At 45.2% G+C, this 122,587-nt stretch overlaps 5 protein-coding genes across 11 annotated transcripts; 3 read left to right on the forward strand and 2 right to left on the reverse strand.

Annotated features, from left to right (window-relative positions):
- Window positions 1-1,779: 1,779 nt before the first annotated feature.
- On the reverse strand, window positions 1,780-89,534 carry LOC135401627 (uncharacterized). 5 transcript variants are annotated; one of them, XR_010424867.1, is made up of 7 exons: window positions 88,955-89,343; window positions 86,924-87,076; window positions 85,540-85,657; window positions 85,055-85,131; window positions 83,838-84,115; window positions 64,703-64,757; window positions 53,682-54,011 (listed from the first exon to the last, which is right to left on the reverse strand). XR_010424867.1 is itself a non-coding variant. In XM_064634131.1 (5 exons), the coding sequence occupies exons 1-5, from the start codon at window positions 89,041-89,043 to the stop codon at window positions 83,893-83,895; spliced, it is 660 nt and encodes a 219-aa protein (XP_064490201.1). In that variant the 5' UTR covers window positions 89,044-89,342; the 3' UTR covers window positions 78,639-83,892. The 5 variants fall into 5 exon arrangements, 1 of the variants encoding a protein (XP_064490201.1); XR_010424868.1 differs by lacking the exons at window positions 53,682-54,011; window positions 64,703-64,757 and adding an exon at window positions 1,780-1,797; XR_010424870.1 differs by lacking the exon at window positions 86,924-87,076 and having other exon boundaries at window positions 88,955-89,534.
- Window positions 30,494-34,096, reverse strand: LOC135401623 (extracellular serine/threonine protein kinase four-jointed-like). The gene has a single exon (XM_064634127.1). It carries the CDS (start codon window positions 33,930-33,932, stop codon window positions 32,796-32,798), a length of 1,137 nt encoding a protein of 378 aa, XP_064490197.1. The 5' UTR covers window positions 33,933-34,096; the 3' UTR covers window positions 30,494-32,795.
- LOC135401626 (iduronate 2-sulfatase-like) lies at window positions 58,113-73,589 on the forward strand. Its single transcript, XM_064634130.1, has 9 exons — window positions 58,113-58,283; window positions 63,099-63,204; window positions 64,878-65,017; window positions 66,817-66,994; window positions 67,053-67,141; window positions 68,996-69,221; window positions 70,572-70,732; window positions 71,747-71,873; window positions 72,970-73,589. The coding sequence occupies exons 1-9, from the start codon at window positions 58,128-58,130 to the stop codon at window positions 73,581-73,583; spliced, it is 1,797 nt and encodes a 598-aa protein (XP_064490200.1). The 5' UTR covers window positions 58,113-58,127; the 3' UTR covers window positions 73,584-73,589.
- On the forward strand, window positions 89,438-108,876 carry LOC135401625 (dual specificity protein phosphatase 16-like). 2 transcript variants are annotated; one of them, XM_064634128.1, is made up of 10 exons: window positions 89,438-89,823; window positions 91,308-91,446; window positions 93,818-93,928; window positions 95,102-95,276; window positions 96,380-96,564; window positions 97,136-97,283; window positions 100,432-100,561; window positions 101,843-102,191; window positions 102,859-103,084; window positions 103,821-108,876. In XM_064634128.1, the coding sequence occupies exons 2-10, from the start codon at window positions 91,366-91,368 to the stop codon at window positions 104,348-104,350; spliced, it is 1,935 nt and encodes a 644-aa protein (XP_064490198.1). In that variant the 5' UTR covers window positions 89,438-89,823; window positions 91,308-91,365; the 3' UTR covers window positions 104,351-108,876. The 2 variants fall into 2 exon arrangements, with proteins under 2 accessions (XP_064490198.1, XP_064490199.1); XM_064634129.1 differs by lacking the exon at window positions 89,438-89,823 and adding an exon at window positions 89,898-89,918.
- Window positions 108,877-110,097: 1,221 nt separating this feature from the next.
- On the forward strand, window positions 110,098-121,399 carry LOC135401628 (phosphatidylinositol 4-kinase alpha-like). Of its 2 annotated transcripts, none has more exons than XM_064634132.1 (5): window positions 110,098-110,470; window positions 112,203-112,379; window positions 113,861-117,964; window positions 118,046-119,482; window positions 120,796-121,399. In XM_064634132.1, the coding sequence occupies exons 1-5, from the start codon at window positions 110,366-110,368 to the stop codon at window positions 121,240-121,242; spliced, it is 6,270 nt and encodes a 2,089-aa protein (XP_064490202.1). In that variant the 5' UTR covers window positions 110,098-110,365; the 3' UTR covers window positions 121,243-121,399. The 2 variants fall into 2 exon arrangements, with proteins under 2 accessions (XP_064490202.1, XP_064490203.1); XM_064634133.1 differs by having other exon boundaries at window positions 110,357-110,470; window positions 113,940-117,964.
- The last annotated feature ends 1,188 nt before the right edge of the window (window positions 121,400-122,587 follow it).

Consider the following 122,587-nt stretch of genomic DNA (forward strand, 5'->3'; position numbering starts at 1 on the left):
ACGGACATCGCAGCCGGCACCGGGATTCGAAGCCGGGTTAGCAATAAAATGTGAATCTGGTTGAACAAAGATCTCACTGCGAAATTACCGTATACATGCGAATACATCGTCCTAACAGGAAAGTGAAAGTGAAGAGAACAATATCTTAAGAAAGCAAAATTGGTCTGGAAGATTCACTTCAGAAACTAAATAGGCATCAGGAAAGCAACACCTGGAGAAGGTGCCAATTGACTTCTTGCGCGGATAGCATTGTGATGAGCCGGAATACAGGTTGAGGCCATTCACCTACCCTGTACTTACCTGTCACCTTACTATCCCACGCGACGACGGAAATGTGGGACAATTTCATTTGGTTCCTTTTTCAAAAATTCCTTATTTGCGATGTAGTGCGCTCCAACGATCCTTCAGTGCACCTCAGTAAATATTATTTGATAGTATGATTCCGTACATTTCTTCACTATAAGTCACATTCTGCGATATTTTTTCCTCATACGAATAAATTATATATAAGGTAAATTTCATTCCTCAAATAAATAAATAAATATGGCCTTCCCCGGCACGACTTGAATTGGAATGAGATGAGTATGGTATGTCGTGGACACACCCGCTCAAAGGCTCAAAATTTGAGCCTTCGTGTTGTGTTGTGTCAGAACTCTGGTAGCCATTTTTCACAGTCAGAAACGTTTTACACGAAGGAATTGGAGCTGTATGGACAAGGGACATAAAGAACACACGTACACTGGGCCGGCTGCTCTAACCAGCCATTCTAACAAGAAACGTTTTACCTTGAAGCGACGCAGGAAGGTGTCGAGACGACAAAATAGCATAGAAGAGGGGAAGCGCCACCCTAGCGGCACTTAGGAGAAATAAAGGGAAATAACGTTTGGACTGTCCCACCCGTGTAACAGAGGTGTCCGTCGTTAGGCAGCTGAATCTCTGAATGAAGAGAATGGTGTTGACATCGCTTATTCCCGGCAATATCAGCTTTCATGCAGCTTCCATAATCAACGCAGACACTTGGGACAGTTGGTACATTGCTACTACTGAATAACGGCGCCAAGACAACACAACGCGCCAAACTTCCAACTATTTACAACGCAGGAAAAACCTACAGGTTTCAACCCGCCACCTACCGTTGCATACTTTTTTTATAGACCGGTTTAGACACCCACGAGTTGAAGGTACATTATCTCCTCTGTTGTGATAGTGATAGAAGCTGCACTAACACACTTATCACTGCCCGTGTTCGCTATGTGATAGGCTTCCTCTCTTTAAATTCGTTCTTTATATTTGCCAAGGGCCACGGTCCGCTCGAACACCAGAGTGCATGTGCACCTGATCAACAGCTGAATGACCACTAGGAGCCGTCGCGCTGTGTTTTCGATGCCACGCACATTTGAAAGATGACTGTCAGTCTTTAGGAAGTTCTTGAGGGGAGCAACGTTTTCTCATTCTGTACATCCTGCGAGACGTACGTGTGGGTAACGTTCAGGCGGAGTCCATGCATTAAAGACGCGTGCAGTCTACCTACACCACGAAAGATGGAGAAAGAAATCCATAGGAGAGTCATTCTTTTATTCCGTGTTAGCACCGCGAATCAACTATGGCTATCAGCGGCGTGTACAGACGTGTGAGAGTAGGGATAGGGTGCAGAAAAAAGGGGACGACGCACACACACACACACACACACACACACACACACTGTGCGCGAGTCTGGAAGGTCTGCCGGAAAACCCAGGGAAAACCTCAGCCAGTGTTAGGGTTCAAACCCACCACCTCGCAGTCTTCACCACCGACCTGCGTAGAAAGAAGTCTTTTGTGAATAACACTGGGTGGCTCACGTCATACGTCACGATAGGAAAATGTCTTGAATTTGGTTTCATCTGAAAATTCCCACAATTGTTGCACAGCGTTTTGAACGATCGAAGCTTCAGTAAATGTCAGTTGTGGGAGTCGTACATTTCCTTCAGTATATAAGTCTCAGCCTGTGGCATTTTTTTCTCCATATGGCCTTTCCCGACAAGAACTGGAATGAGTTCAGATACAAGTCGTGCGCGGGTTACGAGTTGTCATCTATATCTATCAAGGACTATTCGAAGAAGGGAGAGTTTTAGCGCTGTTCCGACGCTGTTTCCTGAAGCCAGCGCAATAACGGTATGTTTTCGGACTCTTCTTCAGAACAATAGTTTCGCTTCCTCGTGTTCACAGCTGTCCATGGCCAAATCCAGCCCATGCACCAACGCTCTGCCCTAAGAACATTGTTGTGACATCGAAGATATACTCTTCCGACAACTTGCAACAACTCTTCCAACAACTGCTCCGCCGAGGGAGGAACTGGAAGTGCAACTTGACGTCCTCCCTCGATAGAGAAGTGACTGGATACTGTGTATTCACATGAGCGACATCCTCACGAAATATTCTAGTGGAAGAAAAAGCGTAAACACTGCTCACAGAGCCGAAGTTCCGTCCCGTGTTATATTGAGCATTCACACGGTGCGGAATATTGCGAGTGGCGTACAGCGCATTTAGCAGACGACACTTAGCAGACGACACCGTCAGCGTGTTTTCCTGTCGTCTGCTACGGAATATCTTGTGGCTGTGTAGCAGGATATTCCCCACGGCTAGCGAGTGGCGTACAGCGCATTTAGCAGACGACACTTAGCAGACGACACCGTCAGCTTTCTTCCTGTCGTCTGTTACGGAATATCTTGTGGCTGTGTAGCAGCTAGGATATTCCCCACGGTTAGCGAGTGGCGTACAGCGCATTTAGCAGACGACACTTAGCAGGCGACACCGTCAGCGTGTTTTCCTGTCGTCTGCTACGGAATATCTTGTGGCTGTGTAGCAGGATATTCCCCACGGTTAGCAGTGTACGTGAAGACACAACGTTGAGAGCTCGCGCTCACGTGACAGCAGAAAGCTATGACGCTTTTCGCATCTTCCGCTTCCGGGGTAATGTCGCTCGTGTGAATACGCGGTATATGTCATCAGCAAGCTTCGTAATCATCGCACGCCACCGGTGCTCGTTGTTTCCGAAGGCGACCCATCCACAACTTCTGAACCAAAGTCTGGTCAGGATGTGACGAGAGCCCTCCTTCCCGGGTTTCGGCACCAAAAATTACTGTAGGAGATAAAGAGGGCCTCCAGTCAAAGAGACCGTTGAATACCGTCACGATGGATAAAATGAGGCAAGCATATCGCATGCAGCTGATGTCCGATACTTTTTGGACATCGTATACAGGACTTGGGTGCATGAGGTGACTCATTATTCCATTTCAATGGGGTACAATATCGCCCTAATTATCGTCATTAAAATAAACCTCTTGCTGTTTCTCCGTCAAGCTCGTTCATGTCGAAGGCCTCACAGAGGTGGGCAACGTCACGCCCTGGGGGAATGTGCGTCCTGGGCCGACTTCTATGGGAACTCGTGCCGACATATGTCTGAAAGCGTCTGAGAAAAACCCAGTAAAAACCCCGGACATCACAGCCGGCACCGGGATTTGAAGCCGGGTACCTCCCAGTCTCGACGTGACACGAGCAGCACGCTATAACAACTGAGCTACGGGAGCTGGTGCATCTATAATAATGTCCAATATTCCCAATATTCTACCAATATTGGGAGAATCTTGGCTAAATATTGGTAATCATGGGCCTATATTGCCATGATATAGCCAATATTGGGAAAATATTGGCTAAACTGGTCCAATATTGGACCAGTTTTGCCAATATTTTCCCAATATTGGCCCAAGATTCTGTGCTGCTTGGGTAGAGTCGTCCCTCATCGTCACGTTGAGATGCAGCCAAAATAAGACACAGATAGAGGTCAGACAAGTAACGCAAAGGACAGAACTTCTGGAATACGTTATCAGAGAAATCATCAGTATGATTTACGATTTCTATGTCCTCCATATAGCAGTGTGCTGCGGCGGTAAACTGTAACGTTCGCTGGCGGCGAGTATAGCTTTTGCGCAGTCCACGCCGTTGATTGATTGATTGAGTTGTTTTATTCTCGCCGACACTGTATACCTAGATACGTTGGGTGAAGGAGAACAGAGAGAAACACTCCCTTGCATCATTGCATCGGGAGAGGGAAATTAGGCGTCCTCCTCGCTACATTTCTGTTTCAATAATTTGATACTTGAGCAAAATAAATCGGGCAAGGAGAAAACAAAGTTTGTTGCGTGTATTCGAGGGCTACCTATTAGGTACCAAGCATGATATGCAGCATATATATATATATATATATACATAGAAGTTCAAAAAAAGACGCGGAAACAGATTTTAGGGAAGTTACAAACACCAGTTTATTACATAGGGAGACGTTAACAAGTAAAATGGGCAAGGGTTCGACGTTTCGACAGTGGGCACTGTCTTCGTCAGGACAAAAGATGAACTTTTTTTTTAACTTCCTTTTTTGAACTTCTGTAAAACTTCGTGGCCGTTTGATAATCCTTTTACCTCACCCTATATATATATATATATATATATATGTATATAAAGAGGGGGAAAAGGCATTAAAGAAACAAATAAATGACACTAGACGTGTTTGAAATTCAAAATTACAGATTAAGATGGCTTCTATGGCTGCACGCAGAGAAACAGATACCCATGGAACGATACGACAGCACCAGAGGACACGTGTTTCGCCGTGTTTGCAGATCGTCAACTCTGGATAGCTGCGCATCGTTCGGGATAGGCAAACCAGGGGTCGCTCAGCGAGCGATATATACACCTTGGAGGGTGACTGAGCACTCATCAATGCCACAGTGCAAGCCAGTGAATTATAAAGAGGGGGGGAAAAGATAGGGAAAAGAAAAAATATATATATATATTTCGATCGTTGCGAAATCTCCCTTTGAGACGTGCACGTGATGCGCCCTTCACGTATCACGCGAAGTATGGTAACACGCGCCGTGCACGTGCAGTGTCACGTGTCCTTCTTGTTTGCCCCGCCCCTCACTAGTTGGTGTAACTGATTAAGCCAACAATATCGCTCAAAATGATGGTCGGCTGAGAGCGTGTTACGTGGTGAAGCTCTCTTTCCATTGGAATTCTGTCCAACACAACACACGATTCGGCCAACGCTTGACAAACGGGAAAAATAATTATCTCAACTTGTCCAGCAACTTTCGGCGGCGAACAAAGAAGAAAAACGCGCAAAAACAGACTCGGAGGGAATAAAATAAAATAAAATAAAAGGACTACCTGGGGGGCTTTATCGGTTCTGAGAGCCTTGTTCGCATGTTGGCTCAGATAATCTCACAGATAGTGTTATAGGCCGCTCAGAAGGTACGTAGACAGCACGATAACATGCTTTAGCAAGGACGCCGTAAAGGGCCATGTTTCTTCTGATTGCATGAAAAGCAAATCTAAAGGGCTTGTTGCCCCAGTCGTGCGTTTTGGGCTGGCTTTTAATGCTGTGTTACATGGTTTGAAACCAAACCTTCACAGTATAGCAGTTGCAGAAGCAACACTCGTTCTGCCTTCTGATCCTTCGAAAGGAGTACAAAAATGTGTAGTGTCGCGAAAGGGGGTGTACGCCCCTTGTCTTTGAACACATCACGGGGGAAAACGACACTCTTCTGAGTTGCCCCTATAGCTCAAGTGCTTTTTTTTTCACAAGCACTGTTGTCAGCGTTGTGCTGTGCGATGAAGGTGTGCTTTTAGAATTCGACTTCCACGGCGAGACGGGGAGGTGACCGGGTTCGAATACCGGCAGCAGTTGTTTTGCCTCCGTACCTCATGGACAAAAAGGTATAAGTCTGGGCAACGCCATCTGTTCGTGCATTTACGCCATCCTAGTGTTTTCCTTTGTCTTCCTCCGACAGCCAAACTCAAATGTCGGCACAGTGCCCTATGAAGTCTGCCTCGTCACCCGGATCCATCCCCTCAGGCGGGCAGACAGCTCGGTAATGACGACACCATCCCCTTCAATACACTATCGAAACGATTCTATGGTTTATCCGGTTTATGGTAAATGGAGTTGAACGTCAGGATATTTGTCTGTATGAACATATGTAGGAAAAAAAAAAAAAAAAGACAATCCACAGTTTTTGTTATCATATATAGTTGGTGAGCGCTTGCAAAACGTTGACCCTTTCCAGATATCTATAGGAGTTATCATTAATGCTCTGCGTTGGAACAAACACGTAGAATATATAACACAGAAAGCCTCGTCGAAATCATGGTATACCTACGTCGTAAGCTATAAGACACGCCAAGTGTAAAACAAAATTAGCGGCCTACAGGACTTATATACGTCCTTTGATTGAATATGCTGACGTTATTTGGGATCCCTGTACACGCAGGTCAACATAGATATGCTCGACAAATCGCAAAGGAAAGCACTACGTTTTATTTTTGATAAATACAGAAGGGGCGATCCTCTAGATTCACTGTACACTAGATCAGGGCTAGGAACACTGAAAACGAGACGTAACATAAATTGACTAAATTTTTTTAACTTCAAAATAACGGCTGAAGACTACGTCGCACCAGTAACTGTGAGTGTGTACTCGATTTACGCATAATCGCCAGTTTAGATGTGTTCCAGCCAAAAATGATTGCTTCAAATATTCCTTTTTTCTTTCGCACTGTCCAAGAGTGGAATAGCCTACCGGAAGAAGTTGTGCAATCTCCTACTTCCAACTGCTTCGTTAACAACATCACTAACATTTTCTTACGCGGTGATACATGAGATGTATGTTGTATAATGCATGCTGTTCAGTGCAGTCGTAAATTGTCTATATCTATAGTATCTTGTACACTCCTATACTTGGACCTCCAACGGGCGACCAGTATAGTGTTCCCAAATAAAATATGTATTTAAAGAAATTGAAACATTTATTTTAGTGAAAAACAAGCTTTCGGACGGAGTCCGTCCTTCATCAGGTGCGGTTCCCAAATAAAATAAGATAAATCTCGAAATGAAAATGGTAGAATCTATACTAAAGCCAGCTTGTCCGCATAAGACGCTCAGCGCCAGCGATGGTGCTGTTATTGCTCCTTATTTGAGGAGAGAGCAGATCGTAAGCCTTTTTGCTAAAATAGACCTGTACCCGAGAAACGTCATCATGACGTTGGTAGACAGACTGAAACGGAAACAAATCGGAAGGGGAGGGCTGGGTTCCACGAATGGACACTTGTTCGCAGCCTCCTATACTGAAAGAAAAGTAGGACCGAAGGTCTGGTCCCTTTCAGGCAGTCTTGGGTAGTAACTAAGTTACTTCTAACTTGTAACTGTAACTAGTTACTTTTGGGGTTACCTAGTTACAGTAACTAGTTACATTTCCAGAAAAGTAGCTTTTAACTGTAACTAGTTACTCGAATAAATGTCGATACTTTTTTTACGTACGTACACATGTCGTATTTTTCCCTGTGGGAGAGCCACATATTGACTTGTACAGCTTCTGGTAAAGTGCAATAATACTTTTACCGTACCTAAGTAAATGTAAATAAATGTACGTTTTTAACGATTGTGTCACCCTCTCATGGTCATTTTTATAAAAAGTAACTGTAATGTGACTAAGTTACTTTCTCTCAGTCACTGTAACTGTAACTAGTTACTTGACCAAGAAAGTAACTATAACTGTAACTTAGTTACTTAACCACGAAAGTAACTATAACTGCAACTCAGTTACTCTTTAGAAGTAACTTACCCAAGACTGCTTTCAGGGACCATCGTAATCCCGTCAAGACCGTGGCTTTCGGGCGCGACCTTGTTCGCCCCCCCCCCCCCTGGCTTCCAGCGTAGTTCAGCTTCAGAAAATCCCAGAGTGCTTAGCGTCGCTTTGAACTGTGGGAGTTTACTAATACGAAAGAAACGGGTGGCCTCCAAACTGTTCCGATTTCTTCCCCACCGGTCCATTGTCCACGACGTGTCAAGGTCAGCGAAAGTGAAAGCGAAATGTGAAGGATTCTTCTTCGTCGTTCCCCCGCTCAGTAAGCTCCCAGGATGCAATGCGTGCGCAAAGAACACTGGGATTTTCTGAACTCGTCTATTGGTAGTGCTGTCGAACGCTATGACGTCATTTTGTTTACAAACAGGGAGAGGTCAATTAAGGTACGAAAAGGACGCCTCCCATGTTGGAGAAATTAAAAGGATATCATTTTGAGGAAAACATATCGTGTTATGTTCTTGAAACGTCCACGTTGGGATGACTCGCGGACGTCATTATAAACATCCCCCGTCGCCCATACATACTTTTTTCTTCTTCTTCTCTGTCCTTTAGAGGTACACACTGTCGTATATAGCTGCAGACCGTCAGGTGATTTTTGCTTTTTCCTCGTCGTTTTTTTTTTTTTTTCTTTGCTTCGCCGCGGCGTGTGGTGCTGGAGGAAGGCTGTTTGTGGGCCGGGAATGGACTCTGTGCACGAATGCTTCGCGGTCAATGACAAAGCGGGGCAAAGAAAATAGAAGCAAAATTAGTTGGAAAGAATTCCATAGGTCGCGTACCGGCTGGTGTTCAATACCTGCGGATATTTATGTTTTTCTTCTATTTTATGTAATTATGGTGTTTTAATTCGCTCTTTTTTTTGTATTGACTGTTTGTACGGTGCTCCATTAGGGAGGCCCTCTGGCTGTTTACGGACACCAGAAAAATAGAAATAAATAAATATTGATGTGTGCTAGAATGTTGTGGACATTTGACACAGTCATTTCTTTCCTTCATTCTTTTTTTTTTTTCAGGGAAATAAATATGTAGGACGGGAATACGTCCAAAATTCTTGTACAGTGAACCCTCGTTATTATGACCATGGTCGTTCCCGAAAATTTTGGTCACAATGCGGAATTGTCATATTAACGGGGGGGATTTGCAGAGGTTTCACTGCATTGCTCCCCATATGCATGGTCGTAAAGCGCGTATGTCAGATTATCGAGGGTCATATTAACGAGGGTTCACTGTAATCTCTCCGGAATGGGATACAAACATGTGTATAAGATGTTACACGGTCGTCTACTGTAAAGAGAAAAGCCTGGACCGGTGCAGCAAGAGTGTCTTGGAAGTTCAGGCGGGACGTATATACCCGCAGGTCCTCAACTAATCAAAAAGCTGGTCGCCATTATTTTGGACGGCGATTGGCCCAGAGCGTGTGATTTGACTACAGAGTCTATATACATCTACCCCTCAAACGGTCTCTCAATAATATATAATAATAATAAATGATAGAAGATTTATAAATAATAATATAATATATATATATATAATAAATAATAAAATCAATAAATAGGTTGGGAACCGCTCACCATCTCACTGCTACATATAAAACGGTTCCGTAGGAGAAGGCAGTCACTGTTGTCGGACCATAAGCCATATTATAAGCCATAGGATATAAGCCATATGAGGGACTATAGTATTGGGAATCCGGGGTCATTCTTTTTTTTTTTTTTTTTCAATTCCAGGATTTCGGGTTTGAGACATAAAAGCCCAGACAGCTCGGAGCACACACATTTGTGTGTGCTGTCTGACGTTCAATTGCGTTTTTCTCTCTCTCTCTTATATAACCCTCTCGATCCTCAGCACTCTGTCTCTACGTGTCAATCATTCTGTTTTAGTATGCGGGGCTTTTTATAAAAAAGACACTTTTTTATGTTCTCAAATAAGAGGATCAGTACAGTCACGTGTACCACCACTCGATTTCTTGAATACTGGATGAAACAAAGATTCGAATAGCAAGAGTGGATCATCAAAACTGAGAACGTAGTAGAAGAACGACGCATCAAGACTTGACGAGCAACAGGAAATGAATGCCCCCGGCTGCTTAATGTTGAAAAAAAAAAAAAAAAACTGGCTGTCGAAATGGCAGATGCTCTATATTTGCCAAGTAAGTGCTTCATGTTACGTCGAAGGAGACGTGTGCTTGGACCTTTTGTAGAAGTCCCGTAAGTTTTCAATATTTTGGTACGTCTCTATCTATCCGCACAGGCGTCAACAATCGAAGCCCCTTCACTGCAACGCGCAAGGAAGGAAATATCCGTCTGCTTCGGATGCAGCTGCATACTGCAAACTGCGAATGCACAAAAAAATAAAAAAGAAAGAGAAAACGAAACCCGGGATTTCGGGATGTCAAAGACAGCCGGGATCCCGGATTTTCCGGATATCCCGGATCCCAATAGGGGATTATTGTGCATGCGATGGCGCGCCAAAAACACCTAGCAGACTGCAAGAACGACAACCCGAAGTACATTGTGCACCTTAGAGGTACGTTCTGCGAGAGACGCACCAGAGATGATTTAATGATACCCTAAACAAAGAGACATTTAGCAGACGACACTTTTCAGACGACACTACCAGCGTCTTTTTCCTGTCGTCTGCTACGGAAGTACATTGTGCACCTTAGAGGTACGTTCTGCGAGAGACGCATCAGAGTCGAGAACACTTCATTTTCATTTCATTAAATGGTTTAACGATACCCTAAACAAAGAGACATTTAGCAGACGACACTTTTCAGACGACACTACCAGCGTCTTTTTCCTGTCGTCTGCTACGGAATATGTTGTGGCTGTGTAGCGGGATACTCTCCACGGTTAGCAGTGTACGTGAAGACTCGACGTTGAGCGCTCGCGCTCATCACGTGACAGCAGAAAACTATGACGCTTTTCGCATCTTCCGCTTCTTGGGTAATGTCGCTCGTGTGAATACACGGTATATAGAGAGCAGGATGTCGGAAAGTAAGTCTCACCGTACTAGCAGAAGGTGTCTCGCAAGCAACGGGTGTGCACACATGTACGTGTACCACCCAGAGGGACGGTCGACGTGCAGTATCGGGCAGTAAATCTGAACCGGAAAGACCACAAGCGGTCGGGCACTCCCACTCAATTACCGCTGCTGCCAATACCTTATTTCCAATCTCGTCTTATAAGCCCCATTTGTATTACGCCATCTTGTGGGAAGAAGTAAAAAGCGGCATCCCCGCTGTGTGAGCATTTCACACGTTCCAATATAAAATCCAATCCATCGTCATTATGGATGAATATAATAATCCCTCGCGCTCCGATAATGGTGGGATTACTACTCTCTTGTTTTTTTTTTTTTTGTTTTTTTTTTGTTGCCAATGGCGTGACTTCTAGAACGGGAAAACATGAAATATCTTCTTCCTGTGCCGGTCAAAGAAAATGTGATTCTGAATGCTTTCTTTCTTTCTTTCTTTCTGTGTTAACGCCTCGAAGCAGTTGTGGCTGTGGACGGCGCAAGGACATCGACAGGAAGGATTGGGAGGCTTATTAGTAGGCGTCGCGGGCCGACTTCATAGGTAACTTGTGGAAAGTCAAAGGACAAGCTCAAGACCTGGTGGTATAGGAATTACAGACCCTCCCAGTATTTAGCGCAACCTTAGAAGTAACGCGAATTATCACACTTGGCTCGTGCAAAGCCCTGCAGCTTTCAAGGGGGCCGATTCTTCTGCGTGTAAAAATATTTTTTGGTTTAATCAACGTCTAATGACCTTATCTATTATCAGTATTATTGAAAACAGACTTAGTCACGCATATTTGCTCGAGGTATGCTTTCCTACACCTCATTTTAATCCAATTCAGGGCCAAGATTTCCCACTTTTGAAGCAATATCTGTACTAAGGTACACAGCACACGAACCCAGCATATAGGAGGCGAAACCGAAATAAACGTAGGTTATGATAGGACTGTACTATAAAAGAATATGATAGAAAAAGTTTGTTCTTGCATCTTCTACGTATTTCAAAGATAAAGAAATACTCAATTGTGAAAGACACTAGCTATGCGTAGCCCACAGACAAAAGACTGACTGGAAGACATAAAAAAAAACACACACACACACAAAACTCTACCCCTTGAGTGACCAATCGATGACGAATAATGTTGCGGAAACGACTAGGAGGTAATGGTGTTACTCCGGGTCAGTAGGAGGAGGAGGGATCATGAACTTTTTCACAAACACCTAAGGACACTTTGTTTATGCACGAATGAATGACATTCAGTGTGAAAATAATTCCAATTCCCTTGCACTCTCAGAAAAAAAAAAAAAAAAGGGTGGAGTAGCTACACGTTTTAGGAGGTAATAGTTGTCGCATATGTTGTGCTTAAAAGGTTGCAAAGCTCTACCTGCTACCTACGAATGATAGGGTTACCGCTCCTGATTCGGTGAGCGCAGGGGGCGTACGCCTTTTTGTAGCAATTTGGATATATGATAATGACTACCCTTTTACACCCTTTATCAGACGCTATGTTGACCTAGGTGGTAACTATAGAAGTTACCACTGAACCTTTTTTTCTTAGAGTGTGTGGCAGGGATGTCAAACAAGACGCCCGAAAGCAGCTGAATGGCCACGAACACTAGTACAATTGCTGACATTGCCTGTGAAGTCAGCCCTGGACGCACGCCCCCCCCTCCACTTTCGATAGACGTCGCTCAGCACCCTCCCATCTCCCTCGTAATATTTTTTTCGCCAACATCAACATCAACTGTATGTTCAGCCTCATCACCACTATCATAGCTGTGCGGCGGCGCCATCATAGTATACAAGCGCGCGCCACGCATTCATGCCTTTCTTTGGTTGTCATAATTAGAGTGAACCCTCGTTAATATGACCCCCGATAATCTGACATACTCACTTTATGACCGTTTTTCTCGGTGACCGTTCCTCCGCCATGTAAACCCACCTGGTTACTATGGCAATCCGCTTTTCTGACTATGACCGAGATTTTTGTCACAAGTAGGGTCAAACACAGGTATTAGCATCTCGTTATTGAGACCACGTCACATGACCCGCAGAGTAGCCCTATAGGGAGAGGTCACCACGTAGCTCATGCGGACGGTGACACGTGTTGAAGTAGAGGGCGCCAAAGTTTGGGATGACTCCTGATGTGGTTGATCTCGGAATTGAACCTCATAGTGCTTTTCGGGCTCCCAAAGTGCTTAAAACAGCAGTGACCACGAGACCAGGTCACACTGTGCTGCTCCTGTTGTGCACCTAAGAATGGCCGGAGCGAAGCAGTCTGTGAAGTCAGCGGAGTGTGCGTTTCTCGTTACTATGACAATTCGTTAATATGACCAAAATCTGCGGCAACGGTGGTGGTCATATTAACGAGGGTTCACTATACATATACAGTGAACCCTCGTTATAATGACCATGGTCATTTCCGAAAATTTTGGTCATAATGCGGAATTGTCATATTAACGGGGGGATTTGCAGAGGTTTCACTGCATTGCTCCCCATATGCATGGTCGTAAAGCGCGTATGTCAGATTATCGAGGGTCATATTAACGAGGGCTCACTGTACATTTACAGTGAACCTTCGTTATTATGACCATGGTCGTTCCCGAACATTTTGGGCATAATGCGGAATTGTCATATTAACGGGGGGATTTGCAGAGGTTTCACTGCATTGCTCCCCATATGCATGGTCGTAAAGCGCGTATGTCAGATTATCGGGGGTCATATTAACGAGGGTTCACTGTACATTTACAGTGAACCCTCGTTATTATGACCATGGTCGTTCCCGAAAATTTTGGTCATAATGCGGAATTGTCATATTAACGGGGGGGATTTGCAGAGGTTTCACTGCATTGCTCCCCATATGCATGGTCGTAAAGCGCGTATGTCAGATTATCGAGGGTCATATTAACGAGGGTTCACTGTATTGTGGTTACCCGTATGGTTGAACCTTTCTTTCCGTCTCTTCTGTTAGCGGGCCCACTATAATGTCCAAGTTACCGTGTACTTTCACTGTACGTATCATCCGTGAGTTGAGCAAACATGTCGCGTTGATTCCGTACGACTTATTTATTCGGGCGGGCAGTCAGGAATGGGCATAGCGTCAACCGACGTTCGGTCCACCTGCACCTTTCCCGCCTCACACCCCGATAGGCAGTTTCTTTTAGGTGGGCAGCTAAACTACAGTGAACCCTCGTTAATATGACCCCCGATAATCTGACATACGCGCTTTACGACTGTACTCTTGGGGAACATTGCTGTGAAACCTCTGCAAATACCCCCGTTAATATGACAATTCCGCATTATGACCAAAATTTTCGTGAACGACCATGGTCATAATAACGAGGGTTCACTATAGAGTCGTTTCTGCGATGACCTCAACTTTGGCACGTATACATTTTCTTTCTGCCTCATTTGGTATACGTGCATAAAAAAAGCAACGAAGGAATCGAGTAAACTGGAAACAGTTTGACGGGGGACTAAATTCCTCCTTTTACTGACATCCGTCGATTGGCACGACTCATCATATCCACCGCTTAGAACAACACGTCGCCATAGTTTGCCGAGTCTGTAAAAGACAAATGTTCATTAGGGCGGCAGCCCGAAGACCGGATCCGTCCCGCCTGCATTTTATATTATGTGTATATTTCCCTCCATGGGTGCGTCCGCTCATTAAAACAGTAAGAACCGGGGCGTCTCGGAGAGTCATGTGAATAATGGCCCACCGATATCCGGCCAAGTCGGATCACATCTTTCTGGTGAGGTTCGTCAAAGGTACACACGTAAAAATATATATATACGTGCCACGAAAATTGGTTGTACACGGGCTAAACGTCGGTAAAAATGGCACGTTAATATCGGGCATTATGGAGCGAATATTCGCATTCTTGGCTGCCAATATACGGCCGATATGGAGCCAATATTCGCATTCTTGGCTGTCAATATATACGGCCGATATGGAACCAATATCGGCACTCTGCTGGATATACTGGGTGCGCGGAACGAGACTGTATACGTTGAGGGGCCACTTTCGGAAGACCCAACTTTTACGGCAAGAAAAAAATGACTCGAAGGGACTGAGAAACTATCTATGAAATCTATTATCTACAGCTAGTAACTATAATGTTATCGACGACTACAACTAGTAGTCACAATGGTATCGACGAGGTGAAAGCAAAAAAAAAAAAAACGTAAAAGTAAGAAAGGCCTCGTTGGACTGCTTCCATGACTACCACGAACTCGAGTCGAACTAACGATAACGAACGACAACGAACGAACTATAGTCATATAGCTTCTTCGCGCTTACAACAAAAAAGAAGAACAACACTTCCGCTGAATATGTCACGCGCAGAGAAGGACTGAAAAAGGGCGGATCGCCTTCTTTCAAGACTATCAGGCGGGTCAAATTTTCCAGCATTTAGTGTCACCAGCACGTGAAGTCACCAACAGTTTCCATTTTAAATGAATCAATCACCAATAGGCCACACATTAGTAAACTACGAGCAGTCCCCTACCGAACACAATATTGCGGTGCAAGGTGACCATCACACGTCTGAGCGTTGCATCTCGTAGGATATGGTGCCCGTCCAACGATAATGTACGCTGTATACTGCTAAGGGACTGCATTGAACGCGGGTTAGACATCGTATAATGTCGTGACTCGCGGATAAGATTGATAGTATTCGCACGGTATCCGCGCATGAATGTTCCGCAGCTGCTCAAGTAGGTATAATCCCGTCCACGCGGATATCGAGTGTATCCGCACATCCACATTTGAATGAAAAAAAAAAAAAATCTCCTTGATGAATATTTGATGTTTTTAGTTTTCAGCAGAAAAACTTACTTTGTCAGGAGCGTTATGTCATTCACTGTTGCACAATGGTTAAAGGTATAGAGCAGTTAATAAGCAAATAATAGCGGTTGAAAGCACAGTAATATGCAACGGCCGGCACACCATTTCTGGTTCACTGCGTGCTCTCCCCCTATTACGGCTCCGCTACCCCTAAAGCTTATTTGCGGATAAAATGTGGGCCCCGCAACAAACTCCAAGGTAAATAAGCGTGAGCACAGCGTTCGCCTAGGGCTCAGACTTATTTACCATGGAGAACAACAGCTTCTTGCACGAACAGATTTCGGTCCCGAACAATGATTATGTTGCGCCCGGACGAGTCGAGCTGCGATAATTGAAGCAACCAGGTTAGGTTTTGCCCTCCGACTATAGGCTAAATGCAGCAACATTCCTGACCCTAACGATTGTACACAAGCAATAAACACACGACAAAAACAACACAATCTGTCTCTCTTTCGTTCCTTTTTTTTTTTTTTTTTGAGTTTTCCACATTTCGCTGAAATGGCCGAGTTTCGTTAGGGTTCGTAAAAAAATGTCGAACCGACATCCGAGTTCCGTGGATGAACCGCGAAACAAATTAGCAGACGACAGTTGTCTTCATCCGTTCGTCACGTGACGCGTTCGTCTGTCTCATCCCTTTTGTTTTCTTTGTGAGTCTTTTTCACATTTCGCTGAAATGGCCGAGTTGCGTTAGGGTCCGTAAAAAAAAAAAAAGAAAAAAAAGTCGAACCGACGTCCAAGTTCCGTGGATGAACCGCGAAACAAATTAGCAGACGACAGTTGTCTTCATCCTTTCGTCACGTGACGCGTTCGTCTGCGATTTCTGCTGGTGCTGCCCAGTGCTGCAGTTAATAAGGGCGAAGTGAACACCTGCGCCATCGCATCAAGAGCATCTGTATAGCGAGCAGTATGGATGTAGGAAATAAAGAAAAAGGTGCGCCGCCGTTGTGCATTTGCATCATGCTTCACTGTGTAAGATTCTCCGAGCAGAAAACCGGTCTGCCATTCTACTATGGCGAGCATTATGATCAGACGGCGGTTGCTGCTCCGAGGAATGCTTGCCTTCGAAGGATGCCTTTCCGTATAGGCTCCTTCTTTGCAGAGCATAACACACTTTGGGACTTTTAGACAATTTCTGCTCCTGGTTTAATTGCCTCTGGTCTGACACGTACAACTATCTACAGCTATATATACAGTATAATACATATACAGTGCTTGCGTTACTATTGGATGCGCTTGTAAACGTTGTGTATCGTCAGAAAATAAATATTTCCGAAAGGGAACACTTTGATATTGTTGATTTTTTTTTTTCATTTCTAAACTTTTTTCGTAGCGAGATAGAAACCCTTTTGAAGAATCTTGCGGTTCAGTGACGTCAAAGAAGCATGAGTTTCTGCATAACTTGGAATGAAAGTTCACATCGATGTAAGTACTACGTGTCTAATTAAATCTCTGTCCTACCAAATTTGTGTCGTTGCAATCTCTCACAAAATATCGTTGTGACGCGAGTCAAGTATAACGAAATTAATTTCTAGTTTTGGGAAGCATGACGTCATAGGGTTGCCCAACCTACGTCTGGCAACATTGCTCCTCGAAGGTCCACTTCCGATTCCTCATCACAGTTGCTAGCAACCATACAAAGTAGGAGCGGAGACGCGCTCTGTTGAGAGGAGACAGACACTCCCGGTGACGTCATCGACTGTCGGAGAATCCGAAACTATAAGGCTTTGCGTATATTCTTTCCAATGGTGATGGTGATAAGGTAAAGAAAATCTTTCTTTCAAAAATTCGTGGAGGCGCCTAGTGTTCATTGCCCAAGAAGAGTTTTGCGTCTTTGATCGAGGTTCATTTATAATAAAACTTTAATCGAACTTAAATACCTTTTTTCGGTCACTTCTGCTCATTTTCTAAGTTACATGACTTACTTCTCTGTGCGTGACACGGAGATCGAGCGAAATATTCTCTTTTGCCTGGGCAGTGCGCTTTGTGCTGTACACGCTACGAGAAAAAATAGAGCATACCCTGCTCGCCAGTTGTAAAATCTTTGTCACTGAGATCACTCCTATGTAGCGTAACCTTCACTCCTATAGCGTCGTCCAGGACTGTAACGTAACTCTTTAAGGGAGTAAATATTACTCTGCCGGGAGATGTGGGGTAAAGTTATGTTACTGTCTTTCACTGACGTCACTTCGTTATTGCTTTTTGTGTCGCAAGACATTCTTAGAGTGCATGGGGGCTTCAGCGTCAGAGATATTCGAGACATGCACATCCATCCCTGGGAACATGCATGAGGCGATAGTGTTGTCCCGAAAGGTTATGCGGGAAAACCACTGAGACCCCTATCAAGCAGGATAGAAGACCCGTGCCGAAACCTGTAGCGAGAGAGGGCACGTAAAATATTAATAACCCTTTATGAGATTAAAGCAATGAGAAGGAGAAAAATTACAGTACATTTCGTTGCTTCGTCTTCTTCAGCCAATACTTGGCTTGGTTTGGCTTGACGTTCGCATCAGTAGATCGCCTGTCCAATATTGGGGATAATCTGTTTAAAAAAAAAACGGAGCTATCGGGGTAATTATGAACACAAGTTGTTCCTGCGAGCTAATAAAGCTGTTTGATAATCTTCATCCCATCAACCTATTCGTATTTTTTTTGATCGCGAATTCCAACTGCGCCGTCAAAGTATCTTGAAAGTAACTAGATACTTGTTAGATTATTTAATACTAAATACTTTGCAAGAACAGGTATTTGGTACTCTGCTCAGTTACTTTTTTGCCCGGTACTCAGTAACTTAACTTAAATACCTTTTGTGAGTATCTCGTAGAAGCCTGCTTACTGGGTACCTCAAAAGTAATGCTGGAGGAGGCCCCACTATGGATATCCCCAAAAAGGAAATCCACGATACGAGAGGTACAGCTACTAACTTGGTTACTAGTTACTAGTTACTGGTTACAGCTACTAACTTGGAGGGTTGCCAGTAAAGTTGCTTTTCAGGGCAAGCATACTAGAAATTAACGTGTACCACGGAAAAAGAAAAAAGAAAGAGGATGTAACTCCGGGCCACGTCGAAGGAATGCAACGCCGTTAATTCTAACCAGTCTTGGGATGTAACTAAGTTACAAGTAACTTGTAAATGCAACTAGTTATTTTTTTTCAGTAACTATAGTTACTTCCCCACAACAGTAACTTCGAACTGTAACTAGGTAATGCAGAAAGCAACTACTAATTACTTTTTGCAGTAACTAATTACAGTAGCTAGTTCCTATATAAAGGTAACTAGTTACCGCTTTTGGTTAAAGTAACTGTAAAAATGTAACTGTAACTAAGTTACTCCCACCATGCTGTGAAGGCCCATAGGAAATCCTGTTTATAACGTGGTATCACTATGCTGGAGCAGTACAAGCAGTGTAAAAACAATTTTGTACAGTTACATTTATTCGTGCTCTTTTCCTAAAAAGTAACTGTAAAGTAACTAAGTTACATTAACGCGGTAACTGTAGATGTAACTATATAGTTCCATTTCAAAAAGCGTAACTCAGTTACTATTTCTGCAGATTAAAAGTAACTGTAACTTACTTGCTCACAAATTACTACTTGAGTAACTCACCCATGACTGCTTCTAACAACGTGGGCTAGTCTTTGCCACTCGAGGTAGTAACCGACTGCAGACCTAACCCAACTCAATACGCAATAAAACTTAACAGCTGAATAAGTAAGAAAGTAAATAAACTCCTCTAACACACCTGCCCATGGAAGAAGGACATCATGTCTGTGGACGGACTTGTCTCGAAAAATAACGACTTCCTTCGAAACTTTATCCAGCCTCGTAACGTAAGACTTTAGGGGAACCTTCCTCGTACGCCGTACATTTGACGTTTCTCCGTGCAGGATGCCTGCTGCATCATGTGTGCATTCCTAAGATGGTGTGTGTGTGTGCGTGTGCGGCGTCGGTTCTCAAAAACTGCAGCACCACCTATCCGAATGAGTAAAACATAGAAAGAAGCAAACTCAATATCAAGCCCAACTGCGAGCGTAAACACGTTATGTACGAGAGAAAGAGGGAAAGGAACCCCTCTGGCCTAGGAAATAAATCTTACCTGTCTCTTTCGCGGAATCCCCGGGGGAAATTTATTCCTCCGCAGGAAATGTGTCCGCTGCATGCGCTCCACACGATGTCGTCCACTTGGAGAAACCGATTTTTGTTGCCCGATAGCGTTTTCCGTGTAGCGGAATAGAGCCTTTAACGGTCAGCGTTGTATCAGGTACAGATTTTTGTAGTTACACTGTAAACTGAAAAACACCCCTATGGGTGTAAATGGCTTGTCCTATAACTGACACCTCTTTTTACACCATATGGTCTTAGAACACCCTTTTAAGAGGGTGTATTCTGTGTAAGACACCCTTTGAAAAGGTGCTTTTCCTTGAAAATGCTTTCTTTTGCACCCTTTAAACACCCTTTTAGGAGGGTGTTTAACAACTTTACACCCTCCTAGAAGGTGTTTAAAGGGTGCAAAAGAAAGCATTTTCAAGGAAAAGCACCCTTTCAAATGGTGTCTTACACAGAATACACCCTCTGAAAGGGGTGTTGTAAGACCATATGGTGTAAAAAGAGGTGTCAGTTATAGGACAAGCCATTTACACCCATAAGGGTGTTTTTCAGTTTACAGTGTAGGCTAAAGTACAGGGGTGGGGTTTTTGTTATGTGAACAGGAAGGGTCAGCCAGACTATATAGCCGGCTTGCTATTTCTGTTGTCGTGCCACGTGACCTAGTGTGCGTGCTGCGTCATACCTTAAAAGCTCCTCGATGAGCTCGGACCCTCGACGGGGCAAGTCTTTCGTTGCTCGGGATTCTGGAATACCTTTTTTTTTTCACGTGCTGGTCCACGATAAAGTGGTGTTGTGGGCATGTATCTCAGTATACAGTTTCTTCTGTTTCACAGTGATATACGCACAGTATAGATACTCCCAGGAGAAGGACTGTGTGAAAAAGGTGCAGCGTATATATCTTCGCTGCGTTGATGACAGGACATTATATCCATTAGAGGTATTGTGCACCGATGGTTTGGACGCCAACATCGCGTTGTCGCCAACTAACCAATGCTTATAGCTCGATCAGAACTGCACGTTCACTGTGGCCGATCTCCATGCTGATTGATTGATTGATTATTTAAAAGAAAACCATGCTCTCTCCATGCTCCATGCTCTCTCGCATTCACACAAGGACTTGTTCATCTGTGTGTGTTCACTGTGGCCGATCTCCATGATGATTGATTATTTAAAAGAAAACCATGCTCTCTCGCATTCACACAAGGACTTGTTCATCTGTGTTTCAATGTAAGAGTATTTAGAGGAGAGATTAACAGTGACCAGAACAAATGTGCGTCCGTGTATCTCTAATCGAAGTATATTGTTATGTCGACGAGAGTATACACTCTAAATCTTTTCACACCTTTAAAGGTGTAACAGCGTGCATGGCGCACGCCTTTTTAGGTGTAATTTTGGTAACATCATAATGGAGCACGGTTTCGCACAAATTTTCTTTACTCGAGTGTTGTCTGTCCTCCAAAAATTCAGTCTTGCAACATCTCAACATTATTCAACAGTATTGTAGACGCTTGCGCGTTCTCGATTATCGATAGCGATGCATATATGTACTAGCTCGTACCTACGATATCCAAGACATAATGAAAGCAAGATTTGCACTGACACTTGATCTTTGGTAATGCTTTCCGAATTTTGTTAAATATCATCCTGGAGATGCAGTGTTGCGCAACCAGATTGAATGTGCATAGCGCACACCTTTAAAGGTGTGAAAAAGTTTACAGTGTACGATGTTTTTTTTTCTTTCTTTCAATCAATCAATCAGTATACGATGTTGGAGTATAGCGTATTGTGTAGCACGCATGACCGACAGAGAGGGAGGTGTGGGTTGTATTCTTTGCACTGACCGACGTTCCATTAGATTGTTAGTGGTGATCACAGTGATCACAACAGATCACACAGTATATAGTCACATTACAATCGTTGGTCACTCTGGCGCGGCGTTATAAGCCGGTGTATGTCCTCCACTCCTGTTTTCCTGAAATGTCCGTTATGAAGTGAACATCATTCGGCGTCGTCACCCGCCGAGATGCCTCCCAAGCAGGAGACAGAGCCATCCATCAGGGAAACCCTGCGTAGGTCGCTTTGGAATTCGCGATTTTGGGACGCCTTTCTTGCTTTGCCACCTGGAGAGCGGCTTTTTTCTTTTTTTTTCTTTCTCTCTCTCTCTCTCGTGTCATTTTAATTCGCGTACGTGGCCCACTCGGTATATGACGGGCCCGGCTTGGAGGACCACTTCAAAATTAGACCTCATTGAATTCGCAAACTACAGAGTCTTTAAAGTGAAAAACCGGGCGTGTTGGTGGATGATCTTGCATCACGAACTATAGCACTGGGAACGGGACAGAGAGAGGAGACGTCAGGACAGGTGCTAGGACAGGACCTAGCACCTGTCCTGTTCGTCATACAAAGTCCTCGCTCGAAACATATAGACGAGAAAGAATAAAAAGAAAATAGCCATATCACGTAAACGAAACGTCATCGTAAACGTCACGTAAACAAACGAAAGCAGTCAGTTTTTTTTAACTCTACGTATTACCACGGTGGTATTACCATCACGAAAGGAGGGTAGCAGGTACGACTGGAAGACAGGAGGGCCACCATGTGTCCTCGACGACGACGACGACATCACGAGGGACGTCTATCTAAAAAAGTCCGCCGAAAAACACAGGGTAAACAACCTTCGCCAACACAGCCGGTCCTATAGGGTTCGAACCCACCACCTCCCACGGTGAGCAGAACATATGGTTCAACGCTGCGAAGAGAAACAGCTACACACGGACACGAAAAAATGGCATTCAATGCTGAATGCGTTAAGCTTTAATGTCATTCGTGCGGTGCCCCAAACACACAGTTTTAATAGCATTCGCCTTAATGCCATCTTCTCCACAACTCATTCGCCCATAAAATGCCTACACTCGCTCCCTTTGTCTGCGCAGAGCAGCAATTTAAATTTGCAAAAAGTCACTTTTTACTGTACAATACAAGGTGGCTTCATAAGAAGAACTTGGAAGTGCAGGAAATATGGGCACGTACACTCTTAAAAATAAACTTCACCGCATAGCACGCTCCTAGCCAACCATCATCTCAAATGATATCGTTATCTGCCCTGATTTGTTGAAAACGGGGGGCGTACGCCATTTCTGTGACACTTATGCTGTTCATAATTGTCACAGAAAAGGCGTACGCCCCGTGTTTTCAACAAATCAGGGCAGATAACGATATCATTTGAGATGATGGTTGGTTAGGAGCGTGCTATGCGGTGAAGTTCATTTTTAAGAGTGTAGAAGAAACACAGAGACAAGGACAAGCACTCATTACCAACCAACCAATCAATTGATCGCTTGAGCTGTGACGTCAAGCAGAAAGGAGTTTGGGTGAGTGCGATTTTTAACCACCTGTTCCGTGTTCATTAAGCGCTCTGTTGGTAGTGTGTACCCTGTCCTTGTCTGTTCTCCTTCGTGCACGTACTTCCTCCTGCGATCCCAAGTTCTTCTAATGTACAGCATTACCAACAAGCCGAACACTACGACCTGCTCGAGTGCTTCCATAAATTATGGAGAGAACAGAACAGGAGGCAGAAGCGGAAGACCTCGACCGACTTCTGGGGAGACGTCTGTCTGGAAAAGTCTGCTGGAGACAAAGAAACCGAAACCTGAACCAACACCATTCCGCAACTCGAATGACCACATGCGCCATATTCTTGACGTCTACGTTGGTGAAGTCATCTACATTCCGTTCAGATAACCCCGAGCGGTTGCATTGGTTTAAAAAAAAAAAAAAGTGGTTGTTGCGAGGCGTTTATACTGCTGTATTGCAGTAATTGAAGTTCAATAGACCTCTTCTTGTTTGAAAAAAAAAATGACGTCATAGTGTTCGACAGCGCCACCAATTTGGTAGAGTTGAACTTCGTGGAACCCAGCCCTCCCCTTCCGATTTGTTTCGGCTGCAGTCTGTCTACCAACGTCATGATGACGTATCTCGGGTAGAAGTTTATTGAAGTTTTGTAGCGAACATCTTTCAAAAGAATTTCGCCAAGAAAATAATTCTTGCTTCCAAAGCACAAAAAAAGAAAAAAAAGCAGAGAGTGAGAGAAGAGAGAAACCTCAACAAACAGAGTTTCACGGTGTGACAACTTGATCAACTTTTATTCTGGCAACATTATTATTTACATAATTATATAACTTAAAGACTTCAATCCATCACAATAAATATGTACACGTAATATCTCAAACTACGACGACTATGTACAAGGACTAGGAAAAACGCAAAGACGAGCCGGACCACGGGGATACGTATAAAACGGTCACGTGACTGCTGCAGTGCTGCCACCTCGGTGGGTGTCCTGCGAAACGAAAACGTCATGCTGAAACCCAGATCCCCATTTCTTTCGTTCTTTTTTTTTTCTTTCTTTACTTTGTCTGGGGTTTTATAAACTAACGTTGCAAGGAACATTTGCTCAACACTTCTTATCTCCTCGTCGCTTAATTATATTTCTATCATATTATATTGTCTTACGTCTTTTCAGGATACGTTTTGTAATCCGCCTACTGGTTGGGCAAAAGAATATTTGGGTCATATTTGTTTTCTTGCAACGGAATGAGTTTACTGGCATTCCCCCTCGGTGAAGTGGCAGCACTGCACGTATATTGTTGATGCGCATTGTACAATGAACAGACCACTGCATTACTTCCGGTCCAGTGTTTCATCAACTGACATTGCATTTTAAACCATTTAAAAGAAACAAAAAAAAAATCCTTCCGACAGCGAAGAGGCTTCAACCAGATTCCGCTGTCGAATGTAATGCAGAATTGATTGAATGCGCGGACCATCTGCGCAGGGACACAATGTCGTTCTGCATGACCACATCCGGGAATCCACGAGAGGGAGAACAATGGGCATCATAAATCACAGTCGTACATAACTCATAATTGGAAGGGTTTCGCTGTCACGTTTGTTGGCATTCCTACTCGCATAACAACCCTCAGAAGTGATTTGTAGTTAAGAGACCCCCGAGGGGATGATGATGATGATGATGATGATGAACGCATTTGATGCTTGGTGAATGATTTTTTTTGACGACCTTCGAAATGTGAGTTTCATGGGTGGTTGGAGCGAACTCAGCCTCAGGGCTTCCAGCACAGACTGTTCTTCCATTGGTAGCTTTTCTTGTTTGTCGAGCTGCACTGATATGGGTCCATTTTCGTGTGTAACGTATTTAGCCAATAGATTAATCCCCTGATGATTATATCATTTTCAATTCCACGATTTGTAGTACGTGGCAAGCTCTCCGACAAAGTAAAAAGGAGCATCGAATATCTCCTTTTATGTCAAAATGAACCGAGGAATCATTCAATTCACGTAGCAATTCTTTACAGGAACAGTTACAGGAACAGTTATTCTAGTTACAGGAACAGCTGAGCTGAACATCGAGTGCAGCTCGACAGCGAAGTGGAAACTGATCGGCATCGAATGGTTACCAGCACAAAAGCTTGGTCGAAACTGCAGTCAATATTGCCATCTTTTTGCGTTTCTACACGCACGACACGAGACCTGGATTTTGTAAAGCGTGACGTCATCTTTCTTGATAATACCGCGAATGATAATTTGAATTAATTTTGGATAATTTGAAGGTCCCGTGCCTCCGAGTGAACAACAACTATAAATGCTGGAAAAGTGATGATGAAGTCAGTGGGTGGAAGTGAGTGAAATTCAGAATTGAACTATGGAAAGCTGCACAGCATCCAAAAATCAGATATCTAATCGAGATCCAGAGGATTTCTTATGTTTTGTGACCTTACCTAACTTATCTAACCGATGAACCTAACGATAGAGACTACCCTCCAGAACAGAAGTTGGTCGTATAACACGCTAGAGCACTCTCAAATATCGCTGCCGATCTGACGAGAGAGTAGAGCGTACGCTTGTTTGTGACACATCGTCGCATATGCGTTGAGTAACGACAGAGGCTGCGCACCACAGTACATATTTTGCTGGCGATACGGTTTTGCGACCTCTCATGAATATAGAAGGAAATTATGAATATGAAATCGTTGCGGTCCAATCGGATGACACGCTTTCAGCATGGCGTTGGAAAGGTTTTTTTTTTTTTTTTTTTTTTCCAACGCGCTAGCTGCTTCATTTGTTCTTAGTGACTTATATCTCGTTACTGTTGTTAACAAAAACGAGAAAGTCCTCGTAGCTATACTATACGACCTGTTGTTCGAGATAAACATGTACACGCCAGTTCGCAGGTGCAGTAAGTGTGACTAATAACGCATAATGTTGCAATCCATAAAAAACAGAAATAACTTGACAAGATAACAAGCATTCAAGAAGTAGCTCGTACTCCGCGTTAGCACCGAATTGACGTCTCACACACTCAGCTCACAAACCAACATATAATTATATGAGAGCTCAATCGTCGCGCACAAAAGGAAACTTTAGGTTGAATCTCTGAGCTTGTTCGATCCCCCATTAACCTCAAAAAAAAAAAAAAAGAGGTGAGGAGTTTTCAGAAACATTTTTCAAGTCATATGAGTCTCACAACTTCCAGGAAATACACGAAAAGGTTACCCCGAAACTCCTTTGAAGGGCATCTGAAGAACATGTTCAGATGTTTAGCGACTCAAAAGGATCCCTAAGATAACTTGTCAAGGGGACTATTCTGTGCGACGACTCTGTCAGAGAACTTATTGTCCTCCAAAGTGTTGACATGGACAAATTGAGTGAGGGCTGCAGGAAGGCGACATGGGTCGGTGTTAGTATCGGGACTACTTCACGGGGACATCTACCTGAAAAAAACGCAGCAAAAAACTTCCGGATTCGATCCCAGTTTTTAGCATGCTTCTGAGAATTATAACCAAAGAGCGGATCCACTCCGTCCGTAATTAATAATAATAACGAAGACGCTTTTCGAATAAGTCCTACTTCAGTACAAGCCAAAAAAAGGTCGGACTTTTACGACAAAATAGATAACACTCGTTCAATTCCCCTTCCGCTATGCATTTCATCCAAAGATGCTCGACAACTGTTTCTGTTAAAAGCGCGAGGTTTATTTTTTTAAACTACGGGACTCCCTTCCAAAGCGCATTATAAGAAAATAAAATGAAGAGTAATTGCAGCTTTTGGGCCCCCAGACTGTATTTACTCCCCTTTTTTTAATTTCATTTTATTACTCTCAATCGCAGGCGCAATTTTTCGTCACCTGACCCCGAAATTTCCTCCCCAGGACTGCAAATAGTCAATGAACTTCGCAAACGGTTTCCTGAATGCAACAGTCCACTTAAATATGTGCTCTTCGTGAATTTGATCGAATAAGGCTATATAACTTAGCTAACCTAGCAATTTTCCACTCACACAGGGTAAGAAATAGTGGTTCTTTTGGCAAATTGTGCCCTATGCATGTCGCAAGAATTTACATCACTCGACATTTCACGGTGTAATTCAAAGTATTTTCATTCATGCACCTATAGGAAGGACTGTTAGAACATAGCGTGGAATGCAGTCCCTACTTTGGACTAACTTTTGTGGCATAGCATTTCGTCCCCCTGAAAAAGGGCTACAATTACCCCTTTATTTCTTAGAGCGTGTTATCCTCTTCCACACTTTGTCAATAATAAACATTTGATGAGTGCGTCATCGATAAATTTCCCATTCCGGCAACACTGAAAGGGCAGCGCCGTCTAACAGATTTGAAAGGACGTACAGAAAGAAAAGGGCGATGTGAGGGTGAATATCGTGATGAACCTCTTAAGCGTCGCGTGCCCGCTCTTCATTTTTACAACCTCCCCCCACCGCTACCGTAAAAGGCATCGCCCGGGATAATAACTAAATAATAGACAAAATATTTATGGACGTGAACTTTGGCCATGTTTACGACCGCTTCTGTTCACGTCTTCGGTGAGGAACACACGACTTTTTTCTTTGTGCTGCGCGTGTATATAGTCACATCTTATACGAATAATAACTATAACGTTTTCGGCGTTTATTCGGTGCTTTTGTGTTTCGGTATTTCCGTGTGTGTGTGTGGGGGGGGGGGGGCAGTTTTTTCGGAAATTATTGTGTACCATATTTTAGGGATGATGTGCCGATTGGTGCGTCTCAAATATTTCGGCATATTTCGGCGTTTTCCTCTTGAGCTGTACAAAAGAAGGAGGTCTAACGGAATGTATGAAGACAAGAATGCGGAAATTTTTGGAATATCGTCAATATCGTCGTCGGAATATCGCCTTCTTCATAGAGGGTGGGAGGGTGGGTAACGTTGGGTAGACAAGCGGTCTGCTTGCCAATAGGCATCAGCATCTTCATCGGTTGCTATAGATATATGGCAAGAATAACAACTTTCCAGCCTATAGCGTTCCCACACTCTTAAAAATGAACTTCACCGCATAGCACGCTCCTAGCCAACCGTAATCTCGAATGATATCGTTATCTGTCCTGATTTGTTGAAAACGGGAGGCGTACGCTTTTTCTGTGACACTTATGCGGTTCATAATTGTCACAGAAAAGGCGTACGCCTCCCGTTTTCAACAAATCAGGGCAGATAACGATATCATTCGAGATAATGGTTGCCTAGGAGCGTGCTATGCGGTGAAGTTCATTTTTAAGAGTGCAGATGTTTGGAATGCTATATCTGTTTGTGTTGTTACTGGAGCGAGTTCTCAAATAAAATGATAAGCTGAATACTTGTGTATCTGGAAGCGGCTCGAGAACGAAATTTTGACGTGGTCCTTTTGTAACTATAGATTTAGAAGGAAACGCTGTTTTCGTCTTCTTGCCACGCGACGTAAAGTCATGTATTAGTGTTATTACGAATATGGGGGGGGGGGGGATATGTCGTCACGACGACACCGACCGTTTCCCACAAAGCCCTTTTGCAACGTTCGTAGTGCTTGAAAAAAAAAAAAAAAGTTCTACCATTAAGGGTTAACATCGATGCACATGTTATCGATACGCATGTTATATAATAACGGGAAATATTATCGACGTATATTTTAAATAATAACCCTATTTTTCCTCCTATACTTCGTCTACCTTCTTTTCTGTGCGGCGAGTCGCTTGGCACTTACAATCACTACTTACACTCATCATCTTACACTTATCACTCACTTACACTCATCAATCATCACTTACAGTCACTAAATCAAAACCGATTCTGCGAGTTAAAATTAGCGCTAACGAATAAAAAAAAAAAGAGTTAACGCGAGTGTAAAATCACGACTGATTTTGTGGCCTTCGTATTATACTTGTTTCGAGAGCGATTTATGTCTAATAATAACGATGACGATTATTTACGTTTTCGTAGCCGTACCGTTTCATTATCTCCCGGTCATTGGCTCTTTGCACACTCTAAAAAAAATTCCGTAATTTTACTCACGAGTGAGTGCTAGCTCTGTTGCCGGCATATGTGACGTAACCTAGTTATTGCGAAAAAACAAAATTGCGATTTTGTGCAGCATATAGGTAGGGTTCCGCGTTTTCGGTTTTTATTTTTGGGCCGATTCGGCGTATGTTTTTCGGTGTCTATTGATTGTTCACGAAATCGGCGTTTTTCCGTGTTTTTCTTGACGTGTGCATTGTTTATCCGACAGTTATCGGCGAATAGAAATCACAATGTAATATTTCCGCACGACGCTAACTCAACATGGCGTTGTTCGCTGCGGTGGCGTTTTACGGCTAACGAAAAAGTATAAACGGACATTTTTCAGAATTTTTTTAAAAAAAATTCGAATTGGGAGTAGATTTACGCATTCACATTTTTCACAACCATCGTATTTGTGTACGTCTTTCTGATCTGCATCAACAACTTACTGGGCACGTGCAGCAATTTATCTCTGTCGTGTCCTGGAACGTGCCTATGTATTCGGTGTTTTTCGATTAAAACTGAATGAGGGAAAATTTACTCGGCGTATGTTTTTTCGGTGTTTTTCGGTTTAAACCGAAGACGCGGAACCCTACATATAGGTTACGGCACATATGCCGGCAACAGAGTTTGCAGTCACTTCTGCAGTAAAATTACGGATTTTTCGTTTATTATTATTTTTTTTTACAGTGCACAGGGACTTAAAATGGGCGACTCGTGACAAAGTTACCCAAACCTTGTAGGCAATGATTTCATATATAAGACTCACTGCTTTTTTAGAGGCTGTTCTTATCGTACGTTATCTTCGCAGTATGAATCACTTATGCGCTCGACATTTTTGCAGTATTTTGTTCGACACATTTCTTTTCATACGCACAGTTTGTGCCTGCATGCGACTGCTTCGAGGTATGTAGCCTAAAAAATAATACCGGAACAAGTTTTACTGCTGCTGCTGCTCGCATTTCCGCTCGGGTATGTATGCCCTTGGGATGCCTATGGGAAAGCCTATGCCTATGGGAAAGCACGCCAATTAGGAGCCGATTCTTATTACAGCACTCGGCTAATCTCATATTTCCTTAATCACTTCGCCATGCCAGAAATGTGACAGTCATAAAAGAAAACGCGAGCTTCGTTAATTCGACGTCAGACGGAGGAAGAGCTGACTATACACGACTGACTACCTGCGCGTCCTCCTTGACTCTATAACATAAAACGAGCTAAAGTATAACACTCAAGACGTACCACAAAGTCTGTCAAAAACAAGTTACAGTGAACCCTCGTTATTATGACCATGATCGTTCTCGAAAATTTTGGTCATAATGCGGAATTGTCATATTAACGGGGGGATTTGCAGAGGTTTCACTGCATTGTTCCCCAAGAGTATGGTCGTAAAGCGCGTATGTCAGATTATCGAGGGTCATATTAACGAGGGTTCACTGTATCTCGTTCTACAACAGAACGATGTCAAACCTTCCGCAAACAGGAGTTCATTTTTCGTAACTCCCTGCTCGGTAGCTAAGCTGCAAATATAATTCCTTTTATATCCCGGCTTTTTCTCTCATAATTCCTTATTAATAAAATGTACCAAAGCTGAACTCCTCTACTCTTCATCCCTTACTTAACTTCCAGGGCAAAAGAGTCTCCTTTCTTTGCGTTCCCATATACAGTGAAACCTCGTTAATATGACCCCCGATAATCTGACATACGCGCTTTACGACCATACTCCTGGGGAACAATGCAGTGAAATCTCTGCAAATCCCCCCAGTTAATATGACAATTCCGCGTTATGACCAAAATTTTCGGGAACGATCGTGGTCATAATAACGAGGGTTCCCATATACACCCTGTGACATATGTAAGGGAGTGAAATCTCTGCAAATCCCTCCGTTAATATGACAATTCCGCATTATAACCAAAATTTTCGGGAACGATCGTGGTCATAATAACGAGGGTTCCCATATATACCCTGTGACATATGTAAGGGAGTGAAATCTCTGCAAATCCCCTCCGTTAATATGACAATTCCGCATTATGACCAAAATTTTCGGGAACGATCATGGTCATAATAACGAGGGTTCACTGTATACCCTGTGACATATGTGAGGGAGTTATGCATGTTCATGGCCATTCATTCGCAGAGTTTGTTACACTACGAGTACGGGAGTAACTCGATGTCGCGTAATGAGAGCAGAGGGGGTTCAAAGGAGTTTCGAGTGCCTCTTTTCCATTCAACTTTGCGGGAAGCGAGAAAGGGGTTGTAGAAGTGTTCTTTTTGTGTGTGTGTGTCTGTGTTGTTGTTTCGCTTTTTTCGGCAGAACTCAAAAATCGAAAAGTAATTGGCAGGAACTTAAATTCGCCAAAGAGGATGGAAAGACTGTTTGGCTTAAGCTCATATATCACTATCATATCAGTATTATTAGAAACTCAAAGCCACGTGGAACTCCAAATAAATTTGCGGGGGAATTGTTACTATAATACTGATATGATAGTGACACGAGCTAAAGCCAAACTCCAAATAAATTCGTGTGCGTGGGAGTGTGAACTGTGAACACAGTTGCCAGTCAAGCCATCAACTGGACATTTTTACGCTGTTTCCGTCCTGCAGAAAGGAATTCTGCCAATGTACTAAAACGTTCATCACACTACAAATAGAGCACTTTGCTCGTTTTCATGTGCTTAACGTGCGACTCAGGGAGGGGGGGGGGGGGCACTGAAAAAAAGAAAAGACTTCTAGTGCACTTTGCGTCACTGCTACGACCTACATGATTCGATGATGATTATGCACTAAAAACAATATTAGCTTGCTGGAAAAATGGCGGTGATTGGTGAGGTAGAAAGATAATTAACTAAAAAAATGGAGGGGAGCGAAATACAGCACAGCGTGGCTAACTCGTCACTCGAGCAATTAATTTGACAACTATAAAAGTGTTGGAGAGAGTTCTGAGAGTGTGAGACAAGGTATTGCTCTGTCCACATAATAGGTGTCACGTGGTGGACAAATAGATTTTGTGGACAAACGGTATAGAAGACCCAAACCCTGGATGTCAATCTAGGAACTCACGCGATAATAACAGTTTTCCGATAATTTCATCTCATTCAACCTTTAACAAAAATCGAAGGAAATATAACTTTTTTTTGTTGTTGTTGTTGTTTCGTTTGACAGTGTGAGGAAATAGTTGTAGATATTATATTTAAAGGAAGTGAGCACTTCCCCACGGACGAAGCACTATATACCACTTAGACAAAGCTGCGTAAAATTGTTGTTGCTCTCGCTACACGGGCTCGTGTAGAGCATATACTCCTATATTATAACCTCTCCTTCGCAGTCGATTCGACCTTATATATTTTCGAGCATTTGAACATTCGTGAGCGAACATACGTAGAACAAACTTGTTTTTTCTTGAGGTTTTTTCTTTCCTCTTTTTTTTCTTTTTTATAGCACGAAGAGACAAATCCGTGGGCAACAAGTGCTTTGAGGTTGTTTTTCTTGGCTCATTTCAGTACGAGGCAGTATACATACTGACGCATCGCTAAGCATATGCTTCAATGTACCGTATCGCCAGCAAAAACAAAAATACGTACCAACGTACTCGCTCGCCTTATACGTATAATAAAACCAGCCCATATTATCGTGCTGCCTCTTTTACTAAGAGCGATTTCTTAGATTTCACGTCAACGTGACAACGGGCTGATCGAAGCCGTCATGAGAGAGGAATGCCTGACAGACGTCAACCGGCATGAATGTTCTTTGGCGGCAAAGGACCATCGGGTCCATTATCACAAAAGACTCACCCCAAAGACCGCAGCGCACCGTACGTATCCCTGCAGCGAGTCACTCGATCGTTCACTAGCGCTAGTCGCTTGTTCAATATTGTCACACTTCGTCCCGGTAGGAAGGGCAAGTAGTTATCCATACCCGGCTCGCTGGTGTTGAAAGCACGTAAAAGTCTCGATCCGATGTCCTTCTCACGAGTGAGTTTCTCCAAGGCGTCCGCCGTGGATTTCCTGAAAACACACAACGCGTCCAGAAGCGAAAGGTGGTACGACTCATACTTCTCCAGGAGTCTGTATCCATGGACCAGTCCGGACTCGTTGTCCAGGAACACAAGGAGCCCCGTCGTACCTTGGCGCGCCAGATTATGCGCGGGAGCTTTCATCATGTCCGGGTTCCACTGCTGGTTGAACATGTTATTTACAACGCGATCCAAGTTCGCCGTCAGGTAGTCGAACACAATAAGGTCGGACCACTGTACCAAGTCCCGTATCTCGTCTTGAGACCTGTTGCTGACGTCTTGTGGATGCAGACGTCGCTCGGGACCTCGGAACACCTCTGGTATGTAGGCGGCGGTGAGGTCGTCCACGAAGTGAGTCAACACCACGGGCCTGTCGGACCGCCACTGCGCCAACTGTAATTGAGGTCGCACGGCATGCCACCCGGGCCCTCCGGCGCGAGCCAGCACTGCCGGAGGAAGATTCCTCATGCCCATTTCCCGAGCTAAGTAGAAGGAAAACAGTTCACCCTGGATCTGGTCGTTGTTCTGTCGGTAGCGAGCGCAACTCCACGTACCCGAATCGAACATCACCAGCCTGTTCTGCATTCGGCCACAACCTTCTCGCACGGCACGTACGGAGGCATGACGAGTCTTCTTTCGCCACAGGTGAAGGTCTGCGTCGCTAAAACCGGGACTCACCAACCGTTCAGCACGTTCAGTCCAGTAGATGCCGTTCACCATGGGCTCCTCCGTGACGGATCCGGGAGTTCCTTCTCTCCGGTTCACCTCGGAGTCCTCCGACGCATTGTGAGCACGTCTCAGAACACGTGTCCGCTTCAGAGCCAACTCTCTGAGGGGTAGAAACACTCCGACCGTCATGCCCAGACAGAAGGCGAGCCCGGCCGTCGCCAGCCAAGTTCGACGCAAGCGCATCTTGAGCACGTCAGTCAGACCAGGGTCGACGTATCCGACCGAGAACTCGGCGCGCCGTACAGGACATGAGGGGAGATCGTGTACGACCGCTCGGCAAGGGAGCTCGGACGAGACTGGCGAGCATCGAGGGCGAGGAGAGACCACTCCTCCATCGGAGGGCGTCGCAGCTGGTGCTTTATTATTATGGAAGGAGGGCTGGCATTCCGGTGGCTGAGTGTCACGCCCTCGGTTGTTACCTTCCCCCCTTGTGTCGTAAATAGGTTCCACCGTCATTCTTGCGGCTTTGTGACACGCTCGGCTGGAATGGTCGTTCTTCGAGCCAGTGGAAGGTGATTTTGTGGAGCGACACTGGGGGGGTTACAGGTGCTATACAGGTGCTCTTCGCTCATTGTGTGCTGTGTACGCGTTAAGTAATTGCAGCTGCCAGTTTGTCACTTTTATTGTTCTTTTTTCTTTTCTTTTCTTTTTTTTTTTTTTTGTAGTTGGTCACTTTGGCGCATCTATTGAATGGGTTCATGTCAAAGAACAAAATGTATGGGCCGGATTAAGAAGTCTGGAAATATAGGCTTCAAGCTCATGAGTAAAGGTATATGGGTCCTGGTGAAATTACTTTAGTGCTTGCGTTCGACTTCAGTACTGTTCTTCGTGAGGGGACAAAAAATGTGGAACACCGATGCAACAGACATGTTTTTTTTTGTTTTTTTTCAGACGTCGTTCAAAGGAGAATGTATTAATTGAAACGACCGAAATTGGAAACGAAGCTAGAGACGAATTGACGAACGTGTAGTATAGCACATGGTATTATGTTGTCATCCCTCGTTTCTGTGAGGTGCCTGTGGTCACTTGTCGAGTGATAATGGACGTTTGACAGCATTCGTGACAAATCAGTATTATTGCTAATCTATCGCTGTCTATGACAACAAACAGACGATACAACCTTTTCGCCAGAGAGAGAGAGAGATGCAAGAGAGAGAGAGAGAAAAGGGCACGACTAATTAGTTATAGAAGGTTGTTGCTCAACTATGAGGCAAGATCATGTAAGTATATGATAAAAGAGTGAACCAGGTCCAGTTGAAGTTTTGTAGCCTCCAATAAATTTTCCTCTAATAAGTGTAAGAGGTGAACGCGGGAGTATACAAGAGGCAAGCTAGCTGGTGTTAAAGATGCTCCTCATACAATATGTTGCCTACAAGTGTACCTCAACCCAAAGAAGCATAAAAAAATGTATACTGGGTGCCTGCAGCGTCACTTTAGAGTGTTTAATGTTATTAACGCGCCAAAAAATCGGTCACAGCCCACATCCTCTTTAGGAGCTTTTGAGAAATGAAGTGTGTTGCCAGCAGATGTTTGTGGCGTGTGACTGAGTCCACAGACATATAGGCGAAGACACAAGAAAGACACGACAGACGGGTTGAGGTTCACAAATTTGACACACACTGCTGGAAGCGAGCGAGAAAATTTGCGTGACGTTTTGTTTTGATTTTTACGAGCCAAAGAAATAGTGATTTACGCACGTGATCCGTTCCCCAAACATGTGGAAGCAATTTGCATGATGTGAAATGCCTTTGTCTAGGCAACAACTAGCAGGACAGGACAAACACACGACTCAGACAGACACACGTGTGTTTGTCCTCTCCCTCTATAGTTGTTGTCCACACTCCGGCTTTTCACATCATGGAGTTTGTCCACCAGCTGGCCTGCAGAAGCAATATTTCTCTGTGTGACGTCATGTGTAGGAGAGAAAGAACGAACAACGAATTCTGTGCTTTTTTTTTTTCGTTTTTTTTTTTTTTTTTCATCATTGTAAGGACCATGCGGTTGTTAGTGAGTTCCGTCACAAAAGTAATATTGCATCTGTTCGTGAAACATGCAGAACTACGCAACATGAAGTAATGAGAGGTGATACTATGTTTGAGTGAAGGTTTTAACACTATGTATTAGTTGCAATATTGCGAACGTCATATTTTGTACGTGTGTGCTCCGACCAGCACTCAGAATTATGTTGTTCTGCCTCACTCACTCACTCACCTTCAATAGGCATTGAGTTGGACCGCGTAGCAACATCGCGCACCGAACTCTCTTGAGAAACTCGATGCTGATCGGATTCAATCCGCATTGAAACTGTGCCTTTCGTCTTAGACCCAGTGTCGTCCGCATGCAATGTTGTTTTGCCGCTGCACTTGACGAGCAATGCACAGTTCGTGGCGACTTCGACACATGAGTGTTTCCCACAATTTTCGATTGCCATTTTAATAATAATAATAATAAAAAAACTATGTGACGTAAATTTTGACGTCAGAATACCGAAGGCTCAAGCTAGCGAGCAGGCAAATTTTCTGAGATAGCACCTCAGAACGTCATCATCACATACACTCTTAAAAATGAACTTCACCGCACAGCACGCTCCTACCCAACCATCATCTCAAATGATATGGTTATCTGCCCTAATTTGTTGAAAACGGGAGGCGTACGCCTTTTCTGTGACAATTATGAACAGCACAAGTGTCACAAAAAAGGCGTACGCCTCCCGTTTTCAACAAATGATAACGATATCATTCAGATAACGATAACGATACGCAGATAACGATAACATTCGAGATGATGGTTGGCTAGGAGCGTGCTATGCGGTGAAGTTCATTTTTAAGAGTGTAGCACGGTGAAGGGGGAACCATTGAACACGATGGAAATTCATGTTCTGAGGCTGGAACACAGAAGGAACAAGCTGGAACACACATTCATCACTCACGGAGGTGAACCATTGTACAGGACGATACCTTTACTAACTCCTGATTTGTGGAAAGCGTACGCCTTTTTTGTGACAATTATCGTAACTGCATAAGTGTCACAAAAAGGCGTACGCCTCCAGTTTTTAACCAATCAGGGGGCAGAACGATGTCGTCCGGAATGGCTGAGAGCGTGCTGTGCGGTGAAGTTCTGCGAGGGCTCATGAATGGCGGTCCATATCTGGCTCTTTCACGCGTGCGCTCATCCCGTATTTAACGTAACCTGCGGACGACTATCACACTACCAATTTGCCGACGACCTCAGCCCGGTGGTTCCAACACGTCGAGGGGTCCAACCGACGAGGCTATTATTTTAAGTTTATCCTTCCCTGCAACACCTCATTAACACCCAAGATGTTGTTGCAGAACAGGATGCTGGAGGCCACCATCCGTAAATGTCATCCGATTTTTACTCATTTCTTTCCCAACCGGAATGGATGGCAGCGTCGTGGCAAGCGTCACGACTCTCGCTCTAGTGATTATCCCCACCGATTTTTGTCATTTCTGGAACCAGACTGGTCCAGGTGGACGCGAACGCTTGCATTTTACACGTTGCAACGCTCGTCGGTTTGAATGTCGATTATCGCTTCGATACAAACGCAACGGAAGCAATATTCGCTTACGGAATCCCCCGCCAAGTTTTAAACAGCCACCAACTGACGACCAAATTCAGGAATTTATCCCATCACTGCACTGTGTTCTCCCAAAATATTGGTTCTGTATGTGAAGTAGAAGTGTCATAAAATTAAGTGCCACCTCGCGTGGCGTACACTCTAAGAAAAAAAAAGGAGTAAAACGGGGAGTAATTGCAGCGTCTACTCCCCTAGTCTGAAATTACTCCCCATTTTAGTCCCCTAACCCGACATTTATAGTCCCGACATTAACTCCCCAGGACTGCAAATTGTCACTAAACTTCGCGAATGGTCTCCTGAATGCAACACTCTAGGTAAATATGTGCCCTTGGTCAATTTGAACGACATAAGGCTGTATATAACTCAGACAACGTAGCAATATTCCAACCACACAGAGTAAGAAACAGTTAGCGCATCTTTCTTCGCAAATTGTGCCATATGTATGGCGCAAGATTTTATATATCACTCGATATATCACGGTTGACGGTTTGCTTCAAAGTATTTTTATGCATGCACACGAATTATGTACCTGGGACTCTTACAACAGAGCGTGAAATGCTGTCTCCACCCTGTGACATTCATTTACTCCCGAAAGGGACTATTTTTTGTGTCAATGCATTTAGTCCTCAAAAGGAGTAAAACTACTCCTTTTTCTCTTAGAGTGCAGTGCCTTCCACACCGAGGGTGGCGGGAGATGACGGGGGTTGGAATCCTGGCACCGGCTGTGCTATTTCAGGGTTTTCCCCGACAGAATTTTCGGGCGATTGTCGGCACAGTTCCCCCGAAGTCTGCCCAGGACGCATACTATCACCCCCGTCCTTCTTCCTTGCTGTCCTCTCTCCATCTGTCCACGTCTGTGCGCCGCTCATAGCCACAGTTGCTTCGCGGCGCTAACGCGAATTAAAAAAATAATTTCTAGTTTTTGAAGTATGACGTCATAGTGCTGCGCTATCTGCGATGCATCTGGCAACATCTCGCGACCCGTCGATTTCCGTCTCGTCACCGCAGCTGCTGGCGGACTTCCAACGTTGAATGGAGAGCGGAGACGGGCGCTGTTGCTAGAAGACAGACGCACGAGCTCTCGGTGACGTTACCTATATATACTCCTGGAGAATCCGAAACTATGCAGTTTTACGGGTTCTTTGGTACTTCCAACCTTGACGATACGACGAGATACAGGGACGACGTCGGAGGAGTCATTCCTATTGGTGTGCACGTGACCTCACTGGCATTCACTTTGTGCGCATCTATATTATCAGCCCCTTCCTCTTTTCCATTCTCTCAAACACTATATATACTCGCGGGTTGTGGTCGCACACAGTTTCGCCACACGCGCTTCTCTCTCTCTCTCTCTTTCCCTCTTACCATTTCATATTCACGTGGACCGTTGGTATGTAAGTACCTATATTTGTTTATTTCAAATTCAAACGGTGTCTCTCACACCTGAAGGGGTTAGGATGACCGCCTTCGACGTCGAGACTGGAAGGTGACGCGGGTTCGAACCCCCTTCTGTCTGAGGTTTTTCCTGGGTTTTCCGGCAGACTTTCCAGACGAATGTCGGCACAGTTCCCCCTGAAGTCGGCCCAGGACGCATACTAAGCCTCCCTGCCCCCACCTCCTTCCTGCTACCTCCGTCCATCTTCCCACGTTTTGTACGCCGCTCATAGCGACATTTGCTTCGCGGCGCTAACACGAAATAAAAAAAAAAAAAAAACACCCGAAGAAACGTAGTCTCCTATACGTGAAAGGTTGTGTGAAATAGCGAAGGCTTCACTGCTTGTTTTTCATCAGCACCGTCAGCATTTTGGACGTCGCGCCTGCATCCTTCACTCTTAAAAAATGAACTTCACCGCATAGCACGCTCCTAGCCAACCATTATCTCGAATGATATCGTTATCTGCCCTGGTTTGTTGAAAACGTGGGGCGTACGCCTTTTCTGTGACAATTATGCTGTTCATAATTGTCACAGAAAAGGCGTACGCCCCACGTTTTCAACAAATCAGGGCAGATAACGATATCATTCGAGATGATGGTCGGCTAGAAGCGTGCTATGCGGTGAAGTTCATTTTTAAGAGTGTATAACACATGAAAGGTTGTGTGAAATAACGAAGGCTTCACTGCTTTTTCATCAGCACCGTCAGCATTTTGGACGTCGCGCCTGCATCCTTCACTCTTAAAAATGAACTTCACCGCATAGCACGCTCCTAGCCAACCATTATCTCGAATGATATCGTTATCTGCCCTGGTTTGTTGAAAACGGTAGGCGTACGCCTTTTTTCTGTGACACTTATTCTGTTCATAATTGTCACAGAAAAGGCGTACGCGCCACGTTTTCAACAAATCAGGGCAGATAACGATATCATTTGAGATGATGGTTGGCTAGAAGCGTGCTATGCGGTGAAGTTCATTTTTAAGAGTGTTGTACTTCCCTCTGTTGTTACCCCTCGTGGCGTACACTCTAAGAAAAAAAAAAAAAGGTAGAATTTTCTACCCAATGTGGTAGAAGGACAGTACTTCTACCATTTCGTGCCAATCCACGCGCGCCTTCTCCTCCGCAGGTAGAATCGGCAGCGTCCCTTTCCCTTCCTCCTCTCTCTCTCTCTCTCTCTCTCTCACGTTTGCTCTAAGAGAAAAGGGTAGAATTTCCTACTCAAGCTGGTAGAACGACAGTTTGTACTCTTGAACAAGAGATAAACTGATGTTCTGAGGCTGGAACAACATAGAAGGGACAGATACAAACAAAGCCTCAAATTGCCTAAGAATGCCTTCCGTCGTATGAATGTGTGTATGAGTGAGCAAAAATGTAAGAGTGAAAGGAGGGTGAGTGAGAGTGAGTGGCTGGTTTGTCGTCCCTTCAGATGACGCACCCCGAAAGTCGCTGGAGAGGCGTGTTAGCTTAGCTCAATTGGTAGAGCCCTGGACCGGCAATCCAGAAGATGTGGGTTCGATCCCTACAGCTGGCTAACCTTTTCAGTGACTTTCATCTTTCATCATCTTTCATCTACTCTTGAGTTTGTTTCTACTCTGCAGTTATACCGAAAAGGTACAATCGGTTTGAGTATAGAAATGTGGTTGCACAATACAGCTCTACCGATATGGATAGAAAATTCTAACTTTTTTTTTTTTTTTTTTGCAGCGTAAAACTTGGAATGAGCGTCACAACCCCCTTTGGATCGTCCTCGTTGAACATCGGAGCCATCGGCGCTGACCAGACGCAGCCCGACTATCCGAGGTGCAATGAAAAACAGGGGGGGACCACAGTAAGGCACGCTCTCATACAGGTTTTTCCCGCATTCCATCGTTTGCTCTTTTCTTTTCAGCCTCTCTCCCTCTCTGATGAACCTATTAGCAGGGCGCGCCTTCTCTCCGTATGGGATGCTGCGCTTAATGTATACACGCTGTTCCACAATGTGGCGGGGTGTCACGGGTCAAGCACGGAACGGGTTCCCACGACGTCTACATATTCTTCACTGGGCGAAAGGGGTTTCTCTCACCGCCGGATGGACCGGAAGAGAACCTAGTTCGACACGGATGCAGGGGCGGATTTAACGTGGGGGCGGACGCCCCCCCCAGGTCTCCTTGCTTTACCAGTCCAAAAACAGGCCCGTTTAAAGGGCTCGTTATACATTATGCGTGCCACGGTATTGAGGAAAAAGTCTACACGTGTCGTAAGTCGGCGGGATACAACAACACTCTCTGTTCGAGCTGTGACGTCACAGGAGCACCCCTATTGGTTCTCGTGAGCACGTGACATTTCCCTTGGCCGCCTCACTGGCGGAGATACTTGCAGTTAATATCACGCGTAGTTGAATTTGCTGTAAAACTGCAGGATCACAAGCGTTTCAGCAACGGGCAAACAACAGAACAGTTTCTCTTACGTGGCTGTTTTACAGCATTTTCTCCCATTTCCCACATTTATGTGAAAGATGAAATTCAATTCAATTCAACGCAGCTACGTTTCGAAAGCCACAGAGGATCCAACTGAAAACAAAAAAGAAGAAAAAAAATCTCCCATGTCAGTAAACTGTATGGTACGGTATACCATACGTGACGTTTGGAGAACTCATCTACAACTCCTTTACGACTCAGCAGCACAATGACAACGAAAAAAGGGCTTTGTCAAACAAAGGATTCTGCAGTCAGTTACATCAACTTCCTCTACACTCAGTGCGTCGTCGCGTCCGTCCCTCTTTGCTCCCCTGCACCTGCGTTTCTTCTTTTTTTTTTACCGTCCCCCCACTTCTTCCTGCTGTCCTCTCTCCATCAGTCCACGTCTGTACGTCGCTCATAGCCACAGTTGTTTCGCGGCGAAAACAAACACACGAACAAAAACACGAAACAAAAAACAACGAAAAACAAACGAAAAACACGAAACAAAAACACGAAACACGAAAAAAACGAAAAACAAATGCTAGAGTGTGCTCGTCTGTGTAAATGTGACTGGGCAACAATGTGTTGATGGTGAGCGCGTGGCCCCATGGTTTCCCAGCGTGGCTTGGTACGGTAAAGACGGAGTAGCTAGCATGGTCACCATAGTGTAATTGGTAGCTAGCAGTCTTGGGTAAGTTACTTCTAAAAAGTAACTGAGTTGCAGTTATAGTTACTTTCTTGATTAAGTAACTAAGTTACAGTGACTGAGAGAAAGTAACTTAGTTACATACAGTTACTTTTTGTAAAAATGACCATGAGAGGGTGATACAATCGTTAAAAACGTACATTCATTTACATTTACTTAAGTGCGATAAAAGTATTATTGCACTTAACCAGAAGCTGTACAAGTCAATATGTGGCTCTCCCACAGGGAAAAATACGACGTGTGTATACGTACGTAAAAAATGATCGACATTTATTCGAGTAACTAGTTACATTTTGCAGTTACATTCACAGAAACAGTAACTAGTTACAGTTAAAAGCTACTTTTCCGGAAATGTAACTAGTTACTGTAACTAGTTAACCCCAAAAGTAACTAGTTACAGTTACAAGTTAGAAGTAACTTATAGTTACTACCTAAGACTGGACTAGCTAGCATCTCATAGGGTGTGGGTTCGAATCCCCCAGCTGGTGCCTTTTTCTTCAACTCTCACCATTCAATTGAAATATGCAATTGGGCATTGTGAGGCTTGTGTTTAATTGTGTATGTTCTAATTGGCCTAATCTACTATACGTTGTTTTTTCCCAGCCTCTTTACCTGTACCATTTTCCTTCGATGACAAAGCCCACACTCTTAAAAATGAACTTCACCACATAGCACGCTCCTAGCCAACCATAATCTCGAATGATATCGTTATCTGCCCCGATTTGTTGAAAACGGTAGGCGTACGCCTTTTTTGTGACAATTATGAACAGCATAAGTGTCACAAAAAAGGCGTACGCCTGCCGTTTTCAACAAATCAGGGCAGATAACGATATCATTCGAGATTATGGTTGGTTAGGAGCGTGCTATGCGGTGAAGTTCATTTTTAAGAGTGCAGGACAACCCCCTTCCTCCCTCTTGCTGCCGCTGTGCTATATAATGCATGATCTCGGTGCGTGCAATGATCCGAGCAGTGTAGTACTATATAGTTCCGTCCGTGAGTTGAGGCATGATTCCAATCACCTGAGACGCACCCAAGGGGTACCATATTGCACCTCTCCGGCAGCGAATGAACTTTCAGTTGTGGTTACGCCAGGACAGCATTATAATCAAGTTAGATGGCTCCAGGGTGCGGAAGTCCGTCTGACCCACAGAGAGACGCCGCTCGGGGTCACCTTTTGTGGTGCGGCTTCCGCGATGCAACCAGCATTCATCGTAAATCACCCTCGTACTTGCAACAAGGTTTTCGGACCCCCGAGAACTTGAAGAATCGCGCTACGAACTTTGGGACCGTGGATAAAGTGGCGATGTAGGGCTACAGAACGTGTGTAGAGAGATAATATAACATATATGTATAGATGCAGGCGAGCTGGTGGATGAATTCCAAATTGAAGAAAGCCTGAGCTATGGCCGAAGACAAGAAGGCACCACAAGTGCATAGAGAGGCTTTTGCTGCTTATCTTATTTTCTACGTTAACACACACACACACATGTACTGTACTACAAGAGAGACAGTTTATTTTCATCCGTTGGATCCAATCTTATCCGAATTACATTTCACCGGAAAAAACGCTAAATATGCTGTGTGTTTCGACGCGGTAGAGCCAGGAGTTACAAGAAGTCACAGAAGTAGCGGGGTGTCCAGAGGAAGTATTCCGACCGCCAAATATACCGGGTATTCCCACGAGCGACATTCCCCCAGAACCGGAAGATGCGAAAACACGTCATAGCTTTCTGCTGTCACGTGAGCACGAGCGCTCAACGTCGTGTCTTCACGTACACTGCTAACCGTGGGGAATATCCTGCTACACAGCCACAAGATATTCCGTAGCAGACGACACTTAGCAGACGACACCGTCAGCGTCTTTTCCTGTCGTCTGCTAAGTGTCGTCTGCTAAACACGGGACGGAACTTCGGCAATGTGAGCAATGTTTTCGCTTTTTCTTCCTCAAGAATATTCCCTGAGGATGTCGCACGTGTGAACACACGGATATACGTACACGAACTGGCACTGCTTCGGTAAACATTCGTGTAGTACTTATAATTTGACACAAACATTACTTTCGAACGATTAATTGCAGCAAAGACGGAGGAAGTTTCGATAACCTTGAGGGAGCCCGAGAAGACGCGGGTTCGTCCCTATACCATCATATCTTATATGTCGTCGCTCCACGTTGCAATGTACTACACATAAGTTGTTTCCGTCCCAGTGATGGGAATTTGCGAACGGTCGATATATGACACTGGGGAGGACTTTGTTTAATGTCTGATAAACGGGCGCGGCCTCTGCTTAATATGCAGCTGGTGGGGTTCCTTAATAACCACCATTAGGGCCCCCAATTCTCCTCCCTTTTCTCCAAGGCCTATAATAACGGTAACACTATAATGTCCTGTCTGTTCCCACGTAAAATTTGTCAATATTATTATAGGCGTTCCCTAAACAGGCTGGGGTTACCAAAGTAGGCGTTCATTAGTACAGGAGCGGCGGGTAAACAACAATATGGACCGCGTTACGTGCGACAAACCATCTGAGTGTACATTGTGTTTTTCGTCTCCTCACACGTACTCAAAACGGATACTCTATTTTAAATACATTTATTATAGTGTCGGTTCTTGAAAGGTATATTTGCAGTTTCGTTGAACTACTTTTGTTGATATTTTAGAACCTTACCTCGGTACCTTTCCCGAAAGTGTCTGGTATGAATATATGATGTCCAGCTGTTTCTCCGGCTCCTGCAATGTCTATATAGTACTTTGCAACAGCACGTCTCTCGGAGTGGTAAAGTGTTGGAGGGACATCGTTATTTGATACAGCGAGTAATTGGAGTAATTGCTGACCTACACGTATTTCCTCCCGAACGTAGGTGTGTATAAGGTCTAGCTTCATGTGCCCCGCAAGCGGCATTGTCTTTAGCGTTGTTGCGGTGCATGGGAAAAATAAAATGGAAATTACTCTAGTCGGAGTTTGAGAAACGCCATGGCAGGCAATTACTCGCGGAGCATTGCAGGTAGAAATGGACGTAGTATACCTCACAAATTAATCTCCACCTATTTGGTTTATCAGATAATCAGAACGCTCCGGGCTTTTACCAGACGAATTCATGCAGGAATTCAGACATTGTGCAGAGCTTGAGCGTCGAGATGCAATAATTAGACTGCAATTTCCGTTTGGAGACGCATTGACAGATGCTGAGGCATCTCGCCAACTGTCGCCGGTTCTATGCGTAACTAGAATATTGGGCATACCTGTGGCTATAATCCTCTCCGTCAACTACTTTTTGTCACCAATAGCGCCGGTTAGAAACGGAAAATCCAGCTGGTCCAAACATGCACCTGCATATCCTGCTGAGGCGCATTCCGTTTTTCGCTTACTCATTCACTATGTCCTCCCGCACCTGACGGAAACGACACAAAAGGCGAAGACCTCCCAGAGCGTGCCACCGGTGACACAGTCATCGGTTTGTTAGGCCGTCACTGGCAAACCGCCGTCCGAGGGGTTTGCTATGTGTTTTGTTTCGGCATGTCACCCCGAGCTCTGGGAACCCTAAGACTTAGTTAGGTTCGCTTCCGGCGAGGGATGGCGACACCGTCGGAAAATTGTCTTCTTTGTTTGGCTTTCTTCCTGCGCTCTAAGGAAGTGATGTGATCGTGCAGAATCGCGCTGTGCAGATCAGCGTGCAGAAAGCGTGCTAGCAAACGACAAAAACATTATTTTCGTACGCAGGGACCTCTAAAACTGCCATAAATTCGTCGAATTCGTTGATTGCAATCGATTCCTACACTCTTAAAAATGAACTTCACCGCATAGCACGCTCCTAGCCAACCATTATCTCGAATGATATCGTTATCTGCCCTGATTTGTTGAAAACACGGGGCGTACGCCTTTTCTGTGACAATTATATGAACAGCATAAGTGTCACAGAAGTGGCGTACGCCCCCCGTTTTCAACAAATCAGGGCAGATAACGATATCATTCGAGATAATGGTTGGCTAGGAGCGTGCTATGAGGTGAAGTTCATTTTTAAGAGTGTAGACTGTTACTGTACGGAATGACATCGTTTTGGCCCAGATGTCGCTGCCGTGCGAGCCGTGAGAAGCGATCTTGTTGCATCTCCCATAAACTCCCATGCATTCAAAAATTGACAAAATTTTAATTCGCCAAAAATCAGTAGATCGCTTCGGGCCTTCAAAAAATGTGTCATTCCCTGGATAAACACGAGAGGAACACGCTTGTGCCTGTTTCGCGTAGAAATTTAGCGAGATTTACGAAAACTCTGTGAACAAAAATTCCTCATATACTTTCTTAAGTGAGTCCGCCCTAGTCTTCAACCGCGAAGTTTACGTTCGGCGTTGGGCGTCTTAGGTCGGGTATCTTTCAGAATATATCTGCTTCGAATTCGTTATATGTGAACTATTAAAAGTTAACCTATCGGTGGTGGCAGACTTCGTCCTGGATGCTGCCCAAGCAGCACAATGTACTGAAAGTCGAGTGCAATAGGGGTGGACGGTATGTGCCTTATCAATGTTCTTTAGTTTCACGAGTCTGTTCAAGGCCTTCCACCTACCCGTCCACCCCGAATGCACTCGACTTTCAGTACACTGTGCTGCTTGGGTGTACTTTGAATATTTTATCGAAGAGAAAGTAAGAAAACAAAACCCTTTCTGGACGACTCATGTAAGTATATGTATTGCCTTGACGGCATCCTCGGCCAGATTATAAGAACCTGAAACCTCGTGACCCACGGGGGCAATGACAATTATTTTGTTTGCAATTATTTTGTGTAGGCACATTATGGCGGTATCATGAGAGCGGTTAGTTATGCAGTTGACGTTGTTATACGTGAAAAAGACGGGGCTACCCTTCTCCTGATGCGAAACACGCTGAAAATCGCATTTCCACCGCAATAAGTGAACGTATCGAGCTATACAACCACTCTGTACACCCCGCCCAGATGTCCAATTTTCGGCAACACCGCTCCTATTCCTTTGAACGTTGGAACCCAACGTTAAAAGGTCACGTGAACACCCTATACTTTGATCGTCCTGTGTTGTGACAGCGCCAACTGAAGGGCCGCTTCAATGTTTGTCATTCCCAAAGGGTCCATCGCTTTTGGAATTATCCCCGTGATGGAGGTGTGAAGCGATGGCTGTTTGAGACCACCATCGGGGAGCAACTCGCTGTGTCAGTCAAACGTGTTTGTAGAAGAAGGTTGGCATCGCTGTCGACAAGTGGAATCATGCCATGACGGCTGGAGAGAAGGTATATACTTGAGATGGCAGGTGGTGGTGGTGGAGCAATCCTCCAGCTACTTCTCTTTATGGACCACCAGCGGCATGGCTCCAAGGTCATCGGACGTGGTGGGTTCAAATCCTACCACGTGTCCTACCGCCAAATCCTACCGCCAGGTGGATCCTGCAGTCGGCCCACAGCCACAGATGCCTATGCACTCTAAGAAAAAAAGGAGTACTTTTACTCCTTTTGAGGAGTAATTGCATTGCCACAAAAAATAGTCCCTTTCGGGAGTAAATGCACGGGAGTAAATGAATGTCACAGAGTGAAGACCGCATTTCAGGCGCTGTTGTAAGAGTCCCAGGTACAAAATTGGTGCGCAAGCATGAAAATACTTTGAAGCAAACCGTCAACCGTGATATATCGAGTGATACAAAATCTTGCGCCATATTAGGGCACAATTTGCGAAGAAAGGTGCGCTAACTGTTTCTTACTCTGTGTGGCTGGAAAATTCCTACGTTGTCTGAGTTATACAGCCTTATGTCATTCAAATTGACCAAGGGCACATATTTACGTAGACTGTCGCATTCAGGAGACCATTCGCGAAGTTTAGTGACAATTTGCAGTCCTGGGGAGTAAATGTCGGGACTAAATGTTGGGTTAGGGGACTAAAATGGGGAGAAATTGCAGACTAGGGGAGAAGAAGCTGCAATTACTCCCCGTTTTACTCTTTTTTTTCTTAGAGTGTGGTTGTGCTAACACAAAAGGGGCATAAAAGTACGCGCGGTATTCGCGGCCCGCTATTTATGATAGAATTTCGAAAGACGAGCTTTTTCCTGGTGTGACGTCACTGCCCACAGAAAACTTTGTCGCAAAAAACCGGATGTCAACGTACCGTTGTTTATCCGAAAAACGTCCACCCGGACGTAACTTATACAGTAACACAGCAACGTACTCTCGGAATTGCACATCGACACATACACACAATACTTATTTCTCTGTTTGACCCAGTGGGCAAACCCTCAATCTCTGACAAGAATGTGCAATAACACATGTCCCTTGACGCTGTACATCATCACTATCGCTATACCCAGTTTCTGCATATAGCGTTACGTATACTATACTAAGAAACATGGGCACCGCAAACGAATCCCTATGGCGCCATCGTGGAAAAGCCTAAAAAAACAACAACAACTTGTAAACCGTCCAGTCACCCGTCATACGCAGAAAAAAAAAAAAAAACGAATCGCCAATCACACTTTATTTTTAACAGCACTCGCGGCCTCCAATCACAACAAATCGCATCGTGATCGGGAGCTCCCCAATCATATAGCCGACCGGACATTCCATTGAGAACGCGTCTTCCACGACAACCTCCTCGTCGTCCAAACAACCTGATCACGAATTTCAAAAAAATAAATAACATAAAATAAATAAACATAAGCGGGGACTTCCAGTGCATTTTCTGACAGCGTCCCGAGAAGATCTCGCGGAGGTCGACGGGCAGCCTGAGCTGCCCAATCCACTCCGTCGCCTCGTTGCCAATGGTATTGTGCTCGCCCAGCGGGGGGTTAGGGAGCATCGATATACAGGGTCTGTGCAAACTTTTTCGTGCCAGTTTCGGTAAGGACGCGTTTCTGGTTGCACGCCTGGTGGTCCACTTGAATCTGTCCATCAAGTAGAAGACGATTCCAAAGTTTGAGAACGCAGGGAAGCGGGAAACCTATAGTGGTTTACAATGTGTCATATATACACTGAGACCGAGGGAAAACTTGATTTCTGGGCTGTTGTTGCGTATATCAGCCTGGACGCGGTTCCTAAGCATGGAAGCTCAATGCTCCAAAGAGCTGTGATCAACTGATGTGATTAAAAAAAAATGCTTAGCGGCATGATTGAGTCGATAGAACATCCAGAGTTGTGCCTAACTCGTTACAAGTAACTCGTTACTTGGTAACGGTTACTTTTTTTGGTAACGAAGTAACGATTCAGTTACTTTTTAAGAAATTGTAATAGTAACGGAATCAGTTACAAAAATTGGTAACTCGCTAACTGACGTTACTCGTTCCTTTTGTTCAGCGCTCCGTATATGTCGCGATGCGTGCAGATTTAAACAGCGTGACCCACGACCACGTGCGACTCAAAGTATTATTGCAGCCCCTCGGTGAATGTGTTGTTGTCTTTTCTCTTGTTTCCGTCTGTTTCCATGTCTCCGACCATCACTCCTTCCCAAGAAGGGGCACCAATTGTGCTATGGCTGCAAAAAACGCGGTTCGACTTCTAGCCTTTTCTTGTCTTTGCAAAGCTTCTGAGCGCCCTAAATTACGACGCAGCCCCTAGTCTGTTTTTGGGAACCGTTGGTGATCGGTGGCACGAAAACCGGTGTCTTTTCTTGTGTTTTCGTAATCTCCAATCACCCCCACTTCGGAAAGAAAGGAGAAGGTCCAGGCAAACTGATACAGAGTCATGGTAAGGGGCCGAGAGAGACGGAAAACGAAGGACGGACGACAAATTTCGAGTATCAGCTCCTTCTGAAGTGCAATTCCTCATTAATCAATCTCGTTACCTGCGAGTAACGAGAACTCGTTACTTTTGTATGTCGGTAACGAGTAACGTATTTAGTTACTCTTTTCTGAAGTAACGGGTAACGGTACTTGGTTCCTTTTCTTTTTTTCTTTTTTGGTAACGGGCACAAGTCTGCTCCGGTGTCATACCGAGAACTGGCAGGTTCCAGCCCTACCACCGACTGTGTTGTATGAGGATTTCCAACAGATATATGAGTTTCCATACAGATGTCGGCACAGCTGCCCATGAAGTCGGCCCAGGACGCATACTCATATGCATACTAACACTGCTGTCCATCTGATTACACCTGTACGTCACCAACCACAGCCACAACTCATGCTTCGCGGTGCCCAGTACAGAAACGTGAACAGGAATGAAGAAAAGATAACTGGCCCTTTGTGACTGATTGCTGCCAAAAACACGAAACAGATAACGTACATCATTATACTCCTGCGCGCGGGCCACCCTGGGATTGAATTGTAAGGAACAGCGGACGATCTGGACTAATTGGCCCCCGGCTGCGCAGACTGTCCGCGTCTGTGCAGCCGGAGGCCAGCAAGTCCTGATCATATCATACCGGAGGTGAGACATGACAGGGAGCAGAGAAGTGATCTTTTTCTAAGCTGCCGATAAAAAGTGACATACATCATAATGAAGAAGCCTTCCCTGTACTTGTTTCCAAAGAGTGCCACACCGACTAAGTATGGACATTGTCTTGTTGGGAGGACCCCGAAAAATTCCCGGTCGCGAAATCCCCGATCTTGAAATTAGGTGAGAATCGAGTTGAAGCGATTAGGAGCATCTAGCTTTATTTCACAAGCTTTAGTGCAAAATCTGCACTTGATCTGCACGCGATCAAGTGCAGACTGTGCATCAAGGCTTACAATCCACGCCAGGTTTGTCAATAAAACTAGATGTCCCGAATCGTTTCAACTCTGTTCTTACTATTTCCTTCGTGAACTTTACGCCGCCTCTTTATGTACTAGGTTACATAAGAAAGTCAAGTCTCGCGACCTGCGACGGCAAAAACAAAGGCGCCCATCCATAGCCTGTCAAGGCTCTTCTTTCTCTGAGACAATTATTTTAGGCCTAAAACTCCAATTAAGGACAGGTTGTGGATTACCGTTACCAATTACTCGACTCCAAATGTAATTGAGTAACGAGTAACAAAGTAACGCGTTACTCCGGTCGTTACTCTGCATTCACACAAATTATACCTGTCTTTGTGTGCCCCAAGCTCAAGCTGTGCTTTCTCAAGACCCTTCTCCGTCGTCGCCCCTTTTCATTGTTACAAATAATAAGTAACCACCCGTTCGCGAAATCATGCGCATCATTTACGAGCACTTAATTCATTTATGTATTTACCAAAGTGCACACAACGCCAAGAGCACAAAGCCAATCACAAACGGATTCTCATACCACGCAGGGAGGGACGGAAGGACGCCAAGTGAAGACCGGTTCGAAACCCCGCAGGGAGGAAGCAGCCGCTAATCCGGCAGAAAACGTCATGGGTCCGAAACGTCTCCGTGATCGTCAAACGACGGATTATTCCCAGTGGATCGGAAATGTGTCCAGACTGTGACGGAATAATCTCGCCGTTCGAGGAACGTGCTATATTATTTAGCGAGAGTTAGGTAAGTTGCTCAAGGTCGGATTTTCGTCGGCACAAGGACAGGCTCGGGACAAAGCGAGTTGCTTGTACTCAGACGCATTCCACTATAACGCATTCCATTACACTCAACTGCTTTGACCGCTGCTTCAGGCAATTAGGTAGGTCAGGTAAGCCATTAGCATTATGTATAAATAAACAAACAAGACTATGAACATAACTTCCCCAAACGCCAGTGTGGCCCGAAGAAAATACAAATACAACGTTCTTGGTTCAACAGGACTTAGCTACTTTTGTAGCTAGTTCCAGAGTAGCTGGTAATCGCAACCAGTTACCACCAGCAGCATGGCCGTGTGGCAACCGCTCCTTGCCCCAAGGTCGTGACTGGAGGGTGGCGGGTTCGAACCCTTCCACCGGTTGTGCTGTCTCACGTTTCCCTGGGCTTTTCCGGCGGACCTTCCAGACAGACGTTAGCACAATTCTCCCATGAAGTCGGCCTAGGACGCGTACTAATATTTCTTACACGTCATTCTCGATTGCTTACACGTACTTATATATTATGTGTATACTTTCTTTAGTAACAAAGCGCTCCTGTTCAACGAATTGTTATTATGAGACATGATGTGTTTGGACTGAAGGTATACCTCTAAATAACAAGGACTTTTTTTTAGTAGCGTTTACTCGGAGGGGGGGGGGGGGGGGGGGGCTTCAGCTTTTTATAGTAGTGATATAACAAAGTTCCTTCACTTTGCTAACTACAGGCCAATACGAGTAGTTAACTGGTTGTATACTGGTACAGCTCCGGTCAACCTTAATAATAACACTGGAAAAAAATGTGGTCTCGTTTCCGAGCGCGATTACTGCCCAAAGTTAAGATGGAGGCCGAGAAAAGAAATTTTCTCATACTCTTTGATCGAGTCCAGACTCCCGGAGAAAGCGAGCGATGCTGCAAGTTTTTGAGTGTCTTCACCACCACGCTGGAAGGCCAGCCGTTGCGGAGAATGACACCGTTATCACTCCTGATTTGTGGAAACCGCGGGGCGTACGCCTTTCTGTCACAATTTATCGTAGCTGTATAAGTGTCACAAAAAGGCGTACGCCTATAGTGTTCAACAAATCATGGAAGCGAACGATGTCACATGGCGGGGATGACGGAGCTCGTGCTCATGCGGTGAAGTACTGTTTCAAGAGAGTGAGAGAGGTTTTCCACAGACGCTTTACGACAACTGTCGGCACAGTTCCCTGTGAAGTCGGCCAAGGACGCACTATCCCTTCTGCGACAGTCGTGACGTAAGCAGTTCGATCACCATGACTTGGCCGGACTCGAACGCATAACCTTGGGAACCATAAAGTGAATACGTTGGCAACAACTCCCGGTCTCCCCGAAACCAATCCACTGAACTTTATTCTTCACCAACGAGGATAAAAAATAAAAATTAAAAAAAAATCCCTGTCAGACATAGCCGCAGAGTACTCGAGGAGGGGCCCCTGTGGCACCAAAAATCACGGAGATTATTATCATAATTTAGTACGGGAAGGTGATTTATCTCGCAATTCGTCATCGATTCGAAATGTTCCCATCGCTTGTGAAGAGGGGGAGGAAGGCGAGAGACAAAGTTGCCGGGCAACGGTTGCAGGAACCCCCCGCTGCGGGGCGCTGCAGCGTTCACCATTGGCCTCGTCGTTTATCATGGCTTCTCTTTTCTTGCCTGGCATCCAGCGGTGTTATTATAAATGGGGCTGGGCACTCGCTGCGAAATTGCCATTTGTTTAGTCGGGTTCCTCTACAAAGACACACGGAGGGAATGGCAAGGGTGACGACAAACAAAGCACTTTCTTCAGGGACAACGGACATTGTCCAACCTTCTTTCTTAGCAACACGGGCCTGGAGGCAATCGCCAATATATGGACCATTTCTCATATGACTTTTGCGTAACTTTCAAGCGCTTGAAGGACAGGCCCGTCTCTGGCTCTTGCCTTATTGTCTGGCACACACGCATTGGCCCGAGGTAAACGATAGGCTTCTATCCAGAGACGCGCTAGTAGACCCTACCAACTGACGCTGGTAAAGAAACAGTGAGCTCCCATGCATACCACACACCCCTCACTCTTAAAAATGAACTTCACCGCATAGCACGCTCCTAGCCAACCATTATCTCGAATGATATCGTTATCTGCCATGATTTGTTGAAAACAGGGGGCGTACGCCTTTTCTGTGACAATTATGAACAGCATAAGTATCACAGAAATGGCGTACGACCCCCGTTTTCAACAAACCAGGGCAGATAACGATATCATTCGAGATGATGGTTGGCTAGAAGCGTGCTATGCGGTGAAGTTCATTTCTAAGAGTGCTGTTTGTTCACTAACAATGTTAAAACATTGCGAGAGTGAAAATGAAATTTTTTAGACAAAGTGTGCCACAACGAAAAAAATAAAGGCGGCTACGATACCCTATACTTGCAACAACATATTTCTCTCTCGTAGAGCGGCTCTTTTTAAACCTATAGGTGCATGTTATTTGCGACGCAAACTACCAGGCCCTGATATTCTAACGGCCAACCACCAAAAACTTTGAACCGCCCGAAGAGGACATTCCACGCCACCTGCTGTGCGAGTCGTCGTGGGAACAACGCGCCAGCCTTCGACGGAAGATCATCTCACGCTTTATTTGTCTTCTCGATTTGATTCTGAAACAAAGAAAAACGCCATGTCACGATCATGGCGACATGAATGCAGGAGAAAAGACGACATAAAGTACTGGTACATGGCACGCGGGGTAGCTAGAACGTAATTTGCTTTACGACTTCGATGGGACTTCTTATCGAAGAGTATATGTGGTTATAGCTGTTGGTGGTATAGTACGTATACTGAGAGTAACGGAAATTGTTGGAACAACAATTAGATCAACTCTTGTGACTTATACGCAGAAAGGGAGAAGAAAGAAGAAAAGAAAGCTTCCAGTTCTGCGGTCGATACTGATTACCTCCTAGAATTTAACAATTCGGGGAATCTTGAAAGAATATACCTTTTTGCCAATCATGAGATGGCACTCCGTTCGACGCTATGCATTCTCTTTCGGAGATGGTCAAAAACGTCTCTTTCGAAAAGGACTGCTATCCAAAAGAAGATTCTCGGTTGACGTGCAACGGTGTGACGTGACAAACTTCGTTGGGGAAGACGTCCCTTTCCCGAAAGACGTTCAAGTATGCCCGTGTGCCGCGATATTCTCGCGACCTCATCGTATAAGGGCACAGTGCCGTGTATGCCAAAGGGAGTCTGGCCATTAGGAGGAGCCTAAAAAAGAGGCTCGACCTGTCAATCAAACTTAGGCGCATTTCATTGGTTACCGTTTTCCATGGGAGCTGCCATGACACCAAATTTTCTCCAAGATGGAGGATGGTTCTTGGGACGGCGAAGCGGAGATTTCGTGACAAAAAATTTTCACAGACTACTTTAATTTCATACTGTGAGTATATATCTTTATGTACGCATCTGCAAAATCAGCTTCAACTTTCGCTCCGCCATCCATATTTACGTGAAAATGGGATGTTTCGTCGCTAACGTTAGGCCTAGTTAAGATCGTGATACCAGGAAAATAGCAAGAAGGACGACCTTTATACGTAGGATTTTGCAATGATATAATTGCATTTTATTTATACATACATCTTTGCTCCTTTTTGATTCAATGTACTTACATTACGTGATATAAAACTTCACGTCGTTAAATGTCGTCTGCTACGAAGAAGAGGTTGTACCGCCATCCTGGCCAATCACTTCTGCCAGCAACCATTTCAGCATTTCTGAATCTTCCCAACATGCCTCTCTCCGTGCAGATGGCGTTGATAAAAGTGGGCACAAAATCCGTCGTTTTGGTCTGTCACCAGTGATATCCGTTTCAATCCAAATCCATCAATTTTCTCCAAAATGGTAGCGCCCAGTAAATAAGGGTGAGGTATAAGTACTGGATGGCTGTAACAATAGACAACTGTATTTCGACCTGTGATTGGCTAGATACTTCAAAAAGTGGGTGGAGCCTGAGGTATAGGCAGGTCCCATTAATGGCCAGACTCCCTTTGGCATACACGGCACTGTAAGGGCACAATCACTAGCGCCCCCTTGAGTATCCGATGTTTTTTTCCATTAATGACATTCAGAATGCAGCCGACACATGCTGACACCCGACGTGCAGGAGCATGCATCGATTAGATGGTCTTGGTGCTGTTAATGACCGCATAATTTCTCGCTATTCGTCGCTTTTCTGGTCGTTGGCAACGCTGTGCGCAATCATTCATCTTCTGCTTCGCACCTCTTTTTGCAGAAGGCGACCACCCCCGTAGCAGAAGACTTTTCCATCTTCTTCCAATCCATATCTCATCAACTTGGGTTGCCAGACTCCGCGGGAGGCAACACCCGACCGTTTATCCATAAGAGCACGCATTCCGTGCGTGATCATGAACCAATCGCTCCGACATTTTTGATTAAGCGGACGTCCCGGTTGGCTGATGGATCCGCAAAATACCGGCTTTGTAGAAGTGCCAACGACGCAGGTTCACACGGGCAAACTTTTCGGGCCAACCCAACAGGTGTCGTCTACCTGTTGACACCGACGGCGTGAATCTGCTCGGGGCACCCGCAACCGCAGAGATCATGCTCAAGACGCAGATATTGGAATCCTACACTCTGAAAACAGAACTTCACCGCATAGCACGCAAGTATTGCCAATCATCATCCCGAATGAGATCGTTCTGACCCCCGATTTGTTGGAGGCGTGTATACGCCTTTGTGTGACGTACACTTATGCAGTTATACTAATTGTCACAAAAAGGCGTACGCCCAGTGCTTCCCTGAGAGTGATAGAGATACCACTTAGTACACTCTTAAAAATGAACTTCACCGCATAGCACGCTCCTAGCCAACCACCATCTTGAATGATATCGTTATCTGCCCTGATTCGTCGAAAACGGGAGGCGTACGCCTTTTTTGTGACACTTATGCTGTTCATATAGTTGTCACAAAAAAGGCGTACGCCTCCCGTTTTCAACAAATAACGATATCATTCGAGATGTCTGATGGCTATGAGCGTGTATAAATACATTATTAATTCTTATAGGACAGTGCGTCACGTATTTCTGCGTGGACCAAGCGTTACTACCGTTCAACATTATCCGGTCCTCCATTCTGCTGTACTGTGTTCACCGTGGTATGTGTCTGAAGACAATTTCTTTGGGTTCGTGTCGTTGAGCTACCGTTCTATCATTCTACCATTGTCATCCTGTTGCAGGTATAGACGAGACAAAGCGCCTATATTGGTGTCTGGACCGCTTTGTGCATTACCGTGCGAAATCTGGACGCCATGATGGACGGCAGATCTTTCGCCCTCTTCAATCGGTTGTCCAACGATCATCAGCTGAGACGTCGCAAGCGAAATGAAAGAAGTTTATATGCTTCGTGATGATGTTAAAGGTCTCTCAAGTAGTTTGCCTCGAGAAGGATTTGCTTCTATTCCCGTGAGTTAAACAGCTACATGGGAACAGATAGGCAAACGGACCTTACATGGGACATAAGTTTTAGGGCAATTCGTTGCTGCAACAGTTACAAAGCAAGAACCTATCGAAGACAGCGCTTGTACTTGACACGAGTTGCTTCCAAGACCACCATCTTGTGGTGGACATGTCTCCTCTGCTATGGCTTTTCCTCACACTGTGGCGCGTTACGTTTTACTCGCTCCCACTCATTCATAGTCGTATCTCTGGCACATCAGTTGATTGACAGTTGATTGACATCAGTTGATGCCAATAGCGAGTTGCAGTAGATCGGATCTGTGAGGCCGACAACGACGAGCCATTTCGCAACCACCTCCACCACCAGTATATCGGAATGTATATTCACGGTAACGACTGACGGCTTCGTTTATCGTATCGTTTTCGTTGCGTGCCTCCGCATAGAGAGCTTTCGGGAACCGGCGCCATGCATATACGGTCGATCGCTGCGTCGTAGAGCGGCAAGGACCCGGTCGAAGCCGCAGGCCCGAAAGGCCTTTCGGGGACCGATGAAAGAAACCGCTATACGATATCGGTGGCGCATCTTTAGTCAAAATAGAATAGAAGTGCGGCAGAATTCTGTGATACATTGCCTCGGAAGACTGGCTGTTGTATACCTTCTATTTTTGACGACAGATGGTGCTACATGTTGCGTAGCGGCTTCTTTTTCGGGTTCCCGAAAGTGCTTTCGGGCCTGGCTCCGAAGCTGGTTCCTTGAAGCTCCACCGATCGACCGATCGACCGATCGACCGTATATGCGTCGCGCCGGTTCCCGAAAATTCCCAAACGGGCGACGGAGGAGGCTATCGGAATTATCGGAATTCATTCGGAATCTATATCTAGCCGTTTTGAATGTGTTCTGTGCTGTAAAATTCGCTTCTGAGACACAGGAGCGCTTCTGTTTCGTTTCTGTCGCTAGGTGACGTCACGCCTCATGTTCCTATCGGTTGTGGACCTGATGGTGATGTGATAGAGATACAACGGTCGTGGACTTATCGGAGAACATTTCGTCGGTACGAACTACCGCCGGTTTCACACTACCGCGTTTGTCGTCTGTTTGCTTCAAAAATACAACCTAAAGACAATACGAGCTCCGTAGATTTAATGGGTGCGTTTTGGCTCCGTTCAAAGCACGGACGAGAAAAACGTTAGTGTGAAACCGGCCTAAGGTTGCTGAGCGGGAGGCCATCGGACCTTCCGGAATGGAAGGCGACCATCTTAGCCGAACGTGGGTGTACAAGACTATGTAGGAGATACGAGGATATGTTGTCACAGTCGACGGCTGATAACGGCGCAAGCTTCTGGCCCAACGCATTCAACTCTCCTATATATAGTGGACGAATAACACACAACGGCGGCGTGTCATTATCATTTCCGCTGTTTTCCACCATCGCGTGCACGACAAAAGTCCTGAACATGGTAAGTATACCGTTATCGTGTATTTCACGGAATCCAACGTCAAGTGCTCGACAAAGTGTGTGACGAAATTAGTGTTACGAATCCCGGAATGGAGATAAGACCGATACAGCGACCCGGCCGGCTTTGAGGAGTATAGCTCTCAAGTTTTCCTGTGTGCGTTCCTCTGCGCTCGCTCTCTACACATTTGTCATAACTTGTGTATCCTGTAATAGGTGATGCTTGTGATAGAAAAAACTCACGAAACGTTTTTTCTTCTTCTTTTTTTTTTTTCATCTCCTCAACTAAGGGGCTTAGTTTTATTCGCAGCCGTCACGAACGGTTCCTATCGATTTACAGTCAACCCTCGATTTATGAACACCCTCGGTTCCCCGAAAAATCGTTCATAAATCGAGGGATTCATAAATCGAAAATTCAGTTAACTGAGTACTATCGAGCAAATGCAACAATATTTCTGAGTGGGGATTGTGTTTATAATGCCATATATTGTGTAATTTTGCTTTTGATCATGCCTTCCGCTGTGTCAATCTTGGAAATAAGAGATGTCACCACATTCGCACTGGACTGCTCTCGGATTTCCTCCGAGATTTTTAACCTCCGTTTAATAATCTCCGGGTGACAGCGACCACCTTATTCATCAACTGAGGTCAGGAACACTTGGTCGCACCTTGTGCGACCCCGGAAAACCCGTTTGTTGTTCGGATTTCGAGGGGTTAAGAACCGAGGGTGCAATACCTGGAAAACGTTTTGTCCGTTCAGGCGTCATTCATAAGACCACGGAATTATCCCTTTGAAGGTTTCTGTTGACCTCGGAACGATCCGTTCATAAATCGAGGGCAAAAACGCTGGGCAACTCCTAGTTGGTTTCCAGAAATTCCGTTCATTATTCGAATATCGAGGTTCATAAAACGAGGGAATTCATAAATCGAAGGTTCATAAATCGAGGGTTTACTGTATTTCGTTCTGGCACCAATAATCAACGCAAGCCGCGACTTTTCTTTTTCTTTTTTTTTTTTCTTTTACTGGCACATTGCTCGTACACTGATGAAATGTGGGACTACGAGGCCGCAGCCTGTTACGTATACACTCTTAAAAATGAACTTCACCGCATAGCACGCTCCTAGCCAACCATTATCTCGAATGATATCGTTATCTGCCCTGATTTGTTGAAAACACGGGGCGTACGCCTTTTCTGTGACAATTATGAATAGCATAAGTGTCACAGAAATGGCGTACGCCCCCCGTTTTCAACAAATCAGGGCAGATAACGATATCATTCGAGATAATGGTTGGCTAGGAGCGTGCTATGAGGTGAAGTTCATTTTTAAGAGTGTAGTCCCGTGTGGGTATAAACAATATGGAAACTGTGTTACATGTCTTGTGGGTCAGCCTATCAGCCCAAGTGTAATAAAGCGAAACCACAGGTATGAAACAGATGTACGACAAATTAACAGCATCAGCAATAGTTATCTCAACTACACTCTTAAAACAGAACTTCACCGCATAGCACGCTCCTAGCCAACCATCATCTCGAGTGACCACGTTCTCTCCGCTGATTTGCTGGAAACGGGAGGCGTACGCCATTTTTGTGACAATTATGAACTGCATAAGTGTCACAAAATAGGCTCCGCCTCCCGTTTTCAACAAATCAGGGGTGAGAACGCTGTCATTCGGGATGATGGTTGGCTAGGAGCGTGCTATGTGGTGAAACTCATTTTTAAGAGTGTACAACACTAACACCTAAAGGAAAATGACTAGCCCTACACTCTTAGAAATGAACTTCACCACATAGCACTCTCCTAGCCAACCATCAGCCCGAATGACAACGTTCTCGCCCCAGATTTGTTGAAAACGGGAGGAGGAGCCTATTTTGTGCCGTGCATAATGGCACAAAATAGGCTCCTCCTCCTCCCGTTTTCAACAAATCTGGGGCGAGAACGCTGTCATTCGGAGTGATGGTTGGCTAGGAGCGTGCTATGTGGTGAAGTTCATTTCTAAGAGTGTAGTAATACTAAATGACATATGCATCACTAACGACAACAATATCATACAGTAAAACGGTATCAAAGATAGCGGTGTATCAATGCCCAGACTTAGAAAGATGTATGAGACATTTAGTAGAGTCCCAAGGATTTTCGTGATTTTTCCAAACGCGCTGCACTTAGCATCCAGTCAATCTTCGGCACGCAAGAAGTAACACGCTGGTTATATAGATCGCCTGAAAGCGCGCGTGTCACAGGCGCAAAATACCCCGCACTGTATAACACAAGGAAGGAAATATTAGTATATTAATAAATAAAGTAAATAAATAAATAAAGTAGTAAATAAATATTAGTTAAGAAAAAAAGAATTGTAGTGCGCAGCTCTGCGTCGTGACTGCGCCAACAGTAAGTTTCCACAGTATTTCCCTCAAGCCCCGGGACGTGAAAAAAACAGCCGAGATCCCAACACGATGTATGCAAACGGTTGGCTTGTGCGCAGTGGAGACGCCAGGATCGACGTTATCCACGAGTATCTCAACCCGAACCTCTCGAACGCGTCTTTTTCTCTACAAGATTGGAGGAGGCATACGTTACAGAGGGGAAAGCGACGCGAGTACGAGGATTGCTTATCGCTCGCTATATCGCTTTGCGGTACCGTATACAGTGAACCCTCGTTATTATGACCCCCGTTAATCTGACATTCAGGCTTTATGACCGAATTCCTGGGGAACGGTTTCTTCGCCATGTAAAATCTCCCCGTTAATATGACATTCCGCTTATCGGACTATGACCGAGATTTTTGGACACAGCTGGGGTCAAACACATGTATTATCCTCCCGTTATTATGACAGCGTCAGGCGCCCCTTAGAGTGGTGACAAAGTGACACAGTTAAAGTGGGGCGCAAAGGATTAGGGTGACTCCAGGCGTTGTTGATCTCGAGATTACTCATACCTCTTCTCGGATTGCTAAAGTAAGAAAAACCATAAAAGACAGTGACCGCCCGTCACTACGAAAGAGGCCAGTGAAGCACTGAAGGTTGCTTTATTGTTTTTTGAGCAACACAATGACATTCATAATGTTCGTGTGATTGATAGTACTCTTGTCCAGTTATAAAAGCTGATCACTGCAAGCTACACCAAGCAGTCATTGTTGACAGACTTTTTTGTTAAATAAATTGTTGTGCAACATCATGCGTGCATTTTGTTCGGCCGTGCATACCCTCTGGTCCCGACCGGACCGCTTTCTCGTTATTATGACAATTCGCTTTATGACCAGGATCTCTGGGAACGGAGGTGGTCATATTAACGAGGGTTCACTGTATCTATAGCGAGATTCATCACGTTCCTTCTAGTCATCCCACGTAATGGCATGAAACAGAAGTTGACCACATATCCACTCTTAAAAATGAACTTCACCGCATAGTACGCTCCTAGCCAACCATCATCTCGAATAATATCGTTATCTGCCCTGATTTGTTGAAAACGGGAGTCGTACGCCTTTTTGTGACACTTATGCTGTTCATAATTGTCACAAAAAAGGCGTACGCCTCCCGTTTTCAACAAATCAGGGCAGATAACGATATCATTCGAGGTGATGGTTGGCCAGGAGCGTGCTACGCGGTGAAGTTCATTTTTAAGAGTGTAGCACGGTGAAGGCCAAACATTGCACAGAATGATCACTCCCGATCTGTGGAAAGCACGGGGCATACGCCCTTCTGTGACACTTAACGTAACTGCATAAGTGTCACGAAAACGCGTGCACATCCCGTTTTTAACCAATCAGGGGACAGGACGATGCCATTCGGGATAGTGGTTGGCAAAGAGCGTGCGCTCTTAAAAATGAACTTCACCTCATAGCACGCTCCTAGCCAACCATTATCTCGAATGATATCGTTATCTGCCCTGATTTGTTGAAAACGGGGGGCGTACGCCTTTTCTGTGACGCTTATGCTGTTCATAATTGTCACAGAAAAGGCGTACGCCCCGTGATTTCAACAAATCAGGGCAGATAACGATATCATTTGAGATAATGGTTGGCTAGAAGCGTGCTATGCGGTGAAGTTCATTTTTAAGAGTGTGCTATGTGGTCAAGTTCTCTTTTAAAAACACTTTACCAAATATTCACTTCTCGGTTTGGGATTTTTCGCATTATTTTTACCCCTTATTGCATATACAGAGGTTCAATTAGAGACAGACGCAAATGTGATCACTTTTGATTTCTGCATTCACCAAGTTGCACACTTTGTTTGTTCATTCCACCATTTTGGAAGCGAGAGCGAGAATATCAAGAAGTGGCGCGATTTCTCTTACCCGATTTTTCACGCTCTCGCTGACGGCCTCGCTATAGTTTGGGAGAACTTGAGCGAGAAGTGTGACAGTTTTTCTCGCTCTCGCGTGTTAAAATAGGTGTAATTTCTTATGAACATCGCTTGCACATATTAATATCTTCTTACACATACAAGTGAGGTTTGTGGGAGCCATATATTTCCCCCTTAGTTTGTCATGTTTTTAAGTCACCTCAAGCAACCTACTGCACGCATGAATGAAGACAACGCGGCATAAAAAAAATCAGTGAGATTTATACGTCAAATCTCTCGATTACCAGTTGCTTCCGCTATAGACGCCTGAAAATGAAATACATATGTACTCTTCGTTGGTGTTAACTTTCCTGTTCGGAGAGATAGCTTATGGAGAGTCGCAACTGCGAATTACGTATGTAAGATACAGTCCATTTTAGTTTCATTAGTGAGCTTTTATAGTGTCAACATTATAGTTATTCCGTCTAAAGAAATAAATTTGAAATAAATAAAGTGTCCAAATGTACCTGAAAATGCAGAGTCGGAGAGATGATACACTTTGGAAACGAAAGGAACTCACGAGGAGGTCAATGGGTTTCGTGTTCATTGCATGGATGGTGACTACAGTTCAGTGTTGTGCCCCAGGTAAGCATATTTACAATGGCGTTGATATAAGGGCGTTTTTTTTATTATTCTTTACATAATTTTTATAATACAACTATTACAGCTACCCAGATGACATTTTCACGGGTGGGCTATAGGCGGACATACTGTCGGAAATTGTATGTAATTATGGGACGATTAATTACATAAAACGCATTAATTAACTTGATGACGGCGTCATCTACTCTTCACGAAACCGAAATTTCTCAAGCTGTTTCTTTTACAGGAACTTCTAGAAACGTACTACGTTTACTGACAGTATTTCCATTTCGAGCATCGAGTGGCATTATTTTATAATACGAATAAGTTCAAATTTTAGACAAGGATGGCGATCAATGCACCAACGACAGGTACTTCGCCGCCCATCAATCACTGCCAGATACTTTAATGAACTTTGTACATTTAAAGTACAACTGCAATATGGTGTTGTCTGATCCGCAAAGCACTCATGATCTTTACGGATCAGATCGTACATTTTTCAATTCAATTTCAATTCAATTTTATTAGTAGTATTTGCAATACATAGTACACAGTGGGGGCCCCGTAGCATAGCTAGAGGTGGGGCCTCCCGGAAACAATCTGAATATAATATCATATGTGGCGACAACATCAGAACAAGGTATCCAATACAGTATGGGACAAAGCACAATACAAATTTTAAAAAATATAAAAATAAAAAAAAATAAAAATTTTGTTGGAAAAGTTAGCGCATTTCCACACCGTCACTTACCATGTCTCTGCGCTACTTTGTGTGAGGTTGTGCGGTATACCATTTAGTTTCATGCATCGCAAAGCACTATAGAATTCGTGCGATTTGAAATTCCCGCGCATAGAGACGTCACGTGACAGCACTGACGTTACGTTCTCGCCCATCTCCTGGCCGGACTAGGCCAGGCAGCGGCGTCCTGTTGGCTGTCATCTATGCCAGTCTTGGGTATAGTAACTAAGTTACTTTTAACTTGTAACTGTAACTAGTTACTTTTGGGGTTAACTAGTTACAGTAACTAGTTACATTTCTAGAAAAGTAGCTTTTAACTGTAACTAGTTCATTTTGGGGTTAACTAGTTACAGTAACTAGTTACACTTCTAGAAAAGTAGCTTTTAACTGTAACTAGTTACTATTTCTGTGAATGTAACTGCAAAATGTAACTAGTTACTCGAATAAATGTCGATCCTTCTTTACGTGCGTATTTTTCCCTGTGGGAGAGCCACATATTGACTTATACAGCTTCTGGTTAAGTGCAATAATACTTCATCGCACTTAAGTAAATGTAAATAAATGTGTGTTTTTAACGATTGTATCACCCTCTCATGGTCATTTTTATAAAAAGTAACTGTAATGTAACTAAGTTACTTTCTCACAGTCACTGTAACTCTAACCAGTTACTTGACCAAGAAAGTAACTATAACTGTAACTTAGTTACTTAGCAAAGAAAGTAACTATAACTGCAACTCAGTTAGCTTTCTAGAAGTAACTTACCCGAGACTGATCTATGCTCCACCGTGACCACGCTTCTCCTCCCTGAGGAGCTGCCCTGCAAGCAATCACACGGGGTGGACATGAATTGTAACGTAAATTGCACAGGCTGCATGGATCAACAAGCATAGGACAAATGCCATCCTTATGCCCCACCAACGATAACTGTCTCTTCTAGATGGGAGGCCGAACGTGCTTCTGATAATTGTTGATGACCTACGTCCGACGCTCGGAATTTATGGCGACCGATTAGCGATCACACCAGCTATCGACAGTTTGGCTAACAATGGCATCGTCTTCGCAAACGCTCATGCCCAGGTAAGGTTCATCGGCTCATGCTGGACGCGATTGCAACTCATTCCCATCAATTCCATATATTGTATGTTGAGCCTCCCAGAATGGTCTATATGTCAGTGCATATCGTACTCCATAACGCCTTTGCGTACGTAAGGGATAGCTTGGCGGTTTTGCGCACTGCGCGGCGAGCTCTCTTTGCGTTTTGCGCGGCTTCCAGAAGCCGTCCACACGTGATGAGGCCAAGTCAGGATGACGTCCAACACCATCCCATCCGCGCTAACCATGCCTTGCTGTCTGCAAGTGAACGATCCTGAGGGCCAGGGTGTCGAACCGAAACGTATTTCGTTCCTTGTTTTCGTTCTCGTTCGAGGAAAAAGGGTTCAGCTCCAGAGCAGAAAATAACGGTGGTTCATACCAGTTCCTGCTCTGACGTCAGCACAGGCGCCATCTATGATATTCTCTAGGAACTGATCTCGGATCGCCCTGCGCGCGTGGTCGATTTTAAAAAGATGCGCGCGCCACCAAGCGCGTGGCGCAAAGCAGCATGGGAACTTTGAGGGAGACTGCTCCGTCGTCTGCTTCGGTTATGGTTTACCCCGGCTGACACTGCTGCTGCGCACACCGGGAATGTTGTTGTTCTTCTTCTACCTCCGCCCCTTGGAGTCTCGAATGCTCTAAGGCGCTCCAAGTTCCCATGATCCCTTGCGTGCCACAGGTGGCGCTTGCTTTTGTAAAAAGGTGTATTCACAGGGGTGGCATCCAATGTATTGCTCCGTAGACGAAAGCGTGCTGTGCGAACGCAATGCATCCTGGACAGGTCCTGGTCGCACGTCACAGCAAACGTCAAAGGCACACGTGACCTTAAAGATGGCGGCGCCCGTGATCGGCGGCCAGACCGTTTGTAAACAATGCGGTTGTTGTTTCTGCGCAACGTTATGGATGTCTTTCGATCACGGTCATTATTTTCATCCGATGATCTCGCAGTAAAACGCGCAGTTTTGCACATAAGGCTTCGTACTGTTGACGACTTCCAAAGCTGTGATGACGACCGCGCGTTAAGACTCACTGATCAGATGCGATGTACATAAAGTAAGGAAAAATGGGCTACCATGTTGCGGAAGAAGCACCGCATAGTTTTGACTAGAGTAGCTTGATGGGCTTGTTGGTACGTGACTCAGAGAACAAGGAGCAGTCAAAAACAGGGACAACGACACAAGAAGACACTTCTTGTGTCGTTGTCCCTGTTTTTGACGGCTCCTTGTTCTCTGAGTGAACCGCATAGTTTACGCTGGCAAAATACGTCCATCTCGTGGCTTTATGACGACGGAAATATGTCGGTAAACGGCAAAACGACATGTAAACAAAGTCACATGACCTCAAAATGACGCTTTCTATGACGCGCGACCAGGACAAGATGGCAGTTTTGCCAGAAGCACCCGCTTGAGGGTAGTTACAACAATGGCGGGTTTGCGTCATCCCTGCGTCGCAATTGAAGAGATCAAGCAGCATACCGTCTATGCGTGATGAGGACATTCGTCCTGATTGGGTTCCAATCGAGCTGCGCTATGACTATGACATGACTCCGTCGATACACGGAGATAGCAGCTGGCAGCAAATGCCTAGCGACCCTCCATGACAGGTCCCCTTACGTTTCGCGTAAGTGCTCGCCAATTGTTTTCGTATATCCGTGACTTTGAAGTTGAACGTAAATGGCATTTTCAGGGGTGTCCCTATATTTATGCGCTGCACCGTATATCATTGCGTAGGTATAACATACGGATAATTATATGGTAGCATTGCGATTTTTCATGAACACAAAGCAAGCGCTATGCGCTCCAAGCAGGACATCTTTCCTGACCAGTCGACGTCCTGACAGCTTGCATCTGTATGGAACGGGTCCTTACTGGAGGACACACGCGGGCAACTTCACTACCATCCCACAATACTTCAAAGGACACGGCTACCATACAGTGAGCGTTGGAAAGGTGTTCCACCCAGGTGAGTCCTTCTCACGCAGCGGGCTTTGATGGACGCGTCTGGTATTTCTTTGGGGTAGGACCTATTTCCGGCCACACGGATGACTACCCTTTCAGTTGGTCTCAAGAACCTTATCATCCTTCGTCACTGCGCTTCGAAAATACCAAGGTAACCCCCTCTTGATGTCAGACAATCTTGCGGAAAAGCATTATATGTCCTTGCTCCATAAGAATTGCGCACGCAAAAATGAACACCATGCAGCGCGGGCTTCCTTTCGAAAAAGGGTCCAAACGTTTGGAAAAACAGCGTTAGGAATGCATCTCTGGGAACGCGACTACCGAACGCGAACCGAACTTCCGAACGCGACTTCGGTAGGAACACGACTTCCGAACATTTCAGGAGATGAAACAAGCAGCCATTGTGCGTGCAATATGCTTAAACACAATGCATTAAAAATGCTGGTCGCTATGTATATGTATGACATTTACCTATTTCTACTGGACCAGGTGGATCTGCAGAATTTTCCTGCTGGACCAGTAACCAAGTCTGCTGGTTCACTAAACTCGCTTACTGGGCAAGAAGCATGTTTTGGTGGACCAGCAACCAAGCCTGCTGGTCCACTAGCTTCGCCTGATGGACCAGTAACCAATACTGCTGGTCCACTAGCCTCACCTGCTGGACCTAGCCGTTTCTACTGGTCCAGCACGAGTTACTAATGGACCAGCAGAAAATCTTGATGGATTTTTCAATAGGGAAGCCTCGCAGTGAGCTTCTTTTATGTTCGCCAACCAACACAGCACTCAACCAAAGAGCGCCATCTATCGAGCTCGTAGAGAACGCTACTCTGCGCCTCGAAAGTTGCCCGCGCACATGAGGAGATGCATATATTCACTGGCACAAGCCATATAGCACAGCAAGACTCTGAAGTTTCCATCTGAGATTATGGGGAGGTCTCTCTTCCGCTCTGTAACTTCGCCCCCCCCCCCCCATTTATATCATCAAGGAACCAAGGTAGTGAAAGCAAGGGAAAAAAACATGACATGGAGGATTGGATTAGATACCAGAGATATGAGTATCGAACGTTGCAGGCAGTGGTGACCGTATCTATCATAACGGCATCCGAACATTGCCATTCCCTATTTCTCTGCGCCTGTGGTTGCGTTGGTTCACACTGCTGCGTTTACGTTTGCGCTTATACTGCGCGCTGCTTCGAGAAGAGAAGCGGAGAAAGAGTTCATCACACTAGTGCGTTCTGCTGCGTGCGTTGTGAGCAATCCGTTACGCTGTTCACATACCTGCGTCCGAATGCGTGCGTCGCCAATCCGATAGCCAATGAGCGCCGAGCGGGATTTCCACTCCGGTGGCCGCCATGTTGAAAACAGTCTCGCGGAGAGAAAGCTACTGCGCACGCTCGGAAGGCGGCCTCGCGATTCGTTCTCCGCTTGCGGGCTGCTGCGTGCGTCGGAAAAAGTTGAGCTCGGGCGAACTCCTTGCGTTCTGCTGCGGGAGTTCGCGCACGTATCTGTTGCCACGGTAACCGGCGCCCGCACGCAGCAGAACGCACTATAGTGTGAACCATACTTAACGCAACGTCCAAAACGCAAAAATGTGAACGGAGCGACGTGTGCGAAAATATCAGCACGACCTGTGAGGAAACGGAAACCGCTGCACGCAGCAATGTGAACCACACTGTTAAAACAGAACTTCAGCACATAGCACGTTCATAGCCAACCATCATTCCGAATGATATCATTCTGTGCATTGATTTGTTGAAAATGGGAGGAGGCGCCTATCTGGGACACATTATGCATGTCCCAGATAGGCGCCTCCCCCCTGTTTTGAGCAAATCATGACACAGAATGATATCATTCGGAATGATGGTTGGCTAGGAGCGTGCTTTGTGGTGAAGTTCTGTTTTAACAGTGCAGCTTTTTTTTTTTTTTTCGCCTCCGTTTCTCTCCGATCGTTCTGGAAAGTTGTGGAGTTTTGTGAGAAATGCTCCAAGAACTCCGTCTTTCCCAGGTGTGTCCGGACCCTGACGGAACTCTCGAAAACAACCTGCTGTGTGCGGTGAACGTGACTTCCCAACCAGAAGGGACGCTGCCAGACATACAGAGCACGGCTTACGCATCAGCGTTTCTGCGTCGCTGGGCAAAACGCAGTTCGGGTGGCCCCGATGGACGTTTCTTCCTCGCTGTTGGTTTTCACAAACCTCACATCCCTTTCAGGATTCCGGCGAAGTACCTGAGTAAGTCGGAAGGCACAGTGTTTCTCGAGATAAAGGTATTTCGCAGTAGAGAGTTCTAGGAACTCGTATAAGTGCCCCTTCGATCCTGACTCCGTATCGCCGTCAGTCAATCAGATATCACCAAAGTGAATGTCAGCCACTCCAAAGGAATCAGGCGATTGGCTTATCATGTTTTTAGAAACGTTATCGTGAAAATTGTACTTTTTGCTAAAACTCCCTAATACCTCTTAGGTGCTATACACTATGCGTTTGAGGACGTATACGCGTAATATCTGTATAGAGACTGTCATTTGGTATTCTTTGTCGCTAAGCGGTGAACCGCTGCCCTCTTAAAGGTGCTGTAATGCACTAGAGCTGCAGTCTCAGAAAATTTTTCTGTTTGATAGCCTGAGTCCTCAGTATCCTCCAGAGTTCGAGGTAACTCGTTACTGTAACTAAGTTTCTTTTTTCGGTAACTTATAACTTAACTCGGTGCTTTTGCGCCGTGGTAACTTTCAGTGGAACTCACAAGTAATTAATTATGGTAAATTATGGTATCGTGGAACTCGTTCCTTTTTCATGTAACTTCGCCAAAGTAACTTAGTCTAAGTTCCAAGTTACTTTTAATTCGCTTTTCACTCACGTTCACATATTTTCTTGCCTTCTCTCCGGTTCTTTCATGGCATTTTATGCCACAAAGCGTGATATTCAATCAATGACAGTATTCGATTCAGGAAGTAAGAACAGCCATTAAAATGAAGCTGAACCATTGCACGCCCATAGGGAGTGAGATGCAAAGCGTTCGAATTCTTGGACATAAACGAAAAAGATCTAAGCGTGTTGCACTCCCCTGTAGGCATTTCATGGTCTAACTCAACTGCTCACGCCCGCTGCACCTGTGCAGTGCTATTTTGTGTCCGAAGTAACTTGGAAGTAACTTCGTAACTGCTAGTTACATTTCAGGCTGAAGAACTTCGTTATTAACTTAGTTACATTTATCACACGGTAACTTAACTTGTAACGAGTTCTTTTTGACGGGTAACTTCTCGATCTATGGTATTCTCACGTCACAATTTTCGCCCCAGTTGCATTGGTAGTTTTTAGTAAATTATAATTGAACATGACGGGCAACACTGTGTCGAAGTCGCCACCAACTACGCACTCGTCAAGTACCGCGGTAAAACTATTGCATACGCATAACACTGGGTCTAAAACAAAAGAAGTCGGCTACGTAGTCATCATGAATAGCAAGTCAGGATGGCTGGATTGGGTTGTAATGACACCCCAGTCGGGAACATATAACATTGTTGCTTGACATATTGGGTCATCTCTAACAAAGCTTGTACAAATAAGTAGCGTTTTTCTTTGCAGGCATGTATCCTCTGTCGAATATATCGCTCGCTCCAGATCCCACTCTTCCCAGTGGGCTGCCGTCCGTCGCATGGAACCCGTGGATGGACCTGAGGAGGCGCAGGGACGTTGCGGCTCTCAACATCAGCTTTCCCTACGGACCGATGCCAGTTCCTTTTCAGGTCATTTATACATAACCCGCATAACGCGCCTCATCATAAAATATGCGAGCTCATGAAGGGGCACTGCATGAGTCAAAAATTAAATCTATTTTTTTTTCTTTTTCGTTTTTGCGTTCGACCACTGGGTGGCGCTTACAAATTGTATGAACTTAGCGCACGAGCGCTGCTAGCGTAAATATGTGCTACACTCTCGCGGTACATAGCTTTGACTGGCAGAACAGGAATGTTTTAATCGTCCCACGTAAAAATGCATATGCATATGCACTTTTAACTTGTAACTGTAACTAGTTACTTTTGGGGTTAACTAGTTACAGTAACTTGTTACATTTGCAGAAAAGTAGCTTTTAACTGTAACTAGTTACTGTTTCTGTGAGTGTAACTGCAAAATATAACTAGTTATAAATGTCGATCCTTGCTTACGTACGTACACACGCCGTATTTTTCCCTGTGAGAGAGCCACATATTGACTTATACCGCTTCTGGTTAAGTGCAATAATACTTTTATCGCATTTAAGTAAATGTATATAAATGTATGTTTTTAACGATTGTAGCACCCTCTCATGGTCATTTTTATAAAAAGTAACTGTAATGTAACTAGTTTACTTTCTCTCAGTCACTGTAACCAGTTACTTGATCGGGAAAGTAAGTATAACTAAAACTCAGTTACTTTTTAGAAGTACCTTACCCAAGACTGTCTATGGTGGCGTACTGAAATGACCAAACATTGGAATACCTAAGAGTGCACGCATGAACGCCAGATATAACTGCCAATAAGGAATAAGCATTTCATTTGTAGAAATTTTTTTAGACAATATATTACAGTTCCAAGGTACTCAAAAGCTTCCTGAGCAACATTCCCGGCATCGTAATACTTGTGCATATTTAGACGTCTCGCGCCGCATATCTGCATGCATATTTTGAAGAATATTTTATACTCCTTTAATGGCATTATGCAAGGCACTTTTTAGGAATGCGTCCGAAGCAGCTAACGATGCTGCTGCCATCTGCTTACAGAAGGCAGTCCGCCAGCAATACTACGCCGCAGTTTCTTACATTGACGACCAAGTTGGACAGCTACTGCAAGTTCTGGAGGAGACGAGGCTCCGAGATGATACCCTTATTGTGCTTATGGGCGACCACGGTAAGTGCCCACATACAGAATGCTCTTTGGATATATCATGGTCGACAACGTTCGAAGCTTGACACACACACACACACACACAAACTTTCATTAGTTAACTGGTGAAATTAAAGCTATATTGACGACGAAAAAAAGAAAAAGAACTACCCATAAAAGTAATACGCAAGCGAGTTGGTCGTATAGCGTTTATTCACTGACGTCACCTCGCCGCCATACATACTGTAGGTCCCTCGAAGTTCCCGCATTCGTTCGCTGCCATATGCTTTTTGGATTACTATGAACGTCGAAAACATGGAAATTACTTGGCTACGTTATAAATCACACAGTACAATAACTTTGAAACACCAAATATACGGCGAGTGCGATATGGGTGACGGTTTGATGGGGGCCTACAACATGGCGGCCGATGGCAGCACATCTGCCTGCTAGCGACAGTGGCGGTCTCCTACGGATGACGTCACGAGAATAAACCCCATAGGCTCGAAGTTTAGAGAATAAGCAGGTGAACAGAACACAAGTCTCGTGTCCTCGTGAAGCGCCTATCTCTAGCTGGCGGACACACTGACTCAGGTCCACCAAACTCACCTCAGAAAAGCGTGCAATGAAGAAGGCCGCCACTACGCCACTAGATACCCCACTGTTGCCGTTCCGGATCACTGCAGCGCGCTAAGTTTAGCGGCAAAATGTTTTTGTTGTTTCTGCGAATGAATCTAGTCTTTATATGTCCAAATAAAACGCGTATAACAACTTTCTCTGTCGTGTTTCACTTTTTGGTCCGTTTTTAAACGTGTTGAGCGATCGGAAGGATCTAGTGCACGGCTGCGTGCATCACATAGCGTACCTGTCGTACCAGGCGCCGCAGGCGCTGCAGTCGTCCATTTCTCCTTCGGTGACTTGGCCTGGCTTGGATTGTGCTTCAACTTGATCTTTAGCGCGCTATAATCCACGCAGGCCAACGTCTGGTAACAATGGGGTATCTAAGGGCGGCCTCTGGCATTGCACGCATCGGGATAGGAACAAATACATGGGAAAATGGCGACCTTCGGGGACCTGCACTGACTATACTACAGATGTTGATGCACATGTCGATGCGCAGGTTGGTCTCTCGGCGAGCACCAAGAATGGGCAAAGTACAGCAACTACCAAGTAGCGACGCGGACGCCCCTCATCGTCTCATTCCCTCCGTGTGACGAAGGACGGGTACCTAGGGTAAACCCCGTCCCCGAGCCCGTTATGCTGTTGGACCTGTTTCCAACGATGGCCATCGCTTCACGCTTACCCGCACCACGACCTTGCAGCGCCATTCCGATTGCGGGAGATAAATTCACGTGCACCGAGGGTAGGAACCTGTTGGCGGCGGCGTCCAGCATAACGCCGTTGGGCTCGAGACGGGAAATCCTAACCCAGTACCCGAGACCGTCCGTGCAACCGAGGTGGGACAGTGACCAACCGAAGGAGGACGCTATTCAAATTATGGGCTACTCCATGCTGTCTATGGAATACCGGTATACAGAGTGGATCAAGTTCAACGGTAGCACTTACGAGAAGGACTGGGGAGTGTGTTACGCGCGCGAGTTGTACGATCTCCAAGCTGATGGCATGGAAGACCACAACGTCGCAGGGTTATCTCACTATGCAGGTCTTGTAGAGCGGCTGTCACAAAGGCTCAAGTACATTGTAGGGGATCTTTTCAAGAATGGATATTCGTAACCCCTGTTTGTTTGTTTGTTTGTTTATGACGAAAAGAGAGATTGTCCCGTCTATACCGCCTCATAGAGCTGGTTTGGGAAAAGTTTCAATTTTTACGGCAACGACGTGACGGAAGGTGGAAAGAGACTCATCGATAACAAAAATTACCGGCGGTGAAATTGTTATTCCTGTGTGCTGTACGAAGGTGTCGGCTGAGAAGTAATGTAATGCAACCCAACCCAACCTAACCTAACGCATAGTCGCACGTAACTCGCAAACGAAGAGGTATTCGAATCAAACAAAAATGAAAGGAAGTACTTATACTGGCGAGTGTGTATACTGTAGGGGGACACGGTTAAGTCTAAAATCAGCACTCCGTGGTTTATCGCATCTCAAATATCTACAGACTGCAAGACTATTTCTTTCGAGGAATAAACACGTGCTGCACATGGTCCACCTTCAAATACAATATTGGCACAACACTTCCAATTAAGCGCAACCAAGATTAATATGGGACGGCGAAGTACTGACAGGCGATTTTAGCTAACCGTGTCGTATACCCCAACAGTACATTTAGGTACTTCTCAATATAGCCACTATAGAGCTTTACGCCAATGGTGAAACAATTTTGGCATCCCGTGAATGTTGAATCCTCGATTCACGACCTCACTGCATCCCTTGCTAGATCATCCCGTGTGAAATGAATTAAATTCGGGAAGAAGCGAAAGTTGCAAAATCCGTTGGGTATGGAGTCACAAGGGTCCATACCTGGGTAGTAATGTCATTACTGTAATGAAATGACAGTAATGAATTACTTTTTCTGGTAATTTGTAATGTAATGCATTACTTTGACATTATGTAATTTGTAATGTAATTTAATTACATTTGGGCAGTAATTTTAATGACATTACTCATTACTTTTTACAAAAGAATCGAGTGTTCAGTTTAACGGTTTGTGGCAGATACATTGTGTCATCTTCGTCTCTACAGTGTGGAACGATACGTCATACGTGGCACCCCGACATGTAGAAGAGACAAATAGAAGAGTGTGATTAAGCTCGCGGTAATGACTTAGTAATGTCATTCCTTTTTGTACTAATTGTAATTTAATTTAATTCTAACTGGAGTAATGGGTAATGTATTTTAATTAAATTTTAGAAGTAATTTACCCAGGTATGCAAGAGTCGATGTGTGTGTGAGGCTGGGCGATGGCCGGAACGCATGGAGCGTTTTTCCAACGATGTCACGACGCGGGCTCGGCGTGAACTCGGAAAAAAAAAAAGTTTTTCAAAGCGCGTGGAGAGAGTATACGCAGGAATCTGTAGATCATAGAGATAATAATGAGTTTTAGTATAACATGCCGTACGTAAGGGAGGCCAAGGGTCCTACTTCAACCAATGGGAGACGCACTCACTCTCTAGCATATAGATCGAGAAGTTACCCATCAAAAAGAACTCGTTACGAGTTAAGTTACCTTGTGAAAAATGTACCTAAGTTAATAACGAACGTCTTCAGCCTGAAATGTACCTCGCAGTTACGAAGTTACTTAAAAAAAAAAGAACGAGTTACTTGAGTTACTTCGGACACAAAATAGCACTACACAGGTGCAGCGCGCGTGAGCAGTGGTGTTCGACCTTGAGTTGCCTGCGGAGGAGTGCAGCACGCTTAGATCGTTTTCGTTTACATCCAGCAATTCGAACGCTTTGCATCTTACACCCGTAGGGCGCACAATGGTTCAGCTTCAATTGAATGGCAGCGGTTCTTACTTCCTGAATAAAATACTGTCATTGATTGAATATCACGCTTTATGGCATAAAATGCCACGAAAGAACCGGACAGAAAGCAAGGAAATAAGTGGACGTGAGTGAAAATCGAATTTAAAGTAACTTGGAACTTAGCTTAAGTTACTTTGGCAAAGTTACCCGAAAAAGAAACGGGTTCCTCTGGAAGTTACCACGGCGCAAAAGGACCGAGTTAAGTTACAGGATACCAAAAAAAGTAACTTAGTTACAGTAACGAGTTACCTCGAACTCTGCTCTCTAGTGTAAAGTTAGCTGAATGAGGTCCCTTGGTAAGTGGTCGTAAAGCAGATGCCAGCGTAGCGCAATAGACCATTTTAGAAAAGCAAGCGCCACCTGTAGTACGCAAGGGCTCACGGGAACTTAGAGCGCCTTCAAGCATTACGATACGGCCAGAGGCGAGGTAGAAGAAGAACAACAACATTCCCGATGTGCGCAGCATCAGCGTCAGCCGATATAAACCATATCCGAAGCAGACGATGGAGCAGTGTCCCTCAAAGTTCCCATGCTGCCTTGCGCCACGCGCTTGGTGGCGCGCGCATCTTTTTAAAATCGTCTATTGGTTAGCGCCGTCGACCGGCAATCGAGAGGTGCGAAGTTCGATTCCCGCAGCTGTCTGGCTTTTCCGGCGACTACCACATTTCAATTATGCAATGTACAGTACTTCTGGGCCAAGTCTGAGAACCTCCAATATCCCAAGCTGGGGAGTTAGGCAGGCGGGGTGTCCTGGGACGTCTGGAATGTCTGCCGGAAAATACGGGGGAAAAAAAGAACTGGACACGAAACCTCTCAATCTTCGGTATGACCTTCAAGTTGCCAGCAACGAGAAGATGCTGCTCTGCCTCAAACGCTCTAAAGAATACCTGGTTTTGTTGGCCGATAAACAAGTGCAGCTCTCGAAGCAGACGAATCGTCCCCTGTTGCGAAATTAAAGGCGACAGTGCTCGATCAATTTGTCGGGCAGAGGTGCACTAACGACATCAAACGCTCCGTGACAGACACAAAGTCATATATGTTGGCAACAAAGTCTCGGCCGTGCTTCGTTGAGCGGCGTGTTTGAGGGAGTTACCCTCTGGGGGCTCCAAGGGGGGTCGTGAGCACTGTCGCCTCCAGGGTGGCGATTGCTGCAGACACACCTATACGAAGACGGCTGTCCTATACCACCCGAAGCTTCTTGTATAGATTTCACTCGGTATACGCGTCGAGGAAGGTATTTCGGTCGACTGCAAAGTCACACAGTCGACATGCTTACACATTAATGGAGAGTAGAGATATTGTTAGTTGACCGTTGATGACGTCACCGTAAAGCTACCGGAACCCGTGTGCGTGACTAAGTAGTTATCAAAAATCTCAAAGCACGGAGGGGTGTTGCAAAAAAAAATTGGGAAATTGCGGGGGAGGGGGGGGAGGTCATTATTATAGTTACGTCATTACAGCTAAACATATCATTACCGAGCAATTGGGCGTGTTGTTGTGAAATGAGGTAAACACGACGCAAAAGACAAAAGGACGGAGGAGCAGACATGACGAGCGACAGTATCGAAATGCTCGTCCCTTTGTTTGTTGCGTCGTGTTTACATCATCACGGTATATTAACACTTAGAGTGTGTTAGTAGACCGTTGAAAACCCCCCATCTATACACTCTAAGAAAGAAAAAAAGGAGTACTTTTACTCCTTTTGGGGAGTAATTGCATTGCCACAAAAAATAGTCCCTTTCGGGAGTAAATGCACGGGAGTAAATGAATGTCACAGAGTGAAGACCGCATTTCACGCGCTGTTGTAAGAGTCCCAGGTACATAATTGGTGCGCATGCATGAAAATACTTCGAAGCAAACCGTCAACCATGATATATCGAGTGATATAAAATCTTGCGCTTGCTACTTTGTCTGAGTTATACAGCCTTATGTCGTTCAAATTGACCAAGGGCACATATTTACGTAGACTGTTGCATTCAGGAGACCATTCGCGAAGTTTAGTGACAATTTGCAGTACTGGGGAGTAAATGTCGGGACTAAATGTCGGGTTAGGGGACTAAAATGGGGAGTAATTGCAGACTAGGGGAGTAGAAGCTGCAATTACTCCCCGTTTTACTCATTTTTTTTCTTAGGGTATGCTGGCAGAACCCAGGACAATCGCTCACCGGACAAAAGCTTATACCAACCATGTTAGTCTATATAATTTGTTTTCATTCTCCTTCGCATATACGCTAAACATGGGATCGACTTACCCGCAGTATTTGCTTACTCCAAAGGATGTTCTTGTGCTTACGGGAAACCAATTAAGCCACGCATTTTAATACTATAGGATGACGAGTGCATCTTGTTCATTCTGACAATTTTTTTAAATTTAAATTCCGGATTCGATCCCGTGTCAACCTCCCCAAGCAGCACTACATGTCGGTCCAATATTGGACCAATATTGGCAATGTCGGCCCAATATTGGTCCAAGATTGGACCAATATTGCCAATATTAAGCCAACATGTTGCGCTGCTTGGGTCCCAGTCTCGACGTGGAAAGCCATCGTCCTAACCACTACGCGCGTGGTATTGTGTTTCTTGTTTTAGCAACGTGTCAAGCGACACTTTAATAATAACGATTTAACTCTTACCTATTCCTTCCGCAGACTACTTTTTACCGCCCGTATCATCAGTCGGCGGTGGATGTAGGAAAGATTGTTCCTCTGATGGTGGCTGCGCATGTCGGAATATGTGGGAAGAAGAAAGAGCGTGAAGAAAGCGAAGCTCGTTTTCCTAATTAGATAGCCTCGTATTAGAAAATACCGCTGCGGACAAAATGTCGACCTGTTACGTTTTAGCGAAAAACATTTTTGAGAATGTTGTTTACAGCGAAATACATATGGGGCTTCACGGTGACTTTTGTTTCGGTTTGATTTCCTTCTTGAGCGAGAATACGCGCGAGAGACGACCATGCCGCCTCCATTACATAGTACATAAAGTAGCACATATTACATAAAGTACGTACCCGAAGGTCTGGTATTACAAGGTCTGGTAGGACGAAGCGAACTGCTTGCATCGCCTGAAGATCGTAGCATCGTAACGTCGTCCGTGCTCGTGCAATGATCGGAGTTGCGATGCTGCGATGTTCAGGCGTTGCCAGCAACGCACCGGAAGCTTCGCTTCGTCCTTGTCATTTCTGGCGGCTGTTATCCGAGATGAACTGTTATCCGAGATGAACTGTTATCCCGTTTGCATATATCGGATTAGAAAGAACTATATGCATCTACACTATATCGCTATATCATCACTATTTTTGTGACTCATCTAATCAATACCAGACCTTCGGGTACATGCTTTATCATTGGGGACAATAATAGACGATTACATTCATCGTGTAAGTGCAGACTTTCCCGTAACTGTAAAATTACAGACAAAGAACCAGAACGGAAATATCCGTGTATATTAACAAAACGGATTCGGTCAGCTCCAACGCTTTATAAGTACTGATTTTATTGTTGAATGATGGCCTTTGGGCGAAACCGTAAAACATGCGTCAGCAATCCCAATGCAGATCACCAATATATGCAAAGTCTAGGTGCTCATACTTATTAACCGTGCGAGATAGGTGCTTCGTCTACTTGATGTTGGCACTGAAAAAACATTATCCTACCTTTTTGCCGTTCAGAGCTTACAAGATCATGGTTTACGCTCCTAAGCAGAACAGTTAAAAATGCAAAATACCTGCAGATCTTCTCAAATAAAAGGGCGGCCTAGATTGCCGATTTATACTGGCTGTTGGCCCGCAAGTCCTCCCTTATACCAAAACCGGGACTTTGCACAAAAAAGCGAAGCGCCTTCTTTCGTTGTTTTCCCGTTAAAACGTCACTCGCTAAACAACGACGCCTGCTCTAAAACGAGGCTCACTAAACCACAGGGGGACGTCAAGAAGGAACCAATGAATTTTCGCGAATGGAACATTTTCACATACGCGTCATATCCTAGCGGTTTTCCAGCGAACTATGCCTCCCTACTTCTCTCGTCCCCATACTGCGCCATCTAGTGAAGACGGAGACAACCCTCTTCGGCGCCTCAAGGTCATGCGCATATGCCGTCGTGAAAAAGGTCTTTTTCCTTATGAGGCACCATCGGCGCGCACGGGACCTTTTTTCCTTCCATGCCAGCTGGGACGATGGAAACCGATGTTCTGAGGCTGGAACGCAGAAGAAAAGACAACAAAACACACGAGCCTCAACTGCCTTTTAACAATGAAAGAAAGGAAGGAAGTCACTAAAAAGGTTAGTCCTACAGCTGGCTAACCTTTCCAGTGATTTCCTTCTTCCAGCTGGGACCATTTTCCCCCGTCCGCGGCTTGCATCTAATTGCAACCCCATATTCCTATACCGCGGCGTTCTTCCTTCCGCCTGCATCAGTTGGTCGCATGTAATAACGATATAACACTAATCTATTCTTCCGCAGACTATTTCTTCCGCCTGCTTCAGTCAGCCGCATATGCAATTATGATCGAACTCTAAAAGTATTCCTACCGCAGGCTTACCCAATAGACATCTATCCGAGGAACGTCATCATGACGTTGGTAGACAGACTGAAGCCGAAACAAATCGGAAGGGGAGGGCTGGGCTCCACGAATGGGCCATTTGTTCGCTGCCTCCTATTGAAAGAAAAGTAGGACCGAAGGTCGCGTCCCTTTCAGGGACCATCGTAATCCCCACGAGACCGTGGCTTTTGGGTGCGACTTTGTTCGCCCCTAGCTTTGAGCGTGTAATTCGACTCTACCAGAATGGTGGCGCTGTCGAACGCTATGACGTCATTTGTTTACAAACAGGGAGAGGTCTATTTGTCAAGCAACAGCGATCTATGTTCCCGACTGGCTCATGATAGCTCATCGTCTTCTTTCGTTTTAGATACAATGTTATGCGCATGCAACGCAGTTTTGCCGCCGTGCTTACGAGCTTACTTTCTTGACGAGCAATGCTCAGATGATGGCGATTTCGGCAGTGTTGCCCGTATTTTGCAATTTGAAAGGAGCGGTCGCATCCGGTCCAGACGATTTCGAAACTATAGCGTCATTTTATTCCTACTGGGCCACTGACCAGGGTATCGAAAACCCCACGCGAAAGACTGGCGTAGTTTGACTGTTATTCGACGGAATATATGACAAGAGCAGACGGCGGATGTTGAGGGTATGCCGGAATTCCCTCTCTGGAAAAGCGAGAAGACGTCACTCCCTAAGAACCAATGAGGGCGCGACCAGGAGAAAAGAGTGCGGTCCCGACGGCGCCTTTCCTCCTCTGACAGCCGCGCTCTCACTCTTCCGCTTAGAAAGTGACGTCACGCCGCCGGAGCTTCTGCGGCCGCGGAAGCAGCGCTGATCTTTGAAACATGTTTATTGTGTTAGCATTAGAGTCCTCGCTACGAAAGAATCGCGGCGTGGTCTGTCTGTTGTCCGGCGCGCGTGCGCGGTAAGTGGAGAGCGCGACGTGGCGCTCCGGCAGTGCAGCTATGGTGGTTGACAGGTTCAGAAGTGTCTGCGTGGGCGCCCCATGGGTTGCGAAAGCTGTGCGAAGGAGCGGCTGCGAGACGGCGCCGCCAAGCTGAACAGACCTCTACCCGAGAAACGTCATCATGACGTTGGTAGACGGACTGAAGTCGAAACAAATCGGAAAGGGAGGGCTGGGTTCCACGAATGGGCACTTGTTCGCTGCCTCCTATTGAAAGAAAAGAAGTACCGAAGGTCGTGTCCCTTTCAGGGACCACTGTAATCCCCTCAAGACCGTGGCTTTCGGGCGCGACCTTGTTCGCCCCCTAGCTTCGAGCGTAGTTCAACTCTACCAAATTGGTGGCGCTGTCGAACACTATGACGTCATTTGCTTACAAACAGGGAGAGGTCTATCGGAGGAAGCCAGAAACGCTCGTTTGGCGGCGAAAGCTCTCTTGCGTTAGCATTGTGTAAAGTCGTGTGAAGGGTTGTGTAGCGTTGTGAAGGGGAGTTCCCAAAGGGTTTCCAAGTGTTTTAACATCTAAAGGCCATCCAACAGTTAATTTTTCTGAGATTGCGGCTCTACCGCTTTACAGTATCTTTAAAGATGCGCGGACAGACAGAGGCCTTGCGCGCACATTCTGTAGGTCACCTGCGCTCATAAGTATATTCAAGGGGGTTGTGTCCCTGGGGGCCCGGGCCCTCCCCGAGACACATCATGCGTCCGAAAGACACATGTGTTCTGGAAATTGAGGGAGCATTCAGAGTCCCCTACAATGTATTGCCAAATTTCTCGAGGGCATCAAAAGTCTGTCCTTGGCTGCCTGTGTTTCACTATGGCTCTCAGATACAAACTACCCCATTTCAACACAGTAAGAAACGCAGTATTGTAAATAGCATCGTGCTGGAAGATTAAAAGAAGGGGTGCAAGCTCTGAAGTCCCAGTGAATGGCGGCCGTAACTATGACGGTCCTAAGTACAGCGTCATGGGGTCTTGTACACATTCCTGTGCAGCAGCCCTTCCAAATGGTCACCAACAATTTGCTCATAGAATCAATGTGTAGCATGTTGCCCGAGGACTGGGAGCAAATACACATACCAGATACAAATATCCAATGAGAATTAAAAACACTTTTAGCAACAAATTCATGAAGCGGTGTCACATACTACTTTGGGAAGTATACAACACCAGCACACACCCCTTTTCCGGCGCACATTTTCCCGATAAAAACCGCGAGCTCCTTTTGGCGCAATGGCGTAAAAATTGCAAAAATGTGGTTATGAAAAAAAGAGTTCGACTATACCATAGTATGAAGACTACTACGCACTAACATGTCCGGGTAACTCGAGCAAACTCGAACGTTTCCGCAAGTACGCTGACACTATAAACCTTCGTTGCGATCATTGCCTGGGCGTTTGTCCTAATTGTTGGCCCAGACTCCGCAGTTAACACCCGTGTCACACGGCAAACTGAATGTCATTCCTAGCAGACGATATCTGTTCCGTGTCATACGGTGAAACCAAATGGCATAACATGCAAAGAGTGCGAGGAGCTCATTTGCTTTTCCCTCTCGCACCAACTCGATCAGTGTTGCTAGCTGCGTTGCCGCTGGACAATTTAAGGTATGCTGAAGAAATCACATTTACCCTTTTTACGTTAAGACTACCGTAATTTCACGCGTATCAGCCACGGCTTATGCGCGATTTTTTTTTGCTCACGGGCGCTTTGCGGCTTATCTACCGGTGTGCCTTATCTGATGATTATTTTGCCCCGGTATTTTCCCCATACATCAGTTTTAACAAAAGGGCCGACAGTGTCTCTGGAACAGCATCGCCCTGCCAATGTATGAGCAATGCCTAACAGGGGCGCGTCCAACTTCGAGTAGACTGACCTTCCCGGTGCCTTCCCCCAGCAGCTTTAACGAAAGTGGTGACAACAATTCATGTCTTCTTGAAGGCGGCTGACCCGTCGATCCATGAAAAACAGACAACAAGGCCACAATCCGATCATGGTGGAGCACTAGAACTGACCTCCGGAGGGGGCCTGGCCCCCCTGGAAAAGTTCCGGGGGAGCTCAGGCCCCCAAGCCCCCCCGCAGTCGGTGCCTATGGCCCACGGCATATCTGCCTGAAAATTTTCAAAACGTTCCTAAAAAGGGGTCCTACGGCTTATTTGCGGTGCGGCTTGTACGCGTGAAATTATAGTATAATAGTATGTGGAATGACTGACAGATTCTTTCCAGGTATCTTCTAATTTATGCCCAACAACCGTACAGGTAAACACTTTTAATCCACTCTAGTGTCGCCTTATTCGCCTCCCGGCAACCTTTCAATGTGCGTGTTTAAGAGTGAACGTGCATTCCAGCTGAAAGCTATAGCTCAAACACCCTTTTTTACTTGTCACAGAGTCTTTCACGTTTTATGCTACAACGGCATTTACCTCCTCGCTACGGTTTGAAAAGCAGAAATGTCTCCCGTGCAGTTAACACAGCAGCTCCAACTGTGAAGACACAAAGAAAAAAGAAAACAAGCAAATTAGTCACGCATAACATAAAAACCTCGAGACTAGGGAACACGAAGGGACAGACATAGCACGAATTAGTCACGTTAGTCAAATTAGTCACGAATTAGTCAAATTAGTCACGTCGCTAAATCACGTGATGATGTGATGCCGTGACATCAGAGGTTCATAAACGAACCTTTCGAACGAAATCACTTAGGTGAAATGATTGGAATGAACTGGTTCGCCGAAAAGAATCGTAATTCCCATTACTGTAATTTCACGCGTATAAGTCGCAGGACCCGTTTTTAGGAACATTTCGAAAATTTTCGGACAGATAAGCCGCACTCGCAGATAAGCCGCGGGCAGTACGACGCGACTATAATTTGTGGGGCAAAGGAGACCACAGAGAAGGCCGTAAACCCTGTGGTCCATACTCTGGGGTCGAAAAAAAAAAAAAAAAAAAAGAAAAGATCGCGCATAAGCCGCGACTACTCCCGTGGAAATATATACGACTCGCACCGGTGTATCAGGCCCCCAAGTTGGCACCTGGGAGGTGGCAGCCGCAAGATTCCGATCAAGACGAAGCACCCAGAGGTTGTCCTTGCTGCAACCGAAGCAGGTTCCCTTCCTTGCAAAACGTCAGCCGTCCTGTCCCGTAGCCCCCGATCGTGAACCTGTCCTGCTGCTGACTCTCACACCAGAGCCGGGTGGCGCGAAGGCTCGGAAACCGGTGCAACCAGTTTCCCGGTTCTCCCTCACTGCCCGCATAGAGTGTCAAGATCCTGCAGGGGCGACCACTGCGTGGGTGTGAACAGAATCAAACCACTTTCATTTTCTAAACCACCTTGCATAGTATTTACACCGAGAAACTAAGGCCTAACTTTTCCGCGCTGATATCGTGGAGCAGAGAAGGCCTGTTCTCCAGATTGTGCAACAAATAAAGATGATAGTTTTTGTGCACGAGAGATGATTCTGAGAGAGGAACACGCTCAAAAGACAATCGGGCATTTTTGTGGAGTTCTTCGGTACCCTAGAAACATTTGCACTCTTGTTCCCCCAAGGGGCTGTGAGGAAGACGCTAGATGGGATATCGCCGATGAGAGCAAAATGGATGTAGTAAAGAAGGATGTGAGCTCAACCAGTGTTGCCAACGTGAAATGCGTGGAACACGTTTGTTTTTCTCTCAGTTAGGTGGTGCAGGAAAGGGCGTTATGAGCAGGAGGTACATGCACATCTGGCACCAAGGCTACGTTCCTCTGTAAAGATTTGTAGTTCCACGAAATTCCATATAAAACCACACACTCCGCAATACGTCCTAAACTCCGCGCATTTGCGGAAAAGTCAGGGCCTTAGTTATGGCATGTTGTGCAGTGATGAGACACGGTTGAGTGAAAATATTTTACACGGTTTCTGCCGACAGAGTGTTTCATGAACTAAGTGAGGTTTCAAACAATGCTACATGATGTTTCGTTGTGCCTTCAAACATGCCAAAGCTTGTTTCCATTGTTGTTGCACCATCGCCTTCTGTAGTGTACACTGGTTTTCGTGATGATTTTGACAACTCAGGTTTTGATTGATTGATTGATTGATTGATAGTATGACCATGATGTAGCATGAACATATGAGGACCCACTTGGTGGCAACCATCATACAGCCTGATTAGGAAATCAATGCTGTTCGATAATTCCCATGAAGGAAAAAACAGCACTGAGAGAAAAGTAAACATGGTTCCGTACTTCTTTTTTGAGGCAAAGTGTGCCACGTCCAGCAGAAAAGCCAGGAGACGTATAATTTCTTGATCCCCGGTAGTACTCTGTAAAACAAAGAAAAAGAGAAAAACGTATTACCTACGTACCCCTAATTGTGGCCTGTTTCGAAGAGCAGTCTGCAAACCCCAAACTCAATGCCTTCGATATTCAAAACACATACCATTAAGACCGTCATTCACACACGCCTTCGTAAAACACACACCAACGTAAAACTTTTTGCACAGTGTCAGAATTTCGTAAATCACTCTTGCTCTGCCCTCTACGAAGGGTTGTCCGTCTTACTATCTGGTAGTAAACGAAACCTCATAGTTTGTGCCTTGCTTACTGCAGGGTACTGCAGGTTGCTTCACGTCTACCCTACTCTGTATCAGTAGGATAGTTAATTTCTTGGCGTGTAGTTGACTTCTGAAGCAAGTTTCACATTTTTCACGCATGCCCCAAGAACCGCTCACCTTAGAAGCCTCCTTCACGAATTCCTCAAGTCCAAGAAGCACTATTAGGTCTGGATACGTTGGCAACATGTGGAACTGGATAAAGTAGTCACAGAGGCTATCAGTAGTGGCAAAAAACCTAAAAGACAAGAAAAAGATTATTTGAGCTGTGATGTTGCGACGACCCTTCCTTTAGAATAAAATGAGAACTCAAGGAATGTGCAATCCTAGTAAACACGTGTCTCTACCTCTTATTCTGCGTTTCTGGGATGTGTAATTAGAAGAGGTCCTTCATCTTCCTCGTAAGGCTGAAGAATGATCTCGAATACTAATTATTTACGAAGTCGTGTTCTTTTAATGACATTGGGGCATGAAGTTTCATTCACTAGTGAAGTACTTAAAGGAGTACAGAGGGCCATCCAAACAAACTTCAGGTTAAGACGTCTGATGAAAGTGTGTGCGTCATTTTACCGAATAGCGCGAAAGGTTTTGGATGTGTGCAATTTGTTTCCCACAAAAAAAAACTCACATAAACATGGCTCCGCACGTTCACCCTTAACTCTCCACTCTGGGTATAATGAGGATGAGGAGGTATGATGCCACGTCACCGATGACGTCACAGGGAGAACTTGTTCTGGTTCGCCGGTCAGTGGGGGTCAGCGCCTTGTCCCTTTGCCACCGTAAACCAGTTTTGCCAGTTCTCCCGGAGACTTGGGGAAAGAAGGAGCGGCCGAATCGTGACCGAGCCAATAGCAATGCTTTTTCAGAACCCCGAACAGCCAAGTAGCAGACGACAGCGGAGTAGCAGACAACATTTCACTGGACCAATCAGCGAGCGTTCTCCTTGTAGCATCAGCGCAAGGTCCCAGGCAGGTCCCAGGCTGGCACTGCTCTACACCGTCGTTTCGCACGGTCGCTTTTTGTGGCGTACTTTAAAATTAATCTCTGCAATAATTATTACTCTGTGGTGTAAATTACTTTGCACCGTACATCTTACTGGCCTACTTAACAGTTTTATAGGAAGAAAACAGGGTGTTAAAAATGACTTCTGTGCTACTTTAAAGGTTGAAAATGCAGGTTAGTTTCACATGGTTCAGTTTCAATACTTTGTTAAAATTCTTACGTAAACAATAAGTTATGTAAGTTACGTTCACAGAGCCACAACTCAATTGCCCATTGTGGTGGACCCATCAAGCAAACAATGGCATTAAGGGAAACATCATTAAAACCATGTGCGTGGCACCTCACAAATGACATTAACACTTAACAACTGAAATATGTAATGTCATTTTTTGTGCCTGTGTAACACTGGTATAACTTTGGAATGGGTGGCTTCTGTTTTGTCCAGCAGTTCAGCATTTTTATTATTCCGAACGCAGATAAAAGAAACCTTAACAGACCTCACCTTGGCCTAATGAAGTCTACCATGCTGTCCTCATACTGTGGCATTCCATGCACGCGATAAAATTTCTTTACGGCAGCGTTCCCCAATATGGCGACGTATTCTTTCTCACTTGCGGTGGTAACTGCTGCCTGAAGTGCCAGGGATGTCACAACACTATGGTACAAAATCGTTGATTTCAGGGAAAGGTAACAGAAATGGTATTCTACCAGAAACATAGCAGGTAACGACAACTGAAACGGAAACAGACATCTAAGCTGCAACAGAAACGAAAATAAAATACGGCAATAATCGGGGTACCGCAGGGTCGAAAAATTGGAAAATTTCATTCCAACGTAATGGAATTTTTTCGTTTCTGCTACCGCATCCGTTACAGGCCCATATCTGTTTTTGTTTCAGCTTCCGTTACCACCATTGCTGTTTTCGTTTCCATTACGTTTCCATTTTCGGTACCACCTCCCCCTCCGCATGTTGTTGTTTTCCTCCTCCTTTTCAGTAAGCTACGAGACTGTGACAAAACTTAAAGGGGTTGCGGCTGACGATCCCAGGCTATCCCGAATAAATGTGGGAGACACTTCTTTGCGACAATGTGCATCTGCATTTAAAGTTTCACTGAGAAGAGGGTAATAGAAGGAGAGAAAATGGGCACCGCGAATACCAAAACTCAAGCGGCTCTGACATCACAGCCCTCACCACCACCGTGAGGCAACGCACGAAAAGTCACGTGCTTACGGCTGCCAATGGGAATGGACGCAGCTCTGAGCTCTGTGACGTCCGCGCTCTGCTCGGGAGTGTGTTCGAGGGCTTGTATCTCGCCAAGTACGTAGAAGAATAATTCTTTTTTTTTCCTCAGTATTCTGGCGTGCAGTACAATGCGTCCGCGATGTAATGAACCGCATCCACGAAAGTGTCCCCAACCTCGACGCATATATTCCGATATCTATTTTCGGGACTTCGGGGATACGTGCACACAACGGGTGTTTATTCGAAAGTATACATACGCGGTCTCTTTGAACAGCCAATATGAACGCGGTGTTCACGTGAATGTTACTCACGCTTGCAACTTGCTTGCAACTTGTATAAGTACTGTATTTCTTGTATTTACTTTATATTATTTACTTATACGCTAGTTTTAGTACCTCAGTTAACTTTAGTTTGCTTCATTCGGCTATATTTAATAAATACAGCAAACGAGACCGCAAAGGATCGTATTAATTCAGGTCCTGCGGCACCCCAATTATAAACGTAAATTATTTTCTTTTTTCCGTTCATGTTTCAGGCAGTCTGAGTGTTCAATATCCGTTTCTGTTACCTTTCCCTGCTATCTTGTGCATCCAATTTTTCCAACACACAAAAACATTTTTCAATTATGCCACGTGTGATAGGTATACAGCGCAGACACGAATAACATTTCACATAAAGGTGACCCCTAAAACTGCTAGCAATTTGAATCAAATTGATATTAGACAGGTGTCTGCAAAACAATGAAGAAAAAAATGTGACAATTAACCACCAATGCTTGAGGTGGCAGGGAGCAGATGTGCACTTTAGAAATTTAATATCGTGTCCAAGTAAAAGCTTAATAGGCTTTTTTCTTTTTTTTTTTACTTCCACTTGGGCTGCAACATCCTTTGTCGTCTGCTGCTGTTCGCCATTCTCGAATTGATTTCGCCCACACGTTTCGCCCTTTCGCCTGACAAGTCTTCTCTTCAAGCTTTCTGATCCGTTTTAATTCGAACAGGAGTGGGAGGTCTATCGTAAGTCGTCTTTGTGCAAAGTTTTTGCTGTATTTTGCTGCATATGGTATTTGCTGCATACAGCGGTTTGGAGAGATGTAACCAATGTAGCTTTTACACCCCGCAGTTATTTGTGCTTCCTGCGCTGTCCATCAGCAGTCGCGAGATCATCATCGCACATTGTCATCTGCTAGAAATTGCGGCAGCATATATCGCGTATAGAAACCTTTGCAAGCGACCCTTATCAATAAGACCGACCGAGAGAAACTATCGATAACGTCCGGAAGGCTCTGCTTACTCTTGGTCTGTGCCCAACAGAAACACCGAAGACGAGCGCAAAGCACAGGCCGCCTCAGTGTCAGACACTGGGAAAATTCGCGTTAGCATCTTGCAACGGGCATTCCCAAGAACAAATTGCAGTTTAACGACCGAAAATTTGAGTACGCACAGCACGGTACGTAAACCAACATAAACTGGCGCGCAAACTACAGGTGTTACAAAGGCTGGAATCAGCTGGAATGACACGAAATGCTCGCAGAAACGAGACAGAACAACATCAGCCGTTTAATTTGGCACACCACGACACAACCGCCGAGCAGTCATTACAATAGATCTCCGACTTTGGAAACGTAGGAGACTTCCTGTTCCTCCTTCGTCATGAATGAATAGATGAAGTAGACAGAAATAAAAAGAAAAGAAAAATACAGAAAAGGTCACGTTTTCCGTTTCCTGTCGTTCCACGTTTTCGTTTTGCCATCTCTTGTCTGCTGCCTCTCCTCTCCTCTCCTTGCAATCTCCTCTCCGGTGGTGACTCACCGCCTTGCGTAGATCAACACTAGGGCGCAATCACTGGGGGTTAAACGAAGTTGTTAAGTCCGAATTTTATTTGAAGCTTCCGGCTTTTCCACCGATTTCTACCGTCCGAAATGCCTCACGGACGTCGATCGCTTCGAAAGGTCGTGCAACTAATTAGTTAGTACCGGTGTCCCGTGAAGTTTATTGGGGGACTCCCAAGGACCGTCCGTCCGTTTTTTTTTTTGTGGGTCCTGCATTGGTTGCAGCGACTGTGTGTTGGCTTGCAACAAATCGGAGTAAATGTGAGCGATGCTGGTGCTTTCGATCGCCACATCTGAGAGTGCAACGTAAGAGACCGTGTTCGTGTACAAGGTGAGTCATAGCGAAAGAGAAACTTCCATACTACGATAGTACACTTATCTTCGAGGTCGTGGTTGAATCAGCAGTGCGTGAAGAGGTTGATTCAGGTGCGCCAGCAGTGTGTCAATAATGTGAAAAGCCAATGTGCAGCGCACTGTGTTGAGCAAATTGTTTACCGTGTGCGATTTTTTTTTTTTTTTAAACGTCGTGTGAGACGTTGGTTTTGAACATTCATCTGCAACTTTCGACACGTGTTTGTTACTTGGGGTGTTTGAGAAAGAGGTTAGCACATGGAAAATAGCGAATAGAAAGGGTCGTAAGTTCAGCGGAAGACTATTCTTTTGAGGGAAATTTACGTGTCTGCTTTATTCGTCTTCGATCGCTTGGAATAGCAGAGAGCATTCAAGAGCAAAGTTTAAAAGCGGTTTCTCGAGCAAACACTCCGAACAAGATATCAGTCGTACGAGTCAAAAGTAGGTTCCAAATGTGCATGCTGAAGAATTGGCGAATAAATAACGTCAAATAAATCAGGGTTTCACTGTGCCAAAAGAGGTGATGAAAGTTCCAACAATTTTTTTTTTACTTGATTACAATTTTAGGTTTTATTGCACAGTGTCTGACGTGATGCCACAATGGTATACCTCAGTCCAGCTTCCACCCCTGAAATTATGTACAGGGGTGAGCACAAGACAATGCAATAAAAGGGGGAAAACTGAAGGGGGACGACCCCAACCCCCCCTTTTAGCTTATCAGCACCCTTTGGTACACCTTCCACTTTTTATTGCATTTTCCTTAGGTTTTCCTCAGGTTTTCCTCAGCCAGATAGTTTTTACCTGAGCACATGACACATTGTTACGCGCAGAATGTTACATTTGCTGGGAGGGCTAAGTAGTAACTTCGAGTTAAGGCCTCAGAATTAATGAATTAATTACAAGTAAGTGCCGTGTGCATGCCCAACAAAATAGACGTGCTAGTGAATTGATCCTTGAAACCGTAGAATACCCGGAATTTGAATATACCGTCTGCAGGGTCTTGAAAACCTCGAAATTTCCTTCAGTCCTCGAAAAACCCTCGATCTTGCGTATTTTTCCTTATTCATCGTGGAGCCGTTAGTGCTTATTCTGCTTATGCGGAGGGAGGACTATAATTTTTGCAATCACAGGTGTTAACACTAATTGTAAAAGGAATCTGCGGCGGAAATCAGAAGTGCAAGAAATGCACGGTGCCCCGCATTGTCTTCACCAGCCTTCTTCTCTGTCTTACGATCTTTAACATTCGGGAGTCATCAATCACATTTGTGAATGGACTACACGTGTGCAGTCCCCAAATGAAGGTTGAGCCTTAAAAGGTCCTCGAGAGACCCTCGAATTTACGTTCCAACCATTCAGTGGGAACCATATGGTGTAGCGCAATGTAAATAGAAACTTTGATAGAGATACTTCACAAACAAAATGCGTTTCTCGTTTGTGCAGCCTTAAAAAAAATAACTTTTTCAGAGACAGACGGTATGATGGCGGGCACCGACTGGTAGGGTGTCCCTCCCTCTCGAGTGCCATGGCAGGGTGTCCCTCAAGAGTGTGTGCTTTAGTAGATGTTGACCAACTTGCAGCTGCCCTGCACAAGGGAAATGAGAAGGTTAGTCTCCTGTGCATCCGTTGTCATGTAACGTATCGGGGGAACCAACATCTATTGCCTTTCTTTTGTCTTTGTAACGATACTTTTCATTCGCTCCTGACGTATGCCTATGCTGTTCCAACTTCCAAAAGCTTCCCCAAAATGTTTAATAAGCTTCGCATCCCCAAAGTGCCCCATGCTCCCTAAACTTCGTATCCCTAAATACCCAATGATCCCTCATTCATATCTAAATTAAAATAGAACACAAGCGTCACAACACCCAGTTGCGTACTTCAGTTCAATGATGGTGGTTGAAGAGCATCTTCTTTTCTGTCTTTTTTTCAACTTTTATCATTCAATTGGACCAATTTCTTATTTGCCTCTCTATGGTGTTGCAATTTTAATTTTGCTTACGTTCAGGGTATGGCAAGTAGTTTGTGGAATATACTAATGCTACAATGAAATAGCTTAAAGCAAAATAGGTAGATACAAGAAAGCTTACAAGGAACTTGAACCCAGGCCTTTCCTTTTGACAGACCAGACGCTTCCACTGGACCAGACGAAATTCAAAATGTTGCTCCAGAAACTTTGTAAAGTTTGAGTCATCCAAAACTTGACTTACCTTTGAGTCACCCCTTTTTACTATCCGAAACTTTTGAGTTGTCCATTTTTGATACCAAAGGCATAAATTGATCATTAACTTGTCAGCTGGCGATACCTGTAAGCTATGGAGAAAAATTGTTTCTTTCGTTTGCCTATCTGTTTTCATATTCTGTTCTTTCGAACGTTTAGTTGTAGGTTTCAATGGCACTTCCCAAAAATTGTGGATACAAGGATACACTAGGTCGCTTATAGGCAACACTTTATTCGGGCTCTAGTAAATATGATATTTTAAACAAAAATTGTGCAATCATTAGTTAGAAAAGAAAATTATGGTGGTGGTAGTGGATGGAGATTCTTCTGCTATATATACTGATATCTATGTTCTGATATATGTATATATACATATATATATATATATATACATTCGTATGTGCTTTTTGTGACGTTTTCGTTCACGTTGTAGAACTTACTGAAACACTGTACAGATTGTAATGTAGGGTGCTGAGTGCATGGGAATCACTAGCACAGTCTCCTCCTGGCAGGGAAACGTAACAGAAACGGTAACGGAAATGCTATTATACCGGAAATATACCAGGTAATAGTAACAGAAACAGATATCGCACAGTTAGAATATCTGAAACGGAAACAACAATAATTTACGGTAATAATTATTGCAATTCTTCACCATATCATGTAGATAAATTTATTAAATAAACCTCAATGAAGCAAACTAAAATTAACTGAAGAACTAAAACTAAAATGAACTATCAAACTGGAGCGTATAAGTAAGTAGTATACAGTAAATAGAAGAAGCATAGCTCTTATACGCTTACGGTGACCTGTAAGTTGCAAGCGTGAGTAACATTCCTGGAAACCATGTTCACATTAGCTGTTCACAGAAATCACGTACCTATATGTGTGTTTTGAATAAATGTTGTCTCTTGTATCCCTGGAGTCCTCAAAATAGCCTTCAGAACATAGAGGGATTAAGTTTTGTCACGGTCTTAATGGTCTTTTCTATAAAAAATAAAGAAAAAGGAAAGACAAGAAAGAAGGAAAACAAAAAGCTGGAGGTGGGGCAGTACCGAAACTGAAACGAAAGTAACAATGGTGGGAACCGAAACGGAAACAGAAACAAATAAGGGCCAGTAATGGAGGTGGTAACGGAAACGAAAAAAGATTCCGTTACCTTTCCCTGCCTCCTGGTGAGGAATAGCACCCAACAAAATAGAAAAGCTGCAGAAAGTAGCAGGCAGTGTTCAAGACTGTCAATGCCCCATCCCCAGAAACAGGAAAGGACCTTTTAAAGGTACTATAAATCAGCAAACTGACAAGTCATGTTGGCGACGTAATCTAAAAGCTTTTCGCTTGTAAACCCGGCACAACAAGCTACAGATGTGACGGGGAACGCTGAATATTTTTAATTTTCCAGTAATTTCTGTAAAATGGCTCGGGTTGATATCTGGGTGAAACCATCCCCAATTTGTCAAGCAATTGCGATCTGTTCTCGCGACTGGCTTGCTGCTCATGATGACTTCGTAGCAGACTTCTTTTGTTTCAGACCCATTGTCGATGTGTTAATGAGGGCTCGGGCTATCAGATAGATAAATTTTCTGGGATTACAGCTCTGCTGCTTTACGGTACAGTTAATGCTGCGTAAAATGCTGTCACCTGGGGGCAGCGTTGTAGGATAAAGGGTTGATAACGAGAAGAATGCGCATGCTGGCATCCACATCAAAAAAGGAAAAACGAGAGTCACCAAGTTTCCATTTATTGGCCTCATTTACAGCTGCTGCTGATTGACAGTCGTCCTTTTCTGGAGTACAACACCTGCCACATTGTGACGGCAACCAACATATGTTCCTCCAAGATCGTCAAGCGCAGACTTCAGCAGGACAAGGTGGGTTAGTCTCTTACATTAGAACACTTTAGAACTGCATTTTGTAACGAAACGAAGATAAGTAACAACGGTTGGACATTTGAGTGAAATCGTGCGTTGCGCTTTGTAAATTACCATTTCGTTCAGTTCTTCTTCAGTAGAGCATGAAGATTGAATTGAATTGAATTGAAATTTATTTACCATGAACTATTATGTACATGGAAGGCGGCAGGGCAAAAAGTTGCTTAAGCAACTTGGCAAGGCCCCGATGCCCTAATTTCAGCACCAGAAGCATGTGTTTATACAGACATTGTTCAACAAACTACCAACACTTGAAATAATTAAAAACCCACAAACGTCCTTGTACAATACTAAACCACAATAGAATGGTGCTCCTTGCAGGTACTTAAAAACCTTTAGTGGCTGACACAAAAAGGTGAAATAATAAAGACGAGAATTAACCGTATCAGTGCACTAATGATTGACGAAGAAGGTTCGAAAATAGCTTTTGTTTAGTGCGTTTGTTGTTGCGTTCTGATCATGTGCAATATTTAAGTATGTGTTGAGAACAGATGGCAGATTGAAACGGAGTGTTTGCTTGCCGTAGTTTGTACGGCAAAAGATAACTAGGGAGTGACTTTTTCGGGTTAAACCCGATTCCACCCGGTTATTCCCCCCCGAACTGACCTCCGACCAATTCGAGTTAAACCCGATTTCTCCCCGAATTCCAGTCACTACGAAATCCTCAAGTGACGTTTCCACCGAAGACGAACAAAGGTCGCCACGTGTAACACACGTAAGAATGGGTCACTTACACGTTCGCAGCAATACACCCACGTGTGTCAACACTGTCTATGCCTTCGGGGATTACCGCCGGAAGGTCACGAACCCGCAAAAAAAAACAAAAAAAAAACAAAAAAAAAGAGAGAGAGATTAGAAAAGGACTTAATAGACAAGAGGAGAAACAAAAACACCCGATAACACCCGAAGGCATAATCATCGCCCGATTTTTATCCCCCGAATCTGAGAAAGGCATATAACCCGAAAAAGTCACTCCCTAAAGATAACTAAGGTTGGTCGCTCTCCCAAAATTTCCAATGGCCCAGCGGATCCGTCGGACGTGGGTCGCGGACCGTATTGTATGTATTGTCGCTTTTACCCTGAAGGCAGATGTGTGTGTTGGCAACTTTCCAGGTGACAGTACGTGACTTGCTTGTGCACTGGTGTGATCAGGAGTTGGACGAGAGCTGGACGGTTGTTGTCTATGACCAGGGATCGTGGCAGCCGCCAGTGAGAGAGGGCGAGAGTTTTCTCGGGGTCCTGCTCCAGAAGTTACTGGTGACCTTTCGCAGCGTCAGCCTTCTTGCAGGTAAGGCACATCATTTGGGTGCGTCTGGATAACTCCGATAATGTCTCGAAGTGGAGTGGAAATAAGGGGTAGCTCGTACTTGTGTAACATAGTGCGGCGCACCCCTAACTCTGCTGTCCAGCGACCCATAAAAAAATAGGTTGTTGGGTCTAGGTTGTCAGGCATGCACATAGTCCTCTAGAGCAGTGGTAGAATACGGGGAGAGAATTTTGAAATGTACCTCAATTAATTCTTCGATTAATTCGGCACCTGGATGAAGTAACACGGTAATGCATCAGAGCAATATCGTGACAATAGCACCAAACAACGATTTGTACCCTAAAATCGAAAGTAAATGTTTTTATAGGTAAATACTGTAACATTTTGCGATGTTTTCAGCCATGTAACACATTAGGGGGATTCCACTGAGTGCTAAAATATCAATTAGAGAAATCCTTTGGAGGGCGAACGCCCCTCCCATCACCACTGCATCAGAGCAGATTCTTCTTTTGTTACGATCAGTGATCTACAATTTTAATACAAATAAATAAAATTGCAGATCACTGATCATAACAGCGGAAGAATCTGCTCTGATGCAGTGGTGAGGGGAGGGGCGTTCGCCCTCCAAAGGGTTACTCTCACTCACTCCCTCTCTCTCAGTGGAATCGCTAGAACCAGTGCTAAAAACAATAAGAACGTTCCTAGTGTTTTTAGCACTGGTTTTAGCGATTCCACTGAGTGAGAGAGAGAGTGAGAGTAATCCATTAAAGGGCGAGCGCCCCTCCCCTCACCACTGCTTTAGAGCAGATTCTTCCGCTGTTATGATCAGTGATCTGCAATTTTATTTATTTGTATTAAAATTGTAGATCACTGATCGTAACAATAGAAGAATCTGCTCGGATGTAGTGGTGACGGGAGGGGCGTGCGCCCTCCAAAGGATTACTCTAATTGATATTTTAGCACTGATCGTAACAATAGAAGAATCTGCTCAGATGCAGTGGTGAGGGGAGGGACGTTCGCCCCCCCAAAAGGTTACTCTCACTCACTCGGTGGAATCCCCCCGCTGTGTTAATTAAATTATAATTAATTGGGGAGGAGTGAGAACGGAGGTGCTTTGGCTACAGGTGGGTTTACAGAATTTGAGGCGCACCACCGCGGACTCTGTGAGGACAAGCGAAACCGGGGAGGCTCGCAGCTGACGTCCCTTTCGCAGCCCTGCCTCCCCATCACCAATCATGGCCCGACTCGCATCCTGCCCTTCCTCTACCTCGGATCGCAGAAGGATGCGCAGGACAGAAACCTCTTGCGAGTGAGTAAATCCTTCGGAAACCATTAAGCGTGTCTTCTGTTTTCGTTTTGACTGCGGTGGGTTGTGCAACAAATCAGTCTTGGGTAGCCACTAAGTTACTTTTAACTTGTAACTGTAACTAGTTACTTTTGGGGTTAACTAGTTACTATTTCTGTGAATGTAACTGCAAAATGTAATTAGTTACTCGAATAAATGTCCTATCCTCTTTTACGTACGTATTTTTCCCTGTGGGTGAGCCACATATTGACTCATACAGCTTCTGGTGAAGTGCAATAATACTTTTATCGCACTTAAGTAAATGTAAATAAATGTACGTTTTTAACGATTGTATCACCCCCTCATGGTCATTTTTATAAAAAGTAGCTGTAATGTAACTAAGTTACTTTCTCACAGTCACTGTAACTCTAACTAGTTACTTGACCAAGAAAGTAACCATAACTGTAACTTAGTTACTTAGCCAAGAAAGTAACTATAACTGCAACTCAGTTACTTTCTAGAAGTAACTTACCCAAGACTGGTTAGAACAGTTCGAGGGAACAACAACTCAAGGCCCACCTTTTGATTCTCGCAGGACTACAACATCGTGTACGAGCTGAATGTGAGCACGTCGTGTCCCAAGCCAGACTTTATCCAGGATGCTCATTTCATGAGAATTCCCGTGGATGATAATTACAGCGAAAAACTAGTTCCGTTCTTCACTGACGCTTTTCACTTCTTAGGTGAGATTTTTCTTCGTGGGGGAGTTGAAAAAATATGTGGGTACCCTGCAGATGTATTTGTACCTGATTCTGCTACTAGCATCGGGTTTCCAACTAGACTTACACATTAAAAGTGTGCTGTCGCATGTCTTCGGATCTCTACATAAATCGTGCCATGGAAATCTGTCCCAATTAACATGCACCAGGGGTGATTTTCACTATGCCTAACTAGTGAACTTTTAAAAGGTGTCTAAGGTTGTGAGCCCCTTGAAAAATGCCTGACCAATGTGTTCCCAACAGGCTTTCTCTTCCCGCTAAAGAAGATAGCCAGCAAAATACAAAAAATACCATGGGAAACACACCTGCACGTTGTAATTGCATATTTTTTTTAAATTTAGTATTTTATATATTTTTGTACCTACATATTTTGACTGTACTCCAATATGCAAGTCTTATATGGAATCCTCACACAAAGAAAGGTATCTCTAAACTTGAAGCCATTCAAGATAAAGTCCTACTCTTCATATATAGCTCTTGCATATCTACATCTTCCACATCTGCACTTCGTCGCTCTGTTAGTATCCCTCTCATCAGCAAACAGTTTCAGATAAATAGCCTCAAGCTATTATTCAGCTTCGGAAAAGATTCACTACATATTAATAAGGCGGGGTACATAACACCACATATAGGCCACTGTTTACGATGCATCCACGAAGAAACCATGACAGAATGGAACTTTCGATCCGATTGTCTCAGTCACTCGTTCTTTCTACAAACCACTAGAGACTGGAAGCAGCTACCTTTAGAAATCACTTCTGCTGAAAATGTACAATCATTCTTGTCACGATTAAGTGGTATGCTATGATACCTTGCATGCATTGTTTATTCTGTTATCCAGCTACACTGTTATCGATTTTTGGTCTGCGGAGTTAGCACCCTATTGCTGTACAGCGCAGCATACGCATTATCTCATTTTATTGTCTGTCGGGGTTGTTATCTAACATTTGGTCCTTTTGTCTTGTGGAGTTGTGCACTGTATTACCTTGTATTTCTGCCACCTACTCCTGTTACAGCCCCACCTAGGGCTAACAGTATGTTTGAAATAAAAAATAAATAAAATTATGCACTTTTTTGCAACAACGGTATTTGAAAAATAAAATCGTTCACCGTCGTCAATGTATCATAATCATTAAAAAAAGTTGTATACCTATTTATTGCTCCTTTAACTTGCAGAAGCTACGTGGTAAATTTCATCCAGTAGGGTGTCGTGCCTTTTCTAGACAAACAAGAAAAAAGAACAGTTTGTTCAGTCTGGCACGTTTCTCGAGAACCAGCAAGTTGGTCGATTTGTTGCCAGTGAAGACTACACAATTAGATTGGCTGCGGATTTAGCCTAAATATTTTGCACTGTGTCTCTGGGCATCATAAGCGAGCATTGCTTGATCGAGCGAGCAACATGTTCGATTACTCGGATGCGTTCGCAGAACGGCCCCCATAGTGTTTATCTACTATGCCAAGTCAATCCAGTCTAGGTTAATCCAAAATCCCTGACGCCGTACAACCTGCCACTCGATATTTCGGACACGCTCGATTATTCGGACCCGTTCGTGGAACGGCCCCCCTTGCGTTAATCTACTTTGCCAAGTTAATCCAAAATCCAGTCAAGTCAATCCAATCTAAGTTAATCCAAAATCTCGGACGCCGTACACCCTGCCGCTCGATTATTCGGACCTGTTCGTGGAACGGCCCCACTCGAGTTAATCTGCTTCGCCAAGTTAATCCAATCCAATCGAAGTCCAATCAAGTCAATCCAATCTAAGTTAATCCAAAATCTCGGACGAGGTACAGCCTGCTGCTCGATATTTAGGACACGCTCGATTATGCGGAAGCGTTCGCGGAACGGCCTCCCTAGAGTTAATCTACTTTGCCAAGTTAATCCAATCCAATCTAAGTCCAATCAAGTCAATCCAAGATTTCGGACGCCATACAGCTTGCCACTCAATATTTCTGACACGCTCGATTATTTGGACCCGTTCGTGGAACGGCCCCCCTAGAGTAAATCTGCTTTGCCAAGTTAATCCAAAATGCAATCCAATCGAAGTCCAATCAGGTGTATCCAATCTAAGTTAACCCAAAATCTCGGACGCCGTACAGCCTGCCGATCGATATTTCGGACACGTTCGATTATTTGGACCCGTTCGTGGAACGGCCCCCATAGAGTTAATCTACTTTGCCAAGTTAATCCAATTCAATCTAAGTCCAATCAAGTCAATCCAATCTAAGTTAATCCAAAATCTTGGACGCTGTACAGCCCGCCGCTCGATACTTTATTCGGACGCGTTCGCGGAACGGCCCCCATAGAGTTAATCTACTTTGCTAAGTTAATCCAAAAACCACTCCAACCTAAGTCCAATCAAGTGAGCTCTGACAGTACTCTCGACACCGTCGACTCTCTGCACGGTCGACACCGTCAACAGTACTCTCGACACCGTCTAGAGCTCGACAGCTCTGATGTCAGTACTCTTAGCTACTCCCATCTGATAGGGAGTAGCTATCCCCTATCCCCCCATCCCTATCCCTGTCCCTATTTGATCCTGGAGCTACCCTCAACTCTCGGGTCGACCTGGGTGAGTTCTGGAATGCAGCCCACATGACACCCTGACACCGTTAGGCTAGGCCTCAGCCTCGGGTTATGTTTGCTCTGGCCATGTCTCGAAGACAGTGATATCAACGTTGAGGCGGCATTAGCTGAAGACACTTAGTCTAGCGACATAATGGGAAGCGGTAGTGGAAGCAGACGGCAATTGCTTTATGTGACATTGGATTAATTTGGGATTCCAAGAAGCAGTGCTTTGCAACTGGAAACAAGGCATAGGTTGTCCGTTGTTAATAGTCAAGTGCAAACAATAAATAAACCAGTGGTTTTTAATGTTTTCTGACCTCATTCGAGTTATTTTTGCAAAAACTTGCTTGACGTTTGATCCAGACTTTATAAATGAAAATACCCCCCAAGTCAAACTGTTCCACTAGTGTTTACGCGCTTTGTATTATCCTGCTCCCCTCTTTAATGCTGTAAAGCCCTGAGGGTACTCAAATAAATAAATAAATAAACTGACCACTCTAGATATTGAGGTCGGAGTTATCAGTGGTTTACTGTACTTACTTGCAGACAAAGTCCGATTACAGTCGTCGGGAGGATGTGCCCTGGTTCACTGCCTCGCAGGGGTGTCCCGCTCCCCAACGGTGGCAATTGCCTATGTCATGAAGCATCTACGAATGACATCGGACGAAGCTTACAGGTACTCGATAATTTGGGCCTGCCCTCTTATGGTTTAAACCAGACTCTCCCCGATTACCGTTTTTTCCCCGTGTACGGTGCATGGGTTATCTGTTCAAAAAAAAGTTCTCCGGGGGTCCACTGCGACTTATTTGAGGCAGGTTTCCCCTGGAGCTTCTCACCCGGCACAGAGGAGCCCCTCGTATTTGACCCGCGTGCTTTTGAGCACGCAATGCCCTCCTCGCTCTCCCTTCTCTGAGTCACCAGGAACCTTCCAGAGTCGATGCTCTATAGTTAGGGAGTGACGTTTTTGCGGGTTAAACCGGATTCCGCCCGATTATTCGCCCCCGAACTGACCACCGACCAATCCGGGTTAAACCCGATTTCTTCCCGAATTCCAGTCACTATGAAATCCTCAAGTGACGTTTCCACTGAAGACGAGCAAAGGTCGCCATGTGTATAACACATGTAATAATGGGTAGACCCTGAAGTTTTCGGGTTTTATATTTTTCCAAATTCGGGGGGTAGAAATCGGGTCAATAAATTGATGTCGAAAATTCATGCAAATTCGGGCAGAAAAATTACCATCAAACTGAGTTCGGGGAGAAATCGGGCATTATTGTAGAATAAACGTTCACTGTACCGTTTATCCAGAGTGCCAGAAGTAAGGGGCAGTCGCATATTTTGTGAGAAACTAGTATGTCGATGCCTTGAGGTGCCTAGCCTAGGTGCAGTTTTGCAGGTAGAAATCGGGTTTAACCCTAGATAGGTGAACCTCAATTCGGGGTGCAAATTCGGGGAAAAATCGGGTTTAACCCTAAAACATCAGGGTCTAATAATGGGTCACTTACATTCCCAGCAATTCACCCATGTGTGTCAACACTGTCTACGTATAATGTAAAACCCCGAGACTAGGGAACACGAAAGGAACACCTTTCGTGTTCCCTAGTCTTGGGGTTTTACATTATGCATCATTTTCACCAGCTCGCTTGCTTCCTAGCCATTTTTTCACTGTCTACGTGTTCGGGGATTACCGCTGGAAGGTCACGATCCCGCAAAAAAACACGAAAAGAGAGATTAGGAAAGGACTTAATAGACGAGAGGAGAAACAAAAACACCCAATAACACCCGAAGGCACAATTATCGCCCGACTTGTCTCCGAATTACAGACTTAAAAATTGCACCCGATTTTTACCCCCCGAATCCGAGAAAGGCATATAACCTGAAAAGGTCACTCCCTAGTCACATGGCATAAAGATAATGGGGACTTGATCTTGAATGAATGCCCTCTGTCACTTTGCAGGTTTGTCAAATCCAAAAGGCCGGCAATATCGCCAAACTTCAACTTCCTGGGTCAGCTGCTGGACTACGAGAAGCAGTTGAGACGCGAGAGGATCCTGGAGCCAAACGGAAGCCAGTCGGAGCCGCCCCCTGCGCATACGCCGTGCACCAAACGCTTCTACCCGCAGGAAAGTGGTCCGCCCGAGACGCTTCCCCTGCGGTTGGAATTGCCTTCGACAGCGCCCCTGGTGTCTCCGAGCCGGGCTCTGGCCAGGTTGTCCTTTGAGCGGCCCCCGGTCAAGAGGGCCAGCTACGAGGTCACCCACAGCGCTTCCTGGGCCGCGACTACTCAACAACCTCATTCTGCTTGGGTGAGGCACCTGTTCTGGGTGGCACCGGTCTTGGGTAGTTACTTGACTATAGTTACTTTTGGCAGTGGCTAGTTACTTTTCTACAAAAGTAACTATACCTAGTTACTGCGTGTTGTTAAAGTAACTCTAAAATGTAACTGTATCTAAGGTACTCGGGTATTACTTGACTAGTTACTTTTGGTGGTGACTAGTTACTTTTCTACAACAGTAACTATACCTAGTTACTGCGTGTTGTTAAAGTAACTCTAAAATGTAACTGTATCTAAGTTACTCCGGTATTACTTGGCTAGTTACTTTTCTACAAGAGTAACTTAACTAGTTACTGCATGTTTTTAAAGTAACTCTAAAATGTAACTGTATCTAAGTTACTCAGGTATTACTTGGCTACTTACTTTTAGCCGTGACTAGTTACTTTCCTACAAAAGTAACTTAACTAGTTACTGCAGGTTTTTAAAGTAACTCTAAAATGTAACTGAATCTAAGTTACTCAGGTACTACTTGGCTAGTTACTTTTGGCAGTGACTAGTTACTTTTCTACAAATTCATTATTATTATTTTATATTTTTTTCCAGAAGCACCTACTGTGTCTTGCTGCGTGAAATTCTCCTTGTCACCCGCATGACCTCTAGCGGGACACTTTTATGACGCGTTCCTCTTTTTGCCGCAGCTGGAAAGAGCAGAGGAGACAGCTGCAGGTACAGAGTGCGAAGTGATACTGCGGAAAGGGTCGGGTCGCAGGCGCAACACTTCTGCGCACGACAGTGCGTACCGTTCTCTTACGTTTGACGATGAATATCCGGAGGACGGCGAAGGAGTTTTTAAAGAGGAGCCACTTCCAAGTCCCTTAAGCCCTTCAGAGCAGCACCTGTTGGAGGACATTGTTGACAGCATTGGTAAGGCATCTACTCTTGGGTACAACTGAGGCCTCAAAAGTGTGGCAGATGCACTGCATCCTGGCTATTTGCAGGAACCTTCTTTGAAAGACATTTACCGGCCTCGGCGACCGGGTTGTGGGTTTGGAACCCCGGCAGGCATGCGAGTAACTTGGCAGCATAGTACAGGTTGCTTAGGAGCGTCCATCAATTAATTAATTAATCCATTAAATGGTTAATTAATTAATCAATCTATTAAATAGTTAATTCATTAATTAACTATTTAATATATAGATTAATTAATTCATCTGGCAATCGGGCAGAGACTCTACGTCGGCGCAGTTCCCTTAGAAGTCGGCCCAGGGCGCACATTCCCCGGGGTGTTAGTCGTGACATCGCCAAGACCCCTGTGAGGCCGACAACGGCGACCCCTTTTACAATCACCACCACCACCTCCACCGCAAAAGGAAAGCGTGTCGCTCCTTGACATGTGTGCGGCTGCTCTGCTGCTTTGGACACATGCGATGGCCAAGCCGAAAGGGACTTGAAAATGCTGCAGAGACGTACTGAAATTCACCGAAAAGTTCAAAAAGGGAACGCTGTATTGGAGGCAGACGCTTCCAGTAACAGGATTGTTGTTGTCACTTACAAAGTTAAGGGATTGTCGATAGGGTGCTGCATTATCTATCGATTAATTGCTATTTTTTTCTCTTGCGGAATGCACGATTCTTTAAACTCAATGCTGTTTCCACTCCAGATGGACCTAAGGCGACTACCCACCTCAAGAAGCCCACGTCGTCGGAGCTCTCACCTTCCGAGTTGACCCACCGTGCCGAACTGGAAAGCTCTCACGACTCTGGCATCACGAGCGTCTCCTCCTGCTCGTCCTGGAGCCAGCCGCAGGTGTGCACCGCTCGACCGCGTGGCTTCTCGTCGAGTGAGGTGCTCTCTTCGTCTTCCTCTTCATCGTCGCTCGTCAGTGAAGACAGCAACGTCTTGCAACAGTCCAGTGCTCTTCCGCGGGCACGTTCGTGTCCAGTGATCATTGCGGGATGGCTACAGGGCAAGGCCAACTGGGACACCCCCGAATTCGCTCCCCTGCAGCGAAGAGGATGCAGGTCGTCATCGTCGGCGCGGAACAGATACAGCTGCGGTAGCTTGGAATATGCGGTTCAACGGGAAGAAACTGAAACCGTTGGCAGTGTCATGGGTGGAACGGTCCTTGGGAGCACAACGGGGGAGCGGAGGGGCCTGGGGCGTCCGGTAAACCTCATACCGGTATCGTGAAGGGGCGTGCGACGATGTAGAAATGGTTTCGTCTTTGAGTGTTCTCATTTTGTATCCAAGGTTGGCTCCTACGATGAATGACAGCTACGCAGACTTTTAAACCAAAGCTTTCTATAACATTTCAAGTGAAAAAAACATCCTCACATTTTGGTCGTTGAATTAATTATTGTTCGGGAGTTTGGGGACAGCCATTTTTTTTTTTTTAATTCGGGATTATAAATTGTGAAAGCTGAGTTGTGTAGCGATTGGGCGTAAGTTTCTAGATTGTCATCTTTGCACTCTTAGCTATCAGCACTGATAACAACGTTGTAATTAACATTCTGCACACATTGTGCCTTCATTTCCCAGACTTTCTGGTGTCGTTTTAAGAATACCCTCGAGCAGGTGTCTAACTGCAGCTGCTGTTGAGCGTGTCTCCCAAACAAAGCGGAGTTCCTCCCTGCTGATTTTATGTTATAGCGCTGAGGCAGTTTAGAAACAGCAGTTGAGGGCATCCACGGGGCCCTTTTGTTGAAAACATATCAGTAGAAAACAGCAGTGGCCCGAAAGAGAGGGATAACTGAATGCGGTCAATGCTGCCGTAAACGTGCTGAATACAAGGTGCTTTACCGTAACTGCTGAGCCCATCGTACTACAATGCTGGATCACCGAGTGTTTGGATGAATTGCAGAGGTGCATTTGTTCGCAGTGCATGCTTTGTTGGAAAGAGTCTGGACGGGACACCACCTTTAACGACTTTGGGTAAGCAACATTTAATTCTGAGACGTACAAATGTAAATGTGGAAAAGTACATCTGGTCAGAAGCCTGTTTTGTAGCACAAGCTTCCATCTTTCGTATTGATATATATATATATATATATGCATGTGGACGACCCTGTGTCAGGAATAACTCTTTCCCTTTCGATTTTCCCAAAAAACGGGGGCACTCTAGTTACTATATATGTTAATATCAAAATCATTTGTAAACACGATGGCTTCCATTGAAGACAACAAACCTACTGTCAAACGTTACCACTTTTATTTAGGGCCTGACTTTTTGGGGTTAAACCCGTATCCGCCCGATATTTACCCCCCGAACGAAATCTGTAAAATTCGGGTTTAACCCGAATATACCCGAAAACATCCGGGTCGCGTGGCACACTCATAAGCGTGCATTAAAATAAAGTTTGATAACATTGCTAAACATTAGTTCCATGTTAAGACAAATTTTTATTAAACAAAAAAAATCACCCGAATACACCCGAATTCCTGACGACAGAATATGCCGTAACGGGATTTAACCCGAATACACCCGAATTTTCAAATAAAAAATATCACCCGATATTTACCCCCCGAATTTGGCCAAAAATAAAACCCGAAAAAGTCAGGCCCTACTTTTATTGTGTTTAAAAAGTAAGCATTATGTAAAAAAGCACAGTTTATTTGGGTCGACTAAAATGCAGCTTTCTTTTTTTAAGTCGCCTGCAGTGTCCGTAACGATGGGGCTCGGCTTTTCTCGCGTCGTTACAGATACTAATTAGTACAGTAGTTCCAGTGCAGGATGTTCCTTCTGAAACGGCCATGTGCATGTAAATGGTAGCGTGAAACATGTCTGACGCTCGCATACCTGTTGCTGTGTACATAACTAATGACGTGAAGTACACGAGTCAATGATCATCGATCAGTGAAGTCAATGATCTTTCAATTCCCTTGCCTTCTGACACTTTTTTTTTTCTTCTCTCTCATAGCAAGTATTGTTTGTTAAACAAAATCTTATGCGTCAAAGGGTGACAACACAATCGTATTTGTACAACACGCAGCTGTAGGATTATAGAACTCTATAGGATTTCTTTTTTCGTACAAGAATATGAAATGTTTGAGAAAACTGCAGCAGTTTCTGCTGCTTTACTACCCCCATAAGAGTAATCTGAAATAGTTCTCTCTACAGATCTTTTAAGGGGAATTTTTATATCACCAAAATGCGTCGCGCCATCATCACCATCATATCACACCCCAAAATCAGCTGTAAATATATTGTATTCGAAGGTTCATGCAAGTGCTCATCATCGGGGGAGACTGCGGGGCCCCCTGTGTCGCGGCGGTTAAGTTAAACGACCGCAGTTACGGACCCATGCTTACGAGGGATGTTTTTTTATAGAGTATACTCTTAGTTTCCGAAGCATCATTAAAGTTTGTAAAAAAAAAAAACACGGTTCCTAGAAGCGAAGTTGAGGCGCTGTCCTCGGAGCTGTCATTCAGAGGATAGCCGTAAATTTAACCGTAAAAATTAAACTAAAAAATTTTAAATAATAATTTTAATAAAATATTTTTAAATTAAACATAAAAAAAATTTAACGTCAATAATTTGCCAAAGTGCACTTATCACTTACAGTACGTTCTACATGTGTTCGTCATTAGCACATGGTATTTTATTAGTTTGCTCACGTTTCTCGATTAATCCTTCGGGTAGAATATCTCGCACTTTTTACAATTTGTTACATTTTTTACATTTATATTTCAATAATTTCAATGCACACAGGCTCCTACTACACATCCACTCAGAAATGGAGAAAGTGTCATTTAAAAAAAAAAACAGTCATTAAAAACCAGCATAAAAACGTGCAAGATTTCCAAACTCATCCCTCTAAAGATGGGAGTCTAGAAATCCTCCCCTCTTAGCGGTCACGATGATGTGCAGAGGAGACGCACCTTAATCCGCTGCTGAGCATGTTTTAGAAGAGCGTATAACACAAATAAATACATCCAGTATTACGACAAGACTTGGCCGGAGCACACTTTGTCGAAGTAAGCATGAATAGACGCGCATGCAAGATGGATGAATGGGAATCACTACTGTGTATCGTATGTGTGCGTGTATTGAAGGAAACTTTGGCTTGCACCATCCCAGTGGTTATTGACCGTCAGCATTTGCCGTAGCTAGACAGACGTAAGGCATAAATCTATGTGTATCCCAACAGTGTGCACTTATACCCACATTATGTGCACTGTACAAGTGTAACAGTTATTCTAGCTGCCAGGACTGCTGCTTGTCTAATCAAAATACCGTGCAATATATATATCAAAATAAGTGCAATAGCGTGGCTAGTGGTGTTGTTATGGCGAAAGTGTCATGTTATGAGGGATTATTTAATGGAAGGCTGGACACTGGATGAGTTCTTTTTTTTTTTTTTTTTTTTTTTCGTGTGTGTGTACCTTAGCTTTGGTTAAGTTTGTGTCTTTGATGAGGGATGCTTGTTTTGAGATAATGCTTCGAGAGGGATGGTGTGGTGGCTTGTTGAGAATGCAAAAAGTCCGATTTTAATCTGAACTGTCGTGTAAAGAATTCTGAGGCTGCCGTCTGGGACTGGGTCCTTGCAACGTCAAAGGAAAAAAAAAAGTTTTCTTTGTCACATTTTAGTTGTAAAGTGATTTGCATTTTTTAATAATTTATCGAGTTTAACTCGAAGGTTAACTCAACAAGCTCTATGGTTAACATGAACCAACAATACAGCAAAGTGTCTTTCATAGCCTTGAAGAACTTCTTTTGTCCTTAGTTTCTTTCAAATATGGCCTCAATCTGAAAGTATTAATGCTCTTCATCATTCAGTGCGCATGTGGAGCTTAAGAAGACAAAAGTGTGTAATCAAGAAAGATAACAACAGAGGTACTGTCAGGACAAACACAGTATCACGTATGAGGGCTTTATAGAGTATCCAGGCTGGAATTATACTTTTAAGAAAGAGCAATACTTAATTTCAAAGATAGTCCCCTTCCAATGAGACACACCTAGCTTCTTGCTGTTTGCACTAACAGAAAGTTATTGAAGGGGCAAACAAACAGTTGCCTTGTCACATTCATTTAATGCTACAGAACACTTTTTTTGTTTTTTAAAACTTCAACGGCATTTCAAAATTTTCACAACTTTTGGGTTGCCCCACGTGGCCTTTTTTCTCTTCAAAAAAATAAAAATCTGGATGTTCTGGAATTGAACGTACTCTCGGCTATTTTCGAAGAAAACCCAGGAAGAGACAGTGCTGAGCTGTATCTTGTGGAGTTGGGTGGTGGCTAAGTTTAAGATCTCTAGGTATTACCGCTTTAAGGTAAAATCGGACCAGATACTTTTTCAACGGCCCTCATATCTCTGCCTTTATTCTGGCGGATTGTTTACGTGTCGTTGGAGAAGCAGCTTCTGTAAAAGAGTGGGCACTTTCAATTTCGTTTATTGTTGCAGTTAACTGATTGTACTGCATTGCAAATGTATCTTGGTACAAATGTGTATGGTGTTGAGTGTGTACATGTGCAACATTGGAAGCCGCAGCTTTCCAATGGTTCCAGAGCTTCCTCTGTTTGAAGGCAGTTGTTTGTATGTTTCAGTTCCTCATTACATAGAGTACTATATCCTTTTTTTTTTTTTTCTTTGTTCTAGAATCAAACCCTGACATTGTTTATAGTTGTATAGTTTATAATTCAATCTTGATTACATTTCTGTACAGTGGCACAAACTGTCTAGTGCAAATTGCTGTTGAATACAGGTGAAAAATGATTCAGCGCTGATGTCTGTGTGAGTTGTTTGCCACTGTGAGCAAGATGGCTGATGCACGGCTTAATCAATCAATCAATCAATCAAGAAAGGTGAAGCTCCTGGTGGCATTGTAGCTAACTCTACCATACAAGGAGAACGGCGCGGACTTCACTATAGAACTGAGTTAGGGCCCTAATTCTTAAAATTTGCACAAGATCCGTCTGCTGAACTTGAGTTAGCAACCAGCCATGCATCCACATTGTGAATCTCGAATGGAATATAAACAGTCAATAGTTCGATATAATCGAGTGTTTCACGAAGGCCCAGGTGGACAAGAAGATAAGGAACAGCCGCGTAGCCTACCTTTATCGTGTTGGTGACGAATTCGCCGAAGCGTGTCTTCTGTCTATTCCTCGCCCTCCGTCACCCCCTTGGGTGAATCGACACGTAATCGACGTAATTGCAAGCTGGATAGCTGAGCGAAAGAGCGCATTGGTACGCTGACAAAATGGGCGAAGATGCAGGCTAGCTGGTTTTGATGAATAGACCATTTTAGAAAAGCAAGCGCCACCTGTGGCACGCAAGGGCTCATGGGAACTTATAGCGCCTTAAAGCATTACGAGACGACCAGAGGCGGAGGTAGAAGAAGAACAACAACATTCCTGGTGTGCGCAGCAGCAGCGGCAGCCGGGGAACCGAAGCAGACGACAGAGCAGTGTCCCTCAAAGTTCCCATGCTGCTTTGCGCCGCGCGCTTGGTGGCGCGCGCATTTTTTTAAAATCGTCTATTCCATAATGTAAGAGCCTCAGTCTGGACACACAGAGGGGCGACCACACGACGCTGCTGCTGGCGCGCAAGAAAAATGTAAACCGAAACCAGTTATAATTACAGCAAAAATCACTAAGTGTCGACGCGGGTTTTTGCTGGAACGTCTTTTCCTGAAGGTTCCCACGGGTGAAACAGAGGTTCCGAAAAGGTCCGAAGTAAAATTTAAAAGTTAAAAGAGTTTTATTTAATTAATGAGCGTTCACAAATGAGCCGTTCACTGCTCAGTTCTTGGACGATGTCTCAGGGATACTCACCGAAAAGAAACAAAAAAAAAAAAAATAGCCGGAGCTCTTTGGCTGCACGTATAGCATATGTTTTTTTTTTTTTTATTGTATACTTCACTGGCTTTGCACTGGGCTTTCAGTGAGTGAGTTATCTCACCCTGACGGGAGGAATCACGTGTTACGTGACCTTCTGACCTTCTGACCAACACGCACGTGCTCTTCAGAAGCAGTGCATATCCCTCAAGACTACGTCAGAAGAGCGTTGCTGAACGCAGAAGACAAGTTAAATCCAGGGACCACTGAGAAGAAATATGTGACAATGTGCTGTTCTTATAGAGGCTCAACATGACTTTCTGACGACGAGTTGGGCCAGTTGGCTGTGAACGTCCGTTGCGTTGTCCGTGAGCATCCAGGGGAAAGGAAGAAGAGGTACGGCGACGTTAGCGTGCCTGGGGCGCAGAGATGACGGCCCTGGAGCGGGACCGAAATACCTTCAGGGCCAACCTGTTCGAACTTACGCGCTGCGTTGCCTTACTTCGACCGACGCCATGGGTCAAAGTGGCCAAGGTAAGAATGTCTCGTGTCTTAACACAGGGGGAACCCGTCTCGTAGCAGGCAGCGCGATGCTTTGGTCCTTTATATATTTTCGTTCCTTATTTGTTGGTGGTGGCCAAGGTCGTGCTGATGACTAGAAGGTGGTGGGTTCGAACCTTACCACCGTCTGTGTTGTCATTAGCCTCCAAGATCATCATCATCATCATCGGAGGTTTCCGGCGGACTTTCCAGACGTTTGTCTGCAGAGTTCCCTTCGAAGTTGGCCTAGGACACATACTGAACCCCCCCCCCCCCGACTCCTTCCTGTTGTCCTCTCTCCATCTGCCCACGTCTGTACGCAGCTCATAGCCACAGCTGCTTGTAGGCGCAAACACGGAAGTTAGAAAAAGCAGTAAAGCGTATGGCGGGTAAATGACGCTCGTAATAATGTCCTCCTAAATATTCGTGGGGAATGAACCAAAATTAGTAATACAGTCAAACTCCTTTACAACGAAACTCAGGGGACAGCAAAAAAAAAATCGCAGTAAAGGTATATTTTCGTTAAAAAGGATGTCCATTATTGGACCTATAGGGCTCCAGCGGGACCGCAAAAAAAATTGCTATAGTGGTATTTTCGTTAAAAAGGTGTTCGCTATAAAGGAGTTTGACTGTATTTACGACGATTTTTTTAAAGTTTAATGCGAAAATTGCATACCCCCACAACCTCTCTGATGCCGACGCCGACAAGAGCGAGTGCAAGAGGGGCTCTCCTCACCCCAGGGACATAAAAAGAAACCTAACTTGATCTAAACTGTCGCCCCCCTCAGCGGCGCCCCCTGGAACGGTCACACGCAGCGAGGTTTTATTATTATTCCGCGCTCGCGTCGCGGAAACAACTGTGGCTATGAGATGAGCGGACTGCTACAGTACATATCCGTGACGTGAACAGATGAGGACAGGACACTACAGTCAAACTCCTTTATAGCGAACACCTTTTTAACGAAAATACCACTACAGCAAATTTTTTCGCGGTCCCGCTGGAGCCCTATTGGTCCAATAATGGACATCCTTTTTAACGAAAATACCTTTACTGCGAATTTTTTTTTGCTGTCCCCTGAGTTTCGTTGTAAAGGAGTTTGACTGTATATAGGACAGAATGAGAGACAGGAGTTGGGATCGAGTTAGGGAGCACTCTGCTGACATCCATCCGGAAAGTCTCCAGTAAAACCGGAAAACCTGAAGCTAGAGAGTCACTGGCAGGACGAAATTAGTATTTAGCATGACCTCTGAACCATCACCAACGAGTGGACGCATGGGTCTACTTGGCCACGATGTAAGTAATCTGTGTTGCTCCGAATAATCACTTGGGAGAAGTCCAAGGCCAACGGGGTGGGTTTAGGCTGTAAAGGTATCCGGAAGATAAGGAGCAGTGAAATGCTCTGTGCAGTTGCGCACTGTTGCACATATTAACGATGGCAAGAGGGCACGCTGAAAAGCATTCATTTGCCTGTCTTGTACTGAATTTCGAGTTAAGGCACATGCTACCTTTTTGCTGCCGTAACTTATTTTGTGCAAGCTTTTCTCGTCTGCCATGTCTATCGCCTGCAAGCTAACATATATCAACAAAAAGCACCTTGCAAGACAAGTAGACTGATGCAGTATTGAAGGCCTTCAAGTGCGTAGCCAGAGACACGAGGGAAACATTACTCCCTGACGTGAATACCCGTGACTTCCCGAGACTTGACGTGACTTGACTTTCCCTCAGTTGATGGCATCCTGTCCCAAAGAGATGGCACGAGGGGTATTCCGTATCGACCAACGTGGCCAGGACGCCGTCATTGCCCTGGGTATTTACTTCATGGAGTCGGGCTTCCAGCACAAGGAACGGATCATGCCCTATTTCCTCAAGCTCATGCGCGGTTTGCTAAAAGCACATTTCCAGGTGAGTTCTCCGGTAGGGACGCGGTACCGAGAGAAACAATCAAGCCGTCATGATGGTTGGCACACACGGTGATAGCAGACAAGACGCGACAACCAGGGTTGCAGAATGGGGTCACCCATTCCATTCAAATTCCATTCTGGGCTCTGATAAATCTGGAATAATTCCGGAATCATTCCGACTCCGGAGTGGTAACCCCGCAACCCTGACGACAACTGCCTCAGGAGGAGAGCCGTCAATATTTCGAACAGAAATTTCTGTTCTTTTTTGGGGGAGAAGAAAACAGACTGTGTTGGGAATGTCGGCGATTCTCGTCATAGGGCACTTCCTTTAGCGATATGTTGTGTTTGACACTTTGTATGCCTCAGGGCAGTTACTTTCCACCCTTGAGTCGACATTTGCGTAGCTGCCCTCAAGAGATCGCTTGCGGAGGAATAACCGTCTTGTCCCGGTCACACACCACAAGAAACACCATATTGGTCTTATGTGTGTCATTGTACATACTCTATTTTAGCGCTTGCCGACATATTCCGAGCATAAAACCGAGAGATAAACTCACTTCGCCATTGTAAGTTATACAATGTCCTCTCGCGACATGGTAGCTTTTATTATTTCTCCCTAGTATGAGTGCATTCATCGCTTCGGCTGGGTGGGTCTTAGAGGCGGTGTCCGTTTCTTTAGAAGTGATCAGTAGTACGATGTCTCATTTACAAATGCACGTGTTTTGCCGCAACAATATCGGATAAAACGCAGTTTGGCCACCGACTATGCCTATTGTGATGGTCACGTGTGCGTGTGGATGGTTGCAATGACTTTGAGCCAGGGATGTCCAGTACGCTATCGTCTATGGACCGATACATAGTAGGACATACCCGTGATAATTATCCACTACCGCAACGCCGTGGCTCCAATGTTAAGGGGGAATCACTTCTTCAGAAATCTATGGGTGATTCTCGTTCGCACAAGATACGTGAACGCTCAAAACTATCATCATTAAGATTGGTACTGGCGTGTCCTCTTAGCTTTTCTCTAGTCCATGACGTATCTTTTTGGAGGACAAGGTTGCGCCGTTGATTTTTAATACATTAAAGTTTGGCGCGTCTCGAACATGTGCCGCCTTCTCGATAGAGTGTCGCGCACTAAAATATTTGCGAATTCGGGCTCAATACAAATCAACGGGTAGTCCTGGAATTCTACAAAACGTGTCATTGACAAGGGCAAAGCAAGGAGAACACGCCATTACTTCTGTTTTGACGATATTTTACGCCGTTTCTGAGCGCTGTGCGAACAAACGTTCTCTATGTCTTGCGGTAACGTAACAGCACCGTTTGACTACACTCCGAGAAGAGCGACAAGTAGGGGGTGCCATCTATAATGGCACCGATGTTGCTGAATTCTAAGGTATATTGAGAGCGTTACGTTCGTTACGTTACGTTACGTTACGTTACGTTACGTTACGTTACGTTCGTTTAAATGACGTGCAGGAAGAGGTCAAGTACGAAGCCGAAGAGCGTATCCCAGTCCGAGAGCGGTTCTGCTTCCTCTTGATGACCATCTTTTCAGACTCGGCGTACCATTGTCCGGAAGCTTGCGAGGAAATTCTAAACAACCAGGTAGACTTCTTGGGGGCCCTGGTACGAATCTGCGTCAGCGCCAAGAGTACGGACTCCCCCTCGGCTGCCAACACTCTGAACGCGAAGATTGCGCACACGGTTGTGCCCCTCATCATGGGCACGTGTCGTGCCATGGCGCGATGCAGCTTCGAACCGCCTTATCTCATCTCCCAAATCTTCCCGCCAGCCGAGAAGGTCGAAATCGAGGAGGTCGAGGGCTACGAGAGTTTCTGCAAGAAAAAGAAGCAGGCTAATTTGTACAACCCTCCTCTCGTTCCCAGACGGGCACTGGTCGACTTCTGGGTGGGTCAGAAAGGAGTTGCCAGGGAACGTAGAGATGCTATCCTGCCGTACGAAGTGGTCTCGACACCGATAGCTTTCAAGCCTTCGACGTTCATCCTGAAGGTGTGCGGTTCCAGCTTTAGCCAGATTAAGCTGTTCACGAAGAGAGGGGACGTACCGAGGAGAGCGCACTTAAAGTTCACTCCCGTCAAAATCCAAGCCATTCTAACTTTTGCCGATAGATTGTTGTCTCCAGAGATGCTGGACTATCTGGATCACTGTGCGTGGGACCTGTTCGAGACTGGAGCCTTGAAACAGAATCCGTACAAGTCGTTCAGCGAGGTGCTACGGCTCGTGGTACTGTCGCTCATGCAAGAACTGCTGTGCACTTATTCCGTGGCGGAGAAAGAAGATTGGAAAACCAATTCCCCACTATTCTACAGTCTCTCTAAGGACATGCAAAAGTTTGCTAAGCACTTGTTCATCAACGGGCAGAAGGACATACAGCTCAAAGCGTACGACGCTAGCGAGCAGGAGCAACGGGAATCTGGCTACACGATCGCTAACCGTTTTAAAATCAACGTTCAGACCATAGCGACCTGCGTGGAGATCCTAGTGTGGGCGGAGTACGACGATAACGGCGGCGACATGCTCTGTACTAAATTGACGGAGAAGATTTCGAGCCCGCATGGCCTTAAGCTCGCTTTGGGACATCTGCCAATCTTCATCGTCTGCCTCGAAGGCATCGGGGTTTTGGCTCAGAACTTTCCAGTAATTGTAGACAGCTGCATTGACGCGTTGCGAGAGTTTCTCGGAAACCCGGCTCACATTTTGCAGAAGCTTTTCCAATGTATGGATGAGGCCACGGCTGGCGATAATCCTGGTACTAGAGTGATTTGCATGAATGCCATGCGTCAGGTACGGGAGACAGCTACTCTGAGTGTATGCAACGTGCTCAGAGTAGGTATGGAAAGAGATCAGGAATGTGTCCAGGCTTATTTGGCATCAGCATCGAACAAGTTATACCAGGCTGAGATCGGTGGCGGCCAAGGTACCCTCATTGCTCTGAACACGATCTTGTCATTGGGCATGATATCAGTTGAATTGGCTGGTACACCCAAGACCGAGAAATCAGTGCTGCAGTTCTTTCAGCAGCGTTTCTGTAAACCACCTTCAGCACTGGATACGCTTATAGTGGACCAAATGGGGCATATGCTTGTGGCAAAGGTGGACCGCTCCGTTCGAGATGAGATCATGAAGATGTTGACCATGATTACGCTGGTTGCAAACTCAGTGCAAGCGAAACAACAAACGGGAGAGTTTCATGGCTACAAGCACGTTGCTCTGCCGGTCATCAAGGTTTTCATCAAAGTCGCATCAGGCATCGATGGCGCTGAAGACCAACTGGAGATGCTGAGTACGTTACTGGAGCTTTTCGTTCAGATCGGCATTGACGGCTGCAGATATTGTGAAAATCAAGCCTCTTTTAAGGAGTCGGGCGTTGCTGGAAACATGGGCATTCTCCTACCGGTGATCGCGACCTTAGTACGACGAATGGAACCGATTACTGGTGCGAAACCAAGACTCCACAAACTCTTCTGGGACTTTTGGCTGTACGCTTCCCTCATGGGCTTCACCGTCATGTCTGGCGTATGGCCATTGGAATGGTATTATGGCGCCGCCGATATCGCCTTGAAGTCACCCGTCCTAATATGCAAAGAACACTTGAGGCCTGTCCTACACTTTACAACCAACACACGAATGGAAACTGCCGCTATAGTTGACCTCAGCGATGTCAAGTTTCAGCTTCTGAAGGAACTGAGAGGCGGCACCGACATCAGCACTGTTTTATATAGGCTCAACTTTCAGCAGACAACTTATCTGCTGTCTGTACACGACTTGGAGACTTTGCGAATCCAGAACTCTATTTATACGAAGACGCCGTACCATATCATGATGCAGTACATGGAATGTCCGCTGCTGCAGAAGGACAAGACTGGCATGTTTACGTGTATCCTGGCGGTCGCCGACAAAGTCTTCGATATTTTCCTCGACGTGATGATGGAAAAACCTAAACAGGAAGACAGAGAGACAGAACTGGAAGACGCCTTTGTCTTTCTTCTCGTCAAATTCGTGGACCCCGAGAAAGCCATACGGCGAGTCGCCGACAAATTCATATCGGGATTTATCGATCGGTTTCCGCATCTCCTGTGGAGCAGGAAGGTCCTGTGGGCAATGTTGGATATCCTCCAAGCTCTCGCTCTGTCCCTCGAGTTAGACCCGAACGAGACTGGGCAGGAAGTCATCGTACCTTACACACCCTACTCTATCACGCTGACGGACACAATGGACGGACGAGAGACGATCGTCCGCGACCTGGCGGCACACTGCCAAGGGATTGTACAGGAAGCAGTCAAGTGGGCCCCCATCGCTACGCGCTCGCACCTGCAGGAATACATGGTGACAAACTCAGAAATGGTGGAAGCGCTCACTCAACACACAGGAGTTGGTCTGGCAATCGAGAGTATCATGCTATTTGCTGGATTGAACATAATCTCGTCACCCCATTCCTTGTCCCTGTTGGACCGCTGGCCGGCTTGTGTCAAGAAGGACTACTCGGAGTTTATCTGTTCAATGGAAATACGTTGTCGGTACGCGGGTGAAGTAGCTGGGTTACTGATGAGCTCACGTAACACGGAGTACACGCGTAGGGAGCTGGCGGCGAAGTTAATGAACCAGCTTCATTCCAGCTGGATGACGAAGCAAAAGAAGCTTCACAAGAAGTGTATCTTCAGGATCTGCGCGCTGTTGGTGAACACGACTGGGCTGGATCGAAAGTTGCTCAAGGCTCTCTGCTGGTCGCCCGTCGAGTTCTTCTCCGAGGAACCGACACGGAACGCAATTTATTGCTGGCAGTGGTTCTTGGCAGCCAAGCCCGAGGAAGAATTGCGATTCTTGCACGAGATGTCCAGTGCCTGGCTGGCGACCGTCGAACGAGAGCTAGGCCTTTTCTCCAGAGACCCGGTGCAGACTGATCCGTGCGCTGTCGGCGAGAACAGCGACTTGAGTCCGCACAATCCCTACATTGCGCCACACGAGCTGTGGGTCAACTTTCTCGTCGAGAAGATGGAATCCGCAAAGTTCTGCAGCCAGGCACAGATCGAGATCTTCACCAATCTTATATACCGATCCTTTTCGCCTATTATTGGTCAGCCCAAGTTCAGCTGTCGCCATATCTCCGTGGTGGGCTCGCGGTTTAACCTGTTGAGCAGCGCCATCTCACTTCTTCAAAGTGATGCCCTCAATAATAATCTCATTCGTAGTATTCTTCGGGAAAGGATCTACGCTGCTGCTTTGGATTATTTCTGTGGACCTCAAATGTACCCAACCGAGAGGGGTGGAAAGCTGCGAGAGAATATCCTCATGATGGTCAAGTTCTGGATGGCACTTCACAATGATAAGAAATATCTGCGTCACTGTAACTTTGCCAAAGATATGGTCTCGTACCAGTTGAAGAACGCGTCAGGTTCACAGTCAATGCCGACTGCGATGGGAGAGAGTATAACCCCGATCGATTTGTACACGATGCCGACGACGCCTTCTGGTTGGCAACAGCAGCTTTTCAACAAAGCGTCAAGCGAGAGTTCGACGACTTCTAGAGCAACATCCACAACCACCTCCAAAGACTTCAAGGTAAATACTAATATTGGAATTGTAATAATATTAACCGTATTCCTCGATGAAAACGATCGAAAATACTTTTTCTACTTGAAGGACAGCCCACAGGTTGCAGATTCGTCTTACGCGAAGGAATACCTAAGAAAACGGTCCCTCATCCTGGCACTCATGTCCGTAGAAATCGAATTCCTAATCACGTGGTACAACCCGATGGCGTTGGGCGACAAAATGATTCCCGGGGAAGACATTATCAGTTCGTGGAGAAGCCAGCACATAACGGAGCGGGGATGGATAGACATGGCCAAGACAGCGTGGGGACTCTCACCTACATTGGCGGTGTACCTACCAAGCAGGTTCAGGTCGTCTGACCTTCTCCGCAGCGAAGTCGTTCAACTGGTGCAGCGTAATCCAGACGAGGTGTGCCACCTGGCCGAAGCGTTGCAGTACATGATCACTCCGGAAAGCGTACTCGACGACTCGCCGGACCTGTCTTACATGCAGGCCTGGGCCCCCGTGTCTCCCGTCAAGGTCTTGCCGTATTTCTCGCGCATGTACTCTCCCCACCCAATCACAGCCCAGTACGCCATCCGGGTCCTTTCGGCATGCGGTCCGGACGTGCTCATCTTTTACATTCCTCAACTGTCCCAAGCGGTCCGTTACGACACCATTGGATACATCCGCGAATTCATCATATCGTCTGCGAACATCAGCCAGCTGTTGACGCACCAGTTCATTTGGAACATGCGCACCAACATGTTCCGGGATGAAGACGGTCAGGAAAAAGACGCTGACTTGTACGTCCCCTTCAACAGCATCATCGACACCATGGTCAGTAATTTGAGCGGGAAAGAAAAGTTATTCTACGAATCCGAATTCGACTTCTTCACGAAAATAACCGCCATATCCGGCGTGCTGAGACATTTCCCGAAAGGTCCGGAACGCAAACGCGCCTGTCTCTGCGAGCTCTCCAAAATCAAGGTCGAGCAGGGTGCCTACTTACCTTCGAGTCCGGAAGCCATCATCCTAGACATCGACTATGCTTCTGGCGCCCCCATGCAGAGCGCCGCTAAAGCTCCATTCCGAGCGAAGTTTAAGGTGCGCAAAGTGGGGATCGAGAAGGTACAAGAGATCGCCACGAGCGGGTACAAGGACCTGAGCGATTCTGGCATGTTGTTCACGGCAGACATGCGGAAGGATCACTGGCAGGCCGCGATCTTCAAGGTGGGTGACGACGTCAGGCAGGACATGCTGGCGTTGCAGATCATCTCGCTCTTCAAGAACATCTTCCTCATCGCTGGCATCGATACGTATTTGTTTCCGTACCGCGTGGTGGCAACCTCGCCGGGCTGCGGCGTCATCGAGTGTGTACCGAACACGTCGTCCAGGGACCAGCTGGGACGCCAGACGGACATTGGGATGTACGAGTACTTTATACAGAAGTATGGCGATGAGTCAACGCGAGGATTTCAAGAAGCAAGAAGCAATTTTGTCAAAAGCATGGCAGCTTACAGCGTCGCCATGTTCCTGTTACAGGTGAGCACAGAACGGCCCAACGATAGCGTTATTGCGTCCGAGCTGGCCGTACGTCTTTTTGTGGCACTATCCGAATTGCCACAAAAAGCGCACGCTTCCCATTTTCAACGAGTCTGGAAAAACAACGATGTCATTCTGTACGAGGGTACTTTCTACGAGGTAAATTTCTGGTTTTAGATCCTAACGCTGGACGTACCATAACATCTATACAAAGCTAGATTTTGACGCGGAAAAACCCATCCTTACTTGAGCACTAGTGATAAAATATTGTCGCTACGCCAGAGAGTCGTTCCCATAACAAAGCTATATACGAAAAGCGCTCTGCTGGAACCGCATGGGGCGTATCTCGAGGAATAAAACAGCCAGCGCGTAAAACGCGCCGTCGAAAAGACGTGGGCCAAACCGTATGGATCAAGTACACGGCGTGAAACGGGGAATTCACTGATTAAAAAAAAAAATAAAGAGATCACGCGGTGTTGCCAAGTTAAAAGTTGAACTAGTTCAGCAAGGAGCAGACACGATGCCGGTATTACAGAACGCTGAGCATCCAAGTTACGTTGCAATTTCTTTCTACATGACTGTCTTCAATACGACGCTTCTGTGTTCTTTACTTCTAATTTCCCAATAGCGAAGGGCCTCTTTTTTGAGAGGCCTGCCATGACAACCACATAGCGCGTGGATATACAGCGTCAAAATGAAAACACAGCACACTGTAAAGTGAAAAACACCCTTATGGGTGTAAATCGCTTGTCCTATAATTGACTCCTCTTTTTACACTGTACATGGTCTGGAACACCCTTTTTAGAGGGTGTATCCCGTGTAAAGCGCCCTTTCAAAAGGTGCTTTTCCTTGAAAATGCCGTCTTTTGCACCCTTTATACACCTTTTTAGGAGGGTGTTTAACGATCTTACACCCTCGTAAAAGGGCGTTTAAAGGGTGCAAAAGAGGGCATTTTCAAAGGAAAGCGCCCTTTCCAGGGGTGATCTACACGGAATACACCCTCTAAAAAAGGTGTTCCAGACCATGTACGGTGTAAAAAGAGGTGTCAGTTATAGGACAAGCCATTCACACCCATAAGGGTGTTTTCCAGCTTACAGTGCAGATTCCATGTGGTGCGCAACCAGAAACTGACACGCATGCCACGCTGGCGTCCGCGTGAAATATCGAGAGGCTCCTGACGCTCTCGAGCACGCTCTAGAAGCCGGTACTCCGCGCGAAATTTTGCTCCGAGCGTAAGCCTACTACGGCGCGCTTTCCACGCTGAAATATGCCCCATGCGGTTCCTAGCTTCATAGGTCGTATTTACGTACCAGGTCAAGGACAGGCACAACGGGAATCTTCTCCTGGACGAAGACGGTCACATCATCCACATCGATTTCGGCTTCCTCTTCGAAAGTTCTCCAGGTGGAAATATTGGCTTCGAGCCGGACATAAAGTTGACCGAAGAAATGGTCATGATCATGGGAGGCAAGCAAGAGGCCGAACCTTTCAAGTGGTTCACGGAACTGTGCGTCCGTTGCTTCCTGGCAGTTCGTCCCTACAAGGATGACGTCGTCTCTCTCGTGTCCCTCATGCTGGACACGGGACTGCCCTGTTTCCGAGGCCAGACGATTCGGCTGCTCAAGCTCAGGTTTGCGCCCACGGCCACAGAGAAAGAGGCGGCAGCTTTTATGATAAAGATTATCAACGATTCTTATCTGAACATTCGTACGAAGACTTACGATATGATTCAGTACTATCAGAACCAGATACCTTACTGAGGCCGCCAAGAAAAGCCAGCAGTGCTTGCTGCTGCTTACAATGCTCGCACGTTGAACAAAAGTGCATCTACTTCTATTGTAAATTGATCATAAAATATACATAAGGAAATCGACAATAAATACCACGAATATCCAGCTGTAATGCGGGAATAATGCAGTGAATGTGGTCTTCTTTGTACATGAATAGTCGAATAAAAAAAAAGCAGAAATGATTCTATTTTATTTATATTCTATATTTATTCTATCAGTAATTCGTGTTAGCACCGCGAAGCAGCTGTGGCCAGACAGATGAAAACTGGAAGGTGGAGTCGAGGGGAGAAATCCACGCATCTATGAAACAGATACCACTATGTTCGGCATCGGTCGACAGTCTACTTGGCTAATTTTTTGTCCGAAACGTATTTCGGTATTAAAAAATGAATTTTATAGGTCAGCGCCGCCTTCTGGAGCTGCGTATAGGTTCCGCGGCGGCGACGAGATGGGCGTGACGTCGCTCCCTAGCGTATAGTCAGAGAAGATATAGGCTCTAGGCCTATATCAGGCCAGGAAGCTATAGGCTATATAGGCGCCGCCCAGATGCCTGTCCCGCCGCGGCATCTCTTTTCTCAAGGCTGATTGCTGGTGCAGGGAATAGCGTTTCCGCCCTTTTCCATACAGAGCGGAATTCTCGCATATTCTCAACATCCGGCGTCTGCTCTTGTCATGTGTTCCATCGGATAGCAGCCGGACTGCGCCACTATTTCGCGTGGGAGTTTCGATACCGTGGTCGGTGATCCGGGAGGAATACAATGACGCTATATATAGTTTCGAAATCGACTGGGATGGACGAGTCAGTCACAGTCAGTCGTGGGCTTCGTACTTACCACCACCTTTACCTCAGATCCGACAAACGGTTGTCACTCGGATGCGAAAGATTTACCGACCTTTGTCAGCTAGAAGGAGCAGTTCAAAGGAGCAGCGAAAAACGGCAGTTTTTTTTTATTTATTTTAATTTTATTTATTTATTTAATTATTTTTTTGATGCGATGCAACAAATGTGCGCATACGAACAACGTTCATAGATGACGGCCGGGAGATCTGGACGTCCTCTAAACACCGTGACGACCTTCGTAGCTGTGGCGGGAGCTTTCAGTGAGACCGCAAGCTGCTGCCTACGCATCAGATGCCACGTGACGGACTTGAGAATACCTCACGCTATAGGACGTGTTTAGCCGTGGTACAATTTGCAAAAACTGTTAAATTGAATGCAGTTCCGAGAGATTGTTTCCCGTGGTGGCTCCTGATAAAACTGCACGATGAATGTAGCAGACTTTTCGAAGAACCCGCGGGCAAAATTAGCGACCAC

Source organism: Ornithodoros turicata, chromosome 7, assembly GCF_037126465.1.
Source record: "Ornithodoros turicata isolate Travis chromosome 7, ASM3712646v1, whole genome shotgun sequence".
NCBI classification, from domain to species: Eukaryota; Metazoa; Arthropoda; class Arachnida; order Ixodida; family Argasidae; genus Ornithodoros; species Ornithodoros turicata.

Excerpts from the sequence above, each read along its gene's own strand:
- LOC135401623 (XM_064634127.1), bottom strand. The coding sequence starts at position 33,932 with ATGCGCTTGCGTCGAACTTGGCTGGCGACGGCCGGGCTCGCCTTCTGT.
- LOC135401628 (XM_064634132.1), top strand. The coding sequence starts at position 110,366 with ATGACGGCCCTGGAGCGGGACCGAAATACCTTCAGGGCCAACCTGTTC. Across the intron at positions 110,471-112,202 it reads CATGGGTCAAAGTGGCCAAG|TTGATGGCATCCTGTCCCAA; the intron begins GTAAGAATGTCT and ends ACTTTCCCTCAG. Across the intron at positions 112,380-113,860 it reads TGCTAAAAGCACATTTCCAG|GAAGAGGTCAAGTACGAAGC; the intron begins GTGAGTTCTCCG and ends AATGACGTGCAG.
- LOC135401627 (XM_064634131.1), bottom strand. The coding sequence starts at position 89,043 with ATGCTAACGCGAATTTTCCCAGTGTCTGACACTGAGGCGGCCTGTGCT. Across the intron at positions 87,077-88,954 it reads CTGTTGGGCACAGACCAAGA|TGTTGTGACATCCCTGGCAC; the intron begins GTAAGCAGAGCC and ends TTTGTACCATAG. Across the intron at positions 85,658-86,923 it reads GTAGACTTCATTAGGCCAAG|GTTTTTTGCCACTACTGATA; the intron begins GTGAGGTCTGTT and ends CTTGTCTTTTAG.
- LOC135401625 (XM_064634128.1), top strand. The coding sequence starts at position 91,366 with ATGGCAGGGTGTCCCTCAAGAGTGTGTGCTTTAGTAGATGTTGACCAA. Across the intron at positions 97,284-100,431 it reads TGACGCTTTTCACTTCTTAG|ACAAAGTCCGATTACAGTCG; the intron begins GTGAGATTTTTC and ends ACTTACTTGCAG. Across the intron at positions 103,085-103,820 it reads GGACATTGTTGACAGCATTG|ATGGACCTAAGGCGACTACC; the intron begins GTAAGGCATCTA and ends TTTCCACTCCAG.
- LOC135401626 (XM_064634130.1), top strand. The coding sequence starts at position 58,128 with ATGTTGTCACAGTCGACGGCTGATAACGGCGCAAGCTTCTGGCCCAAC. Across the intron at positions 58,284-63,098 it reads CGACAAAAGTCCTGAACATG|AGTCGGAGAGATGATACACT; the intron begins GTAAGTATACCG and ends CTGAAAATGCAG. Across the intron at positions 65,018-66,816 it reads TCGCAAACGCTCATGCCCAG|CAAGCGCTATGCGCTCCAAG; the intron begins GTAAGGTTCATC and ends ATGAACACAAAG.